The sequence below is a fragment of the Molothrus ater genome, chromosome 1 (assembly GCF_012460135.2).
Source record: "Molothrus ater isolate BHLD 08-10-18 breed brown headed cowbird chromosome 1, BPBGC_Mater_1.1, whole genome shotgun sequence".
Classification (NCBI taxonomy): Eukaryota; Metazoa; Chordata; class Aves; order Passeriformes; family Icteridae; genus Molothrus; species Molothrus ater.
Genome location: NC_050478.2, coordinates 42,420,889 through 42,565,067, shown reverse-complemented (window position 1 = coordinate 42,565,067; position 144,179 = coordinate 42,420,889). Strand labels below are relative to the sequence as shown.

At 43.1% G+C, this 144,179-nt stretch overlaps 1 protein-coding gene across 2 annotated transcripts; it reads left to right on the top strand.

Moving 5' to 3' along the window:
- Positions 1-47,274: 47,274 nt before the first annotated feature.
- Positions 47,275-109,717, top strand: LOC118684290 (uncharacterized). Of its 2 annotated transcripts, none has more exons than XM_036379092.1 (2): positions 47,275-47,328; positions 107,982-109,717. In XM_036379092.1, exons 1-2 carry the CDS (start codon positions 47,279-47,281, stop codon positions 108,553-108,555), a joined length of 624 nt encoding a protein of 207 aa, XP_036234985.1. In that variant the 5' UTR covers positions 47,275-47,278; the 3' UTR covers positions 108,556-109,717. The 2 variants fall into 2 exon arrangements, with proteins under 2 accessions (XP_036234985.1, XP_054373388.1); XM_054517413.1 differs by lacking the exon at positions 47,275-47,328 and adding an exon at positions 101,012-101,068.
- The last annotated feature ends 34,462 nt before the right edge of the window (positions 109,718-144,179 follow it).

The window sequence follows — 144,179 nt, the reverse complement described above, 5'->3', positions numbered from 1 at the left end:
TTCTCCCCTACTACATTTCATCTGAGGTATATTAAAGCATATGTGTTCACCTAATTGCTTAAACAGTGAGCAATGGGCATTAATTACTTGCAAATGGCAATAAAATTGTGCCTACTCTAAGTCAGGAGTGGATCAGAGCTAATAGCCTCACAGGAAACAGAAAGGACTGACATCTCCAATAAACAGATCCCTGACTTGTCTTCTCTTCAGCAGCCAGCAGCTGCTCATTTCTTCAGATCCCATGTCCTATCTTCTTGCTGGGAGGCAGAGCAATTGTTAAATATTCACCAATCTACATTGCAGACTGAAGCTCTCCTCAAAAAGCAGCCTCATGGCTCACTCCTGGCCACTGCTGAGTGGTCTGGCTCCTCTTGGCACTCGTGTTTCCTGTGTTCCCAGAGCAGAAGGCTCTGCCTCGGCATCATTTCCACCCGCTCGCTCCTTTCCATGCCATGCAAGTACCACGTGAGCATTCGAGGGATGGTTGCTCACTTTCCTTCCAGATCTCTTTCCATTCTATAGGGGCATTTTTTCATTGGTTCCCCTGAGTCCATATCTCCCCATGGTTGATAGCAGTGTAGATATCCCCTCGGGGTTGTCATTGTGCGGATCATCTCCTAGCTGTCTCCCATCTGCCTTCTGGGGAAGCCTTGAGTGCTGAGCTGGGTAAGGCACCATCTTTTAGCAGTATTTGGGACCAATCAGCCTCTCACTTCTTGCCTGCTGACTCCCATCTCTAGGTCAACTTCACTGAAATTTTTATTTCGAGATCAGGTACTGACTTCACAGGATATGTAAGGGCATTTAAAGATCTGCATCTCATCTGCCTTCCTTTTTTCTTATTCCTGATGTGACATTTTATGACAGCACCCAGACAGTGCTCAGAACACTGTGGTCCAAAGAGGTCCAATCCTGGGAGGGCATCACCTTCCCTGCCCCAAATCACTGATGCTGCAAACCACTGGCAAGGCAGTGTGCTGCAGTGGTACCATTCCACTGCTCAAGAGATGCCCCATGTGAGGCTGCAGGCATGCCATGGCTCTGGTACTCTTGTTCCTGTCCTGCTTTTCCATGTGGCATTTCCACCCATACATTATGTGGATGCAACCAAGCCACTATACCTTTCATTGGGGAATATTTTCTTTTTGAGTCTCCTTCCACAGGCCAGCACTCTTCCCACACATACTTCATTTCTGCTTCGCTCCTAAAGTCATTCTCCTGAATTTTAGGATCTCATGAGAGCTTATACCAACTGAGGACAGAAGGTATCTGCTCATCACCCACTGCCATGGTGGCTGGCATTCACCTACCCTTCAGCTCTTTCCCACAGTATCCTTTCAGCCCACAGAGCTTTCCAAGGGCTCCTCCCACCCTGCTGCCCTCAAAGTCCCTCCCTCCTAGCCTTGGCCCCTTCCCTGCACCTCACCACCCTTCCCACACCTCTGAGTCACACTCACTCCCACTCTAGTGCTGACCCATCCAGTATATCGAGAATTTCTCTGCAAGTCACTGAGTCACCATTTAAATCTGATATGAAATTTTCCTTTCAACCTTTAGCCAGTGCATTCCTTATTCCATAAAGCATTCAGTAGTTACTGTGCATTCAGGCATATATATATATATTTTTATATATATATACACATATATATATATATATGCATGGGAAGGAGGGGTGCAATGTTGCAATGCATAAACCATCACCTCTTGCCATGTCTCACTGCATTTTTTCCTGCTTTTTTCACCAGTGGCCTTATATAAAATGATTTGCAATCACCATGTGGGTTAAATTATAAACTTTCAAGGCAACCTTGCTGAGAAGGGTGCAGAAAGATCAAGCCCTCTGCTTGTAATGGTCCCTTTTTGAATTCCTGAAGTAATTTGTGCCTAATGCCACTATACCAAATCAAGCAGAGGACATTACTCTAGTACCTGGCTGGAGGCACATGGGGAATTAGGAAAACTTGCCTTGTCCACTGCTGGAAAAACACAGCCTGAGCACTTACCTTGCCTGGGACTTTGGGTACTTCTGGCTGGCTTAGGTTAGCCCAGTCCCTAAGCTGCAGTGTTATGAAAAAAAAAAAAGTATTGCAGGAAGGCAGGGAAATGGGGTGGAGGCAGCCAGGGGAAGGGCTGCCAGGATCTGGACCATTAAATGTGGTAGAGCAGCATCAATGGGGGCACTAGGCTTGTGCAAAGGGTAAGGCACGGGGACTTAGGGACTCCTTATGGGGTGATGCCTGCTGCTCCCCGTGACTTTATCCCATTTCCCTGCCATGAGGCATGGCAAAGCCCTAGAAAACAACTGAACAGCCCAGGACTGAGACCAGCTGTGTGGTGCAGACAGATTTTTCTGGCGTGACAATTATTTGGCCCAGTCCTTCATTAAAATATCTTAAGTAAGGCAGCGGTGAGGGTGGCCTGCTGGTAAAATCATGACCAAAGACATTGCATCAAACTCATCAGAGAGAAAGTTTCTTTTCAACTGTTTTCTACAGCTCCTCTCACACAGACACTTTACAGAAACAAATTGTTTTCCCTGCAAATGTCTACACACAGCCAGGCTGCAAGTGCAGATAGACATCTTGCAGAGAAAGGCAGGGCTCTGCTAGGTCTGACCCAGCCAGGCAGTGCCAGGAAGGTCACACCACAGCATCTTGGGTGGTTTCAGGCTTCTCGTGTTATCAAAATTTAATAGCCCAATAATCACAGGAGGCTGGCCAGACCACAGCGCTGGCAAACAGCATCAGCATTTCCCGGAGGTACAGCAGAAGATTGTCCAAGGAATTTCCCAACAGACAAGACATTTTGAGATGAATTTGGGAGGCAATGACCATGATTTCCAGACCTATTTTCTTTCAGGGTCAAGGAGGGAAACCTCCAGGTTTTCTCCCGGCTGTCCACTCCCCACTTAGCCCTCTGAAGGCTCAGGCATCTGTAGTTACTAATTTTTCCCTATGTGAGGGCACAAGGCATCCACACTTTGCCATGAAGCTACATAGTCAAAGTGTGGCTCCAGCAAGCATGAATTTTTATTTTTGGTGCTTACTCTCCCTAGGGGACCCGCAAGCCTCCCTCACTGTGGTACAGAAGGCAGTAAACAAGCAGGGAAAGCCTAGGCAAGCAGGTGTCCTTCTCTTGTCTGCTGATTTGAAATAGTATAGACAGCACTGGCATGTATCTGAAGCACAGTCATTATATTTCCATAACTTTATCTGCAGAGGACATAGGAGTTACAATGCAATCAGTGCTATACAGTTTAAAGTGTAGCTGAGATGTATTATAAAGTCAGCTGCAGCAAAGAACATATGGTACAGCTTGCCACCCCACTATAGTATTTCTTCAAAAGACATTTTTCTTACAAAAACTAAGACATTATCAGTCAAATTATAAGTAACCCATTTCCATTTATAGCACACAGTCTACCCTCTGAGTCACACACATGATCGGCAATAGCAGCTGTGAGACTTCTGAAAGTTCGGTTGGGGTTTTTTTTTCCCTTTTATTTTTATACTCTTGATTCTGAAAATGTTTCTGCTTGAGTGGTGAAGTCTTCCCTCACCTCCGTTGTGAAAGCCAAGCATTGCCACGGCTGTCCCTTGCCTTGCTCAGAGGGCACATGTGGCCCTGCTGCTCACAGTGCTTGGTGCTTTCAGCCATGGGATGTGCCTAAACTGGGGCACAGAGCAGTTACCTCGCTACCTAGTGCAACTCAGAGATCATTTCTGCTGTGGCTGGGTGGATTTAGCACAAAAATCCCATCAGAGATTTGGGGGAAATTGCCTGAAACCACATATTATTTACCACTGTGTTATGGTTGACCCCCAGCCAGCAGCTGAGCACCACACGAGCATTCACTCCCTACCAGCAGGGTTGGGCAAAGAATTGGAAAGAAAAGGAAAACCTTGTGAGCTGAGATAAAGCCAGTTTAATAGGTAAAGAAAAAGTAAAGCAAAACAAAGGATGAGTTCACTGCTTCCCGTGGGCAAGCAGGTGTTCAGCCACCTCCAGGAAAACAGGTTTCCATCACATCTGACAGGGAGCTGGGGAGACAAATGCCATCATTCCAAACATACTCCCTTTCCTTCTTCTTCCCCTCCTTTATATGCTGAGCATTACTCCATATGGTATGGAATATCCTTTTGGTCAGTATGGGTCATCTATCCCAGCTGTGCTCCCTCCCAGCTTCTTGATGCACTTCCAGCCCACTCGCTGGTGTGAGAAGCAGAAAGGCCTTGACTCTGTGCAAGCACTGCTCAGCAATAACAAAAACATCCCTGAATTACCCACTCTGTGTTCAGCACAAATCCAAAACAGAGAGCCCCATAGCACCTATTGAAGAAAATTCGCTCTATCCCAGCCAAAACCAGCACAGCCTGTTACTAAATCCTTCCTACTACTGTTTGCATCACCTGCAAGAACAAAGTCTCCCTTTTCTCTAAGGAGCAGAAGTGCTCTTTGTCATACTTAGCAAGACTTTGGCACCTCTTGATATAGAACTGCTTTCATTCATAGCATGTTTGATGTTTGCTCTTATTCCAATGAGAGCCACTCTTCCAATTTAGAGGCCACTCTTAAGGATTTCCCAGCAAAGAAAGAAGGTCAGGGTTATTTCCTTGGGGAAGGAGGGCAAGAGGAAGGTCAGAAAATTATTTAACAAAATAAATACCACACTGAATTGTCAGGAAAGTATTGAAGTGGAGCAGATGGGTTCTGTTTGCAAGCTCATTTGCATTATGAATACTTTGTCATCTCCCAGATTTTACATTAGCCTCCTCCTTAATATTTTGTTACTTTACAATCATCTGTGCGCTCCCTTACTCACAGACACACTTTTCAAAGAGACCGAATTCAGAACTAGTGAAAGATGATGCAACTACTACGGTAAAGAAAGATTATATGTTTAGGGGTCTGAAGTCAGGGTCTGTGACTGTCACATATAGCCCTAGAGCCATATCCTGCAGGGTCTATTAATGAGGGAACTTTTATACAAAACTTTCTTAAACCAGGAAAACTAGGACCTGAAACTTCAGTCCCACCTCGTTTGAAGGGGGGGGGGGGGGTGTCTCTATTGTTTCCACTAAAAAAAACCAGCAGTATTTCCTGTTTAAGATCTTGAAATTAAATTTGGCAAAAAAAAAAAAAGTGTTGTGGAGTCTATGATTGTGGAGATAAAGACCATGAAGAAGAATCTGAGAGATTTCAAGTCCACACTGCAACATTTTGCTGATTCCATCCTTCTCAGGTTGCATCAGCAGAATGAGGTTCCTGAATTATACTAGTGACCAAGGATGTGCATCCAAGACCTCCATGCTGCAAAGTTTGCCCTCATAAGTGTCATATTCTTCCATGATGGACAAGTTTCTAAGCACACAGGGCTCAAGCTGTGGGGACTGGGAGCAGGAGAGCCTTTGAGTACAGCACAGCAGCTTGAATGACAAATAACTGAGGAAAGAAGTGTGCAAGAAGGAAAGCAGGTGACCATCAAAGTGCTCGATGAGGTGAAAGGCAGATGTAAGAGTCCTTCATCACCTAATAACTCTGGGTTACTGCAGGTAGACACTGATACTTTGAACTTTAATCCTCTCCTTGTTGTTGTTTCTTAGGTCCCACCAGACATAATCAGAGGTGAGCTCTACCAAGAGAGCTGCACACATTTACCAGCTAATCCACCACCATCTTAAAAAAGCCTGCTTAAAACTAACTGGAAAGAGAAAGTATATTGAGCCACAGCCTTTCAGGCTATTTGTGATGCCTATCTGCCTCTGGATAAGGGGAGCAGAGAAAGAAAAGCCCATGACTGCACATTGCAAGCTATGCCTGTGTTCATGCTTTACACTGCTGCAAGGCACATGGGTGGGGATCTGTGCCACCTGCTCTGCTCAAGAAGAATGACTGAACACACCCTGCTGCAGCCATTCATTTGTTTTCTGGTAAGAAAGTAGTCCATGGCAAACATGTCTGATTTTCAGTACAAAAAACTTCATTGTCTGATTCACTGATTCAATAGACTTCCAAATAAAATGAGTCTTTCTGTGCTGGGGAGGGAGGTGTCTGGTCTTCATCTTGGCAAGCTTTTGACTTCTCTGCATATAACTGTGGATGAAGCTGAGGAATTATTTTTGCACTTGCTTATGAGAAGAACTGCATGGAGTTTAGGATAATCCCCTCACATGAGCTACTTTTGCCAAGAAAAAAATGATAGTGGATGCAAAGTCATGTGTCCTGGGTTTAATAACTCAAGTCTCAATGAGATCATATTGGTTTAGTACAAATGAACCGGCACCTGAATTTGACTCCAAGGGAGGAGTCAAGGTGCAGAAGGTGCCTAAGTTATGCACATGAACAGGTAAAGAAAATGGAGCTTAACCCAGAAGTTTCTTCCTTGCTCCCGCTTATGGCATCACCTAGCAGCAGACCATGGAAAGTGACCTGAGGGTGCCAAAGCAAGGATCCAGGATGGTCCTTATAGACACACCTACCCAGGACAACTTTGTACCAACCCAGTGAATAATCTCTTCCACATTCTGGAGCACTGTAACCTCCCAGAAGGGTGGAGAAATTATCTGGGATGGGTCCAGGGAGGGAAACTGGGCAGAAGCTTTTTACTCCTGGCACACTGGTTTCCCTTCCTCTGCTTTCCACCCTGACTGTTTACTTTGATAGCTCCAGCCATTGTCTCTCCTCACTGGAAGTGTAACCAGTGTATTTCTATTTGCAGACTTCTGGATGCAAGTCCTTCACATGTCTGTTCCCAATTAGTTCTTCTCTTGCAAAGGAAGGGAGACAATATAATGAATACATCTATTTTGTGGAACACAGTTTTAATTGAAATGTTTGCTGCTGTTGCCACCATTGGATTAAGAGAGCAGATCTTCGATAGTGAAGAGATTAAGTTAGTTTGTATCTGCAGAATGCAAGTGAGAGGAGTAATTGGAAATTATAAAGAGAGAAAAAAAGAGATCACAATTCCAGCATCGCAAATGGGGAGAAAGTGCTGCACTGCTATTGTCACATGCTATTGTCACGTTGAATTAGATGCATAAAATAAAAGCAGCCCTCACTGTGAATGCTCCTGTCCTGCACTAAGGCTTATATGTACACATTGTCCTCTGGTCTGGAAACAAGATCCACACTTGAAGAAAGCTCCTCTCCATATTGGAAAATTAAATTTGTGCTCAGACCTTCCAATTTTACTAACACAAAGCTAAAGTCACCTGCAAAAAACCCTGTTATGCCCTCGCCCAAAGTAAAAACTCCATCCTGGCTTCCATGGCTTGTCACCTTGTGACTAGTGTATGTTCCTTCAGCTGAATAGACTTTGGGGGATTTACACCACATGAGAACCTGATCCTGAGAGCTCGCCCTTGGTTGCCGCAATCACTGCAGGGAGGTGGGCTGGATTCCACTATGGAAAGGGTTTTGTAACTGGCTGTGATGCAATCGTGCAAAGGCTCGGCCACCACCTACAAAGCCAGGCTGTGCTGCCCTTCCTGAGCTGAAACCCAGGCTCAGAGGGGTCTGCCTTGCTCAGGCAGGACGTCTTTTCTTCTTTTTTTCTTTGGTCTTTTTTTCTTCCCTTTAGCAGACAGAAGACTTGTTCATTTCCCATTCCTGCTTACTGAATTATTCATCAAAAATGTTCCACTGGTATCTTCTTTTCTGCCAGGGAGCTCATCATCCAACAATTCCTCTTTGGTCTTGACTTGTAATCAGAGCAATTAGCAACCCATTAAAGGTCTCAGCATGCCCATGTCTGTGGGGGTACAGAGTGCAACTCAGGAGCTGGTTCACCTTGACTCCAGAATTTGTGCAGGAGACCCACAGGATACAGTCTGTTGTGCAGAACAACAAACCTACACCAAGAGGAGGGGTTGGATGCTCAGAAAAGGAGTATTCAGTACACACAGTGAGATCACAGAAGCAGCACATCCATTTGGACTGATCTCAGTGGTGAGAATACAAGGTCCCAGGCTCTGCCTGAGAGGTGGGATATACTTCTCGTGTGGACATTCAGCCTGCTCCAAACAAGGTTGTTCAGCTCCCAGGTGTATGGTATTTCCACCCCTTTTTTTGCTGAAGGAGCCAAAGGGAACATGAAGGGCTGTCATCCATTTCCTCTGATGCTCTGAAAATGAGCAAAAATGGTAACCAGATGGCAGTGGAAAGCAGGATAGTAGGGCTGGGCTGTTCATCCCTGCAGTGCGCTGAGTGAGCCTGGTTTGGCAAAGTCCACAGTACCTTTGCAGGCATCTGATTGTTACTACTGCTCAGGACCAACACACTCTGGGGCTTCAATACCACTCTTCTGCCTCTAGAAAAGCACTTTACCATGACTCAGGTTCCTCCCTGGTCACCATGAGCTCATCAGCTCACAGGGAAAGGAAGTTCTGAGCCAAGATCTCTCCCTAGCCTGCTCTGTGCACCAGTGATCAACTACCCAGCATGTAACAAGAAGTTGTGGATACCCTCAGTGTGAAAGGTCAACATAAGCACCATCCTTATAAAAGCTCCCTTTAGAAAATATGTGCAGGGATTTCCTCCTGTTCTGTCTTCCAGTCTGTGCCTGGGGCTTAATAGGTCAGGACCAGAGCAATTCATCACCTTTCCCCTCTGTCCTTTGCCTTCCTAACATATCAGAAATGCTCTTCTGCACTTCTGGGCTCTACCTCTTCTAATGTCTCTGGAAAGATAATCTGTTGAGAAAGAATGAGAGTTATTAAATCAATAAACACTGCTAACCTTTCAACTGTGCCCATCCAAGGAGATCTTCTCACCTCTGCAGCAATTGCTTGTTTTAACAGATTGAAAGCAAAGTGTTCTTAGTGCATATGTCAAATAAGACAGGAAAAAACATGCTCTTTTTCTGTCAGGAAAGTGAAAGTGTCCATAGGGGCTCCCAGCATATTTCACATAACTCTAATACTGAAAGCCCTGTATGAAATTTTCCTGTGCATGCCCAAATGTCTTTACTGGGGGAGAAGCAATCACACTTCAACACAACCAGGTCAAAATACCTGAATAATGCCTCAAATTATTTTAATGACTTTTGCCTGAGTTGTGATTCTTAAGCAGGAAACATCTGCATTTTTTTTCCGAATACTCTTCTGGAAGTCAAAGTGCAGAACTGCAGCCTGTGCTTGAGCCTAAGCCTGCCAGGAGGTGCAGTGAGCTGCTGGGGCATCTTTCAGCTGCTCAGCAGTGTGGGGATGACTAAACATTTTGCTGTTCTCAGGAAGGCCAAGGTCTCCGATAAGCACATGGCGACTCGGCTTGTTATGAATATCAGCAGAAATTGCACGTGCTTATCTCATTTTATGGTTTTAGTGAGTTTGTTTCTTTGGTCTGCACAAGAAGTATCTGTTCTCAAAGCCAAATCTGCAACGTGGCTCTGCAGTAATGACTGGAGAGAAAGATTTTGCTCATTCAGGAAATTTCTCCCTCTTCCAAATATCAACAGGATTCCTCAGCTTCCTGAAAAACACATGAATGAACTGTTAATAGGTCTTGGCTCTTGTGTTAGAAAAACATGATATAAATTGCATTTGGGGATCATCCCTGTTTATATGCCTGCAGGAACTGAAATTGCTTTCCAGAAACTATTTCCAGATAATACTAGTATACATTCTCCTGACTTAAAAATAGCCAACTCACTGCTTAAAGTACAGGGTAAAAATCTTTCTATCTGTAAAACAGATGCCAGAAACTTCTTAACTTGTCATGAGATCCTCCTAAAGCCTGTTGTATTTATGTTTATTATAGTAGAAATATGACTCTGAACCTCCTTTATCTTGCAGCAGGAATGGGCCAGGTTCCTGTGTTTTGTGTGTGTATGCTGTGTCAGTGAGCTTCCCAGAGACAGCAGGAGAGGGATTTTCAGGAACAGTATTGTCAAAGTTAATCCTTTAGGGGGAAAAGTACACTGAAATCCACTGCAGCTTTAAATGGCATAAGTTGTAACACAAGTGTTTAGGTTTGTTTTTTTTTCCTTCACACTTTCTGAGGAGAAAGCAACAAAAAACCAACCAACCAACCAAACAAACAAACAAAAAAACAACCACCAAAGAACAAAAAAAACCCTTCTGTGTGTTTTTTGGTTTTTTGGGTTTTTTTTTTTTGGTAAGAGTACCATGACAGTAACATGCACAGTGAACAACGGGGCAACACAAAAGAGCATTTCCAGGGCATGAAGTCCTTTCCCAGCTTCTGTGGCTATGAGCTGCAATGCCTTACACTGACTCATTTCCCTCAGCTTGACCTGGCTGCAGGAACACTTGTTGTGACTTTGCATCACAACTGCTCAAGGGGTCTCACTCAACACGGAAAGGATGCCCCAAGCCCTGAGTCACATCCTGCACACATCATCTGAGATCCACAGGCCAGGCCAAAGAAGAAGTGATTTGTTAAATTAATGAAATAGACAGTAAAACAGAATAGAGGTCCAGCACTACTGAAAGCAAGCCAGATATCTCTCAGACTTGATGGAGACAAGCTGTTGGAGCAAGCTGCATTGTGCCTGCACTCAGCCTTGGTGGGACTTGCCCAAGGCCAAGGACAGCTTCAACAAAGTGTCTTCCCCTTTTTCAAATGCAAGTGCATTTAACAATTGCATGATCCCACTGCCACCATGCTCTTAAGCATCTTCCAAGCAGGGAGCAATGCCCATATTCTCTCTCCTCTGTTCCTGAATCACCTGTAGGAGACACTGCCCAGAGCCAGTGCCCACCTCAGTCCCTCCTGGGGCTGGAGGCAGAAACAGTGTACCCAGAAGAGCATCCTCTGCTGCCCTCTCCTCCCTCTGCCAGGATGCTGCCAGATTGCACACCCATTTTGGGGGTGATGGACGTCAGTGTCACAGCAGTATCTGTCACAGGCACATCAGGGTGGGCTTCCCTGATGAACGAGGCACGTTTGCCACCATAAGAGTTGCCAGTCAGTTGGCCTGGCAGTGTCTCACGGGGACAAGGGGAGGTACAGGCTAGCACAGCTCATGCTGAAACCTTTCCAGACCTGCTGCCAAGCAGAAGCACCTCCAGAGACTCCCCTTCAAACAGGAGATCCACGAGAGCTACGTGCCAAGCTGCAATAAGAAACGGAGGCTGCGAGTTGTGTAATATTTACATTTAATACAATCCACTGACATCTGACATTTTTCTGGTAAATTCTATGTGGGCCATAAACACTTCTGGATCGCTGAGTAAATTTTAACTCATCTGAAGGTCTTTTGTGCTGGTGATATCTGGAATGAAATATTTTTCTGCCTTTTCCCCCCAAACTTCATCCATCCTCATCATCTCTTTGAGCACTGGGATCTGCTGTGAGACTTCCTGTGCATCCTCGGTGCACCAGTGCTCAGAAGTATCCCCCCCTTTTTGTATTTTTGGTGTGATATTCCCTGCTATTGGTTTCCCTCCATGGTGGAAACAACACGTGGCAAACCCAGCTTTCCTGCACCCCAGCCCTCAGAGCAAGCAGCATCATCCCTCAGTGGGGTTTGTACAAGCCTTCCCTTTGGTTCCACCAGTGCTACACTTTCACTTGGTGATTTGTGCACAGCAGCCCTGCAAAGTAACAGTGTCACAAAGAGACACCCTTTTAAAAGCAATAAAAAAATTCAAAAACAGGGAAAGAAAATTAATTGTTGAGCAGCCAGTCCACCTCTGGTAATGAAACAAAAAGTGGAGACACAAGGAAAACCTGAGTCAAATGCAATGGCTCCAGACTCTGTCTCCAATCCCTTCCCCTCAGACCTTGGAAGGAGGCCAGCAGAGCATCCCGGTATCTGAAACAGTATCTGACGCTGAAGTTCAGATCAATTTGCGCTCTGCAGCCTATTAACTTTTTGTTAATCCTCCCCACATTGTTTTACATCTTGCCTTGCATCAAGGGACAAGGAGGGTCCATGGCAGTGCCAGGGTGACTAATGGCGAGTGCCCCCTTGGATCCGGGGATGTTCAAGTTACAGGCAGGTGCGGGGCTTAATGGGCTCTGGCCATGCTGCCAAGATGTAATTGCTGTAAATCAGCCTGAGCCTTGTGGAGACAGTTCCCTGTGTTTTGAAGTCCATTTGCCCTTATTGCTTGTTCAGCTCCTTAATGCATTAATGATAAGACAGCATGGGGAATACGCAGTACAGCCTCCTCTCCACCCACAAAAATCCTGAAGCAATGAATCAATACTACGCCTATCTGCTCTGACCGCGGAGGAGAGGAATGTAGACAATGCTGGATGCAGAGATGCAGGGAGATCTCTTTTTCCAAAGGTTTCTTTGCAATCCCAGGGGAGGGTTAAGCATCTTTAAGGACCGCGGAGGCTGATTTGAAGAAATATCCCCCAGTTTTCCACAAGACTGCAGCACTTCTTCCCTTGCTACCTGTCTGCATGATTATATTTTTATTTGTGCCTGACAGTGCTGTTCAAATATTTTTTGATTGAAATCTGCTGCATTAACAAAAAAATAAGGAGAGTACTACATAAGGACTGGAATGTTTTTTCTTATGTCTGGAAAGCTCAGTAAATCAGGTGTTAAGTGGTACTTCGTGGCAAATAACTTGTCTCTAAATGGGCCAAACGTTTGACCTGATCCCAGACAGACAGAGGACAAATGTGGGCAGCTTAGAGAGCTGTCCTGATGCTCAGTGCCACCATCTCCTGCTGTTGGGGCACCCAGGGGTCATGGCATTGCTCATCAGCCCAGGGCAACTGTGTGGGGACCAGGGAGGCAGGGAAACTGAGCCAGCCTGGGAAGCCAGGGCAGCCAAGGCTACCTCCTCAGTCCCTGGGAAGTTACTGGGTTTGCCTGGAAATGAAAGAGTCCCAGCGCTGTGCACAAGCAGCAGCTCCCTTTGAGCTGGCTGAGTCTTGGCAGGGTTTTCTCCCCTCCACCCCCCTGATTAGTGCATTATAACTGCTTGACAAATTGCTGGTGCTCTATTGACACGTTTATACTGCTCCTTTCTTCCCAGCCAGTCAAGAGAATCCTGGCTGCTGGTAACAGGCGCTCCTGGGCATTGCAAACACTGACTGATGCAAGCACCACCCTGTAAGAATGAAAAATGTGGACATCCATGCAGAGACTATAATCTTTTTGATGCTGACATTGTTTCCATTCTGCCCCATCTCCTCTTTTTCATGTAAAAAATTTAGAAGCAGGAAAACCAGACAGAAAGGGCAAAGAGGTAAAAAATCTCTGTCTGGCTGTTCTTCATTGCCTAGCACAGATTAAGGCAATGAACAGTTTCTACCCACAGAATAGTTAGAGCAGTGAGCTGCCTCTGCCTGTCTTAGTCTGATGGCACATCTTGTCCCTATCTTTGTCACCAGCACAAAGTAGGGGCTGGCCTGACCTGTACCAGAAAGCACAGCCCCAGAGGGAGAGCTGGGATGGTTCTCAGTGTGGGCACAGTCTAACTTGTCAGAGTAACCCCTTTCCCAGCTCCTGCCCCCAGCTAGTGGAATGTGTGGTGAGCTTGGGAACTGGCTGTTCCTCAGCTATCAGCTGTGAGGATGGCTCTGCACTGTCTCAGCTTGCCTGGGAGAAGGATGACCAGTTGAGCTCTGCTTAGCTGCCATCAAAGAAGCAGATGAATAAGGGGGTAAAATCTGGGCCCCTGTATTGCATCTCTGATGCAAAAGGCAGCCTTGATATCCTTGTTCTTTTTTTACTTTGAAATATTTTTAATCCACTGCCTCTTGGAAAACTTTATGTCCTGGATCAATTTGTGTTCTGAGTATTACAATGTACCTAAAATGACTCTGCAATCTGGTGTCACAGGTAATAAAACTCATTTATTGACTATGCTATCCATTACTGAATTGCATGCATTAACTCCCCAAAACACTGTGGACCAGCTAGCTGGGTGGCTCCTTCCACAGAGGTCCATGTCTTTGGAAGTGAAGGTCAAGAGTTTTGTTCCTGCTGCTGCATATGTGTGACTGGCTGTGATCTAGGGCTGGCTCCACCAGCGTGTGCCAGCAGACCTCTACCTCTTCTGCTGCTGCTGTGCCAGCAGAGCTATGTGGAAGTCAAGAGGAGCTATACAATTAGCGAGTGACAATCCTTCTGGCAGGGTACAAAGCAGAGAAGTCTCGTCACGGCGTGGCGTCGGCTCTCCTCGAGGCATGACTCAGCTCAGAGGATCTGCTGCATCAGAACATGGGGCTCAACAGGGCTTGGGCCACCAAAGATGCTGAGTGCAGAGGAACAAAGGGTTGCAGGCAGATGCCGCAGAAGAGGGACAAATAGCCCAGCTTTGTTACAAACAAACAAACAAACAAACAAACAAAACGATACAGAGATACAGAAAAGGGTTATAACTTACCCAGTGAACCCACTGCAGATGCAGATTTGTGCCTTTTAGTACATTTTCGAGTGCTTTTCTAGCCTAGTGCTAAATAACCCAAGATTTTACTGGTCCCCTTAGGAGAGGATTTCATAGTTCATGAAATGTCTCCATAAGGAACCATTTCTCATGCCTCCACCTGAATTTTCATTTGTGCAGTTTCACCCCTTTCTCACCATTATAGAGCTCCCAGCCTTGCGTGGCCCTGGGGAATCTTCTCATTCCTAGGTGCCCAATCCTTCAAGTCCTTGGAGCCGACAATTACGTTCCCCTGAGATGTCATTTATCTGAGTGATGTGCGTTTAGTTACTTTAATCTTTGCCCATAAATCAGCTTGTTCAACTTTCTCTCTGTTTCTCATTTAAGAGTTTTTCCCTCTCTGCCATCTTTCCAGTATTACTGAGGCATCTAGAAGGGAATTTAGCATCATATTTTCAGCCTTGTGGGGGAGGACCATCATTTTCTTGAACAATCAGATGACATTTACTATAGGATAGGTATTTTCTAGGCTCTACAACTCACCACTACCATACTTTTTATATCACTTATCACAGCTGGGTTTCTCTTTGCAGTACAGATTTCCCATTAATTACGCACCACCACTGACTTCACTCCTTAAATTGGACAACAGCTTCTGGAAATGGTCCTAACTTGTTTTTGTACATTACACCAGTCTAAATATTAGAGAAATACGTGAGCAGAAGATCATTAGACATCTGGTCATCTTGATTTTCTTATGCTTTTCTTTGAGGTGACTAAAGTCAGCCTTGCCTAGTATCCCATCTCCAACAAGGCTGAACAATTTGGCAGTTCCTGTGATCTTAACTGAGATGACTCTTTTCACAGACAAATACACACTTCTATTATTTTTTTTTCTCAAGTGCAGAACTGAGACTGCAAAAAGGTCCAGAGGTCACCATTCTCCTCAGTTACAGGCAGCTGTAATAGCTTGAAATAGATGCTTAGTCTGGAAGAGTCCTGCAAGCTTCTAATATATATTTACACAGGACAAGGCTCACTCCATCACTGTTGCAAGCACAGGACTTGTAGCACAGAAGACCAAAAGCTACACAAATAGCTATATGCTTCAAGTAAAGAGCAATGAAGGACACTACCAATGTCCTAAATCCCCACACCAGTAAGAAATTTGTCAGCTGAAAATGTCCAAATGAAAGATGAATCTCCATCCTTACAGTATTTCTAACTGTTCTTCATTGTGTTTTGCCCAGATGACTTCAGTTATTTCATAAATCACTGCAGCTCCACAGAAGACAAGCAAGGCACCAAGACATGCCCTTGTTCTGAGATGAGCGATACTGAGTTGTCACTTGGCACAGAGGAAGAAGAAAAGACTTTTTTGATCCTCTGCTCAAGGTGAGAAGTCTAAAGTTATGTAGTCAAATATGTTCAAAGGCATCAGAATAAGTGGCCTATACTTACTCTGGGCATTTGCAACCCCACTTTTAGTTACCCTTATCTAGCAAAGCACATGAACACCTTATGCATGAGCAGGTTGATAAACATTGATAGCTCAGGGTCTGCTTCTCAAAATGTTGTTGTAATTTTTTTTCCTTCACTTGCTACCCTGTACTTCATGTCTATGTATGTATTTCTTCTGATCTGAAATTCCGTACAGAACATCACCATTTATGCAGCAATAAAGTCAGTTTTTAGGCCAAGTGCTTTACATTTTACACAAACCAAATAGCTGCAAACAAGTATGATGGAAAATGTAGATTATAATACAAAATTCTTGGGGCACAGACAAAAATGCAGCCCTTTCTGTGGAAACATGGAATCATGGTTTACATACTCATTGTATTCAAGAAGCCCAAAGGACATGGAATAACAACTTGTGTCCCTTCTTACAGAAACGACCGATTTCTTTCCGCAGGAACGCAATCACTAGAACAATGAAAATAATTCATCAGATTAAAGTACTAATAAATCCTGTCCTGACAATTGGATGTTATCGTGCTCAATTTCAGCTTAATTATTTTTGTATTTAATTACAAAATGGTTAATTACTTCATTTTAATTATGTATCTCTTTTAATTAGATTGAGGCTTAAAAACACGATAAGGCTGCTGCCACCCCACAGCCCTTCCATTCTTCATTTTATCTCACACTGTACCAGATTTTTCCCCTTGCTTTTGCTGTTAGTTTCCCGTGCCAGCTCTCTCCCAAATCCCATGCATTGTATTTACCTTCACTTCAGCAAAGCCCTGGCATACAAGCATTGTGGCAAGGACAGGAGCCTGCACAGCAGGACAGTGTGTCCATGCTTCCACGGAAGTGTCTGGCTTTGCTTTCCTCACACATTTTCTTCTGCTGTGTGAGAAGTTCAGGAATGCCTTTGTTTTTAGGTGTTTGTTTTGGTGGTAGGCTGAGAGAAGTGTCGTTCCCCTTTCCCCATTCCCCTATCAGATATGTCCCAGACTGCCCATCCCACAAGGCTGAAGACCCCAGAGGGAAGTACCTAACCTTCTCTTCCGACTACAACCATCTCTGTCTTCCCTGCTCCCAGCTTTTGCATTTCCCACACTACTGGGGAATTAAGTCAACAGCTCTCTTTGCATCACTAAAACAATTAATAGGCCTTTGAAATCAATGGGAATGTTTAGTACAACACAAGAACTTGACCCACCCATGCAATCCCACCTGCCATTCCTGCAGTTCTGGTGCATACTCCGCAAGCGGAGGCGATTTGATACAATGCAATTTGACGCATTGTGTTTGTCTGAGATTTTTTTTTTCTCAGCCCATCTGGGTAATTCTAATATCAGAAGAATTGCTGAAATATTTATGCTATGCTTTGAAGAAAAGCAGCTTACATTTAAGAACTGGTCTGGCTGAGGTTTTTTCTGACTATTTAATGTCCTGTCTTTTCTTTCACTTCCTGCTGTGGAAAGGATGAGTTTCAGGGAGATGGCAATCTCCATGGAAAATCTCTGATAGTGAAGTGCGTAGATGGGTTTGTGGCCATGGGAGAGCAGCAGTGGTGCACACCCTGTTCCCACCTCTTTCCTATAGCTTCTCCTGTTCTCCACTCCAAGACAAAGCTAAACAGAGGCTGGCCTGGCCTGGCATCCGTGTCCTCGAGTCTTTCAGGTTCAGCAACTAAATCACAGATGAGGCTGGAATGCTATTTAAGTAAAACTGTACTAGGCAGTTCACTTCTGCCTTGTGTTGGTACTGTCATGACAGCTGCACACAGAAGTGGTACCTAAGAAGCAGCCTGGTGGATTGGAAAGAAATATGTATATATATATATATATATATATATATATATATATATATATACACACATACGCATATATATATACACATACGCATATATATATAACCTGCGTACTGGAATCTTCTTCAAAGGGTAGTGGATGATTGTAAAAGCATTCATGCTAGAGAGAGCCCACCTTTCTCACAGGGTACTCACCCTGTCCTTTGAAGCTGATAAAATAGTTTTCAGGTTTTAAGCAGAAACCCCTGCAATGTCACCAGTTAAAGTTTTCAGGGAAGACCCTGGGCTGGGAAGGAGGAGAAGGGGAATTGTGGCACTGATGGTGGCAGCAGTAGCAGCAGCTCTGCTCCCTCTCAGCCTCTGGCAGAGCACCCCTGGGCTCCCTGCATGCACAAGTGAACAGCAGTGATCACGAAAGCCAGGCTTTAGCTAAAGTTGTTCTTTTCTCTGCCAACTCCCCATCATCTTGCCAGACTAAGCAGAGGGTCTGACTAGCCCCTGCCCATCACTGCTGGTTTGGGTCAGCCCATTCTGTAAGACAAGGAAGGAGACAAAATTCTCAACTCCTTACAGATCAGGGCATTACAATTCAAGATTCAACTGTGACTTCCCTAGTGACTTAACCATCCTGTCTTGTGATATAAACCTTATGGCAACACCCAGCACAGCACAGGGTCAAGGACTGCAAAGCTGGTTTTGGGGATCAGAGGTCAGAGTTACCCAGAGCAGCTCCTTCCTGCTCAGCCTGAAACTGCCTGTGCTTAGCTACACCATGGCTGCAGCCAGGCTGGCGTCACAAACAGCTGTAATCCAATTAATGGATGTGACTTGGGGGTGAAATGGAGAGAACAAGGGAATGTGGTGGTGTCGTGAGAGAGTTTGAGTGAAACACTTTTTAGCCACCCTTTCAAAGAGCTTCTATCAAGTGCTTTATTTTTAATGCTTCAATTTGCTTTCCTCTTCTTGATTGTAATACCCTTCTTGAACTTTGCAAATAAAATGTGCTCTCCCTTTTGATTTTTGTCATCATCTCCCTGGCAAATTATCAGACTTTTAATTCTAAGCCTCCATTTCACTCCCCCCTCCACCTTGACTCCCAGCAGTGTGAGAAGTAAATAAAGTATTTCTCCTGGATTCCCTGCTCTCCAGTGAATCAGCACTCTGCTCACAGCCCTGGGCGAGGTATATTAGATGAGTTGTTCTGCTTTTTCTCTTCAGGAGAAGAGGAATGAGATGTTAACCAAGGTCTGGAACCAGATAAGTCTATTACAACCTGAATTGTACTAACTTCTCTGTCAAAAGTCTTCTTCAGTTGAAGCAAGGTCATAACCCCATGTCTGCAATTGCAAAATGTTCCTTTTCTGCCAATATCTCAAATGACTGGAAGTAGAAGAGATGCCTCTGGAAGAAAAAAGACAGTGCTGGAAATGAATACACAGTCCTTAATGACAACCTACGAGGAAGCTGTGCCTAGATGCTATCTATATAGAAACCACAAGCTAAATCAGAGCCAGCGGTGCTACTTTCAGGTTACTACAAAGAATTGCAAAAAGAAAGATGATCCAGAATAGACTGGCCAGCAGAGAAACAGGCACACTGAGCAGCTCTTCTCCAGTTGTGGTACAGAGAGCAGAATGGCTCTTCCTCAGGTCTCAGCCACTGTGCCTGCCCTGGGCAGGCCCAGCCATCAGTGAGGATCCCTGCTCAGGATCCCTTAAAGCCATTTCTGAGATTATCACAACTACTTAACAAGAGTAAAAGAGCCACAGGGTTCTTTTACTGGCTGGTTGTTACCCACTGGCTGCTGGGAAGGCCGGGTCAGAAGCTTAATTTGCTTGGTAGTGATGAAATTCAGACATGATATTGAGGATGGTGCAGGCACCTGGGACCCACATCTTCTGGGGTCAGCAAGAAATAGGAAATAATGACTCCACCACAGAACACATCAGCCAGACAACTCCATGGGGCAGAAAATGCAGCAAAGTTGGCCACATCCCTACAGACAGGTTCTCTGGGGCCAGGGAAATTGAACTTTTTTCCTCAGGAACATGAAGACATCTGTGAGGGCAGTTAATTGAACCAGTGTCACAGAAAATGATGTGGGTAATGACAGTGTCAGCTCGTGCTGCTGTTTCAGTTACTGGGAAAAAATGAGAAGAGGGCAGAAATAGAAACAAATGGAAGAGAAATTTCTAACAAAGGTCAGGGAGAAGGTTTTATTTTTATCTCTCCACCTTTCCTCATTCAGAAAATAAGCAGCCTGTGCCACCAAAAGGACCCTGTCCAGATACACATCATTGCCTGGTTCTGTGCTGAGGTCCTAGAGGTCTTGGCATGGTGTGTTAAACACCCACCATTGCTTTCCCAGAGCCTTCCTCATCCTCTCATACCTAAATGGGGAGCAAGCAGATGCCGAGCACAGGCTGCCTTGGCAGCGCCCAGGGATCCCTCAGAGAAGCAGCACCCTTGGTATGCCTGCACAACACTCACATCTAGTGAAGAAAATGAGGTGACATTTGATCTCTGCTGCAACTATTGGCTAACTTCCCCTGATTTCTGAAGGACCAGGGTTCCACTCTGGGAAAGTTGCATTTCCTTGGCTGACACTCCTTGCATCCCTGTTCCTTTGACAGTCATCTCCATGCCTTGAGAAGGGATGCTGAAGTCCAGGTGTTATCGCACTGTACCTCTACATGAAACACTAAATAAATAGAACACTAAAATCTGATGTTGTGAAAAAATAGCACAGAAGTACAAACTACTGAGGATTCTGTCTCACTCTCACTCCCTGTCTGTGCTAGTCCTGGCAGCCAGCTCAAAGGAGGTGCAGACTGGGTAGGAGCAGGATGCTCAGGCATGTTCCTGAGCTGCCTGGGACTAGAAACAGGGAGGTGCACAGGAACAAGAGAAAAGCCACTCTGCCCTGGGGTGGCTGCGCTGTGCAGGGCAGAGGAAAAGCCAGACATCCATGGTGGATCTGGACCACAGCACAGCCTGCCCATGGGACAGTGCCCAGCAGCTACCACTGAGAGAGAGCAAGGGAGTGTGGAGAGCATCTGAGTGAAGGACCTCAGTGCTCTCAGCAGCGCTGAGGGTTAGCCTGTTTCTGGCTCATTCTGTAATAATGCAGCTTGTGTTTTGGATGCTTGCTTCCACTTAAGCCTTTTAATCACTTGTTCATTAAGAAAAGGTTTTCAGGACACCTTGCTGAGAGGCAGCATTTCACATACCTCTGAGGAGAAAAAAAAGCCCACTTAGTCAAACACTCAAACCACTCAGATCCTAATGATAGAATAGTAATGAGATTGAAGTGTATTATCAACTTAATGATAAACTAAGAGATTTGGCACACATAACATGGGTTGGCTCTTTAGGCCCCTTGGCTGGTTCCTGAAGGATATGTAAGATGCAACTGATGGGGGCTGGAATTAGGTTATTTTTCTGGTGGGAAGTAGGCCAACAAAATTGCATTTTAAAAATGGTTTCATGATACATTGGAGGAGTGGTCCAAGGTGGTGAAAAAACCCCTAGACCTTCCTTCATGTCATGAGATTCATGACATGACAGTACCAGAAATTGGATTTATGGAGGGAAAAATCCTGATGGGGTGCATATTATTTCTTATTTACCTCTGTGCACATCAATCTTGGGGTGTAAATTGAGATTCCTTAACTCGTGCTGGAAGAACTAATAGTTTTGGGTCAAAAGGGAGGTAAAGTCAATGACTAAGCCCAACTTGTCCACAGTTATCCTGGATTCCTTCTGAGGGTTTAACCCTCCCTTGAGAAGCCTCCTTTTGCCATTGCTAAAGGCTACCACTGGCAAACCTGGAGAAAGCTCTCATATAAGAGTCAGACCACCATTGTAGTTGGGATAGATACCCTTTTTTCTTTTTCTGCAAAGCCATCAGAATTTGAATGTATCAGTCTTTTCCTGTGCTGTTCTTGGATCCTCACTGCTGAGCAGCCAAGATATGAGATTGCCAGTCCTGCACTTACTGCAGACTTTTCTCTGGCTGTTGTGAAATGGCGAGAGATGCCCATGACACCACACCTACATGAATATTGCATTTGCTAGGAACTGATGCAGCTGTACATACTTATATACACAAACATATTGATTGGTCACATATAAAGCACAATCTAATGCAATGCCCACCTAAGCAATTTGCAATTGTTTTAGAGGATCCTTTTCTTACAGAGTGATTCATTTCTAATCCACACAGACACAGGCCACTTAGAGTGTTTTGCCTTTAAGAGTGCTCCTCAGCTTGGCCAAAAGGCAAACCAGCTCTGCTGGAGGCCCGGGAGCCCAGAAATAGCTAGAAGTAAACCTGGGCTTTAAAATCTCCATCTCCTAAACATAATCCTATTTTTTGAGGTGAACTCATCTCAAGTACTTGGAGGTCTGGCCCAATAATTTCTGGCCCATCCAGGTGGATAACACGCTGTGAAAGAACATGCTGGGGAAGCCACACAAGGGACAACTGAGCTGGAGGTGCCACATCAGCAGTGGCTGAGGTCTCTTGGTTTGTTCAGTGGAAATGGCATGAAGCTGAATCAGGGGAGGTTTAGATTGGATATTAGGAAAAGGAGCTTCACCCAGAGAGTGCCTGGGCCCTGGAGCAGGCTCCCCAGGGAAGTGGTCACAGCACCAAGCCCAACAGAGTTCAAGAAGGGTTTGGACGATGCTCTTGGGCACATGATGTGATTCTCAGGGTATCCTGTACAGGGCAGGAAAGTTGGAAAAGATGATCCTTGAGGGTTCCCTCCTGTTTAGGATATTCTGTGATTCTACAAAATCAAACTTGCATGAGGGCATAGTTGTCTGTTTAGGATGGAGGGTAATAGTTAGGAGGGGGTAGATTCAATTGAAATTGAAAGACTCCCAGCACGAGTCTAAAATTCTTATCACAGCTCTAAAATGCTCAGATAACTGCATTTTTTCCAGAGAGGGTGTTTCATTTTTGCTTAGACTTTGTGGTTCCAGAGTCAAAACAGACACTATGGAAATTTTCTCACTAGGGGGAAGAAAACACATTTTGATCAATCCCTACAGAAAGAGGTGCCTTTGGAGCACCTCTAATTTGATCTAATTCAAAGCTGAGGGAGCCCAGGGAGCCAGAAGCATAGCTGGCATCCTGTCCAGGAGGTGCCCTGCAGGGTACCTGTGTCACTGGGCATCACCAGTGGGAGGGGAGGGGCTCAGCAGTAGCTGTCACACCAATTCTTGTCTCCTGAGACATCTTCCCAGACATGTCACTGATGCCCCACACCACCCTGCCATCTCTCATCTGGGAGCTGCAGTTGCAAACTCCTGTCCAGTAGCAGGGGGATGATGTGTGTCCATGTGCTCTCCAGGTATAACAGGAGCCATTTCTCCAGGCAGCAGACACCTCCTTCTTGGGTGTGCTGGTGATTCCCAGCAGCTCCCAGCACTCAAATTTAGTTCCAGGCCTTCAAACAGTAATAGCACAGTTCTGAGGCACCTCACTGCTTGTTTTGAAGGCCTGGAACTAAATTTGTCAGATAAACACAACATTATTATCATTAGTAATGAATACAATAGACAATAATTTCACTCCTTGAAAATGAAAAGACATCAGCTTTTACTAAGATTATTTTTCCCCTCTCAATCTCTTACATGTCTAAATACAGTCCTCTCAAAATCAGCTCTGTTATATAAATCACTTTAATAGAAGGGTTAAAAATGCTTCACACCATCATGCTGTATGGGCTAGGGTGCATTTCTCCCACATACCATGTTCAGCTTTGCACACTCTGAGGCTCAGAGGTCAGTAGCAGACATAGGCAACATTTTTAAAGAAAAATATAGGTCAATAAGAAGGGTAAGGATTGTATCAGTTTCTGTCCTACTTGCTCTGCCGTAATTACTGTTATTAAAGACTTTTTAACTACATGTTGTAGGATTCTTCTTTCTTATCTAGTGCAGATCTGGCACCCTGAAGGAGCCTGAGCCACCATGGCTGTTCCTCCTGCAGCAGTGGGATTGTTATTCCCAGCTCTGAACCAGGTGCCTGAACTGACACCATGCTCCTGCTGGTAACCTGAGGCACACTTTCTGCTTAAAAATTTGTATTAAAACTATCAGGTGTTATTATCCAGCCCCTTTGCTGGCATCAGGGTGTGTGCATGGGGAAGAGAGGACAGGGCACACTGCAGGAGCATGGGGAGCTCCTCAGACCACCCACTAGAGCAATCTCCAGCCTCCAAGTCCCCCATTTCCAAGACCTCCTTCATAAATCACAGGACATGGAAAACCCACAGTGCACCTCCGCTTTATGGCTGATGTGTTGCTGCTCTCTTTTTCTACAAATAAATTAGTGGAGCAATAATTTATGGGAAAATAGCATGGTGAAATCAGGAGTGAAATCCCAGTTTAACTGAAGCCAGGGAGGTTTTTGCTTCCTGCATCGCAGGAGTCCACAGGTCAGAGGGAGACAAAATAGAAGATGAGGAAGCAGTTAATTATCCTCGTGTTTTCCACTGGACTCCACTCCCATCTTCCCTTTTGCAGCCACATTCCTCCTTTGCTGCTGGAGTCCTGTCACGCTTACAGACAGGCAGACAAACCCCTAAGATGGGACCCTGCTGCTGGATGCTGCAGCCCAGCAAGGAATTTGTTTGTGAAGCAGATTGCTCAAACACCAGAGGAATTTTTACCTTCAGAGGCTGCTTTTCCATTTCTGGTCATCTGACACAAGATAACAGGAGAACAAGGGAAGGAAGAGCTGCAAGGTAGACGTGCCTGGCACTAGGCACTGCTCTGTGCTCTGAGTGTTGGTGTAGCAGGAGATACCCGCAGAGAATTCGTTCCCCCATCTGTTCCTCTGTAGATCACTTTAAAAATTAACTTACTCTATTAAAAAGAAAATGTGATTGTTACCGTTAAGTGGCTGCAGTGCTAGAGATAATTTATCCTACCCCCCCTCAAATTATATCCAAAAATGCACAATTAATAACGCATTAACTTAGACATGAGTGAAAATAAGTTAAAATTTTGTTATAAATACATTATATTTTCTGTAATAAACAGATTTTTTTTCCTGGCCTATAATGTTGTAGAAGAGATAATTCCTCCCTACAGCACATTTCACACTTACCCAGTTTCAGACAGATAGCACAAATGACATTTCTTGCACAACTCATCTGATTTTAGAAAGCACTCCTCCATCAAGTTACACTACGTTCAGATAATTATTCTATAAATATATTCTTAAACTATTTGTATGAATGGAGCAAAAATACAGCACATCAGCTAGACACCCTTTCTGAGCCCAGCAGAGGATGCAGAGCGCAGGGAGCTGCCAGGGTCCTTCCAGCAGTGGAAGGAGCAGACATCTGGCAAGGTCAGTATTTGTGCACAGTTCACAAATAAGAGAACAATCATTAAAATCAAGGGAATACAAATAAAAATAGGTTTTAATGTTTCAAAAAGCTCAAAGGAGACGTATAAATCCATGAATTTTTCATTAAGACTGAATCCATTGGAGCCCAGATCATTCTTTCTAATAAATTCAGTTGTCAGACACAGAGGCCTTTACTGCAAATGCTGACAGTGCTCTATCTGTACCCAGGTTAGGGTCTGCTACAGCAGGATTCTTCCTTTGTATTTAAATTGATCATGCAATAAAACCTGCTGCTTGAGCAGTGGGTCTTGCATCAATTAAACCATTTAGTTTATCTTCTTTTTATTCCACAGCAAATAAAAATAAAATGGCTACAGGTAGCATTTTGTTGTCTTCAGAGCTAATCTGGGATCAGTTCTCTTATGAGAAAAACACTGCCTGAAATGAGATGTGAGTTCTGCCTTGTTACACTCCAGAGCACAGAGCAGCATAGTAGCACTCCAGAGAGCCATTTTCCAAAACAGTTTCCTTGCAAGTATTACACTGATATCTTGGGCAAAGCAAAATGTAGAAACATCTTTGTGCAGTTATCAGTAAATTTGACCTTGGAACACTGAGCTCTGTCTCTGTTTCACAGGATGTTTTAACCACCTTTGGATAAATCCTACATGAAGTTTGCCAGTAATTCTTGTCCTGGCTGATGTTGTGTTAAATCCTTCTCTAAAAGCTTCTTTGCAAGAATGTCACTGGAGTTCTGAGTTTCTAACTTCTTTGATAGCATTGCTGAGATCCTAGGCCTGTTGCTATCGATCCTTGCCCTTCATTAGTCTCCAACCTAACTTTCTGCAAGTTAAAAGAGGTCATAAAATCATAGAATGATTTGGGTTGGAAGCGACCTTAAAAACCATCTAGTTCCAGTTCCCTTGCCGTGGTCAGGGACATCTCCCAGTAGATCAGGTTGCTCAGAGCCCCATCCAACCTGGCCTTGAACACTTCCAGGGATGGGGCATCCACAGCTTTTATGGGCCACCTATGCCAGTGCCTCCCCAAGCTTGCAGAGAAGAATTTCTTCCTAATAATCTAACTCTACCCTCTCTGAGTTTGAAGCTATTCCCCCTTGTCCTGTTGCTACATGCTCTTGTCAAGAAATTCTTCTACAGCTCTCCTGCAGCCCCTTTAGGTGCTGGAAGATGCTCTAAGGTCTCCCTGGAGCTTTCTCTTCTCCAGGCTGAGCAACAGCAACTCTCTGTCTTTGTAGAAGAGGTGCTTCAGCTCTGATCAGCAGCCATTAGCAGCCAGAACAGCATTTCATTCTCCAGGCTGTAAACAGCCAGGAGTTTGTGACCATTCCTTTTCTGTTTCATGACTGCACCTCTGTGCCTGTGCATGGATTGCTGTCCTTCACTTGCTGGTTCACCTGGAATCCAGTTAGCTGGTGAAGAGGGTGCAGGACCTGGTGGTAGTGCCCTTTGCTTCAAGCAGTGTCTGTACTACAGAAAGGTGCAGTGGCTTCCGGGGTGGCTTCTGTGGTGAGGAACTTAACTTCAGGATCTCCTCACCACTGATTCAGCTTGGGCAGCACCTGGAAGTTCAGCCAGGGAAGATATTTGGGATCGAGTCTTCATCCCACCCCCCATTTGCAAAAGCAAAGCTCAATTAACTGCCTCAAAGGCACACTGGGGATCTGCAGTGAGACAGGCTTGGAGTCCACTTTCTTATATTTTATAATACATTTGAAGAACAAAGTACAGCTATTCTAAAAGGTATGTGAAAATTATTAGTACTCAGCTGATTCAGAAAATGTATGGAGAATAATTCTAATAAAGTCTATGACAAATAAAGATGCAAGGGATATAAAAATCCCTGTGAATTTTTAATCCAAGAAATAAAGAACGTAGTGTTAATACAGCATAATTGTTTCATTAAATATTTAAACTATACCTTCCACACTAAATTCGTATTTTAACAAATATCTATTGTGTTTATAAACTTGTAACACATTTTATGAATATTGCATACAGGCAGGAGAAACTTCCTCAATAAAAAGAACTTAATCCTTACATATTCAGCCTCTTGATCGAACATTTCCCTTTCATGTCAGGATACATTTGTATAATTCATTATAATTTATAAATTTTCTACTTAGAGATAATGCAATTACAAATGTTTCTTGCAAATCTTTCTTACTGGCCTTACATACCGTTTCATTTAAATATCATTCTGTTATTTACAATTGCTTCATTTTAATGAGAAAAGATGTTCACAACCAATTATTTAATTGCATGGTGCATCGCCACACACTATTCATCTCTTTCAAAACAATTTGCATTTTGTGTATTTGGAGCAGATATCAGAAAACATTATTGTAATTTTCTCAAATAACATTTTTGCAACGTGCCACCACTTGGGGCAAGAGCTGATACAACAATGGAAATCAGCAGTCTCAGCAGCCTTACCAAGCTTGTATCCTCCTTTACTAGATGGAATAAATATCTTACTGTAAGCAGAAGTTTATCTGGCAACAACTTTAATCCCCTAAAAACTGAGCTGAAAATGTTCATTTGGATGGGGCTTGTAAATGTGCCTTATTTTTCATGTTCCCAAAAGAATGGGCAAATCCACCAGAAACTCTTGCTGTGAAGGAAAGCTTCTCAGCCCCACCATATCTCAGCAAAGACATCCATACAGTGCCCCTTTTTGCTCTTTTTCTCTTTATTTTTTCCTTTTTTTCTTTTCATCTCTTTCATTTAATGAAAGTCCAGGTTGTTAGAGGAAAAGAAAAGGAGCTGAACAATGAAATAATCTGTAGGCAGACAGCATCTCTATAGCACAGCAACACCCTTCCACAGAGTTTTGGTGAGGGTTTTTTTTCACAGTGTGTTTTTGGGTTTTCCCCCATTTCCACATCATTAAAATTCATATGAAATAGTAGTTGCAGGAGGCCATCTAACATTGCCAGCAGAGGTGGTATTTGTGCCTTGATGCTCTTTGAAACACAAGCGTCAGTTTTTCATCTGGTATAAAAATATCAATATGGATGCAGTCATATTTTCTTAGACCAAGGGGATGTGCTCAGACCTCACTTCTGCAAATACAAATAAGCTACTGGTGAATGGTATTGCACAAGACCTCCTAAATGAATGTTTAATTTTCCATGGTTGTCTAAGCAATTGTTACCACTTCCTATGGGCACATGGGTTACAAAACATGTTTAATTACTTTACTATACGACTGAGGTTTTTTCCCACTTGACCCCTCCCTCACTAATTGCTCCTCAAAATCCTGCCTGTCCTCACCATCAGTGCACGACTGTCTTATTTATTGCACACTTTTCACACCCTGCTCTGAAAGCAGCATTTCACAAACATTGAACAGACTCTCACAACGCTTCTGGTGAGATGAATTATCAGTGGAGATGGTTATGCAGAGAGCCAAGACACACTGAGCAAACATTCCAAACTACCCACTAAGTCAGGATGGAGGGTTTGAAATGCCTAAGGCTTATCATTTCATAGTACATCATATTTTCTACAGCACTTTATAGGCTCAGAAAACAGCTTCTATTGATTTCAGATGCAACTGTGCATGCCAAGTACTCCTGCAAGACCAATCCTGAGATTTTGAGCTGGGTACCACAACATGCAAATTGCCATCTCTGAATAGCTTGGTTCATGTGCCTTTCCACCATCACAAAGGGATTCTGTGGCAGAAAACAAGGCTAGGCTGAGATTCCAGGTGAGGATTCAGCTGTGCCATAGAACAGGCCCTTGTCTGCCCACAGAACATCTCCGTGTGCAACCCATGTTCTGCTGCTCTGAGAAATGAAATGCAGAGAACCACTCAGCTGGTTTTGCAGCTCTGATCAATTCCAGAAGCAGATTCTTGGTGTAAACAGTGCTGATCTGTTGCACTCCAGTTGTCCTTTAGAGACCTCCGTTTTGCCCTTAGATACTGTAGATGTACCACAACAAAATGACAGTGGTCCAGGCTGTCTTAGCTTTGGCAGCTTTCAATGTTTGAGATATTTCCTTTATTAGATTTAACACAGTTACTTTTTCATGCAGTTTTCTGCCTCCTTTTTCTGAGAAAGATATTAAAAAATTAATCCCATGATTTAGCATCAGATAACATCCATGTGGTCAGCAGGATAAGTAGTTAATAAGCAGATGCATCCCACAATAGAGAGGGTTTTTCATATTTTTGTGCCTTAAACAAGTCTGGGATGGGGGATGGTAAAAAGCATGTCCTGACACAAGGGCTTGGCCACAAAAAAATTTGTCAGCCCTCGTTGTGAAGCTTTCAAAATTCAGCTGAGAGATGTATGTTTTTCCTCAGTTTCTTTCTGAGGAAAAAATAATGAGCAGTAAACAACCAGCACAGAAAACAATATGCAAATATGCAATAATAAAGTAATGCAAATGCTTTTCTATGTACAGAAAGAAATGTTTTATCACATAGAATACCAGCCAAAGGTAATGGACCCAATGTCTTCTGTAAGCAGAATGGCTTCTACACTCCTAAATGGTAATTTTAAATACTAATATTTTCCAAGGCTTTTTGATTGATTAAATAACAAGCAACAAGCAGGAATCTAGAAAGATCAATGAAATAGTTGTAATCTGTTTGATATGCAGTCCTGAGACTGTGGGCAGGTGAGTGTGGCCCTGTTTGGGAGGGGGAGGCCAATGCCTTCCAGGAGCATCACCTCCAAGTGACCACTGAAATTCTCTTAATCTAATATTTCATGTTACACCTTTCTTTATGCCTGTGGCTCTCTGACCAACAGCATTAGGATAGATTTCCTGTAGATGCATGGCATGGACAGATACTGGCTTCATTGACATGATCTGTCTTCCCTTCCTGGTCCCCTACTTTCATGCAGCTTTGTAGAACCCACCTGCAAAACCTCCGGCAGATTTTGCTGGGAAAGGTTCAAAAGTTAAGCAGAGAGGACAAATTGACATGATAAGGTCACAAGCATTTTTATGAAGGAGCTGGAGTTAGGAAGGTGTGTGCATACATGATCACAGAAAGGCACTGTACACAGAGCACAGCTGGAACAGCTGGAGCCACGCCAGTTGACAGGAACAGAAGATTTGGCACATAATTTGCGTGGTGTGCGAATGGTTTCCTTTTCTTAAAGCAGTGCAACACTTGAAGTAGAGTTCTAGGGCATAATTGCTGTAGCTACTGCATGTATTTATTATCTTTGCACAATAACTGACTCCAAAGCTTAATAGAATGGGGTATCATTTCTTGCACAATAGTGATGTCTTGTTAAATTATTCACATTATTTATTTGACAGATACTAATAACCGTTATTTGGTATTCAAGAGGGAGACAAAAATGGCTATTTGTTACATTCCTCCATTATCTAATATTCATAAAACCTATGTGATGCAAAATGTCTCTGATGGATGGCCGTCTAGGATGTGTTTACATGTTTTATTTTATTAACAGAAAAAACAGCTACTGAAACTTATTTACAACTGTCTCCTGGTGCTCAGGACAGAAAAATTGATTTCTGATCACCAGTCCTCCTTCTTACACATTCAAAAAATATCCTGATTTGGACCATATCCCACTCTCACAACATTCCTCAGTCCTTCCCTTTGTGGCAGCCAGCCTGATCTCACATCTGCTAAAATGTGGGCATTGGATTCGTGTTCTGACCCCTCCACACAGGGCTGAGATCCCTCAGGAGGTCTCACTTATCCCAGAGGTAAATGATGTTGACATTTGCCTTCAGAGATGAAAACCTATTATATGAACATTGGCTATGCTTTCCAGCCCAGCCAATACCCCACCAAGAAACTGTACCACTCACAGGCTCGATTCATATGACAGAATGGGCTGCAGGCAGGATTTATTTTCCCATTGTCAGCTCCTATTGAGGCAAAGGGTATTTAAGTGTTTTAATAGACATTAGTCATGTAAATCCCCAGTTCATCAATGGGAAAAAAGGACTCTGAAAATGGTTAAATCTGATTTTCCACACTTAACCTGCTGCTTCTATCACAATTCTTCTTTGTGTTGTTGTTTTTAAGAGTGTTATTTTGTTTATTCAGATATAATGACCTAAATATATTCAGTTATGCAGAACAATGAAGGGAAATCAAGTGTCCTCGATTCCCTCACATGCTCCTATGGAAATAACTGATTAAATTGTTCAAAGCAACAGATTTCCTCATCCTCCATTTTAATCATCACATTATATACCACTACTGTTCAAAGGCAAAACCAGAAATGTATTTTTAAATGCACATCCAGCAGCTCCTTTGTTTGATTTAATCTTTTAAACCCCACAAACAAGTTTATCAGCTGATTCTATAACCTCATGCAATGATCTTTCTCTCTAATTAGCAAAACAGGACCAAATAAATCCCAAAAGAGAAGAACCATTCCAGGTTTCCCTTCCAGCACACCCCAATCAGGGCACAGGAACCAGGCTGTCAGCTCCAAAATGGGAAATTCTCAGATTTCTTTGAATAGCTTAGATATTTGTTTTACTGGCAGATAAGATCAAACTAAATATGTTTACGAGCAGGCTGCAGGTTGAGATTAGCATTCAAAACCAACTTGGAAAACCTGGGATCTTTTCTCCAGCAGCAGACACAACCCAATAAATACAAGAACAAGATAGGAATAATGCACTGTACAAGCAAAAGGGTGGTCAGGCAGCAGTGCTGCAGGGCAGGCTGTGGGCTTGAAAGGGTTTTTTGACCCAAACATTAGCCCTGGTGGTGTGCTCTGGAACAGCTGAGACATGAAACCATCCCTCACAGAAGAATCAAATCCAGTCTTGGATACTGTATGTATTGTAGCTACAATATTTATGGGCAAGAACTCATTTTTTTCATTATTATTGACTCTGTATATCACATACACTATGGGGTTTGTGTTAAGCTAAGGCACTCTGTCAGTGATGAAGAAGAAGAAGAAGATGATGATGATGATGATGATGATGATGATGATATTTACTGACTCCACATCCCCAGTAGGAGCTCCAAGACATAGTGAGGTTTGTCCAAGTGGGGCATGAGCCACAGGGCGGGTGACTCTCCTCTTCCTCAGGCCCTGCAGAGCTCAGTCCAGGTCACACACAAGGATGAGAGCAAAACTCAGTGCATATCATCAACACCACCACTACAGAGACACATCTGTGTGCTTTCCTAAAAGATGAGCAGACACCTGGGTGACAGACCTGCCATCACCTTTTGGGGAAGCCAAATAAACTGTGACCAGGGAGTCATCCTCACCCACAGACCTACCAGTTCTCCTGAAGGGCTGTAACATATCTTTGGTATCAATTCAACCTGTCTGTCTGGTCTTTTTTTCATCACACTGCCTGACAATTTGCTTGGAAGGGAAGGCAGACAGACAAGACTGTGGTTTCCCAAAGCTCCTTTTTTTTTTTTTTTAAAGAGAGTATCCTATTCACCAACTCCATTTCCTGGCACATGACTGATGGAAGGCAGGGGTTACACATTGTACTCAGTAGTTTGGCAGCCTTATAATTGAGTCTCCTTGGGAGCCCAGGCTGAACCCCAGCTGGACCCGGTGATCTGTTGCTACTCATTTCATCAACTTGTTCTAAAACCTCCTCTTCTGACAGTTCAATCTGAGGCTGTTTCTTGCTCATCTCCAGCTGGAAAAAGCTGTGGCATGGGAGGTCTCCCGAGGCTCCTCTCCAGCAAACACCAGCACAGAGACCTTGTCTGCCTTTGTTCTTATGGTCCTGCCATCTTTAAGTGCTCCCATTACCCCACAGTCCTCTCTAGACCTTCTGTGTTGGCTGGCAAGTAGCCTCTGCCTGATGTATCTGAAAATGGTTTCATTGTTGGGTTTATGCCCAACAATGAAATTATTCCACAAAAATCCATTTTGGCTGCTTTTACAATGGGTTTCCACCTGTTTGCTCTTCTGCTTTCCCTGGTGTGGACACAACCTATGCTTCTTAAGGACATCTTTGACAGTCTATCCAGCTGCTTGTCTTCTGCCTGCTTTAATTTCCTTTTAAAACATTTTCTGATAACTGGAAATATCTTTACTGTAACCAGGTAGTAAGGTGCCTTTTGAGAGAACCTGCAAGCATTTTACCCTCCTGGCTCTTGCTTCTAGCTCCCTTACAACAAGCTGCACATCACCAGCTCCTTTTAAGCACCCAGCTGCTCTACAGGCGGCATTGCTGCTGCCCCTGGTGGACACCTCGAGCAGACATGGAAACCCATCTATCTGCTAAACAGTCTGAGGATGGGCACCCCCGCTTCCCACTGGCCTTCCTCCTTTGCTCTGCTGTGCCTGTAGTCCTTGGCAGGGGGCTGGGGAAGAAGGGAGAAGACTCTGTTTCTTGTTTACCTGCCCTACTCTAATCCATCTGGTATGAACCTGGGGAGTGAAGGACTCCTTTTTTTGGAGGGAGGGATGAAGACTCCTCTTGGCCTCTTTTCCATCACCTTATCTCACTCAGACAAAGCAAGTGAAGTGGCCAAGGCTGCCCTGCAGTGCTGTCCTGCTCCTCCACAGCTCCACAGCACCATGGCCCAACAATGAATGAGACAACAAACTGCACTGCATGTGGAAACCAGCTCCACTGTGAAGTCTGTGGTCACAGCGGGCAATTACCTCTTCACAGCCTCTAATTCTGACTCCTATAAAGTCTTCTTTTATGATGCCTGCTCACTAAATATTAATCTTCAAATTACAATGGCTCATCTCTTAATATGCATGTGACTGGACTCATGCCTGTGTGCTTCCTGTGCATTTCACAATGCAATAAAAAACCTGCTCCCTGCTCTTAATGACTTTGTGATTTATTGACTTGCCCATCTTTCCTCACTTCAGCTCGCCAAGCTTTATTTATTCCTTTTGTACATCAGTGGAGGGAAATAAACAGCACACACCCCACCTTTGCTAGCAAACAAATGCCTGATGGTGATACAACAAAATCATCATTAAGAAAAGTCCTTCCTTGGAGGTATTCACATTCACTGCTTTTTTGGCTGTTTGCATAACCAGGCCTACTAAACACTGAGTAATTATCCCTGCTTGGGATTTCTCCCTAATGCCATTATCGCTAACAATATTGGCAAAGATTTTGCTTCATGTACAGCCTTCACTGATTATGGAATCACAAATATATTCACACAAATTGTCTCCTGCATGTTGGAAGAAATGTCTTGATGCAAATTGCTGAAATTCAAAAAACTTTCAGCACAAAATTTCTCACAACTTGTTCTCATTATCTCTTGTGGTTATCCACAAAGCAAACTATTCCTATTTTCTTCAAAAGAGCTGTGCTTCCCATCTCTGATCCCAAACCACACTCCCATTTTTTCCCCCAGAGACCCAAAGACCTAAACTGTCTCTGACTTCACAAGTCCTGCAAAGTCCCTCTAGATTTCTGGGAAACCTTGTTTGTTCAAAGAGATCCTTCCCTCATGTTGCAATGCTCTCTGTGCTCAATTTCTCTTTGGCTATTCCTGCACTTCATGTCTGCTGGTTAGTCTTGTGTGCATGAGAAAGAGAATCAATAAAAGCTGTTAATCTATGCCCCTAGCATCCCTTTGCTCTCACAATGTAACAGACACTAAAAAATAAAGGGCCAAGATTAAGCAAGTGCCAGGACAACTGACTGAATGGGACTCTCAGCAAAGAACAGGTGAACCAGCTCCAAAACAGGAGGAGGAGGGATCTGTATCCTGAAAAATAAGCAGTGGCTGTGGGGACAAGCAGTGCAAGGTGAGGCGCAAATGCTCAATGCTTCTAGAAAAAAATGTCTGCAGCCTGGGATGGGTCCTTCAGAGAAATCCAGGGACCCCAAAGCCAAGGATGAAACAGCTATCTATTTAAAAAGAAAAAAAATCACATCTGTATGCAGCACTGATGAAACTAAACTGGGAATATTGAATGTATTTCTGACATCCATGTTACCAGAAGCCTTTGGAAAAAGTCAGCAAAGATGTAAAGAAGTGAGCTCCAAACCAACTGGACAACCAGGGAATGATTCTCTGGAGGAAGTCTGGGAGTTCAATCTGTCTAGCTCATCAGAAAGATGACTGAGGAATGACTTGAGAGGCAGCAGCTTTTTCCACTATAAGGGAGGAAAAGTATTGGGAATATAGGAACTCTTAACCTCATGGAGGAAAAGGACAGCAAATATCAAAGACTGGATGGTGAGATCAGACCTGTTTAATCGGAAATATGGCACACATTTTTAGCACTAGGGTTGATGGGCAGTGGGAGCAAACTGCCACAGAAAGTTATGGATTTCCTCGCCCTTAATTATTTCAATGAATTATTAAAGTCCCTCTGAAATATGTGCTTCAGGCAAATATGAACATCCTGTGCTTCATACAGAGATTAAATGTGTTACACTGAGGGGCAGAGGAAGCAAGAAGAAATGAGAGTAGCCTTCTGGCCTTGGACACAATCACCATGACCAACCTCCTTCATGCTCTTAGGGGCCCTGATGTCCCTTCAGAGGACAAAGACAGATTTTTCGGGGTGGCAGTGGTCAGATCTGGGGGCCCATTTATTTCTTATACAGGGGGGCTCTGATGACTCTGCTCCTGGACTTCTCTGCCTGACGACCTTTGGCAGCACTGCACAAGGCAGGAGAATATTGGTTTTGTTTGCATCTTGGTATTTGCAGAAATGTCTCATCAATTAGCCTTCCCTTCTGACATATGTCCAGTCAGCTGTCACTGATTTAATTATTGCCTTCTGGATTTTATTTCCTTTTTTTTTTCCTACTAACTAATCCATCTTGCATATCTGGTTCTGTAAAACTAGCATTGTTTCATAGGATTTTGCTGGCATTTTCCTGGTTTCTCTTGAAAACTCTCCTAACCACCAATATGTGTCAAAACTGGTGTCCACAGGCTGCTGGCTGCTGTTGGATACACTCAACCAACACTAGCTGGCAGAACCACATTTCCAGCATGCATTGGCATATTAGCCTATAGAGTTATTCATACCAAAGTGTATTTCTGCTGCTTAGTTGAAATCCTATCATCTTTACCCTTGCAGGGATTTTCTTGGCTGAAGATGCCGTTATTTTTGTCGTTTCCTTGCCAGGCACAACACAAAGGCCTTATTGACTATTCTTGCTGGAGCCAAGGGAAGATACCAAGCAGAGTTTTGCTTACCTGATAGTCTTCAGCTCATAAAAGACTTAGGCTGATACCATTTTCAGCACAGTGGGAGCCAGGACTGCTGAGAGCCTGGGTTAGTCATACCAGTTTTTAATTTTTTATTATTGCACCTACTACAATTCATCCATTGATAAAAATAGTTCTTTGTACACACACTTTCTATCCTTTTTCCACATTTGAGCAGTTAGTGTCCACAACCCTGTGAACTGGGAATCATCTCTGGGAACACAGTTTTCTTCTTTTGAAAGGCTGAGAAAGCTGAAGCTGTTCCTCATCATGCAGAGAAGGAGCCTGGCAAAAGGTGTGCCAGAGTGGGGGCCCCAAGGCAGCAGACAGTCCATGGATGCTTTCTGGGATAAAACCCCTGAAAAGGCATCTCTCTTGCACAGGAGGAGATGCTTTGCTCATCCTGCAAGCTCACTTGGGGGTCCTTGCACTGCCTGGGCAGCTGACATGTGCTGGGGATGACCTCAGCTGCAGAGCTCTGCTCTTTCTCAGGTGCTGTCCTGTACAACCTCCTGATCTACAGACAATGCCCTGGCTGAAGCTGGGTGGCGTTTCTGAGCCAGGCAAACTGCTCCAGCCAGGGCATCCACTTCCAGCTGAGCTGGTGAGGATGCAGGTCATAAGCATTTGCATTGTGCTGGTCCCTCAACACCTGCACAAGGATGGGTACAAGTCCTCTCCCAGTGAAGGCAGGAGGGAAGAGGGAAGCTTAATGTAGGGCACTTGGGGCAATATATGCCATGTCCTTTGCTTTCTGGGATGTAGAAAAATGAAAATACTGTAACTTGGAGCTGGGAATTGTTGGTGTTGGCTCTGAACACAAGGACAGACACAACAGGTCAGAGGAAGGTGCCCATGGTTAATGGCAGAAGAGCAATGTAGGGAAGTGCCTCTCCTTTAGACACTCAGCCGCCAGACACCAACAGCTCAGAGGGCATCTGAGGCTCAGTTGCTGCCTTCATATTTAACAGCCTTTGTGGGGACCTCTTCCCATCAATCTACTTTGCAATCCATGTCATTTTGGAGGCACCATTAAAAATTTCTGCTGCTGCAAAAGCTACCACAGACATAACTCTTGCTTTGGAGGCAAACCATTCCACCAAGACTTTAAGCCGTGGTATAAATTACAGCAACCTTTGGTCCTTCCAACGCAGCAGGTGGCAGAGGAAGAGGAAATTGAGACTCGTCTCTGACAACCACCTTCATTCCCTTTGCTGAGCCGCCTCCAGCTTTGGCTGACAGTCAAGCTCTGCAGCACAAAAATTCTGAGACCTTGTTCGTGTAGCTCACGTGAGCAGCTCTTCCTCCAGAAAAAAGTCCCTTGTAAGTCAGGGAGCTGGCCCACAAACAGGTTTTCTTTTCATCAGAAAAGGTTGCAGGTTCAGGCTCTAATTTGTTTGATAATTTTTTTATTGTGCTGGCCAACATGCTAAAAAGAGATTTATTCATAAAAAGGACAATGTCAGCATCTATTCCCTGTGCAAACAGATGAGAAAAAAAAATCTGTAAACAGCAAAAGTAAGACAGAAAGCACAAAGAGCAGCATACTAAATTACCCCTGCCATGTGGGTCACTTTGGAGCATGTTTTTATTTTATTAAACAGCTCCTGCACAAAGTGTGTTTTTGCTCAACTAAGGCATAGTACATTGAATATTAAAATGATGCTGAGGCTCTTAAGTGCTGGGTGCAGGGGGAGAGTGGATACGCCCCTTTTATTCCTGGAGTTATTGTTTCACAAACATAAGGTGCTGATGACACTGTGTGCACAACACAGATAGGGCATAAAAAAATCATTGCAGTGGCTTGATAGGGATGATCTGTAGCTGAAAACCCAGTAATGCAGAGAGGAGGTGAGGCAAATGTGCTGAAATGTCAGGATGTGGAATGCCAGGAGAACAACCCTTAAAATAGTTGCACCAAAAATAGCCTCTGTGGACAATAGGAGGGGGGTTTGCCTTCATTTATTTCTATTACCAGCTTCTTGACATGCTGTCCCTTGAGCAGTTCTGGTCCCAGACAGTGCAGGAGGCACCCCTTTGTCCCACACATGTGCCACTACTGCAGTTCCTGCGGGCATGAGAGCACCCACCAAAAAGCAAAGCGTGCTGGGGCTACCACTGCCAGGGGAGGAGCCAGTCGGCTCCTGTGGCTGGCAAACACACCCGCTGAAACTACACCTCCCCAGAAGCTTCAGAGCAGCTCTCTGCAAACAGCAGCAAATCCTCTGACAGGGCCCAGAGGAAATAAACTGAATGGTGCCTTGTGAGCTGGCAGGGTCTGCACAAGAGCAGGGGACAAGCAGTGATGGTGCAGCTCTGGCGGATTAGCAGACTCCTACCCCCCATCATGCTATCCAGTAACCTGAAAAAATCACCTCTTCCCAATATATCTTCCCTGCAAAGCTGGGCCAGCCATCAGGAACTGCAGGCAGTGCCCACACAGTCATCATTTCTCTGGGCAAGAACTTAGATGGTCCTGGAGGAAAAGCTAAATCGGCACACAACTTCAGGGTGACTCCAGAGATGCTGAACAGTACCAGTGTGACCTTAGCAAAGCTTAAAGGGAAGGACCTTTGTTTTCTTCAGGTAAAAAAGTTGAAAAACCAGGTGTGTAGCCAAGGACCAAGTCACCACGTGTCTGAGCAGAGTGGTCTGAGGACTAGTTATGCCAGACTTAGCACTCAGAAAGAAGCAGGACCCCAGGCAGGGAGGGGAAACCTCCAAGGAAAACAGAAACATAGGAGATACTCACATTTTGGCATGCAGTGAAGTGCAGCTATGTCAGCAAAACTTGTTTTCCAATACATGCAATGAACATAGGTGGGAATTCAGTGCTGGATTTGCAGCCAGCAGCTTACAATTCAGTGTGATGACTAAGGACTTTCAGTTGCTCTGCAAGCAAAGGCTGCTTGAACTTACTCAGACAGAATTTCCATTTTCCATGACAAGAGGCCATGTCTCACTCTCCTAGCTCTTTTCTGATAAAGCTGATATTGCTAACTCACAGCATTTCAGAGATTTTGCATGCAGTCATCATAGCCCTGAAGTGTTATAACCATTGTTTGTTGGCTTTATAGTCACCGTTTCTGTTCTTAAAAGTGATGTTGTCACACTTTTTCTGAAACCTATTATCTGATGCTGTGTCTGCCAGGTCTCTCTGGGATCAGAGGGTGAAACAGTCATTCATTTTGTCATTCCTCTCCCTCGGGATAAATTGTTAGAGGCGACTCCTACTCCTGATTTTGGTTTTGTAACAGGGTCGTGGTGTATTTCTATGTTCTCCCTGTGCAGCATCACCCTGTGCAAGTCTAAAGGGTCCAACTTTTCCTTGAAGCAGAGGGCTCCCAACACCTCCAGTGCTTTCCCTGCCTCCAGGTGACAGCAAAGATGGAAGTGAGATTTATTCCTAGGTCAGGGGTAATTACGTAACACGGGGTTTGAAATAAATGAAGCATAAACAATTCAGGTGTTGGTAAGTATGACATGGAAGTAAATCTGAGTGAAGCTTTGACTCTTTCTAGAGTTGAGTGAACACAGACATTGAACTGCTTGGGAAGGTACAGGAAGGAGGCAGATTGTAGCCTTTGGAAGCATAAATCATAGACTGTATCTATTTTCTCCAGTCATTAGGAAAAAAGAATGAATGACAGAAAAAGAGAAAGGAGAGTAGGTCAACAGAGAAGGGTTAAAGGTTAATTTCCTGATTGCTGGAATATGAAAGGTAATGGCCCCAGATGCCTGTGAATTTCCTATTTCCTTTCAAAAGAGGCATCATCATTTAATGCACTCTTTTATTGCCCCTTTCACATCAGTTTCCTCGTATTCCAAAGCAGTCTTCTTCTGCTATTAAGCATTACATTTCACATACTGTGGACCTTGAGGGTTTTGACATGCTAGGTAAGGGCAGTAAATCTCCTAGAAACATAACCTGCTCCTGCTGAAGGTAAGGGGAGCTCTGCCACTGGTGGCTGTGGCAATGCGGAAGGTCCACTTCTGATGACTAATGGCATTAGTCACATTTTTACTGGAACCCCTTGTTTATGAACAATTCCAAAGCAGTTGTTCAGAGAGTTCAATTTAAATGCAAACATTGCAGCTTGTGTTCCATTTTATGACATCATGAGCTCCTGAACTCCGGTTTATGTCACCTGTAGTCTGCAGGCTGCCCACTGCTCTCATCTTAAGTGGGGGATTTGCATTTTGGAGGGCAGGTGGCATACAAAGGACTTTCTTACAAACACTGTATAGGAAAGCACGAGAAGCAATCTATCTGTTAAACCAAAGTTTTACAAGATTGAAAGGTTACAAGGTGATGGTAGCAATTGTGCTCCCCCCTGGTTATTTTCTACTGTTATATGAATTGGCAGGCCCATTGCAAATGATGAGCATTGACCCCCCAGATTCAGTCAATTCAACTCAGACATCCTTCAGTAATAAATTAATTTTTTTATGCCTCCTGCTATGGCCCAGCTCCATCATTCCCTGATAGAGGACTAAGGACATGACAAGGGATGTCCCCTGGGCCACTCTGCAGCTTTGTAGCCATGTGTGGAAATCTCCCCCAGGGTTCCCTAGGTCCTGTCCCATAGAGGGTTTCCAGACCCACATGTGCTGCAGAAGGGTCCAAAAAAAGTCCTTTCTGGAGTAGAGGGAAGGAAGCAGAGGAGGAAGCTGTCTCTTCCCCAATCCCCATGGGAAACTGGCAAACCTCTGAAGGTCTGAGCTGCAGTCTGCTGCTTTTAGCACTTCTATTACTGCAAGTGTGGCCCCATGTGGGCACTAGATGGGCAAATCATTTTTGCTGGGCCTTGATCTCTCAGCTGAGTTCAGAGCCCCATTTTGTGTATGATTATTTTGTGGTCACTAGTGTCTAGGTCCTAAACATGGCAGAGCAAGGCAATATTATCTCTCTATTGCAGGGAAAAGGGCTGGCAGCTGACAGGAAAGCAAGGCAATGGTACCCACAGCTCAGGGCAAGAATAAAACCAGATCTACAAAGTATGCCCCCAACACAACCACAAGCTCACCCTTTGTCTTTTCAAGGCTTTTCAAGTAAAGCTCTGCTGCTCAGAGAGAAGAGCCCACAGGACTGTAATGGGTAAATGGGGTTTGCCAGCTCCTAACAGGGGTAATACAGCACCTACCCTGTTCTGATGTTCTGCAAATAAATCAGGGTTCACCTGCTGCTTTTTGGAGAGGAGCTTGAAGTGTCTGGGTAATCAGAAGGCAGCTCTGAACATGTCGTGAGGGTTGCCTGATGGCTGAACTACCACATCTGCCCCTAAAAGGATGCTAAATGATGACATACAGATCCAGAGCATGCAACTTACTTTTGTATCCTCCAACTATGCCAAAACAGCATTTTCACTCCAGCAGAGAGCTGGGATCTACGTAAACAGGCCACTAAATGGAGTTATGTGGTATTGGCATTTCCCAGAGCATCAGACACGGATATTGCCATTTTTTGAGACGTGGGATGTAAGATGAATAGATTTCATACCATGACTTCCAAGCCTCCATACTAGCACTTCTGATCAACTGCCCTATTCACTGTAGTTATGGAAGTTATTTATGTTAAATAGATTAAAGGCTGAGCAACTTAGATTTTCTCTGAGTGATTTGTTGTTTCAGCTTCTTTTATGTTAACATCTGTTTGCATTAGTGCGGAAATACCATTCTTGCCTTCCCTTGAGAAAAAAATTTGCTAGTGGACTCAAGTTTATCTACTTCTTGTTAGAGTAGCAATGTCTACTGGGGTGGGGCCAAACAGGCTGGTTCCTGGTGGCCATTACTCAACAAAGCCCTTAATTCTTTACACACCTGGTGAGGAAAAGTCTATGGCAGAAGCAATGGGAGAGGCTCCATCTTCTCCCACAGAAATCATTTTAACAGGTTTTTAGCCCACCTCTTTTCCCACTTAAGTCACCAGCCTAATTCCTAGAAATGTACCTTAAAAGCAATTTTATGCATTGTAAGTTGCAAGACTCAAATGTAATCAACTCCTTCTGCTATTTGCAGCTTTGCTATTCATTGGCATTAGAGGCATACTCTTTGGAAACACTTCATAGCACTGTTTAAAGACTTTCAATTTTCTGTTTTGTGTAATGTAACCTAATGTATTCAAAAGTGACTCTGAAAGTATTCTTCTACCGTAAGTATAATGGGATGATTACATTACTACGGAAATTTGGGAAGTTTATACAAATATGATGACAAATCCTCTGTTTGACTCAGGCTGCTTGTGCATGTTTTCCCCCTCTCTCTCTGCCTGCCCCGCCTGTAGATCTGTGCTAGGGATGGATTCGTAGATTGGTTCTTATTTTGGAACAATTACCAAAACTTCTGTAGTGCCTCTTGTAAGAGTCTCTTAGGCAAGGAGGGAGAAGCTACAGGTGTCTCATACTCAAGCAGGGACAGAGCCCTTGCTCTTCAGTGCCTTTGCTGAGCTCTGAAGCCCCGTCTCCCCACCATGGGCAAATGTTTAATTCCACTGGCTGTGCAGCCTGGCTGGGAACATCTGAGCCTGGGATGAGGCAAAGATGTGGGAAAGGGGTGTTTCAGGTGAAGGTAAGCTGAGGCTTAACCTGAGTACTGCTAGGAGCAGAAAAAAGCGGAGTTTTATTCTATACTTCTTTTGTAACCTGCTCCTCCTGAGCTTTGCTGCTTCTTAGTAGTGCTAAGGGTTTAGAGCATCTGTGCACCAGAAAGCTTTCCTAAATCAATAGTCTCCTGCAGCTACATAAATAGCTAACTGGAGCAAAGATGTTTATTTTTGAAGTGGGAGATGTTGCTCCTGCGACAATGTTTTATTATAATGATTTTGATCCTCAACCTGCAATCTTTACACCAAGACAAGGCTCCCCTTGATTTCAGTGCAAGCTTTGTCTGACTAAGGATTTCAGAATTAGCTCTTTGCTTTTATTTTTACTGAAAAACAAGCCTGCACTTGACAAGGAAAAAACAGTAAGTGGATCATGTCAGAGAGACAAGTTCCTATGAGAAATTTCTAGCAGGAAAAACACAGCTTTTTGATTACATGGCAGGAAGCTGCAAGGTTAAAGCTTCAAGAGTTTTCTGGGAGAAAAAGATGCTAATGCACTAATGTGAAGGGTACCTATTCCATCAGGGAAAAAAGGTGCAACCCAGCATACACCTCTGCTTCCTCTCTGTCAGAGACTGCACAAATGAGTAAAGGTTGCAGCAATGAAATTAATAAAATATAAACATTGGAAAAATATTTCCACAAAAATTTAAAACATCCATGGAAATAGACACGTTTTGATCTAAGGATTTGATCTGAAGAATACACATCAGTCTAGACATATTTCATGGCACCAAAAGGGCCCCAATCCCAAGGAGGATATAATCCTACACAGGAGTGGCAGCTCTGCACCAGTGCACTTCCCTCCAGGAGAACCACCTAAAAACGTGCCATTTGCAGGGAGGAGCCACATGACAATCAAACCCTGCAAAGACGGGGAGCACATAAAGCTCTACAGCTAACAGTGATTGCAGAGACATGGAAATTGCAGCAGAGGGGCTGGGGTGTGCCTGCCCAGGGCGGGGGGCTGCCCACCAGCCCTGCTGCGTCGTGCAGACATGCAAGAGGAACCAGGGAAGTGGGGTGGGTACAGCTCTGCAACACTGGGAATGGAACAGGTAAATGCACAGCTGGGGCTTCACTCGGGACTCGTCCCCTGCCCCTCACATCAGTGGACCCCCAAAAAAAGCCTAGGACAAGATGTCAGCAGGGCAGAGGCATCTACTGCCTGGTCTGGCAAACAGGAGCAAACAGAGGGTTTGGATGGTTTGGTGATTGGGGTTTTTTTGGAGAGGGGAGTGCAGCTTGGGAGTCATGGGGTTTTTTCCTGCTTTACACACAAAATTTCCCCTGGAAGCAGAGGGCTATGAACGTGTCTCTCAGCCCACAGCTGCTTGCTGAGCCCTGCTATGCGCTTCAGTGCCTGCTGATGCAGGTGAGTGCTCCCGAAGTTCGTCCCAGCTCTCGTTTGTCCGAAAGTCTCGTTTGACACAAAATCGGGACGCAGGCACAGCCACAGCAAGGTGAAATGTGTGGGTGTATTCTCCAGAGGGGTGGGGGTGGTGAGATGCCACACTGAAGAGCAGCAGCCCCGTTGCCCAGAAGAAGGGTCAGGAGCCTGAATTAAGTAACTCGGTGTTCCCAGGCACCAGATTTCAGAGGTGGGGAGCAGTGCCAGCCAAGCCGGCTGCTTCTCCAGCTCTCGGCGTGGGCAGCAGGCAGGAGACAAGGACCCTGGCAGGGCGGGTGTTCCCCCGCAGAAGGCTGCACCAAACACTCATCTTCAGAAGCGCAGGTTCACCAGCATCGCGCTGTAAAAGCGAGCTGTCAGCTCACCCTTACCGCAAGCTGACAGCCCCTTTCAATGAGAACGTGCAGCCTTCTCGATCCTGCTTTTTCAACAGAAAACCCCGGGGTCAATGTGTTTGATGAAACTCATCCCACCATAGGCGTGGAGCGCAGGCACTGTCCCCAGGCCAGCAGAGCGCGCGGTGCGGGGACACAGGCGGCTCCTCCCGCCGTGCCCCCCCGCACAACCCTCTGCCCACTTCGGAGCGGCCTGGCCACGCTGGCTCCCGCTCCCCACGCTCTCCCGAGCCGCGGCTACCTTCGCCACCGGGGAGCTCACTGCGGCGGCGGCACCCAGCGGTCGGTACCGACCCCCGGGGGAGGCAGGGCAGGGCAGGGCCCCCGCGGGAGCGGCACCTCCGACGGTGCGGCCGGCCGATGCCGCGCACGGGGTTCCCGGCCGGCCGGGATGGGCGGGCGTGGGGAAGGGGTGCCGGGGACCCGGCGCTCCAGAACGGAGCCGCTCCCGATCCGCTGCCGCTCCCTTCCCGCGGCATTCCGGAGCCCTCGCACGTCCCGCCCGTGGCACGGCGCGGCGTGGCGCGGTGCTCCCGCCGCCGCCCCCCCGGCCGCCGCCCGGCGGGTCCCGCCCGGCTCCGCAGTGTCGGGGGCTGCCCCGTCACCTGATCGTCGCCGTCGCCGCGCGCGCGCGCTCACCGCACCGCCCCCCCGCACCGACCGTCCCCCCCTCCCCGCGAACGGGGGCGGGGGTGCCTGGTATATACGGCCCCGCCGCCCCCGCCCCTGCCTGCCTCCTGCAGTACGGGAGGCTGCGAGCCGCCGCCGCCGCCGCCGCCGCCGCCGCCGTGCCGCGCCGGGCCGGGCCCCGGCAGGTGGGCGAGCCGTGCCGAGCCGGGGCCTGCTGCGGGGTGAGTGCGCGGGCGGCGGGCGCGGGGCTCCGGCCCCCCCCATCCCATCCCATCCCATCCCATCCCATCCCCTCCCCTCCCCGTGGGGGGCGGGGGAGCGGCTCTGCTGCCGCCGCCGCCACCGTGGGAAGGTGCCGGGGGCGGCGGCCGCGGGGGCTCGCCCGGGGCGTACCTGTTGCGGGGCTCGGGGGGCCGGGGGCGTGGGCGGCGGCGGGGGTGCGGACTTCGTGGGGGGCGGCGGTGCGGCCCCGCGGACCCCCGGCGGTCCGGCCGGCCGGGATGCGGAGCGGAGCGCTCGTCCCGCCCGCCCCGGGGTCGCGGTGCCGGCGCGGGCGGATGCTCGGCCGGGGCCGGGCACCTGCACTACGGCAGCCCGGGGGCGCAGTCCTGGCTCGCCCCGGGCGCTTCCCGGAAAGTTTCTAGAACTCCTTAAGATGGGAAGTGGCATTAACAAAACCCCGATCCCGGGGCCGGGCTGCTGCCGCCCGGTGAGGATGCTCGCCTTGGCGAGCTGCCCTTCCCGCACCGCCTCGGCCAGCTGCGGTGCGGGGCGGTGCGGGGCGATGCGGAGCCTGCTGCGGGCGCGGCGCAGTCGGGGCTGTACGACTAGGGGTTGCAGGACACGCGTCCCCTGAGAGCAGCTGCGGGGAAAAGGACACTGCTGTAGCTCGGTTGTCGGGGTGTGTGTTTCTGGTGTCAGTTGGGTTTTGGGTTTTGTCGGGTTTTTTTTTAGTTAAAATTTCTCCAAACTTAGGGGGCATCACATTCTAGCCACTATGTACCCCATAAGGAGCAAGCAAAAGCACAATTAATTACTTTAAGGTTTCGTTGGGAAATACAGTATATGAAAAAGCCCTCTTCTGATTGCTGGTGTGTCGGGAAGACCAGCCGCTTTCCAGGGGCGCGCTTTTGCCAGGCAGATTTTAGGATGCAGGCACTGGGCTGGCATGCGCAGGAAGGTTCCAGAATAGCGGTGCCGCCTGTTCCCCGGGCAAGGGAACACCCCAGAGCACCCACCTCTCCCTAGGGACTGCGCGAGGGGAATGAGCAATCAGGCTTCCGCACCGACACAGCACATCTCGCTGTCACCCGGGAGGGGGGATGCCAAGGTACAGCCTGAGCGCTGCGAGTTTGGGATGAGGAGAGCTCGGCTGCCCTCGTGCAGTCGTGGTTTGGTGGCCAGACTGGAGCTCGGTGCAGTCATTAGCGGGGAGCCACCGGGAAATGCCTTTGCTGTGCTGCTTCTCCTGGCGTGGTTTTGAGAAATCCAGGTTGCCACAACCTGGAAGAAGTCTAAAATAGTCATAGTGGGTGATGCTCCCTTTTAGCAATAATGGCTTTTAGCAAGCCCTCTCCCTCTGCAGTAGGGCACTAGCTCTCCTGGTAGCATATGCTGCAGGATGGGTTCTTTTTGCTTTTTAGCAAACTAGACCAATTACACAAAATCAGCTGAGAGGAGTGACCTACTTGGAGGGAGAAGAGGGAAAGAAGTGTTTAAGAAGGAGACCTTGATTTTAAATGTCACCTTGTGTGTCCTACCGCTTGTCCTAACCAAGCAGGGTCGTTACCTCTGAAGGTGTGAACTGCATGGCTCAAGGGCTTGCTGCCCCCCTATCCCACCCCACCCAACCCCCCCGGCCTCCTTTCTGCTTCAGCAGGAAAAAAATAGTTACTCATGAAGAGACATTTCAGGTATTTCTTAAACATTCTTGCATTACAGCTGTAGCATCAAGAGGTTAAAATACCTAGAACGTTTCTCCTTACCCTCTCACACACCACGTTTAAAATTAGAACATCATTAGTAAAATCGTAGGTGGCTCTGGGGAAGAAGGGGATGTTTTACGGCTGAAAGTCACAAAGCCATCAAATGACATCTTCACAAATACCTGGGTCTTGCAGGTCTTCAACATGGCTGCCGCTGACACAGCTACCTTCCTGCAGGCGGCTCCGTGCAATGTGTAAGTACAAGAGATCTTTCCATGAATTTTGTGTGTGTGTGTGTGTGTGTGTATTTTAGTAGATTAATGGTCTCTTCCCCCGCTTTAAATAGGTGGGTTGATTGCGACAAACGGGGAACGTAGCATATTGCAGATGTTTTTGGTTCTGGGGCATCATGGGTAATATCTGAAAGCCTCTGCTTTTCATAATTAAAAAAAAAAAAAAGTAACTAGAAAAGAATTTACCTGTGTTTCCAGTGCTTGCATTATCAGCACCTATCCCCTGTTAAAGAATGAGATGAATTTCAAATAATTTGTGACAATGTTATGGCCTTGCTTGAACCATTAAAATGTTGGAAGGTAGGTACCCCAAGGATTCCATTAATACCACTCAACAGTCAAGGAACAGATGAAAACTGAAAAGCAAAAGTAAGGTATTGTAACGAATCCAACTTATTTAATGTGGAAATAGTCTTTTTAATATAAAAAGAATGAAAACTGTCTTACCAGCATGAAACATCGACATATTAAATGTGCCTTCAGAAGGGAAGAGTTGCCTGCATTTCACCACAGGTTAAGTAATTGTGGGTTCATAGGACTCTGTCAAATACATCCTGAGGAATATTAGCTCAAGAAGTAAGGTTTCTTCACAATATGCCTGCATTTTACCTTGAAAAGAAGTCCACAATTCTGAAAACTCTTGCTGCTGCATATAGGCATGATGGCTGCCTGGCTATGTGAGAGCGGTTTTTAAAAGATGCTATAGAGAGGAAAAATAATGGGTGCTCATAAGATCAGTTTTAAAAATAGAAGGAAGGGAAGAATTGGGCCTTCTTGTGAAAACTGTGTCCTACCTTACTATTTCCCCTTTAATCCATCAAGCTAAGAGGTGCTCCATTTTGACTTATATTAGCATAATATTGTCGTTGGCCACTGTTAGAGAGGCTTGTGTTTTAAAAGATAGATGAGGGGTTTAGTTAAATCAAGAGTACATAAACCTGGGAAAATGTTCTATTACTTTAAATTGTTTTGAAAACAGAAATTGTTTTCTGTACTCTAGCGGTGTCTTCAATATTCTCTCACAGTGTGTTCTTGGTATTTCATGATAAGGTATGGCTGCCTCAAATCACATAAATAGGGGTTAAGTAAATGTAACATTCTTTCATGATAAACTTGTCATTTACTGTTCTTATGAATGGTTAAATTAATGTGTTTATTGAAAATCTCATAATTTCACAAGCATAAAGGTTTTAACATTCTTTTCACATACTGTGCGTTTGCGTAGTGTCAATATATATGCATGGTGCAAGGAGAGAAAAGAGTATTATTTATTTCATCTTATTGCACCCATTGCATTTGATATGTCATATGCAGATAGAGTGAGGTTGATGCAGGATGTGTGCGTGGAAAAATCCTCGTTCTTGAAATATATTTAGAATAAGAAATTGACCAATATAGGCTTGCCTGGTTTTGGGGAGGAGTGGATGCTTTGAAGAAGGGTTGGGTTTTTTTCCTTCCGGTAATTAATTTTTAAAGAAGTGGTTTCCTAGTTTAAGAAACCAGCAAGGGAGGGAGAGATGCAAGACGTTATTACAAGAAAAGGTCAGTACTATCCTGTTCCTTCATTGTTTCATTCATGGGTTTGGTTTTCTGTTTTTTTTTTTTTTTTTCTCCTCGTGTCTGACCTGCCAAAAGATTATTTAGGAGGGGAGGGAAAGAACAGAGTGTGTTTATAAGGTAGACACATGTATCAGAGTGAATGCTTAATTAGGAAATTGTGATACAGCCCTACAGCCTAATGGAGAAGATGACAATTCTCAGCCAGCTGGGTGGGGCACAATGCAGTGCTAACTGTAAGCCTTTTGTCTAATAAAAATGCCTGAAACAAAGTGGTTGACTGGCAGTCAGCATCCCACTTGACCTTTTTAAAACCAGGAAAACAAAGTTAATGAATGTATCTTTCAGTCGCCACCCTGTATATCGGGATTTTTGTGCATTACTGGAGAGCCACGACTCTGGCAGCTTTGGTTCTTATCGCAGCATGGCTATTCAGAGTTTGAAAGATGATTTGTGAAATTGTGCCTGTTGAAATTACTAAAGCCTCGAGCGAAAGAAAGCCCTGTATACAGCTGCTAAACTACTTTGCCTGACTGGTTTTGAGGTTTCTTTTCTTGTCAGTGCAATGAACTAACTTCACCAGAGTTTCACAGGACTGCTGGAAAATACAAATCTTCCTGTTCCTAAGCTGTGCTTTAAGTCTCCTGTATTACTGAATAGTTGGAATTACTACATAATTACAGCAAACCCAGTGCATTATGTAAGTTAAATGTAGACATTGTTTAAAACTTTATTTTAATGAGGTAAGGCATTCCTAAATGCTCTTGCTGGAAAAATGATCTTGAGCTTTTTTTTTTTAATGCTGAAAATGCTGCATGACTATTAAAGAATTTGTAGCATTTCTTAAGCAGAATACTGACAAGACGCTGTTGTTTTTTAATGCTGTAGAATGTAAAATCAAGTCTAATAGTCCCAGATATGTGTAAGCAGCTATTTATGTGTTGCTAAATTTGAAACAGTATAAATTGTATAGCTTGTGCAAAACTCTGGTAAGCCTGCATCTATTGAAAATGGTGTAGAAGAGTCTGTTCTGATGCAGATCATCAGCGTGAGGGGAATTTTATATGGTTGTGAGATACCTTGGAAACAGAACTAATATTTGTCCTGGTTTGTTAGTACATTAAATGCTTAATTACTTCCTTTGAACACGATTGAGGAGGTTGATTTACAAATTAATACTTGTTTTTAATGCTAGGTGACAGTATCGCCACTGAAAAGCAGAATTCTCCGTGGTTTACACTTTCTGTAGAGACAAACAATTTAATTTGCATGTATCAAAAAGAAAATGGTGGCTTCTTCATCTCTCGGTGAAGACTGAATAGAAAACTGATGTGGTGATGTCTTAACACCGGGGCACTGTTTTGCAGAGAATAATGTATGCGCTGAACTGTCATCATAAAATTAGACAAACTTTTTAATGAGCAGTGAACGTTTTAAGATGCAGTTCCTTTCTGCTGCACTTCATGTCTGAATGTTATAACGGGTGTCTGCGTTAATAGAACACACTCAGGCTCATGTATTGTGTTATAGATAAAACAGGGAATAGGCTGGAGAGGGGAAATGTAAGTGCTATCCAGGAACTGATTTTTCTTAGGCTTGCTGTAGAATATTCAATAAGATGAAAAAGTATAAATGGTAAATGGTACATATTTATCATCTGAGCATTATTGATCTAGATGAAAAGAAAACAAGTAAAAATCAGCATTTTAAACAGAACTTAAAAATGAATCTCTAAGACTTTGAAACCTGTAATCAATGTAAATTGGAGGGGAGGAGAAGGAAGGGATTGGGGGAACAGTTGCAGGCATTGAGCACATGTTCTACTTCTTCAGCTTTGTCAAGGAAATAGGTGTCGTGATGAAGAAGATAAAGCAACCACCTAAATTTACTGGATTTCAAATCAACTAGTAGCACTTGTGAATTTTGCGGGGTATTGCTGCAAATCAGCGTGTTGTGTCTGTGCTTTGTTGGAGCAGCAGACCTATTTGCAAAGCTGTTTGTCACACTGTCGTTTTTATTATAATAAGGCTTATATGGAAATACTCCTGCAATGCATCTAAAGAAAAGACGAATGGCAGCATTTATGGGAGGTGGCAGATTATACCACGGTGCCTGCGTGGGGAGGAGGGCGTTGGTGGCATTTGTCCCAGCCCCCTTACTAAAGAGGGATTGACATCACTTTGTTTAATTATGAGGCACGTTGCGCTGGACTAATGTAAAGATTAACACAATGGGGCCCTTAACCTGGTTAAGGAGTCGGGGTCCTGCCCCAAGGTAAATAATGAATACGGGTTTGTTTGCCCAGTGGGTCTTACTGGGTGCAAAAATGACTGGGAGTCTGCTCCTTTTTCTTTTTAACTGTTTATCTAGCATATAAATCAATTAAAATTAGGAGTGTTTTGGAAGAAGGTTGGCCTTTCTAAGCAAACCAAGAGACTTGGATTTTGTTGTTTTATTTCCACTGAAGGGTCTGATCCCATTTTAATACTTTTGAACTTTAAAAGCAAACCCATCAATTTCAAGATAAAGAAAAATAAATGGTGACCGCTTTAGCTGATATAAAGCCACAGCTGCCCTTGTGGACTCGTGCTGTTCATCCTCTGTACTGATTGTGGTCTTCTGTAATGCAGCAATATGATGTTAATTCTTGCAAATTTGGAATTTAATTTTTCTTGACGCATCAAAGAGACAAATCTGAGCAGGGAGGTAGAGATGAGGAAAAAATGTGGTTTTTCTCTTTGTGAAAGGCTGCTTTCCCTGCTGAACAGATTTAATTTCTCTGTCTTACTTATGTGAAGGATGTAAGTCCTGAAGGAACATGCAGGCTTTATGTGCAGGAAGTTGCAAAGCTGGACTCAAGTTCCTTGGCATTCTGATGGGTCACACTTCCCCCTGTGGACCTCACCTGGGATGGATAGCTTTGGCTGAGTTTTTGGCTGTTCTTGGTTCTGCTGAAAACCTATGTTTGTCTTGGAGGCTGACAGATAAGAAATCATTAATTTTAAGGATTTACTAAAGTGTGAGCCTAAATTAGGATGCTTCTGAAAACAGATCTAGTCTAGATTTAGACTACAACTGGGGGGAAAAAAAGATTGCAAATTATTATTTTGGTTAACTATCAAGGCAACGATGCTGCAGACAATTTTGGAGCACACTGCAGGAAAATGGCTGCCTTCGTTTTTCTTGGCTGGGCTCACAGCAGTGAGCTCTGCCCCAAGTCATCGCTGCTGGCTCGTGGTCCCTCTAGCTCAGCTGAGGTGCACCTTGCACTCCTGGCATCCTCTGTTAGCCCACGCTCCGTGCTCTCACTCACATTGCCGGCAGGCTGTGGACTTTCATCCTTGACTCATCAAGACCTCTTAAAGCAAATATTAGCAAGGCAGGGGCCAAAAGCACTGCTGGGGGAATGGTGCTATTTACTGCAGTTGCGCCGAGTTGTGCCCTGCTGGTGGCCGCATCTTGACTCTGCATCCCCTTCCCCTGGCACAGCGTCCTCCCAGAGAGGAGGGTCTGCAAAAGGCACCAGGAAAGAGTCTCTTACCACCTGCTTTCCAACTCAGAGTTAGCCAGCTTACCAGAGCAGGGTAGTCTAGCCTAATGAAAGAAAAATCTAGCCCTCAGTGACTGATGCCACATGTGTCACTGGTGATCATCAGCCTCACTGTGCCAGAGCAGGTACCAGTCTTTGGCACTAGCTCTGCTTGCAAGACACCATTAAGGGCTTACAGGTCCATTGGAAGGCAATGGAAATGCTTTTGGCATGCTGTGGTACATATGGTATTGGTAAAGATGCTGGTGGCTGTCCCTTTACATCTCTGCTCTTGGCTGATGTCCGGGTCCAAGGGAGCCAAGGAAAGACCAGACAGAAGATTGGACAAAACCCCACACTCCTAGTGTGGGTTGTGCCCTGCTTTCCTCAAATCCCAGTCTGGTATGTTACCGGTTCTGGGAGCTATTAAGGATGGGCACAGCCTGAGGAGCTTGGAGCTGGTTACTGGCAGGGAAAAGCTTGCTCCCAAAAGGGAGGATAGTGTTGCAGCTGATTTCAGAAGTATAACCTCTTCAGGTCTTCCAGTGGGTTTCCAGCTAGGCTGTAAAAGTTTTTTCTTTTCCTTCAGTGCTTCTTCCTTAAAAGTCAAAGGCACTGCCTGGTGTCTAATTCTAGGATTGAAGGCTGAATGTGCAGGGACTTAAGGTGGCTCAATCTGTCACAGATGCCAAGCCTGACCATGGACACACAGATAAGCTTCCCTCTAGCATTGCTTTTACAGCAAAGACTTGGGTGAGGTGGCAGAAATGATGTTTATCGACATCTTCCAAGCATGCTGTGAGGTCTAATATTTGTAAAGATGTTTGTGGTTCTTTGGGAAGAAGGGCAGTCTGCTTCTGGCTGGCGCTCCTGCTTCCTAACCCACTTTGGTTAGGAGTGAGGTGGGAAGCATGGTTTGAATCTCCACTCCTCCTACTCACCAGGGGCTCCTTTAGCAAACAGGGACAGATTTCCTGGATAAAGGGTTTGATCCCCAGAGTGCTTGAATGCATTATCCAGCTGGCTGTCAATATCAGAGCTGCTGCAGTGGGGAGTGTACAGGGTTGCGTGCAGTCTTCTTTTGGATAACAGAAGATGCTTTTTTCCTTGTTTTGTGTTTTAAGTGAAAACAAAGTCTGCTGGCAGAAGAAGACTCAGAAGCACAGCGTGCTCTGTAGCCTGCAAAGGGGGCTTTGACACTGCTTGGAGCTGAGCAGCCAGAGCGAGGATGGGATTTACTGCTGTGAGTGATGTGCTCTCTTCCCTCTGTGGTGTTCTCAGTGGGAAGGCTCCATATCTGCCTGTGACTTTTGCCCCTGGACAGCAGCACTTGGTGGATTATGGAGGCTGTCATTTATCATCACCGTCTCTGACTGTAAAAGACAGTCCAGCGCTCCTGACAAAGTGATGGGAGGATTGGGTATGGTCGAGAAACAGCTTGCAGGGTTTTTAAATAAAAGGGATTTCAGAGGAGGTGAAGGAGGTTGGGAGAGAGGTAAAGTCTCCCAAAGACCTACAGCAACAACTTTTCAACCTTGCACAGAGGGTTGAAATCTGCGTGAAGAATGGAAAGTGGAAAAAATAAGCGTGCCTAGTCACAACTGGAGATAGGGATTATTTAAGAAAATAAAGACCAGAAGAACTTGTATTCAGAAAGGTCAGAAGGATTAGGATTCCTTCAAGGGAAAGCCAGTGGGAGGTGAGTTCTCTGGGAGGGAAGATGCAGCATGAGAAAAGGGAACTGGTGTATCACCCAGATACTGCAGGGGACTCATCAGGGGTTGTGGGTGCACCAGGTACAGGGAACCTGGGAGCATCTTCTTGCTGTCCATGTGCCAGGAGGCTGGTGTCCAGCTGGGCAACAAATAACCTGTTTGAGGGGTGCAGAGGTTGAATGGTTATGGGATTATCAGCACACTTGTAATCCAAAAACTAACAAGTCCTGGTACTTGTTAGTAAAATTAAAATCTGGTGCTGTTTTTCCTTTGGTCTCAGCAGGTACAACTACTATGCCAAAAAGTGGATAAACTGCCCAAGTTCAACATGAGCATCTCTAAGAAAGGTGCTGAGTATTCACATACCTGTTTATATTGAGAGCTGTGGTGCTCTGTAGTGCTTTTTTTATTTTAGGGCTTGTTATCTATTAATGCAGGGTCAGTACTCTGGAGATCTCCTGGTTTTCCTTCAGACATGTTTTCAGTGACATAACAGTGACTGTGTAAAACCCATTTGCCTAAGTCCCAAACAGGGATGATCAGTTTAAAAGATAATCCAACAGTGTTAGGAAAACAAGTTGAAGGTTCCACAAAAATTCAGCAGACACTTCCATCTGACTGCAAATGGGCACCTAGCAGGGTGCAGTGTGCTGTGCAGATGACTGCACCAGGAAAGTTCTGCTGCTGTCTGGTGGCTGTACTGCCCCAGAGATACAGGCAGGACCTCTGGTCACTGCTACCAGGTGGGGGGAGAGAAGCTGCTGATTTTGTGCCATTTGTGTCCACTGCGTGTCAAATCCTGGTGAGGCTCGAGGGAACAGTGTAGCAACTCACAGTGGAGCAAGCCTTGTGGAATTAGGGTGAGTCCCTCCTCCCATACTCCCACACTGTGATGCCTTCATCAGCAAGGTGCCTTAAAAGCCACTAATCTGCTCTCTTGTGGAAAGTGGGGTTTTTCATGGCGACTGACAGATCCTGCCCAGTCCTATCAGTGTCACAGACTCTGCTGCCTGCCTATATCTGTGGCCATCCCAGTCTTGGTGACCTCCCTGCATGGCTCATCCTGTTCCTCCCTGGCTGCCGCTGTGCCTGCAGCAGGTCTGGGTGCTGTCACAGGCTGGCATCCCCATGCAGCGGTGATGCAAATAACAGATGGTGCAAGAAGCTCCCGTCTTCAGTGCGTCCCAGCAGAGGCACAGATGCAAGTTCAGGCTTCTCCTTAGGAGCAGGGATTTCTGGAAACACCTACCCCATTAGCAGCAATGGTGGAAGTAGCAGTAGAAAGCTTTAGTAGGTACCTCCACCCACACCCTATTTCAAAATAGTAACGAGAACATTCAGCAGTTGGCAGTCTAATATGTCCAGGGATATACAGATTGTGGTTTTTTGGTTTTTTTTTAAAGCTGTCTTTGCTGGTTATTCAACAGTCATGTGATCAAAAGTTAAAAGGGTTTTATTTTTCTGCATCTCGAAGGTTCAAGTGGCAACAGTTTCTTCGATTCTGCGTCAAAGGGTTTTCTGTTTGACGCAGAATTCAGCCACAGCCCAGGAGCACCGCGGCTTCCCTTCAGTGGTGCGTGGCTGGTGGGTGATAACATATCAAATACCAAGGAACAGCTGAACAAAAGTTCTTTTTTAAACAAACAAAAAAAGCCCTGCACCAAACCTCACAGAGGTCATAGCATTGCTCGTTAAGCTGTTTTGGACAACTGGGCTAGGATTGGGAAGCACACTGGATGCATGTGCTGTGTCAGGGAAACAGAAAAAAGTAAGCAATCCCTCTCTACTCCTGCTTGCAAAGTTAATCCAGGCTGAATCATATCATTCCTTAACTCCACCTGCCCTGAAACTTGGTGAAAGCCACCATTCCTGCTGCTTTTATTAGGTCAGAAGGTGTTACTTTGATGCCTCAGGAGATGCAGAGGGACAGGGCTGCATTGTTGACTCTAAAGATGCTTAGGACCTACCCGCTCACATGGAGCCACCAAAACCACAGCCAAGTTGTTGCTGCACCTCATGGTTGGTGGGGACAATGTTAGAAGCTATGGTGTTTGATTGCCTCCAGACTTTTTGGAAGAGATAATTGAGGTGATGCAGGAGATTTTTTCAGACAGGCAGGAAAAGTCTTTGAGGGTACCAGTTTTTGCATTGTCTGCATCTCGCTTTATATTGCTTGGTCATTTTGTAAATAGATCCAGTCAGGAATATGCCTGTTTATACAAATCTGCAAAAACATGATAGGTTTTTGTGTGTTGTGTAGCCAGCCTACAAGGGATTTTGTTCTTGCATCTGATTCTGGAGACACCAGTGTGTGTGATTTGCAGTGCTAATGGGGATGTAGGCAAAAAATGAAAGGCAGAAGGGTCTTTGTGCAGAGCAGCAGACCAACCAGACCAGGAGGAGCTCAACCTTGCAAACTGCCAGCTCTTAGAGGATTTGAAGAGGTGTGATAGGGAGCACATGATTTGGCAAGAAAGCTATTAGGGGTTAATGCCACCCAGAGCATTTCAACCTCACAGGCAGGTTCCTGGGGCTGGTGGGTAGGGGGGCCAGGCAAGAGGTTTCAAGGGGTTTCCCTCTTGTTGTACTGTTAGGTTTTTGGGTTTTTTGGTTGGTTGGTTGGTTGGTTGGTTGGTTGGTTGGTTGTGGGTTTTTTAAATTTTTCTGCCTTCAAATGCTCTGGAGGCTATGCCCTATCTCTCCTATGACTGGGTAAGCAGGGTGAGGCCCCTCATCTGCCAGCAGCATCCCAAGCAGGGCAAGGGGAGCCAGGTTGTGGGATGCTGAGGCATCCCAGCTCAGGACTCCCCACACTGTGGGGAATGCAGCAGCACCCGCAATCCTCCTTGGTCCCTTAAAAGTAAACCCACAGGGGATTCAAAAAATGGTGAAACCCAGGGTAGTAATTCTAGAGAACGGCTATTATTTTATTATTGGGAAGAAATCGTCTCTATGTGTGGGAAGGAAAAAGGAAAATGTGAGAAAGAGTGTATTCTGTAAGGACGCAGGGTGTGGCTCAAGCATCAGTAACAAATGCTGGAAGAAAAAATGCTCTTTGTTCTGCAGTCAGGTGGGTTGACAACTATTCTCACCCATCCCTGGCATGCATAACACCCAATGCAATTAAAAGATCGAGGAAGGCTTGACGTGCTGAAACTGCTGCAAGTGCAGCAAGCAGAGAGATTCAGCCTGGAATCTGCTTCTTTTTTTGCTTTCTGAACAGTTAAGTTCCGAAGGTTGTCGCTATCAAAATCAGTGTGTTTGTTTCATACTGCTGCATTGTTTCAATGCCCACATTTTGTGTGTTTAATGCTTCAAATGGTAAGTTAAAGCTCTCTAGCACTAAAATTTGTACTGGCCTACATGTGACTAGAATTGGACCAAAGTGTGCATGACAGTGTATTAAAAACGTGTACATCCATATACGTGTGCGGTACAGCAAATTGACTTGTAATGACAGTCTTGCTAATTGGAAAATAATTTCAAAGCTATTCCTTTTAAATTACCCTTGTTTGTCTCGAAGGTTTAACACTTTTTATTTTCCATTTATTTAACTAAAAAGAAAAATTACATTCACAGTTGCTTTTAGATTGCTACAGGCTAAAACAGTACCTTGAGCTTAAAAAAAACCCTACTATTCGGGTTTTTTATGCTTTGTTCATTCTACTGTGGGTTGGTTTGATTCAGTAACTAAAATGCTGCTGTCTTTTCTCCCCCTAAGCATCAGAACTAAAACTTGGTCTCATTGCAGTTGCTGGCAAGAAGTGAAAATCTTGTGCAAGTGAAATACTGTATGAACTTGTTCATACACAGGCAAGTGGGACTAACTGTGTAAAGCAATGAAAAGAAGATGTGACGAATATACATCTTCTCTCTTTCAATTTTAAATAAATTCTTCTAAGTTTGGGGTCAGGAATTTGGGCGGTTACTTATTTTCTGTGTCTTTATAAATATATATATATATTTATATATTTATATATTCTAAAAATGTCTTATTTCTTTTTCTGGGAGGATGAGAAATCTACTTGCAGATTTACATCTTGTGACATTTCCTTACAACTGCACGCTGGCATATGTACTGCTAGAGGCCAGCCCATCATTTCTTGGTAAAAAGAACCTTTCAGCTCGGTTACCTCCTGTAGAGAGCTAATTTTCCAGCAGTCAGGCTTGATCTGGATAAATAATTAGAGAGCGCGAGAGAGAGATGAAGATGATCACATCAGCGCTGTCTGTAATTCAGTTAATACAGGCAGACCCTGTGATTTTGCGTCTGCAGCGTACTTGCGTGGTCTCAAAAGCCACAGAGGCGAGCAGGCAACAAAGCCAATCGGTTACATTTGTCTTGGAAGAATTAGCGGCACTTTTCATTCATTTGTGGGAAGCCAGCAAACAGCTGCAGCATGCATCTGCAGCACAAGAAGGTGATGCTTGACACGTTCGCTCTCCCCAGCCTGCCCCCGCATACGCGAAAAATTTCGTCGTGCAATTAATGCTTGGGGTATTTCCATCCTTAAGGATGGCTTTTGCCTTTCCTCTGCAGTTTGAGACGTTGAGGTGGGTTTTTTTATTTGAGTTAAAATAGGTATCTTGTGTAGCGGAGTAAAAGCCGTCTTGGGGAAGCCTACTGTTTTGGCATTTCTGGCTTTTTAGTTTTTTGGTTTTCCTTTTTTTTTTTTTTAAGCTCAAAATTATCTGACAGCAATGCTAAAGTGCAGAGATGTGTGCCCGGCTCTCTGAGAAGCAGTAGCATTTCACATGACTCTTAACACCAGTGGAAGAGATCCAGTTAAAGCAAACTGCATTCTCGTGCAGTCTTTGAGGGTATGTTTGTTATTGATGTGCATTTGTTCCTCCCGCGTGCAGTGCTATAAAAGGGTTAAAAATACATCTTTGGTTCACTTTATTCCCAGTGGTAGCTCCATTGCATTTATACATGAATCAGATTAAAATAGGTCAATATCTTTTGTGGAAGGTCTTTTGACACTTTGGTGCATGACTGCAGTACACCTACCTTGAGGATGAATGGACCCGGAGGAAATCCAGGCATTAACAAAACACAGCCTAGGGATACTTTAGGATCACATTCCTTTATTCATCAACTAAATCAAAGGCTTGACAGAAGATACTTTATTGTCGAGTCAGTCTAAATAATACTTTCTGAGGTGACAGATAACTTCTGCTGAAGAAATAAACTAGGTGTTTTGGTAAGAAAAATCTGGATGGTGTGGGATTATGCTTTTCTTTATACTGCATCATTTGCATGGAGATAAATGTATGTGCTCTAGCAGGAAAAATTTCAGAACCTTATTAAAAAGAAAATTGTGCATTCAGGAGTTGCCTTATGGCAGGAAGTCTTTGTCTGCCTGTTTGCTTTATTGCAGTTGTTTGCTGCTTTGAATCGATTTTGTCTACCAAATCAGTATATTGAGGATGACTGGGGAAGGCAGGGTGAAGGGAGAGGGTGCAGCTCTGCAGTTTGCAGGACCAAGAAGCTCTTTGCTGCCTCATGGTGTGTAGGGGTTTTTGCTTCTTTCTTCTTTTTTTTTAATTAAAAAAACACAAACAAACCTAAGTTGGAATTTAGGAATTTTCATAATATAAAGAGGAAGAGGCTTCTTTTCGATATAATGGCACCATTAACATCTATTAATAATGCAGACAGGGTAAGTAGCTGGAGTTGGAGCTCCCTGGGGGCCTCGTAAAACAGATGTGCACTATATCTTCCCGGATTTGATAGCGGCTGGGGTCGAGGGGGTCGCTGTGGTTCCCGTTTATTTCCTCTGGCAGCGGTTTTCTAATTTAAGCACCTCTGTCTCCTGGCTACAGTTGCCTGCTGTGCCGGGGAGGGGGTGTTCGCGCATTGTCATGCCTGCTGCCGGGAAAGGGGGCACGGCCACAGCGCCCCTGCCTCGCTCGCTGCTGCCGCTGCTGCTGCCTCACGCTCCTCTCGCTCTCGCCAGCGTCTTCTCAGGTCCCTTTGCTGTTCAAGGTGCTGGAGCCGGGCTCTTCTGTTGATATTTTTTAAATTATTATTATTTTTCTCCAAAATGAAATTAAGGTAAGTGTTTCCTCCTCTGCGGATTATTTTTTTGTCACGGGAAGGAAGAAATCTTCCACCTTGCAAGAGCATGTAGTGTATCACTTGAGGTGAGGTCTGGCTCCTGGTGGGAAATGCAGTTGCCGTATCCCCCTTTTCAAGATGATGCTTCGCAGTTTTAATTGAATGCATTCACGGTGCTGCCTCTGAATAGATAGCTCTGCGTGTTCTTTCTCTAGCTGTCAGCATTTAACTCTAGGGGTGGGTTATACCAGAAGGACTCAAAAATGTTTCATTCTTTATGCTATCTCTTTAATTGCAGATTACTCTGCAAAAGTAGCGATAAAATATTAGTGGTCACAGTGTATGGCAAAAAGTCTTTACAATTGGTTCTGTATCAGACGTATTCCTATCATAAAGGTTCAGGTTTGCCTCCAGTCCAGTCTGAGATGTGAACATCTGTCCTTGTGTGCACTTCCTTTGCAACGCAGTCTTCCTATTTGTATTTAAATGTAGAGGTATGCACTTTTGCTAGCTTGTCACAGACGTGTGGGGAGGAAAAATCCTGGTATTGGATCCAGATAATTTTCAGCTGCTTCTACCCTCTTCATTATTCCAGCTGAAAGTTTAGAAATGTGCAGAAAGGTAGTGTAACTCCTTGGAAAGAAAGAGACAGAGCAGTTACTTCCCTGCCTTTTTTATTCTTCCATTACTATATATGCAAATGACCAACAGCATCTGACTGTGAGGAACACCATATTATATAGGAAAGCATGATGTCTGCTGTATACACTACAGCAAGCCCCTCAGCTGAGAATCAGGTTGCATCTGTTTTTTCAGCAAGCCAAGGGTACATCAGGTAGAAGGAAACAGCAGAGGTGTGTGCAGGATGTTTTTGGAAGTGCTGCGTAAGCCAGCTCATGGCATTTGAGCAGGCAGCCTTCTGAGTAGGATGGATGGACCTTACTCTTCCCCCACATTCATTGAAACCTTAAAATACAGTTTTCCTCTGATTTTTCCATGCTTAAAACCCCCTGTATTGCTTTCTTCTCTCCTCCATACCGAGGCAGTGTCCTTGGCAATGTGCACTGACAGACCAGTGCCTCACTTGAAGTGGCACCGCATGGTTTCGACCAGACCCGTGTCAAACTGGGGTGTGAATGGACATGCTAATAACTTCACTACCTGGCATCATTTAAAAGTATAACATTTATTCCTCAAATGTTTTCTTTCTCTAATAGTGTCCAAAGCTAAGAGGTAGAAATTAAATTATTTTTAAATGTATGTGAGACTGGAAGTAAATTTACCAGCAAAACTGCACTTTATATAAAAGTTTAGGTTTTTTCCCTTTTATTAGTCCAGGCTGTATTTGCAGATAGTTGTCTTTTTTTTAATATATTGATTGTTCTTATTTTTCTGATAGAATTGCAGTGTAATGCTAATATCATTTAGACTTCAAATGTAAATGCGCAGATTTTACTAGTTTAATGGGTTTTATTTTTAAATATGAGCACATTTGCAAATAACTTTTAAAAACAGAGGCATTTTTCTTGGGGAAATTTGCTGTCTATTACTTCTGGTAATTTTGTTTGCTGAATAACACAGAACATTTGCCCCCTCATTACAGAAAAGGTCAATAAGGCTCATAACTGACAGATTCAAAAGAACAATAAAATGCGCTGTGTTTTTAATCAGATACTTGAGTCAATGGTTTTTATTGATATTTTGCTAACTTATAGTCTGTTCAGTAAATTCTGTTATGAATGTATACAATATTTGTATCGTTGAGACCTTTCTTTGTGAAATTGGTGTGTGAAGCTATGATTGCTGTTAGTGCTCAGTGAATCCTTTTCTCCTGACTCTGTGAAACAATCCCTTCAGAATTAATTGAAGACCTAAACATTAACCAGCATAAGGAGAGATGGTAGGACCAAGCTTTGTGTTTTATAATTTATACACAAAACCAACAAACATAAACCCTTTTTTTTTTTTTTGTTTGTGGCATGCGTGGTTTATTTGGGCCCCTTTTGGATTAGCAGTGACAAATTTAACATCGGAAATGCTGTTCAGATGCATATTTGGTGGCTTAATATTTACTGACTGATTATGATTGAGTTTATATATAATTCTCCTTTGCCCTGGTAAGACTTTCTCCATGAAATGAAGTCAGACTATATGGATTTTGAGCCGTTGCTGTACATTTTCCTCTTATTTTTCTACAAGGGGAAAATACACACACAGATACAATCAGTAATAGGAAATAAAAAATTTAATTACTTTTATAGTACAATTGCTGTCTGGATAATCAAAGCTTTTTTTTTTTTTTAAGGTAGAATAATAAACAAAGCTAGAAGCAAAATTGTCCGCTCAGGGAACTTCGCTGAATATAAAAATACATTGCCAGAATTCAGGCTTCTGCATTCTTTGGGAAACAAAGGAAAGATCCTCTTTCCTTTGTTAATGGTATTTATCATCTTTAACTCATTAGTTGCTGAAGGCAGAGATGAAATGTTGGAGGGACTGGAAATGATCCATTGATAAAATTCACACAAGTTCTTTGAGGAATGCCTGTGTGCTGGTATTTTGCAGTTAAAATACACGCAAAAGTGCATAAGCTGCTGGCATTGGTCCTCTTTAGTGCTCCTTAAAGAAGATAGAAATTCTATCTTGTGTTGATGCATGTTTCATGCCTTCTAAATAAAGAAGAACAATTGCAGGATTCCTCTTTATCTGAACTTTGGGTGCGCCCTTGTGTAAAATGGAAGTGCTTTGTGAGGCATCCACGAGAAGGGAACAAAGTAGAAGGTAATATGGGGCTGCTTTACATCACAAGCTGTGATTTGGCCTCTGCTGAAAAAATATCATTTCATTTTTGTCTGAACCCTCTTAATTTCTTGAGAAGTTAACCTTCTGTAAGTGACTGTTTACAAAGCAAGGTCAATCATGGGTTGATATAGAGGAGTATATACAAATATATATAAGTATATAGATCTCTTTCTTTTAAAATTATCTTGGTTTTCCTTTTTAATTGACATGTTAAGAGAAATTATATATCCGAAATGCGAGGGATATTTTTTCCTTTACGTGAGTGTAGCACTTCCACATAACACATATTCTTTGCTTTTTCCAAGTCCATTGAGTTCTCCTCTAAATTAATTGTAAAGAATGGTGTTTCAGTGGATGCTTCACTACATTGTCTTGCTTACATAAAGCTTATAAAACCACAAAGAATTTGCACCTTTTTTTTGTTTATTTATTCCCAGTAAATCATATGTACATTTTCCTTAAACTTTCTGTTACTGGGAAAAATAATTCCTCCATCTAGCAACCCTTACATTTTTGTGTGAGATTTTGCAAATCTCTAACCAGGATCTGTACTGTAGCTGCTTATGATAACTGCCAGCATATTGATGTGAGGGGAGGAGCAGAAATCTTAACAGCTCACACTCCAGACACCCACACTGATTGCAATAGAGGAAACTCTGCAGCAGCAAAACAGAATAGTAAATACAGAGTAAGAAATCGTGAAAATGTGGCAAGTTATAATTACAAAGAGGGCACTTACATCACGCTGAATACTTTTTTTTTTCTGTGTATGATACAAGTGAGATTTTTTGCATGGGGAAAATCCCCAGATTTGTCTGTTGTATTTTTTGTAATTGCATGATTTGTGTCTCCTGACTTCTAATTGAGTGACCTCAGAAGGAGAGCTGCTTGTTCTCTGGATTGTGACTTGTTTCCTACTCCTGGGACTCGGGACCAGGTACAAAAAGAGGCAGCATTGGTGGTGAGAGTTGAAGAGCAGCAGTGATTCCCTGAGGACACAATTTTCCCCTTCTTTTGCTTTTGCTCTAGTCAGATATACACAGTGTTACATATAAATTTCTGTATGTATACATGGCAGAGTGGCAGTGGATGCACCTTGGAGTCTGCAGGAATTCAATGTCCAGGTACCAAGGATGCACAAGGACAGCGCTTCCAATGTCCCTTTTGGGTTTCCACACATGGCTATTTGAATTTTTTCACCCAGGTTGTTCCACAGGGATAAGGTTATTTGGATTGCAGAAGGAGATAAATCAGTTATCGAATGTGCCTGGGAAGATGGGAGGCTGCATTGTGTACAGAATAGGAGACAAGTACTGATTAATTATGCTGTAAAGCACACATAGCTTATAAATGTGCGCATGATAAATGTCTGTATCATACACCCTTGTCCACTTTATCCATGGACAACCCATTTGTCTCCCTGAGGACTGCTGCAAATATTCAAAACAGCCACCCCTTTTAAAATAAAACCGACCAACGTAGTGAGTTTTTTGTTCCTCCTCATTGAAATAGTGAATTCACCCCTGTTTGTTGCTCATAAAAAGTTTGGAAATGAATGGCGTGTTGTAAGCAGCCTGACCTGAGGGAGTGGGAGCAGGGACCTCCAGGCTGGCAGTGGGGCACAGCCTTTGCCTCTGCAGGAGAAATGAGCGCTGGGCTCTGTGTGAGAAAGGGTTGGAGACAGTGCTTTGGGTAGAGCCTCTGGTGTCCATTCCTTCCATGACCTCTGCTCTTGATGCTGTAACAGGAAAGCAGAGTGCCTTGGGGTTGAAGGAATTAAGGAAATGTGACTTTGCACCAATTTGCCTTTCATGTCTGCCTTTACAAAATTGCATTTTACTAAAAGGCAAAGCCACTTTCCTGATGCTAGCTGGTTTTGCTCTGACCTTCCCCCAAGGGCACCTGTTATCACAAAGGTATGGCTTACTTCCTTGGGGAAATAGCATCGCTGTCCCTCCCTCCTGCCTGTTTTATGCCCCAACAATTAATTTTTGTGAGAATCAATGTATCTTCTTTGTGTGTTTAGACCATGAACACTGCGTAGGGAGATTAAACTGCTGTGCATGACAATTAGGTGTACATGAAACTCTTCATTAGCCTCCGTACTAAAGAAAGGAGAAAATAGATGTCACAGAAAAATTTCTGCCCAGTTCTGCTTCCTCAGCAGATGAGTGGGAGTGTTGAAGTACCTCTTCTGACTCTGGAGCGGCAGTGTGCAGGTTTCCAGGCAAACCTCATCCCCAGGGATAGATGAACTGCAGTGTGGGAATGTAGACAGGGACTGCAGCGTGCTACCAGGTGGTCCTGGTCATGTGGCTGAACAAGCAGCTGGGGCACCTATTGAGTGAGGGAGGTGCCTCTGTCTCTGGGCATTTCCATCCATCCGCATCACTTTGTCCGTGAGCCTTTGCCACCTCTGAAATGAAGCAGCAGAAGCCAATCCTTCATGAGACCGTGGCCCCCAGCAGAGGGGCTGGAAGGGCTCAGAGTGTGGTGAGAGAGCTGTTCATGTTGAGTCACTGCTGAAAGTCCACTGTGGCTGGTAAAGTGACGCATCATTTTCTGCTTGAACAGTGGAGAGGTTTTTCTCAACACCTTGCGCGCTCCTCGCTCTGTTGGAGTTGAGCTTCGAACTGGTTTAAATTCATAAAACATCAAGGAATATTCAGATTTTTGTATCAAAAGTCAGATCCAAGAGGCTATTAAATACTATAAGTACTCTATAATTGGCTCGATTAGTCTAATATTAACTCTAAGTGACACTTAAGTGACATCAACTGTGACAACAGAAGTGACATTTTTGAATTGCCTTATTTTTAGGGAGAATGTTGATCATGGCTTTTTCAATTGTCACTGTAGCATAATGCTCATAGACCAACATATTTCTGGCAAGCGTGACATGTCCCTTTTCTCTGGTGTCAGGGGTGTGGACAGTGAGCCTTGCTGCTGCTCAGTAGGGTTCCTGCACTGACAATATGCATTTGTGTCAAGAGGAAACCATGGATATGGTTTTCTAACCATATTCTGAATGAAAAGATTTCTTGAGAAATATTTTTTGATTCGCTAACAGTAATCTTTACTGAGGCAAGGAGGAAGAAAAAGATCACCTTTGTTAATGGCAAAGCCTAGGAGGCAATGGCTTCAGCAATCTGAGTGCGTGATAAAAGAGCATCTAGACTGCAGCATCCTTTCTTTTTCCTCCTGGTCAGTACACTCCATGTTGTTGATTCTGTTGTAGCTTTCTGAGAGTAACAGTTCCAAGTACTAGGCATCTAGAGAGGGGCAGTTTTCACCACTGTCTATATCCTTGGTTCTGGTGCTCTGGTTCCCAGCCTGATACCAGATATAGAGAGTGACCTTCTCTGCCTTTGCTAAGCCCTGCTTTAGATCTTGAAGCTTGTGTCAGCCTCAATCATATGGGCCAGTACTATTCTTTGAGCTTACGTCCTGGCAGGCTTAAATCCCAACAGTCTAAGAAAGCAACCTCTAAAAGTGTTTGTCCCTAATCAAGACCCAGTGACTGTAGGCAATGTCTTTATTGAGGGTAAAAAACAATAGTTCCAGTGAAATTTTACTTTTTCGTAATGATTGTTTCACCTACATTTATAATCATGTGGAAGATAGATGCAGAATAATTCTAATAATGAAAAAGGTAGTTTAGCTAACTTCCAGTCTTGGTGGATTTCTGTGATTTTGGTGACTGTTTCCCAAAAGATTCAATGCAGTCTCTGGTTGGTTTGTCCTGTAGGAAGTGCAACATGGATTGTAGATAAGCAGATTGAGGACTGTCATTGTCTCTTCTGATTGACTAGAAATAGCCACATCCACTGTTTTATTACTCTGTTCTTTTCACCTAATAACTCTTTACTTAAAAGGCCTTTGAGATAGAGGCTTGCACTTTTTCAGTCTGTTTCCCGGACAATGGAGCCTTGGTCAGTTTGGCCAATAAATTCTGCTGTAATATATGTCATAAGCCTGGGTAGGAACCTAATTAAATCTGCCTGTGCTTCCCTTTTGCTTCTTCCCTTCTTACAGTCATTGATTGGACTTCTATCCAATATCTCCCATACAGCTTGAAGGAGTGCAGCTGTCTGTGCAGAACCTGTGCTGCACTACAGCACAGATCCAACTTTTCTTAGTGTTCCCAGCCATGCATGCAATAACTTTGCTTCATATCCAGATTTTAAATACACTTTCTTGTTTGATACATTTTACACGAAGAACATTTACAAACTAATAATTTTTTTCTATATGTTCCTGTTGTATTTATTTTCCAGTGGGCTCCTTGAAATTAAGCCGGTCATTTCAAAAAATTGGAAATTCTTGTCTGTTGTTCTTATGATTACATGAGATAAAATCTATTAAAGATATATTTACTACATATTTGGTTTAATCTAAGTAGTTGGTTTATAAAAATTAGGCTTTTTAAAATTTCTTGGGATTTGTGGTCTTAAATTCTGACATAAAACATTGCCTCCTTCACTGCCATTGCTGATGGCAAAGTGTTTTATTCATAATTTAATATTTTCCATATAAGCATTCCAAAGGCCTTATCCTCAGTGCTTTGGATATGACAGGGTGGAATCTCATGTGATTAACAAGGGCAGTATGTGTTGTTGTATGCCTCTCCACTGACATTCTCTTCATTCATCTCACGTGTTACAGCTCAAAGGCTGATTATCCAAGAGTCACAGTCACGGTCAGTCTGCTTGAGTGTGATGTGAAGTCTGTCCATTCCTGCTGCATAATATTCCAGAAGACAACTTACTGCGATAACTTTGTAATTTCAAAATTGTTCCATGGCTGCATACAGGTGAAACACAGCTGTGCTGTGTCTTGCTTTATTTGAAATGTTTTTCTTGCCTAATCAGTGACTTTATTCCATATGCTAATGTAAGACTCTTCTCTCCAGTTTCCACCACAGAATTGTGAAGCTTGGAACATCATTACAACTGGAAGGATTGTTTTTATTTGCTAATTCCTGGAAATCTGTCTGTTATCCTCAAGTCAAGGGATGCAGTTCATGAAGGAAGAGCCAAGGTCAAGAAGGTTTTCATGGGTTTAACACCACAGTGGATCATGAGTGTTTAGTTTAGTTGAGTGTTGTTAGGTAGACATGGTATGTTCGTCATTTGAGATCTTAAAGGACTCTGCATATGGCTCTGTTTGTGTTCCCAGCAAATATCATTAGGTAATAGCAAAGTTCATGTGTTGGATTGTCAGAGCACCTAGAGGTGACTACCAAGCCAGAAGAAGACTCTTGTGAATTCTGAATAAGATTTGAGTTCCTATTTTCAGGACTGATCTGTGTTAGGATAATGAAAGGCTGTTGCTGGCTGAGTGACCGACGGGCATAAGCTCTGTACTGTGTGTCCCTTTTACCTAATTTTAAAATCTCTTTTAAGCACTACCACCAAAGATCCTGCTTAATTGTTTCTTTGGGGTTTTTTGGCTATATATAAAAAGAAGAAAGATAGGTCTGTTTCTCTTTGAAATGACACAAAGAAAGAGAGAGAGAAGCATATGGATTAATGGATACCTGGACTGGAACATCTGCTAGGTGTTCAAATGAAGTCCTTGTCTAGTTATTTCTATTGATCAGGCCTCACAAAAGGTTTTCTGTCCCAGAAGTAGGTCTGTAAGACCTCTTACCATGCATATGATCTTCTTAATGTATCTCATCAGTTGTCCTGGTTTTGCTTATATCTGAGAAAAGCCTGCAGGAAACAGTGGTAGAGATGGGCTGCACGGTCACACCCTAATACCTCACTTGCCGAACAAAGCAAACCCTTAATTACAAACTCAACCACATTTAAAAAATTGTTGGGGGCTGACATTTCTGCATGAATTAAATGTGTGATGCGTTTGTTGTGGAGGCATGAGGTTGTAATTAGGGTTTTATAGGATATTGTAAAAGGAGATTAATGTATAGTATGTTTCCTTATCAGCAGGAAGCAGGAACCAGTTCCCTGTGACAGCACGGAGACAGTCCCTGTCCCCAGACATGTGCCATGCAGGCACAGGCTGTAGGAGCCTGTCTAAAGGGTTCCCATTAAACAGAGTCTAAAAACACTGGGGAGGCAGAGGTTGGTAAGATGGGAGTTGAGAGTGCTTTTTGAGGTTAGTTCTACAATTTCCTAATTAGCTAGAGCAGCAAAATGCCGCCTGTCTGACCATCATATGGTACCTGGCAGTGGCAAGGAGGTCTAGCTGGCTCTTGGGCCAGGTGGCAGCTCCATGAGGAAGCTGCACAGGGACACAACTGGGCAATTTCTAGAGAAGTCCACCTGTCTTTTTTTTGGCTGTGGTTCCCAGATTTTGCTCCACTGCAGAGTTTATTACAGAAATTCCAGTTTCAGCCCTAACCCATCACCAGCTGATTTTTCAAAGCAATTTGCTTGTACAGCCATCTACTCCTTCCCACACCTACATGAAAGTTTTAAAAAATGTTTCCTTCTTGCTGCCTTCTCCCAGCTTCTCCCTGTACGAACTGAGGCACACAGCAAAGGTGATTATGAAATCCTTTGCATATGGGCAGGATTGATGTTTTTGACATCTGTCCTCCACTGAGTTAAAATTATGTTTTTAACTTCATCTACGAGTCTTACTTTTTATGTCCAGCACAATGGGTAGGACAGGCCCAGCCCTCTGCATGCACTCTCTCCTGTTCTTTCTCTCCTTCCACGGGAAGCCCCCTGTTTCCCCTTCGTGGTGACATAATTTCAGGACTCTTTAAAGCCACCCACGTGCGTACGTAAGCGGTGTGCTGAGCCCTGCATAATGTGGTCACTTGAATGCTTCTGGAATGCCTAGGTATCATGTGAAGATAATGATCCATATAAATGCATTTCATAGCAAGACACTCATCTGTGGATGGTGTGCGTGTAGGTTGCCTTAAGCATTGGAGCTGCTTTTGCGTTTTGTTCCTCTCTCCGCTCACTCAGCCTTAGATCCCTTTTTTCAGCTTTGTATCTTTAAAAAGCTTTGCTTTTGTTAGCTGCACTAGTGATATTAATTGTGCTCACAGAAAGCCACAGTTAGGTGCATATATATCAAAAGCCACTGTGCTCTTCATCTGGAGGAAAATTGCAGATTGTTTTTTTTAGTGATTTGAGTGGTTGGTAGCTGCTCAGTGGGAGAAGAAAGTGGGACTGGTTTTCATACAATTTCTACATTCTTTCCTTTTTGTGTGTTTGAGGAAAATGTCAGGTTTTCCACACATGGTTCATCCTGGGTCTGCAGCCTTCCAGAAAAGTTCTGTTCCTAAGGATTGAAGAAACAAAAAAAAAAAGTAGATTTGCAAAACTATTATTAAAATCAGCTCCAAAATTCATTTTGCTCTTTCTTTTTCAGTGAGACAGCTAAGACACTTGACAGTTTTAGGTGTTGGCTGGTGAGGGGTGGAACTTCCTGTTCCTGTCTGTATGTATAAAAACACAGCTTGTCTTTGATGTGCCAAAGCCTCGTGGTCAAGTCATCCCCACGGCCCTCAGTCTTCTCACTCACTTTTGCATCATCTTTCCTCCTGCTGCCAGGAGGAGCACGACAGCCCCGTCATTTCCTGCTGACACTGTGAATCATGCCCTTCAAATGCCTGAAGCTGGAGAGCAAATTTCTGCAATTAGTGAGCACAGAAAGTAATCCTGCCCTTGCTGTGGCCTTATGAAGACTGCAGTCTGATGTCATGAGCCAGTTCTCTGGTTAACAGGGACTGTGGATACTACCAGTGTGGTCTTGTTAGGGCTTCTTTGATGCTTAATGTGAGATAGACCCATCTCAAACACATTTTCGGTGTTTTCTTATTTTAGTCTCCATATTGAACTCCTGTGAAGCCTGTCTTGACTTGTGCCTGTAACCCTGTTTGCTCATGAAGGCTGAGAGTTGCTATCTTCAAATGCCACATCGCTGGCATTGCGTGAGAACATGTTGGCTACCAGGCATGCTGATGGGTCATGAGGTGTCATTAGTCTGGAAGTGCTTAATTTGAAGCATATAGCAAAAAAAGAACTCCAAAACTGGACTACCTCTTGGTTGGGAAATTGTCACTGTCATATTTTCTGAAAAATCTCTTTGCCCAGGATTCTTCTCCTGGGAAGATGAGAAGCCTCAGAGAAAAATGAAAGCAATAATTATCTGATTAGCTTCTCCTGTGTTTTGCTGCTTTGGAATGTGTTTGGACATTGTTTACCAACAGGTAGTTGTTTAATTGGTTTCATGTGAATTGTTTTCACTCATTGGCCAATCAGTGCCAAGCTGTGTCGAGGAAAGAGTCATGAGTCTTCTTTATTATCCTCTAGCTTTCTGTAAGTATCCTTTTAGTATTCTTTAGTATAGTCTAGTATAGCATTCTTTTATATAATATAGCATCATGAAATAATAAAGTAGCCTTCTAAGAATATGGATTCAGATTCATCATTCCTCCCTTTGTCTGGGAACCCTGCAAATGCAATAGAAATCCATGTATCCTCTGACCTCATGTCAACAGGAGAGTTCAGTGGCTTCTTACTTGTGTGTTCTAAGAAAAACTTCACTACAGAACATGTGAACTGGAGAATAAGATAAGATTTAAAATATTCTCTAAAAGATATTTTCTCAGTTAAAGAGGAAATTAAGTGATTTTTGACTCCGATAATCTTGCCTTCATTTTGAAAAAACACAGCCTATGAAAGTAAACCTGCTAGTGACAAAATAATGCTTTCATAAAAGTTTAAATTAAAAAGAACAAGAACCCCACTATTAGCATAAATATGATCAGAAATGTGAACAATAACTCAATTTAGAACACCATGTTAACATTATTAATCAAAATACTGAAGACAGACTGCTGACAACACTGATCTGTGTGCAGCGTATTAGGGAAACAAGGAATAAGGCTTGTATTCTGAGATCATCTATATACTGCAAAGCCAGGATGTATCCATCATGTCACTAAATGTCATTTATTATCCATTGTAGAATAAACTCCTGAGTTAACACTTCTGCACTGCAGGCTGCCAGGAAAAGCAAGAAAGCTTCTTAATGCTGTTCAGATTTGAAAGCATTCATAATTTGGGATGAAGTTAAAAGTACTGATAGAGCATCCCTATCAGAGTCTGTGAATGAAGAGGATGCATCCCAAGAGAGTCCCTGCTACACAGCAGATTGTTGGTTTTCAGGAGAGTAAATGGATAAGCTTTTCTCATAGCCAAATAACTACCAAGGCATTCCTCCTGGGCCTGAAGTGGCAGTGGCACGAAATCAGTTTGTAAATCACATTGTGTATCACAATGCTACCTCTAATGATTATATGTATTCTAACTTTCAAATAATTTCTTCTCCAGAGTCTTCAAATATTGCCTTACCTAGTCAAGCAAAACCTTTATTAATGATGCACTCAGTGAAAGGAAAGCTGTGACAGGGTTCTGTAGCTCCTGAGCCAGTGGTTTTCCTTCTACCAGCTGACCCAGGAACATCAAGCTGCTGAAACACCCAACTTTTCCTGCCTGGCAAACCCTGACTAGAACAAACTGTTTGTTCCAGTGCTGCAACATCAAATTTATAGCTTCTCCTTGGAAATAAATGCAGCACTGGAAAAAGGTGCCTGCCAGAGAGCAGTAGCAGTATTTTGGTATCTTCCCTACTGAGGAGACAGGGAAGCCATGCCAGCTTCTGCTAGCTTGTCATGCTCTAAAGAGACTGAAAGAGCAAGGATTCAAACAAGCAGGTTTTGGCTTCCCCGCCAAGGTTGCCACTGGTTTTAGGAGCAGGGCACCTAACACCTGCAAGTGCAGTAATCATCCTGCTGCATATAGTGAACCACCAAAGAGCTGCTGTGTACTAGTGACTTCTGGGTTCTTATCTGTGCAAGAATTGTGCCTTGCTAGGTAAAAGATGCTAAGTTGTCATCACAGTTTTTTTCTTTTATCAGTTCTGTATGACTCTTTTTAACATAATCTGTGTGAAAGCTAATAGCTTTTGTCCTTCTTCTGTCTTAGGCAAGTATATTTATTATATCATTATTTATGTCATCAAACATGATCCTCATTTTCATTTTGGTCTGTGGATTCAGAACAGATTTCTGTGGTTTTTTGGATTTGCTGCTAATTCCTTTAATGTACAAGTAAGACCACAAAATTCCCAATAGATGTTGTTATCTATGAACACTTGAAGGAAAACTTAAAATACTTCCTTTCAGAGCACCTTCGGAATCCCTGTAAAAGACATAGTATTTTGTACAGATATACAGATGTTATTCAAATTGCTGATAAAGTACATTAGTGAAGAATTCCTACCTGGTTCATCACATCCCCTGCAGTTTCCAGATGTGTTTGCATATTCTGTCACGACTGTAGATGCTGGCACTCCATACCTTTGTTTGACTGTCTGGTTTAGCACTTGCCGTGGCAGGGACTTCCACAAACCAGAGGTGGGAAACAAATGGCACAAGAAGCCCTGTGCACCAGTCAGTGTTTGATTGCAGCCAGAATATCTTTATAAGTTCAATATTTTATACACTTAATTAAGCAAACGGATCTTTCCCATTAAGCAGATTCTGAGTCTGTATCCACTGCTGTTGAAGTGGGTTGGCCTTGGGGGCTGTGTCAGAAGAGATGAATGTGATGCAAAAGAGAGTGCCTGGGTTTACAGGGGAAAAACCTTGACATTAGCATTATCCCTAGAGTTAAACCATGAGCAGTAATTTCTGTCCATTATTGTCACTGCTGAAGAAATCCCCAATGATGCAGTGGTTACCCAAAAGTATGATACCTGGCTTCTTTGTAGTACGTGTTGCGGTCCTAAATTCTTTAGATGGCTTTAAATTTGGGTTGAAATACTACTTTGCAGTAGGACAAATATTTTAAATCTTGTTTTCACTTTAGTTACATGTTGCTGAGCTAGGATTCAATGTCCCTTTTTACAGCCAGCCTCATCAATGTCACTTAGGTCAGAACCCAGACATATGGCCCCAATATTACCTAGGTGTGACATAATTTTCAGTTGCTAAAGAAATGCAGACTCTGAAATGGAGGAGAAGATGGGAGGCAGTTATAGACTACTGCAGGCTGTAGTCTATAATTGGGAATCTTTACTTTTATTAAAAAATGTCTTAGCAGAAGCTTTGTTGTTCATCTTTCCATGTAAGTGGATATATTCTCATTGTCTCCTGTTAAGAGGAGTATTTTTAACAGCTATTGAAAGGTCCTTGGGGTACATGTGTGTAATAATAATTTTTTACTTTTAAAGGAAATCATCTGTAAATCCCATTAGTTATCATTTTTCAATTTTCATCTTTCTAAGTGTGATTTAACTTCAAGTGTTGCAGTTCTTAAATCTAATTAAAGAATCGCCTTTAGTTCCCATCAGAAAGTCGACCTACTGATTGAACGTTGGAGATGAGCAAATTAAAGACTGTACTCATTCTGGTATGAAAGAACTGTGGGGACATTCCTGGGATGTGGGACAGGGCTGAATGTGGCTGCTCTCCCACGGGAAGTGTAGATCTGATCTCACACCAGTGGGGCTGCAGAAGGACCCAGTGGGGCTGCAGTGGGTGGGTGGAAGAGGCACCATTCTCCTGATGCCTTCCTGGGAGGAGAGCCCTGCCGAGGGGAGAGGGCCACAGAGCCAGTCCCTGCCCCTTCAGCCAGGGTCCTGGTGGGCAGCAGTGATCCCTTTCCCCATCAGCACAGTGTGTGGCCTCCCCCTGCTGCTGCAGCCCCACTTTGTGCTCTGCAATATCCGATAGCAGCAACCATGGAAACCGCTGCTGACGGTGGCTTACAAAAGAATTTGTTAATTAAAACATGTTTAAAATTATAATAAACTCACTATCTTAAATCCACCGGGGATATTGCAAACGGTATCCCACTCTGCCATCACTCTCCAACGCTGAAATGCAGCTGGGGATGAAATGCCCCTTTGCATCCAGTTCTCATCTCCTGTTATCTTAGCACACAGTCAGAAGGCATATATTAGTATTAAATTTTTTAGAGTTGCAACAATGAGGGCTTGACCCAGCCCTGTGGCTGCCCATAAACTCTGTTACCTGTCCCCCAGTTTAGCAGTGCAGGTTTGTCCCAGCCCTTGCTGGAGGAGGTTCTGCAGTGGAGACTTTCTCAAGAGAACAGGGAAGATAAGAGAGCAAGCAAGCAGACAATGAGCTGAATAGGCTGGAAAACAGGGCAGAACCACTGCAAATAGAATATGAGACTAAAGATCAGACTTCACACTGAAGGGAAGTAAGAAGCTAAAACCTCATTGAAACTTGTGGGTGATTGAGCCGAGGAAATGCTGCATGTTCTGAGTCCAGTGGGGTCGCACAGGAAATAACCAAGCTGTCTTTGTGGGCTGGATCCGTGCTACGTGTGAATCCAACCATGGTTTGCTGCCTTGGCATGCAGGAATCACACGGTGCAGGAGGGCTGTCAACCTGAGAACCCAGCAGTCTTTGCTAAAAAAAAGCTCTGAGCATTTCTGAATGAGCACCTAGATGTTGTTCTTTAAAAGATGATGTTTTTTGCCACGTGGGACAAAAGCAGGGAAGAGTAGAAGCCAGTAAGGAATACTCTTTGAGGCAGAAGGGTTAATGGAGTTTGAGTGTGAGTCTCTCGACTGATCTCTTTCCTAGGGCAGTTAAAGGTGAGCCTGTGAGTTGATGGGCAGAAGCACCAGCACTTCTGCAGGAGCTCTCTTCCAGCAGGGTTTGTGGCATGCAAGACTCTGTAAACTGAGGAAAGTGTATTTGGCAGTCTTATGTACACATGGGCAGATGAGTTCAAACCCTGCTCTATTTTAAGGCATCCAGAATAGAGACTATTAATTTATTAGTGTTTTCTGTTCATCAAGACAATGAAAATTGCCTTTTAAAAAATTATTATTAGTTTCCTTTATAAAAGACTATAAAATAAAGGCTGTATTTAAATCTTTCCAAGGAAATACTAACTTACACTAAGGTCAAAATTTCTCCAAGTCTTATCCCTGTCATTTCTTTATAATTCTTATCACAAATTGATCTTTTCTCCCAGTAGAAATAATTGGTTCTGGTCAATAACGAACCCTCATCTCAATTTCATTGGCTTGTATCTCAGGCAACACAAGAGACATTCTCTAATGCCTCAAAATACCCCTACTGGATAATGTAGACCACCAAATTAGTTCTATTAAACTTTTTAGCCTTTAAATTTTAAAACCCAGGAATTTGAACACTGCCCACAACAAAACTAAACACGCTGAAATCTTTTTGCTTTATGTAATTTTTCCATGTTATCATTCACTTAAACAAAAATGCAGTGATCTCTATGGGTTGTTTCTGTTTACTACTATCACCAATAATTAATTTTGTGGATAAAATAAATGTATTAAAATAGAGAACTGCATTCCAGCAACATACCACAGTTAAACAGTGTTACACCTCTGTGTGTTGATGATTCAAACCAGTCAATTTGTAATTTGCTTCCTAACCTCCAGGAGGAACAAAAATGAACTGTGCATAGAAAGAAAAAGGACAGAAATTGTATTGGCCTGTCTTGCTGAGTAAAGTAATGGATAAAAAGTAATTCTGTGAACATCATAACTTGTTTTATTGTGGAATGAAACAACATGCTTAGAAAATGGTTGCTTCCCTCTCTGACATGGTTGTTCCACATCTGACACCAGTAGTGCCCCTCACAAAAGTGCTAAAGGCAGCTAAAAGTTGCATTAAGGAAAGCATTTCAAGCTGACTCATTTCAATAGGTGAACAAAATCTCAGGATCATCTGACAATGGCATGTAAAAACTACATGTTTGTGTTTTTCCTTTGCTAACAACGGTGAAGTAGAGGTACCTCAGGTTTTTTTCAAACCTTTTCCGTCCTCTTTTATTTAATGGGGTTGGTGAGTGATGGAAAAGAGCAGGGAGCTCCATAGCAAGGCCCCTGTCATTCAGACTGCAAGAAGACAAGAGGCTGCAGTCTGCCTCTTGTCTTTTTCTCTGTAGAAATGAGACTCTCCATCACTGATACAATAATCTCCAAAAGTGTGAAAACTGTAAAATGCCTGTTTATATGAGGTACAGATGTATGTTGCTTTGACTTGATTTCATGAAACTTAACGGAGTTTTTGATTACTTTTTCTAGTATGTCATGTTACTCAAGTGCTGTTCAGATAGGAGGTGCAGCAGAGAGCTGTCTGTGTTGCCACAGGCTCCAGCCAGAGGAGATTCCCTCAGCACTGTGGCCTGGAGAAGAGTTTGCATTTCAAATTCACTGTAAAAATCTAATGCAAGTCAGAAGTGGGGAGGGAAGGAAAAACCCACAACCCAGAAAAAAGAAAAATCCTTTTAGCCAGCCATCAAGATGGTGTTTTGGGAAGAGCCACCCCTAAGCCCTCCACAGAGCTTCTTCCTCAAGCAGAGACCAAATTGCAGAGGTCTCATTTTCAGGTTCCTGGAGAGATGCTGAGCTGTTTGATGGGAAGCAGACACTGTTGGGGACATTTGCTGGGTTGTTTCATATCAGTGGTTGGGGTCAGGTGTTGTGGTTTGCCTTCCAGCTGTGCTTGCAGATGGGCACCAAGGATGGTGTGAGAGGCTGATGGTGAAAGGTGGAGCTCAGCCCTAATTCAGAGCAGTCCCTGTGGGGGAGGTGGCTGTACCAGGCTTTCTGTGGTCCTCTGGCAGACCATGCTCTTGTGGAGGGTAAAATTCCATGAGGCAGAGGGCAGTATTCAGGCTGTCCAATTCACTGTCCAAGCAGGGGATGACTCCTGAGGGATGTCTTTCTGTAGTCTGAAAACTAGGTGGTAGTTGACAGTGACATACTTCAGCAAGATGACAGCTTGCTGGACATGAACAGTGTTGCATGTACAGTACATGGATTCATCTTCTAAGGTAGCTCATCCTGAGAAGGACTCAGCTGGGGCATTTGTGTTCTGATTTGGGGCACAACCCTTCAAGGAAAATACAGGGAAGGGCAAAGGTTAAACAAGAACGACAACATATTTAGGAAATAGGATGTGGGACAGCAAGTTGAAATAATGGAAGCTGTCATCGGGTCTCTTGGCTGGGCTGTGTGACCCTGGAAGGTGTAAATGACTGCTGGAGAGAAGGAATGGCCTGTGATCTGTCTGCTGTGAGTTGGAGAAAGAGCAGTAAGTTGCAGCAAGAAAAATGTAGGTCAGATTTACTAAAAACTTTGCAGCAGAGAAGGGAGAGCAGCACCAGAGAGCCTGCTTGCAGCATTCCTGCACCGGGGGAGTTTGAGAGAGCTGGATAAATGCTGGTCAGGAAGGGTTTAGTTCACTGGTACTGCTGACAGGAGATGGGAGGAGGTTTCTTTGAGCCATGTGTTTCCCTCATTCTCATTTTATGATAGTTAGCACTGGAAAATTACCACTGCAACCATGAAAAGTGGGAACCTGCCTTATGTCTGGCAGCTGATGGGCACTATGTGCACACATGAGGATGGAGGTGAGCCATGTGGGAAGGCAGCTCTCCCAACCTGCTCATCCCATCACAGCCATTGCAGATTGCTGCATTAGTGGGTAGCTCTGCTCCTCTCAGAGATATCCCCTTCTTTGCATATAAATAATTTCTTAAACCTTTCCAACCCTTTTGGTTCTGGGATTTTTACTGGTGGCTAAGTAGTGGGTTTGTATCTGATGTCTGCTGAATAGAAATAATATCAGTGCATCTTCCAGCCTGGATTCTGCATTGCCTCGTTGGGGCTTTTTGTCATGTGTCAGGTCACTAACATCACTTCAGTAGGGTTTTCTAATTGCATTTAATATGTCACTTACTATGCACGCCTCATCTGATTTCTATGGCACTAATGAGATAATTTATCTTTGCTGGGTAGCAGTCAGTTGTGTGTTGATAAGGCATTTAATTTTACCAAGTTATAAAATCTTGGCTGATTTTAGAGAAGGGTCAAAGCCAAGATAATTTCGTATTTTAAAATACTTATCAACTTCAAGTCCTTCATGTTAGCTTTCTTTTTGTCTATTCAGCTAGGGAAGCTCCAGCCTGAATTTTATTCAGAGAATTCATCAAACTTCTTTTGTCATTTAAGTGATAAAGGAAACCATGAGAAATTCTGTGCTAATATTTATTAGCTGTTTAGGGCTCATTTGGGGAGAGGGAAGATGGCAGGGAGATAGAGCCAGTTTTCCAACTACCAGAGCAATAAGACTTCTTACTGTGCAGCAGTGAAAGCCCAGCAAGCAAATTAGTGTGTGGGAGGAATATCTTCCACTAGTTAAATTTTTTTATTTTGTTTTAATTTTCAGGAGTATCTGAAGCTGTGTTCTGTCATTTTAGCCTGATTAAGGGATATCATTTGTAGGAAGAGTTTTTGATTTTAGCCACTTTTTCAAGTACTGTATTTCACTCCTGCAAAACAGTTTTCTTGCAAAGTTAATTGCTCTTTTATTTTACAGCAATGCTGACTGTGTTTCATATCTGAAGAAAAACGACATTTGGGTTTTCTAATTTAGAAGCACAAAAGGGGTTGATAGAGGCGGTGTCAGTACCTGATTCACATGCCAGGAAAAGGTGCTTGTGTTAAATTACAGCCTGCTGAAGCTGGGGCCAAAGATAACCTTATTAGACTTTTGGAATAAATGCCATTAATGGGACCATGGGGCTATCATATGGGTCACCTCTTATGTAGATACCAGATTAATTTTCATGAGTAGAATTTCATCATTTAAATCAGGTATATGCATGCGTGTATTTTTTTTAAGCTTTCTTGGTTTTCCCACATTTGGAGATTTTAAGTGTCTAAAAATGTTCATGTTTTCTTAAGTCCACTCTGGCAGAATTTTGGAAAAGGAGACATCTCTGCTTGTGCATTGTCTCTTCCTCTAGGTAAGATCTGTGAGATTCAGAATACAAGTTACATTTTGTAATGGAAAAAAACCCTCTCCTGAGATATGAAAAGAGTAGTCAATTAGAGAATGCTACCATGTTTTTTAAGGCTATGAAAAGGTAGGATAAAATGAGCACTCTGGCTCGTGCTGAGCTCCTTGGGAACAGCTGCTGTGCAGGATTCCTCCTGAAAACCTTGTCCAAACAAATCATCTTTTAAATACAGAGTTGTCACTTTACCAAAGCCTCACTCTTGCAAGATCTTTCACGTCTGTGTTTGAGATGGATGTATTGTAGTAGGGGAGCCTCAATGCTTATTTCTGTAGTCTCTTTAGCTCTGTTTGGTACGAGGTGAATCAAAGCATAGGGCAGCACTCAGCTCCTGATCACTCCTGTTTCCCAGTGGCTCAGGGTTTGTCAAACCTGTGCAGAAATCTGGGATACAGCAATGATGCTTCTTCTCCTTGCACTGCCTCTCCAAGAATGGATACAGATTGTATAATTGCCCCACTATTTTTAAGACTGGGATAAAGGAAAAAATATCCTATCACAAAACCTAGAGGGTTTTTTTAACCTTTTAAATGCACAGACATAGTAGATACTGGGTGGACTGTGGTATCAGTGTGATGGATTGGCACAGTTCCCATGTCTCCCATGGGGCCAGCAGAAGCATGTATTATTCTGACATGCTATTTTGAGAGGGAAAAAAAATCATTCAGATCCTTAAATCATCTTTTGTGAGCAAAGATCAGAAAAAAATTACTCCAGTGGCAGACACAGATGTATCAGGTTTTTGAGCCCCTCAAAACATTGCAGTGTGCTTTGTTCCCCACTTCATTGCCTCGACTTTAGTCTGCAGGACAGGGTGCTGTGGATTCCTTGAGTGTGTCTGATTTTGCACCAGCCCCCATCACATTTGTGTTTTGAAAATCAGTGTGTCTGTCATGTCTCCCCTGGGAAACAGCTGATTTCTTTGTTTTGGCAAACCAAAATAAAAGCTGAGAACAGTATAAGCCCTTTCTTCAAACAGTGGTAGGACCTGATATGCTGAGAGCTTTTGTTTATTCTGATGTCTCTGACCGAGATGTTAATCGCCATCTCAGAAGTGTAAATCAGTTAAAATGGCAAAAAAGAGATTTGGCCTATCTGAAGGATGAAATACTGATTTTTTTAAAATTTTTTTTAGGGTCTGGAAAACCCCTAACTGTTAGCAAGATAATATAATTTGAAAAGCTTCCTAATATTTAACAAATGACCAAAAGCATTTAGGGTACTTTTTCACTTTTTTTAGGGGAAAAAATGCCTTTTAAGCCTATGGACTTGAAATATTTTCTGCTTGTAACTACCTGCAGGTGGTAATTGTGTGTGGCTGAGTTCTAGCAATAGTTTGAGATGAAGGGAGGTGGACATCCGTCCTGCTTGGAGTTCCTCTCCAGATTGCTATCACCGATGAGTTTGTGAGTTGGGGTTTCACAGGGAACAGGGACAAAGGGTTCTTGGGTAATGTGCAAAGTGTTCTTTGCATTTGCAAACCTCATTGGGGATTTTACCAAAATTGCTTTATTCTGGTATTGAGATTGCTGCCCAGTGCCATTTCACCCACCAGTCAGCAGAGCTGTGTTTTTTCACCAGACAGTTTTTGCTGAGGTAGTGCATCAATTCTAAACCCCTAAATGTTGGTCCCTTTCTCAGCCCCTCTTGTGCAGAGAATAAAATAGGAAGTGCAGTTCCCCAATGCAACATCTTATCTCCATCATCTAAGGATGGATGAAGTGTGTTTGAAGGCATTGGCTCCCTTCTATTACCTCTGTTTGAAGTTGGTTTCCCTGCTGCAAAGCTGGCTGCCTTCCCCTTGGCTAAAATACAGTGCCTATTCAGGAACTGAGTTTGTAAAACCAGTTTTAATCTCTGCATGGGGTGTGAAACTGCTCTTAACCTCAGGAAGGGTCTGTCCCAAGAAGCACAGCAGATTGTAGTCCATTCTCTAGCACGTGCTGTCTTCTAGACTCTCGCTTTTTAAGGCAACAAAGCTGAACTTAAACACGAAGCAGGAACAGCTTGGCTTTTTGATCCCTATGCTGAAAGACATCCTCATTTCAGGATCAAGGCAGCTCTGGAAATTCCTACATCTTGAGCAGTTAAATGATGTCAAAAACTCCAAAATGAATATACATGTGTGCAAAAGAATTACTGAAGTGCTGAAAGCAGCATAACTATGTCAGTCAATGCCAGAGCCCAAGTGAATAAGCCCAGGCCCTGGATTCTTCCTGGTGGATCTGAACTGGCTGATGAGCGGGTCTTGCTGTGGCCATGCCACTCACCCTCACGGGTCTGGCAGAGCTGGGGCCTGGTAGTCTGCACTACAGGCCTTGCTCAGCCAAGAGAGATGTGGGCTCTGATTTACATCTGATATTTGAAGGCACTGTCTGAGGGGAAGCCCTTCAGAGAAACACCAGGGCTGGTCACATCTATTTCTACTCTCTGCTCTGCAGCGTAAAGTGGCTCTCCACTGATGGATGTGATGCTTAATGGCAGTGGTGAATGCATACATATTTCCCAGGTTCTCACTAGAGGGGGGAAAAAATCTAAAATGTAGTACTGTATCTTCAAAAGAATGTGGCCTCTGTGCTTTTTACTGACACAAATGTGGGCTTAGAAGGGAAACCTGCCGGGTATTTCTCATCCCAGATACTAAGGTAGTCCTGTACCAGTAACAGAAAAAGGCTCAGATAACTCTTCACAGAGTCTCTCTGTATTTGGTATTAGACCCTGTTCTTCCTTTCTTTTTTTTTTTTAAAGCAAGTGAATATTTTTATTAAACATCTTGATATTTTCTTATATTAGCTGAGTGAGTAGGTATTTGCATCTGGCTGGTCTGTGACCGGTTTAAGAAGTGTCATCACATAAAGAATTTATCTGGGAACCACATTTAGCTCTTGAGTTGATAAATATAGAAGAATGTATGAATTTCCTGAAAACTGGTGCATGAAGAAATTAAGAGAACAGGATGAAGTTCAGTTTTAATTTCTGGCAGGTCAGGGCACAGAATTACTTTCTTGTATGTGTCTTGTTTTGCAGCATCAAAGACACACAAATATTTTTCCTTATCTAGTATTCCGGTTGAATTATCGGCTTGGGAATGAGATGTGCATTGAATTTTGACACCAGGGAGAGTCCAAGGAAAGGACTGGTATCATTTTGGTACCAGGTGACATGGCTGTACCATAGCTTAGCAGCTGGCTTAGTGATCTCCAGGGTACAGATTTCTTCCACTTCATTGCCAGCATCCTCTTCCGAGGAAAGCAGCGCGGGCTCTTGCAAATAGCTTTGTCCTCTCTCCGACTGACTGTGCTCTTAATAATCAAAACGAGTTGCAGGCATTCCATTAATTGTCCAGATAATTAGCTTTAGGCAATCTGGCATTTCATCTTTGTCTCTGACTTAATCTCAGCTAGTTTTTGTTCAATCGCTGGCATGTGTAATTCCTCATCTATTTTGACATTTCTCTGTCACATTACCATTTGTCAAATTTCAATTCCTCCGGACTCAAGCAAGCTTTGATCAGTCGTGCTGGTCTGCAGCTTCCTTATGCTACATAAAACTCAGATAGTTGTAACTTTTTGTGCCCGCTGATTTGATAAATGTGCATTTGCTGCTCCTGACACATGCTTGCAGCCTTAGCTGGCTTGCCTTGTCCGTCCCGTGGCGCCTCCACGCAGGTTGTTAAACCTTCTGTAAGAGTTCTCATTCCCTGGGTGCGTATGTGGTGTTTTAAACCTAATTTTATTTTTCTTTTATTAATCCCTAGAAGGATGCCAGATGGAGAAAGGCGAGGATACGTGCTAGGGCTGCGTGTGCACACACACACACGTTTTATTTCTCCGTGTGTGAACACACAGGGTGATTCAGTGTGATGGAAGGTTTTATTAGATAATAAAGCCTGCTTTTTTAAGTTATTCAGGTCACTTAACGTGAGGGCTAAAAAAACTCAATTTATTTGGCTTTATGCAGCGTATGACTTTATAGAAAAGCTGTTTAAAAATGTCCGCTACTGCTGTTTGGGAGCACTTACATTACTGTTCCCCAGAAGTTGGATGCCTTCTGCTGCTGGGTCCAGATGAGAAAGGAAAAGCTGTTATTCTGTGTTCATTTGGAAAACTGTGAACCTCCCAGTTAGTCACATTGGTCCCAAAGTGCTAGTCTGAAATGCTGCATGGGCATCAGGGGCTAGCTCTTAAATCTGTCACTGGTTCCCTGGGCATTGCACACTTTACATCTGGAGCCAGTAACGAGGTGGAAAGATTTAGCAGTAAAAAAAAGAGGAAAATATCTTTCTGCTAAGTAGATTTTTTTTTAATTAGGTTTGAAACTGCTGAGAAATTCAAAATATTAGATCAATGTCAGGTGGAGAGGTGTTGCATGTGCAGAAGAAAACCAGAAGTGTGTTTGCTGTTTGAAAACTGAGGAAGACATTTGTTCTATGCTTTACTGAATTTCCTATCCTTTAAAGGGAATACACTGGGCTTCTTCCCCTGAGGACAGAAAACATTTCCACTGGTCTTTGTTTTGTTGGGCTTTTTTTTCCTTTATAAGAGCAGCAGCTATCAGGCAGAGAAAACTTTTCCAAGATACAAGAGCTTTGAAGATCTGTATATGCTGAAAGTGCTGTGCTTGGACCAAGCACTGCACATCCCAATATTGCACAGCTCCTCAGAGATCAGAAGGCATTTTTCTCAATGATATCTCCAAGTCTTGTGTCCATTTCTGTGTGGGAAAAATGCCTAGGGCTGCTTGTCTTTGAGAGAAAAGTCCAGGAGACTTCAGAGCTGTTTTTTGGCTGTGAAATGCAGGGCTGTGGCTCAGCACTTCCCCTTCAGAGACACGGGCTTCTCAGGAGAGGTGTCATGTGCAAACACCAGTTTGGGGGAGAATAACGTATGGGGCACTTATTCTAAATGTAAAGGACAGACAGCTAAATTTCTGTCTTTGTGCACACAAGTCATCCTGCTTAAATACATTGTCAAGTGGAAATGATGAATCCATTATTTCATTTATAACTAGCTGCTGTGTAAGTCCTCTAACTGGACTTTAAGTGCAGTTAGGCTTTTTTAAATGTTCTAGTTCCCTTTGGACTGAGTTGAACAGCATGCAGCATCTTCTTTCTTTGGTTTTTTCAGGCTGAACCTGATATGGTCTCTGCAGGGCAGGATGCTGTGTAATGGCTGGATTTTTCATGTTTAGGGCTCAGTTTCTGAAACACTGTGCTAAATTAGGTATTTTTAGCTTATAGTAGAGTTAATTGAGTTCATACTCTGTTTCTTATTATATACAATTTCCTCTTCAAATATAATAGTGTTTTATGGCAAGAAGCATTATTTTTTCACAGTCCTTTAGAGCTTAGTACAAACTCATCAAAAGTTGCAGGTTCTGAGATTTTACCAAAATTCATCTTTTTCACAATGACAAATTTCTCACATGCTGGCTTACGTGGGGCTGTGGTTGACTGGTTTTAAAAAGCCCTGTTTATCGAGGCCAAGCTTACCCTTCTCTTGGTAAAAAGATTTACCACCTGTGATGCAATAGGTAGGTAGAGTTTAAAGCCAGAAAAGGCAGTTAAATTATTTTGTTGATGTGACACAAGCTATAAAATGTGATTTAAACTGCGCAGTTTCTGCAGTGAATCCCCCAAGTTGAAGGGGAAGCTGTTTCAACCCCCTTGGCTTGGAAGGGGTATGGAAAAGCATGATCTTCTTGGTCTGCTCTGGAGGAGCTGGAGCTCTCCCTGCGATGACTGAAGGAAGGGAGACAGCTGAGTTTGCTTGTGCACTGTTTTGGTAAATACAGTTTGTTTTTAATAAGGACAGCTTTAAGAGGTGTGAATCCTTGTAGTTATGGGTGACTCTTTCTCAGCCTCTTCACACATTTTGCAGCCGTGGGAGGAAGTATTTGAACACAAACATGATTTGGGATTTATGGAGACTGCTTGTGTGAGTAGAGTTATTCATTTGCAATGCTATTTGCCTGACTAAGCTCGTGCATTACACTTTGCCTTTTATTTTCCCTCCATGGACCCACTACCACCCTTCACTGATGAGCTTGCAGGGAAGAGCACACAGTGGGATTTGGGTTCAAGCTCCAGCTTCAGCCAGGCTGCTATGCTCTTCCCTTTCAACCCCTGGGCTAAGAGCTTTTCTCTGATTTACTGCAGGTGTTTCTGAAGTAAGAGGTGAGCCACTGCATCCCTGCCACATGTGCTGGCTGGAGATAGGCGCTTGTGCGAGATTTCCTGGGAAATGGGTTAGGGAAACTTTAAAGCCGACAGCGCTAATCAGCATCCTGCATGCCCGCTTTATCAGCACATCAGATCCAAGGGAAGGACAGAAAACCGTGCAGGAAATGAGGGTCAGGAGTGACAGGTGGGGAGGAGGGAGAGAGACGGTTACCAACCAGCCAGCAAGAAAATGGAAAGAGTCAGTAATGCATTTGCTGTGGCTGCCAAAAATCAGAAGCTGATGCATGCTTATAAAAGAAACCATTTTTTGCTTTAAGATTTCAAATTCTAGATTGCTGCTCTTCATTCTGCAGTGGTTGGGCAGAATGTAGCACACTGAGGTCCCAGGCTGTGGTTCTTTGGTTGTCAGCTTTGGGGTACTCTCCTAAATTAAAGTAGCAAATGTAATAGATTAGAGTAATAAGATACAATGCTGCGGTTTTTTCTGGGTGTGACAACAACAATTTACCATTAATCAAGAAGTTATGTCCTCCTGGAATTTAATTTATAGGCTGTTTCCTAAAATTAGGAGCTTAGAATATTTCCTCTCAGTCTTATTCTGCACGATTTCTCCTAAATTATTTAAAGGTATTAAAAATGCATAGCACATATACTGTACCAAGTCTAATGAAAGAAAGGATTGATCCTGACTTTACATTGAATTACACATTAGCTGTTATTTATTGTTGCACTTTATTTCATTTTGGAAACAGAATTAACTCAGATGAATACTTTCTGATGGACACTACTCAGTAATCCCCCCATGTTATTTAATGGATTTTGTAGATCTACACATAAATGTATGCAAAGAAAGCTCATTTTCCATTTAAATTGAAATGGGCAAAGTCACCCCTTTACTTTACAAGAATTCACCATGTTAAAATCTTGTGTCTGTTCCAGTCTCCAGTAAGGGAAGAAGGAGTCAAATAAAAATTTAAGACAAGTCCCTTCTTTCTTGCCTCTCTCTGCCATTCTCCTCTGCAATATATTTACCTTTTAAGGGTGTGGTGGTTTGCCTTGAAATAGTAGAAGAATGTCATGAGGAACCTGCAACCTTGTTAAAATACTATGAAATTAAATGCGCCTCATATAAATTGTTAGCTATTGCATGAGATTTGTCTGACAGTTGGAACCCTCCTTTGACTGGAGAGTCTAACAGGTTGAAGCAATTCCACTGCTAATTGCACATGTATTAGCCTGTCTTGATACTGAAATACATTCTTGGAAAAGCATATATATCAGTTACAGAGAGACATAATATTTCTCTCCTGATGTCATCCATGCAGATTGAGGCAGAAGCTGGCAACGCTGGGGACTGTGGCTGAAGGCCTCTGAGTCATGGCTGAGCTCAGGGTTGTGCATCACAGTGGTGTGAAAAGTATTTCCTGGCTGTGTCCTTCTACATCCAGTGCTTGTTCAACAGAAAAATAAATAATTTAAACAACAAGTTCACAACAAGGGAGTAGCTTTGTTCCTTAGGAGAAGGATCTGTCTACAGTTGCCCAGATCTCTTTTTCAGGCTTGTGAGATGCCCATTTGTCAAGGGGCATCTTATGTCAAGCTTTTTTTCAACCTGCGACCAGGAGTGGGATGGTCCCTCTCCCAGCCTGCAGACCATCCAAAGCCCAGTCAGTTCCCACATATCTCACTCAGCATCTTCTGATGGTTGCTTGATTTGAGGGCTCATATCCCCATTTGCCGTGGGATTCACCTCCTGCCTGCCTGACATCCTATTGTGTTCTCAGGCAGCTGAAGAAATGGTCTGTCTTGTGGCAAGGCATCCCCAGCCAACACTGATGGTCTCCACCAAGAAAATCTCGGCCAAAGCAAGGAGTGACCTTGTCAATCAGGCCGGGTGCGGTAATTATGCTCATTTGCATAAATGCCGCTAACATGTGCCATTGCTTCTAGATAAGCGGGTCCTCACTTAACAGTAGCACAGCCCTAAGCCATTAATTACAGGAGTCAGAGGAGAGGTACAGCTGCAGATCTGCCCCATCAGGATTTATCAGGCTCCATTTTATAATCAATGCTTTATTTATTAAACCATCACAAACGGTGCATACACTCTAGCCACGGCCGGCTGCGGCTCGGCGTGGATATTTCGTCTGAATCAATGGAAGCAATCACCTGCTTTACATCAGGTATTGAACCTGTGCGGGTCCTTGAGTGACAAATGACTTTATTGTCTGGGTGGAATTGACTGGAGCTCATGCTTAAAGCTGGGGATGGGGGAGAGGTGATGAAAACACTGAATTCCTCCATAACTGGTGCTTTTGTCCTTTTTCTTTTTTTCCTTTTTGCTTTTTTTTTTTCCCCTCTCTCTCCTAGCTCCTGAAAAACAATTCAGAGTCTTTATCTCCGTGTGGCTGAGATTGGTGCAATGAGGGAAGAGGCTAGTGATCTTGGGGTGAGAGGGAAGCTACTGGAAAGCAAAAGGGAGGGGGTTTTGTCCTGCTTTGGATGTGTTAAAATTCAAGAGAACAACCAGAAGCAGTGGCCACTGCACTGGTCTTGGCTCTGACCCCTTTGGAGCACACATCGCACACAAATGGTCCCAATGTGCTTTGGGGATGCTGTGGGGCCCTTTGGCTTTTAAGGGCTGCTGCCAAAAAAAGGCAAATCAAGCAAAATTGCATTTGAAGCAAAGCAGTGTCCAAACCCCTGAAAATCCTGCCTCAGCCCTTCTCATTAACATTGACCAGGCAGGGAGTTGACACTAAAGCTGTATGATTTGCATGTTGCATGGGGTCTGTTATTGACATAATGAGGTTTTATTGGATTAAAGGCCTTGCTGCCAAAACTAATTGTTTAACAGAATATACAGGTTTTTATAAACCTCCAAAACTAGCCTTTGTAAGATCTGCATTAATATATTTCACACCCATGCTAGCAGTAATTCAGACATACTGTTCCTATGTACAGCAAGGTAGAGGATTGACAGGGAGACTTGTCTCCATGTAAGATGGTGGCATCCCACAATGTTATACAAAGAAAGGCTTGTTCCAGTGTGCTATAAAAATTCTGTATTAAATAAGTAAGTACAACCTGGATTTGCTAAATTATATCCATGACACTTTGTACACAGTCAGTTTGCCTGAATGTAGAAAGGGATGGGGGAGTAATTTTGGTTTCACCTGGGAATAATGTGATCTTTTGCCTTTTCAAAACAGTAAAGACTGAGTAGACTTCTGTATGGCCTAGTGGTGGTGTTTAGAAGAAAACACAAGGCATTGAATACTCCAGTGTATTCCTCACCGTGCACTCATTTTCAGAAGTGTATGCCAAAATTTAAACTAGCAAACGTAGCTACAGTCTACCGTGTGGAACCCAGGCTTATATTTCCAGTTCTGCTGCTGGCTGCCATTTGACATTGAGCAAGAGATTTAACACCAGTCTGGATGTCTTCCCTTTTTTGGGGCTTGTTTGGTGACGTATCTAAGCTCTAAACTTAAAATGGCGAGTGGCAACTTCCCTGAGTGGGAAGAAGCAGGGAAGAGAATTAATTTCCCACTGGAGCTCTCAGTTGATGCTGCATGATGGGGTGACCAGGGACTGGGAGATAGATAGATAGATAGATAGATAGATAGATAGATAGATAGATAGATAGATAGATAGATAGATAGATAGATAGATAGATGTGGCCATCTGGCAGCCCCAGCCCACTCCCTACATTTCTCTACAGCTTTCTCAGAAGTGCTGCCTGGACCATATGAACTTGACTTACAGAGTGGGAGACAAGGGTAGTTACATACTAAACCACACAGAGAGATAAATATTCACCTGTCATCTTGGGCAGCTGTTCCAAAAACCTGCTCCCAAAGGGCAGTGTTTTCAAGGATTTGTACAGACAAAGGAAAAAATAAACAAACAAACACCCAAATGTTTATCCAAGCAGCAAGTGTCAGCATAGGAACAGAAAAGCACAAATTTTCCTTTTCCTAAAGACTTGCTTCTGCCCATCAGTGAGAGGTCTGTTCTGGGGGAACACCAGTGTAGTTTGTGCATGAACAGGTCTGTTCCTGCTGGCACAAGGCTTTTGGGGTGTGTCCTGAGAGCTGCAGCCTGAACACGCATTTGCTCCTGACTGAACAGTCCCCTGGGAGCAGCTGAGGACCACATCACCATCAATTAATGCCAGTGCCACCCCAGCAGGTGACATCCAACCAAGGAAGCTTTCCCACAGCAGCCTCAGTCATCACGATGCTTTCTGCTCTTACACTCTCCAAAATGTTCACAGCTGAAATTCAGCTCAAAGTCACGCTATCTGATTTATAAAAGGCAGAGCTGCTATTTTTCACTGGAAATGTACATCCCAGTCATTTCTGGTGGTGTGTTACAGTGAGAAGTTGTGTACACAATGGAGTTCCCAACTCATGACTAACACAGTGAGACCTTTCGCGTGTATGTTTACTCTTGATGTTTTCCCCTCCAGTACTACTAGCAATAAAAACTTGGTGAATATAGGAAATGTGTAGAGCTGCAGATGTTATATCTTCTTTTCATTGACCTATTTTCTGTATAAAAGAGGTCAAATCACATTAGGTTTTCACTGTTGAGATCCCAGGGCTTCAAACATGAAAATTAAACTAATGTATGTTTATTTAACTGCACTAAAACCTGCACTGATACATTTTCTTTTTTCTTTTTTTTTTTCATTAGAGAAGTTAATTATCTCAGCATAAAAGTGCTTGGTGAAAGATCATAAATAGAAAATTAATCCTCTTTTAAGCATTTTATTTGACAGTAAGGTAGGCAAAAAGGATGGATTGTTGCTTCAGAGTTACTGTCTTGCTCCTCACTTTTGGTATTAAATACATTCAAATTTATCCTAGCCAGTTCTTTGCTTTGCAATTTGTGTGCATGTTGATAGGGTTTCAAAAAGTGGTGGATTGTTGTTTTTTTAACCCTCCGGGGACTTTTTATGTGCAAGCCAAGTGTTTCTGCACGCATGATAGAGCAATTTCTTCGCTCTGGAAAGTGCTACTAGATAGAAATACGATAGCAGAGCAAACATCGACTTCCTCAGAATTGTTACTTGTTCAAATAGGAATACCATAGCAGAATCTTACATGGGGTCAAAAGTGCTCGTCCCTGTACTGATGAAATCTCTCCCAACAATTTTTGGTAGGTTTCCAAACAGAGAGCATAGTTTATTGCAAGTTGACACACAGTGTAAGTTATATTCCACATCAGAAGGATGTGGAGTATAACTTAATTTAAACTTCGATTAAATTACTAAGTACTTTTATAATTATTTAGGGTTTGTTCCCTAGCTAGAATAGATTGGTAGGGTTTGATTTTGGTCAGACGACTCGTACTGATTAACCCACTTGAGAAATCTGAATCTTGATGGAGATGTTTTGGCAGATTTTTTTTTTTTTTTTTTTTTGAAACAACTTCATCTTACTGGAATTGTTTAATGCAATGCCAGCAGAGCCTGGAGAGTAAAGGTGCACATGTACAGATATATGCAAACACACCAGGCATCCTTATAAGAAGAGTGGATTAATACAGGCTACTGTTGTACAGAAGTCTATCATGAAAACCTGAACCCAAGCTAAGCCTATGTGCATATATGTAAAGCTCATTTCAAGAGCATATACACAGCACAGACCTATTTTAAGGGGATTAATAATCTATGAATAATACATATCCAAGATGAACAGCAGCAATGTGGGTTTGGAAATGGAAAAAACTTCTGTGAGTTTTGGTGAGGCTGTGTCCACACTGAAAATGGACTTATTGGGGCACATCTTCTAACAGTAAAAACCAGCTCCAGGTCTGCTGGCTTTGGAAAAGGAATACTGATATAAAACAATGGAGCACCTAGTTCAATCTGTCTAGCCTACAGATCTATTACCATTGCATATAAGTAACAATTTCATACTAGCATTTTAAATTACTACTCCCTTCTTAAACCGTATGCTAATTTTCTTAAAGAGAAGTCTAATTGCTCTCTTTATATGCAACTCCAAGTCAAAAGCTTAATTTATCCCTCCAGTTGGATAATTAAATCATACAATGTTCATCTCTTGTGACTCTTCCTGTCCCAGAAATCTTAAATTCTTCTTCTCTAGCTGTCTTCCACAGAGCACAGCTCCTGACAAAGCTTTCACCTTCAATTTACTTGTGCCAGGAAGACAGCCGTTTGTCCCGATTCAGAAGCGAGGCTTCATTTTCCTTTACTTGAGTTTCCCTGTGTATTTCTTTTCCTAGAAAAGAAACCCCATCTCTCCCACATGTACCTTCTCCAGGCATTGCAAAACAGGATTTTTTTTTTCCCCTCCCTGTGACCTGGTTTTGCAAACCTGCAAGTATTCCCATTTAATCAGCAGCCTGACTTATATGGTTGTGGTTTGGGAAGTGGAAAGAGTGCAGTTTGAGTTCCTGTGTAGTGTAGTTTGAGTATTACTGCTGGTGGGCAGTCAGAGCTCAAGCTGCAAGGGTGAAGCAGATGATGACAATTCCCTGCTGTGGGGAAGTCCTAGAAGTCACTGGTGCATTGCACCCCACAGGAGAAGCTGCAGGAGTATAGGCTTGTATTGGAAAATAAATTGAAGGTATAAAAGTTCATGCTTGGTGAGGAATTTCTATTAGAATTCCTTCCTTTGTAAGGTTCAACCTCCTTGCTTCATTTCTTTTCTCCAAAATTAAGGAGTGTTTTGAAAGCTCAGCTGTAGATTAGGTAGACCTGGAAGTGAGCAGCCCTGCTGAAGTCAGGAGGACCATGCACATGTCAAAAATGAAGACCTCCTAGCAGCTTTGCTCCAAGATTTTGCAGGATTGCATCTGATAAAAGGGTTCTCAGAAGAGTTTTCTATTGTGCACTTGTGGCATTATAAGAAATGGTATGACATGTTGTTTGCAGAATGGCAATTCTGGTGTTGAATTGCCAATGTTGAAACATTGGTTCTGATAGTATTTCTGCCTATACCTGAAATCGTGTTAGCTTTTCTCAGCCATTGTGCTCTGGGTGGAACTGCTGTGTCACTGCACGTTAAGGCAAAGGGTTGGTGAAGCATGAGAAGCTGACCCTAAAAAAGCTAACTAAAGGACTGCCTTTGTGCTTTGCTTTGTGTTAGGGTCCTGGTGTGCTTCCACAGCGTAGCGTGCGTAGCAGCACTGCTGACTGTCCTTTACTGGAACTGCAGATCAGCATCTCATCCCTCCCCACTGATTTTTAAATGTTTCGTGTTTTCCAGTACATTTCGTTCATGTCACTACTCAACACTGGTCTTTAAACATCATTTAAAACGACACCACTGATTTGGTAGGGGCTGAGACACTGTTCACCCTCCTCCATCTCCCCCAGCATCAACCCCATAGGATCCTCTGCATCTGCTGTCCTCCTCACGGCTGACTCAGGATGATACCCCAGGAATTCCTGATGGAAAAGCTGAGACATTCCTAGAATTTAAATTAAATGTGCTTTGCACCCAAATGTACGCAAAGTACATTTATTTTGAGTCATGCAGCAGCCTGTCTTGTGGTGCAGTATCTGGTTGAAAAAAAGCATCACTGCTCCTGATGGCATTTGTACTGTTGGCTCTCACTGGTAAAGCTCTGCCTGCTTTGGGCTTAAATAGGAGCACAGAAGTGATCGAAATTCCACTCTCCCTGCAGCTGGCCAGAGAACAGAGGTGGGAGTTGTCACAGCTATGGATTTTTCTTCCCTTCCCTTTGATTCTGAAATAACTCATTTGTCAGATTTCAGGCTTGTGCAAAGGCTGTGGGTCCTTAAGCAAGCAGGTTTGAGTGCAGATGTGCTGCAGAAGGTGGGTTCATTTCTTGTCTTGCAGTCCAGTTGGACCTACACAGGCATCACTAATGGTTCTTTTTAAGTGTTGTTTTAAAACTTATAGAAGAGTGATGCTTAAAGAATAGCCTGCAGCTGAAAGAAGGCACTGAATTGCCTGAACTACTTTCCAGAATAGTGCAGTACATGCTGTGGGTCAGCCTTAGTACCCACAAGCAGATTTTTGTGTGCGTGTGCATATTAACCTTGAGACAGCAAGGAGCCACGCAGGGGACAGCACTGTGATATGAGGGCAGTGATTTTGTCAGAGGTCTTGTGTGCATCTTGAAGGGTCTGGTCCTGAGATTATCCAGATTGCTGAAGTTGCACAGAGATGTGGACAAGGAATCCCTTTGAACACTGACCTTTTGCTTTTCCCTTTTTAGTGATAAAATATTCATGGGAACAGAAAGTGACCCATTTTGTGCTCTGCCTGTCAAGCCAAGCAGAGGAAGGAGAGTACAGTGAGGGCCCAGGTGGAACCCAGTGAATGCAAATGATTTATGGAGTAGCTGCTTTAAGCATTTCAAATTACTTCTAGCATCATCCAGTAGAGTCTATTCATGTGTATGAGCTTAAACATATTGCCCAGAACAAACTGATGGCATAGGCAGCTGTGAGACTGATACACACTCCAGCACCTCTCTTTGTCCCTCTGCTCACCAGGTATTCCCTAGGGCTTTGCAGAGGGAAGAGATGCTCTGCTTGGCAACCCCTTCACATGAGCTTGGCTTTTCCTCACTGCACCTCAACTAAGCAAGCCAAGTTAGGTACTTGGTGCACTCTGAGCTCAGAAATGTTTTGCCAGGTTTCTTTCTTGGATGCTGCAATGAAAGGCAGCTCACCTGACCAAGCTGCAGAAGAGCAGGGATGATCTTTGCTGTGGCAGCTGGGCACACAAGTGTGTGTTCTCCATGTCTGACCCAGAAGCATCTGTGGGGTCTGCACCTTTGGGATCCACAGCCACACCACGCCCTCAGTGTAGAAACATGGCAATCAGCTGGCTCAGAAAGAGAGGAGGCTGAGGTGTCTAGCACGGTCTTTAATTTCAGAAAGGGTTCCAGGGTGTGTCTGGTGGTACACATTTTGCCAAGGACAGTTTTAGAGTAACTTTATGTAAAAGCTAGCATATCACTCCTAGCTGACAGAGGTTTCATCTGCGGTTAAGCAAACAAGCAAGAACACGGGGATCAACCATCAAACCACCACCAGCTCCACATTTTGCACTGTTTAAGTTTGTGAAGTTGAACAGCTTGGTCCACCATGGAGCTTTTATAGGGCTTCAGCATCAGTAAGCAGCACACTTCATAGTCCTGGGAGGCCTGAAGTACTTTTTCCACCCTAGTATGACTGTGTGAAGAACATATGAACTTACAACTAATGCCAACAAATCAGCTAAAGGTAGAACTTTTGGGTGTGCTTTAAAGGATGTTGCCAGTATTCCGCCTCTGTGACAGAATTCTTGTCCATTCTCACTCCAAAAGAGAGCTATTTCAGGGCATCTTCCTTATATTCCCTGCCGGTTTTTACCTTTTTTTTTTTTTTTTTCCTTTTTATTAAGCTGTGTCCTACTTCTGTTTAATGCACCAAAGAGCATTACACTGATGATATACCTCCAATTCCTTAGCGGCGTCTCTAGGAAATGAAAAGTGATCAAATTCCCTTGTCAAGTAGGACACTGACTTGGAGATTCTTCTTTTCTTAAAAATCTCACCTAGACATAAAACTTCTAAAAAACTTTAGAAGTTAGATAGTAATTACATACATTTGAAAGGTAAGCTGGGACAGTCCATCACACAAAACCATTCAAATAGTCCCCCAAAAACACGATTCTATCTTTTCTTCACCAGCATTTAGGTCCTATACAGTAACCAATTTTATGAAATACAGTATGTCTGTTAACCAAGAGAACTGAACACTTCAGTTGCTTAGTAACTAATCCAATCCAAGGAGGAAATAAAAATAGCATACATAATTTTAGAACCTTTAGGATCTTTGCCAAGCAAAATATTCTCACCAGCAGCAGCCAGGTTTGTGATTTGAATGGGTTATCTTAATAGGGTAGATTCTATTTGTTTTATGTAGATAGATGGTCCTTGCTTTTCAAATCTGATTAATTACATATCCGGGCCATTAGGTTTTGTAGCTTCTGTACTCTTCCACAACTTTATTTAACTAAAAATACAACATAACTAAATATAATACAAATAAAAAAGGAAAAATGTTTTAGTTGCTGGCTTCTTTTTCAGCCTTAATCTGGTTAAAAAGCCAAAGACTGCAGTATAACTAAATAAATCACATTATATGGCCAGGAGGAATGTCATAAGCATCTGCTTAATTCAACTGTGTTTTTTTTTCCTATACTCATCTGTAAAGCTTGTTGAGGGGAAAAAGGATATTATTTTTATAAAAAGATATTATTACCACCATTGGTGGAAATTGCCATATGGTACTATAGCGTATTCAAGCAAGGTAGGAACAGTTTCTCTAAAATTATGTTTTAGCTGACAAAATATGATTCCTGTTTTAAAATACGTCTTCAAAAATTCAGCATTTGCCTACATTTTTAGAGGCTTGCTCTGTTCATGCACATTGCCCGTGCATTTGACAAGTTTCCTACACCAGCCTTTTGCAAATTATGGCGAGGATCTGCATTTTTTTTCCCCACATTTTTATCAGCCTCGCCACTGGATGAAGGATCTGCAGGACTAAATTATAATGTGTGTGAATAGCATTGCTGAGGTTGGGTCTCTTGCCCTTATTCCTGAAGGAGGTCGGCAGTTTGGGATCTGATGTTCGTGTAATGCCTGTGTCCTGCAGCGGTCATGGAGCTTTGGGTTATCAAAACAGATTGAGTGCTCCTTTCACAGAACAATTTGCATACCAACTTCCGACTACATGAATTCTGATTTAATTCCGTGCTCCTCTGAAACATGCATTTGGGAAGGTCTCAGGTTTTCCTTAATCTCCCTCAGTTCAGTAAGTATTTTAATCTAGGGTGAAAAGCACTCAGATTCAGTGTTACATGGCTGGTATATTTTGCTGGAAGAAGAATACCTTTTTTTAGATGCAGTGATTCAGCACATTTTTCCTTCCACTTTAGGATTATCATCCTGTAGGGTAAAAAAGCTAAATATAGCAAATATGTGCCTTGCATGGTAGTTTTAATACTTTTTTCTTTTTTTTTTTTTTTTTTGCCAGTGGAGTTTCAGACACTGCTATTTTATTTTTGGTGTTTTAATTTATTAATACGGCTGATGGGATTGTCTGAAGGAAATTAAGACTGTTCATCATTGTGTGCTGAAAGAATTGTGTGCCAAATCCAAGAGGAAGTTTCCTCTGGAACATCATTCTAATTAGTTTACAAGGAGAGATGCAAGAGGTACATCTGTGACAGAAGCAGAGCCACAGGAGTTATCCTGCAAGCCCATTGCTTGGCCCATGGAGCTGCCCAGAGGGAAATTTCTGAGCACGGCAGCGGGAGACATGGTGTGCTCCTCTGTTGGAATTTGGGGTGAAATCCACAGGAAGGGAGTTCTTGCATGGAGCCAGTGTCCATTTTCTGCTGAGAGCTCCTGCTCATTGCTGCCCTGGCTGCTTGTATGACCTTAGAGATCTGCTTTAATGTTTGCATTTCATTGACGATAAAAAAAAAATACGAGAGCTGTGGTGAAATGCAACTTGATACATGACTGATGTTTTTCCCTAAAGAAGTTCAGAAAACATTGCCTTAATACCAGGATTTCTGGCCAAAATATATTATGGAGTTAATTCAAGTAAATTGCAGTTACTCTGTAGCAAATAATTACCACCTGTTTCACATCTGTCTGAAATCCGCTCAAAATACAGCAATCTAGTCATCATTCTTGTATTATTTATGTCATTTTATTATTTGCTGTTAGACTTCTATTTACTTACCCGATTCACAACAATTTTTTTCATGCCTTCTGCACACAGAATGATGAATTTAATAACCTCCTTTGGATTTGTTTATAAAACCTTTCAAAATATGTTTGCAATGCATGACAGGGCTCCTGAAAAGCCGCAGGCACCCGGTGGCCGGTTTCATCATGAGCTGCGGCTGGGAGCGTGCCACTTGCTGCCCTTGGACCTCAGCACCTCCGTTTCACCTTCAAAAAAAGTCCACATTAACCTGTCACACATGTGATCTCACGAGCATTTCAGTCACATTTTGCTCTGTTAATCTGGGAGCTTCTGGAGTGCTTGCTTAAAGCATTGGTGTGCTTTGATGTTGGATGGACAGTGAGGCAAATGAGGGGATTTTAGCAAGAATGATCACCTCCTGCCAGGATGCCCAGGTACAAAAGAAATCCAAAGGAAGGATGGGGACAAAAGCCAAATGTAGGCTGCTTTAAAGTACTCAAAACAGTCTGCAAGTAGGGCTTGGGCTTTTTGTGCTTTGCGCTGATCATTCTCACGCACAGCGAGACACGTTGTCGTAGTGGTTTCTATCGATATTACACTTCACAAGAAAATGGCATGTGCAGGAAGGAGGGCGAGGGGTTAATTCCTTGCAGCACATCTAGGCCATCCCCTGAAATCACAGGAGCAAAACCAGCTGAGCAGTGAATCAGGCCACCCTGCCTCTCCAGGACAGGAATAGCAAGAATCAGAAATCTTGCCCTCAGCTGTGCTGGCTTGCAGGGATGCAGAGGGAAGGCATGGGGAAATACAGCCAGTCACTTGCCTCTGAGTTTCATGGTCTTTTCCATATACACCCAACTGCTATACATGGTTTTGCAGCTCCTAGTAGTGAGAGCAAAACATGGTCCCCCATATACTTTCAGCCTGAGTTAGGGTGATTGGCCTCCCAAGATGTGTTGCTGTGTTAACACCCCATCTCACCCTGGATTTTTCACCTTAACTCCTTTTCATTTCTGTAGTAGTTTCTTCACATTAACCTCTCTCATGACAGGAGCAGTGCTCTCCTCCACTAGAACAAATCCTGCTCAGTTGTGATGCAGTGCCTGTGCCCAGCATGTGCAGATGAGGGAAATCTGGGTGCATGTTCTAACACACTTCCTTGGGAGGGAAGGGCAGCAATGGGCTGGGTTCTCCAAATAATCATTGGAGGTGGGGAAAAAAAAAAAATTACAGCTAAAATAAAAGTTAAGCTTGGAAGATTCCAAGGGAATGAGTTACAAACTCAGCAGCACTATTGCATGTCTTTATGATACCTCTCAAAACTGCCTGTCAAAATCTCCCATTAAGGAGCATCACAGATTAGTAATTATGCGCATCTATTAACTAAGCATCCATTCTTTCTCTCAAATGCTTTGTAGCAATATCTCTCCAAAGAAGCACATATCTCATCTAGGTGTCTGCTAGATGGCCATAACCCCTCCCCAAGGGAGATGCCTCTGATAACACTATATTAAAGACAGGGCTTGGTTTTGTCTCTTAAACCGCTATCACACAAGCCAGTGCACAAGGAAAGACACCTATTATGATTTTATAGACAAATGCTAACAAAAGCTGCCTGCACACATGCACACACAGAAAAATTTCATGTTAGCATTGCAGGAGGCTGTGGTGATGACAGGAGTACTTTTATTGTCAGCTCTGCTGGGGAAGAAAAAAAATCCCTCTTATTTGTGCAAATAACTCCAGCTTAGCTTTATTCCCAAGCATCCTATTTGCACATATGAGTATGTTTTGTCAGCCATGTCTTTAGGTACAGGTTTTCATCTTCAGCTGCTTATGCTTGTTTGTGTTAAACAAATTAGTGCCATAATAACACCCACCCCCATAGAGACGTGAATATTATAGAGTAAGAATCCGAAATACACAGTGGTACTGCTTTTTTTTGTTGTGGGTTTGTCGTTCTGGTCTGTTTAGGCTTCTAACCCCTCCTCCCAGAAAAAAAAGAAAAAAAAAAAGCTTAATTAAACTCTTTTATGCTTCATTTTCCTGATTATATTTTGTTCATTAATAGAGAGCAAATATGAAAAGAACTAAAAGCAAAACTGGAGGCAGAGGATAATAAAATCTATTGCTATTAATTAAACGGAAATCCTCAAACATGCCTCCTTCCAGCTTGCTCTCTTCCAGATCTTCGATTGCTTCACTCTTTCAGTGAATACTGCTAGACAGACACATCCTGTTCTGATGAAGGAGACCAGCTGGATTTAGGACTGTGACTTTGTGTGTGTGGTACAACTGACCATATGTGATTCTCTGTCAAGTTTGCAGCTTTAATGGGAAATCTCTGAAGTATTTCCACTTTGATTCATATTTTCTCACTGGTTCAATAACAAAAGAGGGGTTGGCTTTGTGCAGCTGGCTTGCACTAACATAGGTTGTATTGTGACTCTGCTAAGGAAAGGGAAGCTTTTGCATACTTATCCTTAGGAGTTGCTTTGAGCTGTTCCATTTGTTTGTTTGTTTGTTTTGGGGGATTTTTTTAGGATTTTGGGGGGGTTGGGGTTTGGTTAGCTGGTTTTGTTTGGTTGTTTGTTTGGGGGTTTTATTTAGGAAAAAATATCTGGGATCAGAAACTAAATTTCATTAGGGATATAATTTTGAATTCTTATGCAGATCGTGGTTTTTATCTGCCTTCAACAGAACTGAATAATTCTGTTAATTGTTATTGTCTTCCTGCTGGCTTTGAGAAATGTGTGTCTCCAGCCTCTCTAGGTCTGGCAGCAGAAGGGTAGCTAGTTGTGAAAAAAAGAGAAACAAACAGCAGATAGAATTTAAAGGAGTTTGGGATGTTCTTTTCCTGAAGAATGATTTGCATTTACTGGTCTTCCAGACCTGAGAGCAGTATATGTAAGGGCAAAGGACCATGATGGTCATATGGATATGGAGGAAATGGGAATAGGAAAATTCCCTTCCTTTTGCAGTCTATGAAAGTTTTACTTAGAAGATGCAGTGAATTATCATTATCATTTGTAGTGGGTTACTTTCACCTGCATTCTGTCTGCTCCTCAGCTCTCTGGGCTTCAGGCAGAAAAGTCAAACGCCACAGGAAAATCTCATCTTCTAAGATCTGCAGCCTCAAGGCAACTGGCGAGGCATCAAAACTTCCAAGTCAGCCAAGTGTCTGAAGTCTCCTGTTAAAGAGAAGGCAGAGGTTAACACTCAGTACCCAGCCCTGGGCTCACCATGTGTCCTTTAGTCGAGTATGTACCACTTTTGTATTTCACACTGCCAGTGGGCTGTGACCAGACTGTATCTTCTTTGCACCTTATCAAACACTGCAGGTTTGAACAGTGCCTTAATTATAGTGATCAGTGTTTGCAAACAGCATCCTCACACTTTTCATCCAGATTTTTTTGGTAAAGGAGGGGCAGAGAGGAGACATCCAAAGAGTCACTCACATGTCTGAGCCTCTGCTCACCTCACAGCTGTGGAAATCTCCTTGCTGGTGGTGAGGGAAGATGCCCTTTGCTGCGGCTGGGAGGGAGGCAGAGTCAAGGTGCTGGCCACTCAAACGCTCTTCCTGAAGTGTCCATCATTTCAGGTTAGATGCCAGCACCCCTGGTCCAAGGGCTGTCCCTTTGTCGTGCAGGGAACAGATAAATAGAGGTAGGAGGATTCAGAGCAATGATTTGTAACTTGGTTTTGCTGGCTGTTACTAAAAACAGTGAATGGGCAAGCTGGCAATGGGCTATAGATTTCCCAGATGAAAGCCTGCTTGTTACCACATAGATGTATTTTCCAAAAAAGAAATTCTAAAATGGATGTGTTGGCATCCAATTCTTTATTAAAATCATATATATATATCCAAGTGAAGTGCATAATTTGAGCCCACTGAAAGAAAATGGTACACTTTTGTGGATGTTTGAGGTATCTTTTCCTTTGAGGCAAAACTTCCATTTTTGTGGATATAAAGGATGTTTAAATTAGAAAGCAGCAGTACAAAATAAAAATGATCAGTCCTGAAAGAGGCTGTACTACAGCAGAGCATTTATCAAGGACTGCATTGTTACCTGATGCAACAGTGGGATGCTGATGGGAAGAAGGATGCTTCCAGATCTTCACAGGCCTTGCAGATGAGGCTGCAGTGTTGAAAGTCAAGGAGATAATACCACACCTGCATTTTATTTTAAAGTGTGATTATACAGATGCTGTTCTCCATTGCTGTAAATCAGTTTCCTAAAATATATGGATGTTTTTCTCTCAGACATGTACAATGCAATATTTCTAAATATTTGATCATGTAAGCATTAGACCCTGTGAAGCAGCTTGTGTGTAGCACAAGGGGTGAGTTCTGTCATGAATGGCAGCAGTTCTGTCCTGCTGCTGTTTGTCTAATGGGGAAGAGGGTGCTGACTTGTCTCAATATTGCACTCAGCAAGAAAATCTTCATATTATTCCTTTAAATCAAAATGAGCAGCAGCACCCTAGACTAGTATGGTGCCTATCAGAAGTGTACATTTCATCTGAACATGTCTTAGGGAGTATTTATTTTCTCATTATAAAGAATATTCTGGCCCAGTGTAAATGTCAGTGAGCTCAGAGCACTTTGTGCAATGAAACAGACAGATCTAAAACAGTAGAAAGAGGCAGGCCTGGTCCTTGGAACTGCTGGAAAGCACTTACTTACCCTTTTTTGTTTTTTAAACATTGTGCATTTGATTCCCTCTGCCCACTAATTTGAGTCTTGGTCGGCCTCAGAAGGGCAGTAACTTTGCACATACTCTTTCTCTGAGAGGGCAGGAAATTATTCTTCATTAAGAGGATGATCTAGCAGGTTGTGATGTGGGGGTGTTTGTTGGTTTCTTCATAAATATTTCCTTAGTTTGGATTTTAAACATCCCCATACACAGTAAGGAAAATGTGAACGAGACGTTGTTTGTGACCAGATGTGTTGGTGGGAAGGAGTCTCCAATAAGCAAACCAGGCAGTGAACACAGTGACTGTGTGGTGTTCAGTTTGGTTATCTGCAATCAATAACACTTAGCAAGAGACAATAAAGCGTCTGGAAGATTATTTTGAAGTACAGATGTATTGTTTCAGTGAAAACATCAGAAAAAAGCCAGAAAATCCTTTTGAATTTTGTTGTGATCAAACCGAGTCCCACCATCAGGACATCCAAAGGCAATCCTGCAGTCCTCAATGTTAATGATCAACATTGATTACAAGGTGATTTTTCCAACAGAGAATCAGCTCACCTAAAAAAGCATCTTGCTGTGCATATATAGCATGTACCAGCCTTTATTAGAAATAAGCTGATTATTATTCTGCTACTGGCTTTTATTTTCTTCTACTCCCTCCCTTGCAGGAAGGCTGCATACAAATATAACAATCGATTGAGAGGAGATGTTCTTCCTTCACGAGATTAATTACAAACACAGGGATGCTGTGTCTGGCCCGTGTGTGTATGATTGATCTTGTAGGAGGAAATGCAATAGGAAACTAATGCTTCCTTTTTATCCAGTAAGCAAAGTTCAGAGATGTTTGCATTCTGCTAGGTAAGCACAGCTGTCCAAAGATGTGAAGACGGATGGACTGTCCTGTCAGCACAAATTCATGCCGAGGTAACAGGCCATGCTGTCTCTGCGGACCTCTCTCTCTGGCCAGCGGGCTGTAGGGCCAGAATCGTTCATTTAGCAAACAGCTTAATTGTTTCACATTTTAATTAGTGGGGAGATCCAGACACTGTCAGTGTACTGCGAGGGGCAGCAAGGGGAAGGTGTTGGTGAACCTTGCTGCCGGGGCCGGGGGTGAGGAGGAAGGCTCCCAGTGACACCGAGCATGGGGCAGCAGTCACAGGGCAGCCGCTCAGAAATTGCAAGGGACTGTTCTCTAAAACCTGGCTGGTGTAAGGAGAGATCTGCGTATCCACTCACTGCGTGTAGCTGTGGAAGCATCTGCAGAAAGTGGAGCACTTTGCTGCCCTTGTTTCTATTTGTATATAAATATAATCTTAAACCTCTGCATTTGGCTCAGGGTACTTCTGCAAAGGTTCCTTCTGTTCTTGGGCACAGGCTAGCACTTGTATTTAGGCTGAGAAGCAGTGTCAGAGGTGACAGATCCAGCTTAGTGTGACTCAGCTTTCTTCCTCAGAGTATTTTAAATAATGGATGTGCTACTGCTGGCATTTAACTCCTGCCAGAGCTGCTGAAATATATGGTGTCTTTAAAATACTGCTACAACATCGAATCTCTGCACAGGCAGGGGAGGAGATCTCCACCTGGGATTGGTTTTCTCAAAAGGAAAAAGAAATTTGAGGAAGAGGGGAAGGGAGGAGGAAAAAGCCTGAGCCATAATATCTTGTAACTGTGAGAATGCCCTTCACCTGAGGCAGTGAAGCAGTCAGCTCTAGCAGCGTGCTGATGGAGAATCCTGAAATCGATGCTGCAGTCTGCGTTATATTTATACAAGCATATGCACTGCGCTGATGACGAGGGAGAGAAAGGGCTGTTCCCTGCGTTAAAATAATTAGTGTAATAAATACAGCCTGGCAAGCGCCAGAGGAAGTAGGCATCCCTTTGTTCACATCTCGCCACTTAGAGCTGGGTAAGCAAGTCTTGTGGAGTTAACCTCAGAATTTACTCACGCTTTTATTCTCTGTCTAGAGGTCTCGAGCAGGACGTGCTGCTGATGCCAGACTTAACAAGCGACACTGGATCTCTCCTGCTTTACAGTGATGTTGAGGATTTTATGGGGTTCTTTTCTTTTTCTTCTTTCTGTCCATGCAAATCCTGACTGGTAAACGAGGATCTGTTTGCTGTTTAGCAGTCAGTTTTGCTTGGCTTGACAAAGGTTATTGCAATAATTGATGTTCCTCTTCTAATAATTAATGTTAATGAGTCCACTAAACAGTAAACAAGACAACAAAGAACTGTTAATGAGACAGTCTTTACTCATTTGTTTAATCTTTTACTAAGATAATGGGCGATAAATATGTCGCTATTCAGCCATCTTCAAGTCCTTAATGCATGGGGAGTGTTTTAAAAGGAGATTTGAGCTGATTTTTTACACTTGCATTTAGTAAATTCAGCTGACTGGGTAGGTGGGGCGCCTGAAAGAATTGGGAGACCTATATAATTAAGTGCCTTGACATTCTGCTTCTGAAGGACATTGGCAGATATCCAAATGCTATGTTCTGCTCTCAAACTATTTAATTGAAACCATACAAAAGGGAGGGGAGTGGAGGGGCAAAAGAGAGGGAGATCTTGGCAAAAACCTTATGTGCGGTTTTTCGCTATTGGATTGACCAGACAAGGCAACAAAGCTGATAAAACAGGATTAGCAAAATTGCATTGTTGGATATTATATGCTGTGTGACATGTACTACAGCAAGGGAATTTGGCAGGATTAACCTGCAGAGGATAAAGATGTACCAGACAAGAGGGCTGAATTAATAGACTGCTGTGACCAAAGCAAGAAAATCTATTTGCATGGGATATTAGGGCCGGTAATAACCTTTCAGGGTGGGGTTGCAGTTAATGCCCCAAGTCTAGTGCTGACCCCATGCCCAAGTCCTGCTCACCGCCTGCAACTCAGTGTACAAAAACCAGCTCATTGGCACAGCTTCTTATTACTCTTTCCTGTTTCTAAATATATATATATATATAAATGTATACACACACACACAAAAATGCTAATTCCTAAGCAGGATTGTCTGTGTTACCGGGTGGGTTTGTGTTGGTGGATTTTTTCCTCCCCCCAAACTGAGAAGTTATTTTTTCTATTTATAGGAGATGACTTTCTTCTCCGAATGCACTAGTGTTATCCTAAAATAAATATTTGAGTTTGGTGGTTTTCCTCAGGGCTTCTGGACCCAGCTGGCCATGGGGGAATGCGGTTCCCTCACTGTGTATTACTCAGCTGTTCAGGAGATTCTACACTTCCCTGCGTGCAATCGAGCTGAAATCGTAAAAAAAGCTTTCAGACCATGTAGTGCCAAAGAACCTGAATGCTATTGCCAGTAGATGACTAATAAAATCATATAAAGTAAAAATGGGAGAATATTAAAATTTAAAAATTTTAGATGTCCACAAAGACTACATTGGACTATTTAACCATGGGGATAAAGAAGCAGAAAACCAACCTCCGTCTCTGGTGTGTTAAGGGGAGAGAAAGTAGATTAAGCAATAAGCATTTCTTATTTGTACAACATATAATTCTGGTTTTTCACTTGAAAAGTCCTTTAAATTTGTTTCTTCTAGACTACAAGCAATACATATATGGTAGTGTGCTTTTTTAAAGTAATCTGATATGCTTCAGCAAAGATTGTATTCAAGGATTCAGAAGGATTTCAGCAACCTTGAAAAATGCTCATATAATTTGCTTTCCCTTTTCCCACCCACAGTACTAGTGGCAGACTTTAGTGTTCCCAGGGAACAGAGAATGTACTAAAAGTATTTGGCATTGCTCTGTGTGTGACACAGTGTGGTTCACTGAGTGTGCTCAGTGCCACCACAGACAGTGAAAGATCTGCCCTGGTGAGATGATTCCCCTTCATCCAGCATTAGCATGTCACCATTGATCAGCACCAGCCACAACACAAGTTCAGTTTCCTTTCAGAGTTGAAGGCTGGTGGGAATATTAGATACACATAAAATGTAAATACTCCTTTTTTTCTTTTGTTTCAACACGTTAAAATTTTGAAAACTGCTCTTTAAATAAAAGCTCTGCTAATACAACATTACTGGGACTTTACAAGTAGGCACACATGCACAAGTGTCAAGAAATTTATTTCCATTTCCTACAGCAACTAGATTGCATAACCTGTCTCTCTGGAATATTTTTTGCTACTGCATCTGTTACTCACTTCTCTGCCCAGGGACTATACACATCTCCCTTTTTTGCAGGGGCATGAAGTTTCCCTTGGATTAAATTGGGCAGTGGGCATAGAGGAAGGGATGCTTCCTATGCCTCCAAATCCAACCCATTTCAGGAGAACTATTAAAAAACAGCACTTCTTGGAGATGTGCTAGGCTGTATATCACTTTCTTTCTATCCAATGTGCTTAAGGACTGAGTCATCATCCCAGGGATAGTCCTGAACTAACTCACAGAAAACTTTGCCTTTTTCTGGAGGTTGGTTGCTGAGGAAGGTCTCCAATACACAAGATCAAGTTTATTATTTGCTTATTTTTCACAAAAGCCTAGATTAATTAACCCAATAAGGAGTTGTTGGTAACCCCTTAAGAATGACCCAGCTCTGACAAGTGAGTTATTGTACCACCAGTGCAGCATTTTGAAGGGAATCAGGAAGAACCACATGTCTGTTTCCACCCCTTTTTGTCTGCTTGAAAAGCTGCAGGACCACCTGGAGCTGTGCTCTCCCCAGTTCTGTAGTGGTGCAGCACTGCAGCCCTGAGCCCTTGTGCTGCTCGAGAGACGCTGTGTGCATGCTGTGATGGCTGCCATGCTCACCAGTGTCAGTCCTGCACAGGGAGGGAGATTTCCTTTTCCCTTGAGTCCCAGAATCCATAATTCCCCTGTGATTTTACAAGAAGCTCATTTTTCCTCGTCAGCAGTGGGTTGTGTCCCTCAGCTTCTGAGAGCTCCTGAGGGATGGGTGCCTTGGAGGGGAATGAAGGGCAGGCTGGGACATTTGTGGGGTGGGGAGTACATTCCTGCATGCCAGTGTGTTGGGAAGCTTCTGGGAATGGACCACACATGTGCTGGTGTCTCTCCCACCTCAGAGGAGCAGACAGGGTGCAGGCATGAAGGTTCATGGCCATGGTGCACTCGGGAAGTGAAGCGGTCCCTCGGGCCCTGCTCTCCTTTCAGCAACATCCTGGGATCTGTGAAAAAGCAGCCTGCTTCTCCCATGTCTCTGAGGGCTTGGCTGAGTTTCTAGGTTGCTTCCTCTGCCTTCCAGCCTCCGGCTCTCATGAGACGAGTGCAGGGAATGAGTTGCAGGAGTGCACTACTGTACACGTTTGCAGTACTGTGCTGCAATGGCCACCTCTGCAAAGCCTTAGATCTTGAGTGCCAAGCCAGTTTGCCACTTCTATTTCTTCTTCTTTTTTTTTTCTTGGAGGCATTCACCCTTGACACGTTTGTATTTCAAACAGACAGGGGTATATAACTGCTGGGGTCGATGGATCTAACCCTGTCATTTGCTTTCCAGCTCTCGTCGGCGTAGAAGATGGACTGCAGAGGAGAAGGACAGAGCACAGAGGAGCCCAGGAGCAGGGAGCCTGGCCAGGGGCCCCCTCAGGTGCTGTGCAGCAGCTGGTGTTGTGAATCAGGCCGTCACCAGTCGGAGAACGGCTACTTCACAACACCAGGGTCGCACCGCACCACGCTTCCACCGCCGGCTGGAGAAGAGCAGCGTATCCTGTGGGAGGGCAAGGGACGTGGAGCACCTCCTGGCTGCTTCCACACAAGCCCAGACCTGCAAAGGTAATCAGGTGCTCAACTCCTATTTAGGCACCAGCCTCCCACTGAAGTCTGAAATAGAAGTTAGGCCCCTAAATATCTCTGTGGGTCTGGCCCCGAAACCCTGCATCGCTGTGCAGTGCAGAGCTTCAGCGGGCACAGGGCAGCACTGTCAGCAGCACGGTCACTGCCTGTTCACATGCCACATGAATGTTAAGGAACAGGAAGCTTTTATTAAGCTGTGGAAAACAGTAAAAAAAAACCCTCTGCATGCTCCATGTGTGGTTCTCCCTGACAGTCACATCTGTGGTCCTTGCCTGTGATTTGTTCTGATCCCTTCCCTACCTCGACACCCAAGCACGTAGTCTCTGTAAAAGGTCATTTACATACCAGAAAAAGTTGGGCTCCTTGCTATTGATACTAAACCTGGTCGGCCTCTGCCAATGTGCCTCTATCTAAACCAGCCCTAGGTGTGTTGTGATGAATGAAAAAATAAATGGTGGCATCATCCAGAAGTGGTAACAACAACTGCAGTCCTTAAATTAGAGAAACGTTGCTAAAGCAGTGCCTCATAAATTCCTAGGTGTAGAGGAACAGTGAGGCACACTCAAACCAAGTGACCCTGTAACATGTGCTGTGCACTTCAGATTTTAAAAACAGGCTCTTCTCTCCCTCCTCCTTTGTACCACACTACCAGTGTGATATTAGTTTGAGAGGAGTGGGTTACAGAAGAGTGCTTTCCATCCAAATCTGGGTTATGTACAGGGAGGTTGGCACACACCTGATGGCCAGGGTATACAATCCCTTAAACTGAACTGCTGTTCAGTTTTGATCTCAGAAAGCAGGTATGTGGTCTTGGTCTCAGGATGGGGTTTTCTTTGTGGGTTTTCCCTTCCTCCCACCCCTCAGGATGGCTCTATGCTCTCTGGTGTGTCTGGCTGTTCCCTTGTATGATATAAACCACTAGATATGTCTAAAGCAAAGAGTGGAGAAGTGCAGAGAGAAATTACTCAGGTAACATAGAACCAATGATGGTTTTTGTGAAAGTTTTCTTCATTTTCCTAACTCATCTGACTGAAGATGGCAGTAAAAATTATTTTACATTCCATTCTGGATGTATTATTGCTGGCAGGGAGATAGATGTAGGGGAGAGTCAGGATATGCACAATATCTGAAATAGTATGGGACAGCCTGGAAATGCAAATAAAAGGTGACAATGGTGTTTTCATTGGACTCATCTAATCCTTCTGTTCAGGTGGACTCTCTGCACAAGTAGCCCTGAATTCCTTTTATTGCAAAAAGTCAAATACCTTGAACAATGTAAGAGGTGTATGGGAGGCTCATTCATACATTAGAAGGGCAACCTGTGGGTTTTGTCAATAATGAGAGGAAAAACTAGATCGTGTTTCTTGTTCATGCACTATGAATTTGTGAATCCAACATGCAAGAACACTGTTTAATAAACTTGTTCTCTGCTAACACAAACTGTTTGCTCTGTGTGGTAAACTCATTGTTTGTTATAACCTTGTCATAAAGCTTGAAACTTTTCTCTGCAGAGTTTGCTTCTTGAGACAATGCACAAAATTCTTTAGAAACAGGAGGCATCAAGGAAATAGTCCCAACAACCCTTGCATGCACACACACTGATTTATGTGAGCAGCTACTCATACAAGGAACTAAACACCATTTCATCTTTTATTGTGAGCCAGAAACATGTTTGACATATTCAGTTTCTGTCAGTAAATACACATAACATTTGAAATACATTAATGCTTAATATCTGCTGTCAGGTGACCTGATAGACTATCTCCATACTTCTACAACTATCATATGTAGAGACAGGTTATTTTCAGCTCCTTTTGTTAAAGAATTTCATGGGAAGAGCCCACTTCAGAGGTACCTTTGAGGCATTTATTGTACTACAACTCTAACTCGAATGCATCACCCTTTATGCTCTTCTAAAGTGATTTCCTAGCAAATTAATGCAGGCCATAATGCAGCTCTGCTACTGCTGAAAATCAAGCACTCCTGCTTGTCATCAAGCAGCCTAATCATGTCATCTCATGAGGAGGATTGCTGGTTGAAAACCTGACTGTCAGCTTCAGGTGATGGAACCAATTTCTGCTTGTTCCCTTCAGCAGCTGGCATGTGCTGCAGTGAAAGGTGAATGCACAAAATAAATAGTTCAGTATGGGTTTTTAGTTTGTGGAGTGTTATTCTTAACTAGCACCTACAGTTCATCTTCATGGCAATCCCAGTCCTGGATGCTGAGGTGGAAAAATAGGTGCTCACCAGGTTTCTGGACAGCTCCCCAAAAGAGAGGCAGGCCCCTGCTGCGTGGGTACACTCGGAGAGTTTTCTGGTGCTTTACAGATCCTTTCTCCTACTTGTGTATTATCATAAAAAAAAAAAAAAAAAAAAAGTGGAAGTTTACCCTGCAAAAATACCCCATTAGAATTGTTGAAAGGCTTGATTTTACAACCTTAATAAAACACCGTGCTCAGCAATGAGGGGTAGAGAAAAGAGCAAAGTCTATCAAACCTGAAATGCTGGGCTGTAGTCTCTTGTGAGATATTTTTATGGGGTTGTTATTCAAAAGTGGTTCTTATATCTAAGCAAATAGTATTTAATTTCACCCTTGAACCCTTTGAAATTTGAATGTGATGGATTTTTTTCCCAGAACATCCACGCTGTTCTTCAGTTGTTTTGAATTGGTTTTTTGTTTCCTCCCCGAGCTCACCAGCAGCTCATATACCACTTCAGAGAGCAGCAGCCTTGTAAATTTTGTTCTCTTTTTCCCTGCACACAACAGCCAAGCTGACAGGCACAGTAGGGCTCACCATCTCTCACTTTCTGTGTTTGCATGCACGCTGCTTTGTTACTGTGGTGTTCCTCATGAAAAGTGCCATTAACAGATTTCTTCGTCTCTTTAATTGGGCTTCCTCTTTGGCAAGCAACTAATGTGAAATTAAAATGATATTTCAGGCAGCATTGCAAAGCAAACAGTAGGTGGGGCTGAATTTTGGTACCCACAAACCTGAGTCAGGTTTTATTTCAGTTTCAGCTATAAAAGCTTCACAGGGGAAAAATACAGGAACAGTCTTCAGGCATCTTAACATGGTGAACAAGAGGTGACATTAAGGAGGAGGAAGAGAGGCTTGTTCACAGCTACGGTTTTAAACACAGCATATTAGGTATATTAGATAGGTATTTTTAGAAAAATCAAGAGTCCTCACAGTATATAGTCAGGCCTCAAATGTGCACATAAAAGGGTCAGGAACATCCCCATTGTGCAGTGAAGTGGCACCACAAAGAGCATAAAAATCACCAGGCTAAATAATCAAGGCTAAATAACTTTCACTCGAAGGTTGATGTAAACAACAGAAGGGAGCAAGCAGTCTCTGAAGATCACATAAACTACTTGGAGAAGTTTTATAACCTATCCCCTAAGGAGATTCTCTCTACTTAAAAGCCAAAGCAGCAGAGACTTTGCTGTGTCATACTCTTTGTCTTTATGTATATGGGAAATTCCAAAAGTTATGATGCTTCTTTGACAAACAGTTGCCTCCTTCCTTAACAAGACTAACTACCTGTGCCTCAATAAATGAGTTTTTAACATTGCATTTGATTAGACCTAGTTCTCCAACCATGCATTAGCAGGAAAGCGCTGCCCACGCATGCAAGCTTAATGCACGCAGCTCTTGCTGTCAAAGACCATTTTGGAAAAGATGATGTGCAAAGCAGTCCAGCCAGCTGCACTCTGATACCCACTTCATGCCAGGAAAACTCCTCTTCTCGCAGGGATGTGGTCTTGGTGTCAGGAGGGAAGCTGGCACCAGGTGGCCCCCTTTGTACCACTGCAGCTTTGTCCCTGCTGCTGCCCTGTCTGCAAAGTCTGAGGCAAGGGCTTGGGATGGTCTGGTTCATTCCAGGTCTGGAATAGCACAAAAAAAGCAGGGCTGGGAAGATGTATGAAGTCTATATTAGTACTTTGAGTGTATGGCATCTCCGTGATTCAGCTAAAAATTTTGGCAGTTTGGGAAGAAAAGATCAATTTTAGAGAATTCTGGCATATGTCAAAAACTCAACTCAATCCCAATACGTTGCCTGCCATGTGCCTTTAGTGAAGTGGTTATTAAGATAACGAAGCCTTAATTCCTTCCCTTGCACAGGGGTGTCATGCCCTGAACTCTTTCTACCCAGTCTGTCTGCCACTGGGGATGTGTAGCTGTGGCAGCATGTGTCCCTGGGCTCTTCAGGAAAGCCAGCAGCCCCTCTGTGTGAATAGCAGCCGTGGACTGAAACAGCTGCAAACTCTGCAAATGGTGTTTCATTTCTAAATCTCCAGTGGAATCTCACCACTGCAGATGCAAGATCTGGTGGAGCTCTGAGGAGGCAGAGCTCTGTGCTGGGTTTTTTAGGTGCCCACCACCCTCAGCTGATACCAAGCAGGACAGTCTTCTGGAAAAGGTGCTGCTATCCCCATACACCTGGCAGTCCTATTCCTTGGTAAATGGCAAAAGGCTTAAGCCTTTTTTAGGGGGTTTACATGACTATTTTTTACTGTGTTAGAATAATGGTTTCCATAGTAACAGCCATGTGGGTCAGCACATACCCCAGCTCTGAAGATATCTTGTGGAAGAGCCTTGGAGATTAAAAATCCCCAAATGCCTGGGGAACCACTGCACACGCACAGGGTGTCACCAGGGAAAGTACTCCTGCATTCCATAACCTCTCCCTATGCTGGATTTCAACACATCTGGTTTACTGTTTTATTGTTCCAAATAAACTTCTTGTTCCACTGTGGGGACCTCCAGAGAGACCTGTCACACAATGACAGCATCTCCCATGTCAGCTGCAGTGTGTGATAAGTCTCTGGTGAGAAGCAGCAGCTCTTTTCCTCCAGGAATGGGTTTTGATCTCTTCCCACTTTCTGCTAGTCTAAACCCAAAAGTATTGAATCGCATTCTGGAAGCTGTGTTGCTGTAAGAGCCCTTCTAGTTTTATCACTCGAATTAAAATCATACTGGCTTCGAGCCTTGAATTCAAAATGGCAATGTCTCTGCTGTTTAATGACAAGGTAAGGGAAGCAGAGCTGGGGACTGCTCCCAACAGCACATGCAGAGGGAACAGCATCACTCATCCTGTCATGGGGGAGATGTGTCTGCTGTCAGGAAAAAGAAATGTAGAAATCCTCTGTGCCCACAGCAATGCAGCAGCGAGCATGCAGGCAGCTGCCTGCGTGGGAGGTGGTGCATACCCCAGGGCCAGGGCAGCCACAGCAGCTCAGTCCTGGGCAGCTTTGGGTGGAGTTGGCTTGTTTTAACCTGTGTGAAAGACAACCCACATGGTTGGGGTTGGTTTTTTCTTTAGGAGTTAAATTTGTGCTGGGGAAAAGGAAGACATTCACCAAAAAGCCCCCCTGTCCCTGGCAGGATGAGTAAGCAGATTCCCAATGGCTAAATACCATTAATACTGATGCCTCCATAATGATGAAGCTGAGCTTCCCCCAAAATCCCTGCCCTGGCCTGCCTGTGTGCCCGCCACATCACAAATTCAGGCACCTTCAGCAGGGCTGCAGCTTCATTCACAAGAAGCTGAAGATTTATTCTTTCCAAGACAAGACCCCCAAAAAATACCAGATTGCAAAACACAGATGTTTATAGTGACTGAAATACTCAGTGACCAAGAAAACCCTTACAGGAGCTTTCTTTTTTAATAAAGCAAACTGCTCTGCCTTGTCATGTGAATTAATATCCCCGCAGCATGGCTTTGTCTATTTATTCCTTGCTGATGTTTTTTTTGATCACTACTAGATGAAAATGAAATCTTGGATGCTTTGGGGCTGCTCTTAGGACAGATTCAATGAGATGAAAACGCATTTCAGGAAATATCACTGAAGCCAGTTTTTGTTTTAATTTCCAGGGACACACAGGGCTCCAATTCCCTGGAGCCAGGAGGAATTGCAATTGAAGAAAGGCACACTGAAAACACTCTGGAAGTGTGTCCTTCCAATCCTCCACGGCAAATGTCACCTAGAGGCATTGCTGTTACGCCTCTCAATCACAAACTCTTCTTTTGAAGGCAATGCTTTGGCAGTCCAAGTCCCTCTCTTCACAGGCTTTTTGAATATTAAATGCTCCCTGGGCACAGACAGGGGCCAGGGCTGTAGCACCCTGCCACACTTTCTACTCACTGGACCCACAGCTTCTGTCCTTCTGTCTGTCCATCAATTCTGTCATCAGGTTACTCAAAGCCCCATTTCAGCTGCTGTTTCTCTGGCTTGCTCGTGGCCTCGCAGGCAGTCCCGAGCTGAAGGGGAGCATGGGGACTTTACCCTGCACTTCACCCAGTGCTCTTCTGGCTCTGTTATGGGGTAGCTTCTTTTCTCTTCTTGAATTGGTGTCCCCACATCTCCAGCTGGGAGGTGTAGCTGGGGAGGGGTATGAACATCAGGTAACTTTCTGTAACTCAACACTTGTCATTGCACAACCAGCCTAAGGCAAATAGTGCCAGACCAGATGATTTGCACTGCGTAAATCACTGTATTTCACAATCTGTTTGGTTCAAACCCAAGACAAATCTGACTCTGCATCTGAAGTCTCTGAATTTAAGCACATGACTGGTGTCCACCAAGTCTCATAGCTACATTTGATCAAGGAAAAAAAAAAGTACTTTTCCCCATATGTTTATAGAAGGAAAAATCCATATTTGGAAACAGTTTGATAGAAAAAGTCAGACACTCTGTTATTGAATATAACCCAGATCAACAGTGACAGACTCTGGGATTTTCTTAGAGGAAAATAAAAATCAAAACCATTTTTAAATTACACTTTTCTGACAAAAATAAACATTAAGGCAGAGAGCAAAACTTTTGCCCACACTGACCTTGCTCTGCAGTGCAGTGGCAAGGGTCTGGGTGCCCCGAGTCACCTCCATGAGGGGGCAGAGCGGACAAGCATGGATCTCCCCTTCTGCCACTCCTGCTGCCAAGGGAGCTTAAAAGGCCAAGAAATTTGTCCCCTTTCAGATTTCCTTTCAGCATTTCCACAGCTCTCACTGTATACAAGTAGCACACAACACAGCAGGGTTATGACCCACAGCAGGGTTTTTTTAAACACTCACACAAGTGATAATAAAAAGCCCAGGCCATCCCCATCTGGGTGTCTCACAGAAATGGATTTAAAGACCTGTGGTCTTTCAATAGTGTGTGCTACAGACAGGACAGAGCCTACAGAGAGGCTGACCAAGTCCCATCACTGCAAGCTGGGGAGGAGACCTATGATGCTCTACAGCCCAAAACTGCCCCTCAGCCACCTGCTTCAGCGTTTTGGCCCAGTTTAACTCTTGATGCCTACACCTCTCCAAAGACTTCCAGATTAGAGAAACAAATTAAGTTTGCTGCCACATCACCCCAAAAAACTCACAGCAAGGAAATGTGCTTGGCCCTGACATTCTTAGCAAGACCCAGCGAAGCTGCCCACCATGTGTGAGGCTTGTTGGGTTGTCTTTTTGTGTGCAGGTCAGCATCAATTATCTGCAGTGTAAATACAGTGATGTAAACATATCAGTGAAGTGATTCAGTACCTATGGAATGAGGAAACTTACACCTCCCTCCCATCCAAAACTGTAGGTTGGGAGTGGAGGAGATAGCTGAGTACCTTTGGGAAGCAAAAATATTTGTATGGTGTTCATTTCAATTACCCTGTGAGGGAGCACAGCAGCCTGGGTGAGTCTCCTGCTATCCCACAGCACAGAGTTGTTTCAGCATAGTAAAATACAGCAGAACAAATACCAGCCCCCACATGGGAGTTTCTGAAACTCTCCATCAAGACTTTCCTCTTTCCCCAGATAACCCAAGCTCTCCTACATGGCCACAGCAATTTCACCTTCATTTAGAACAGAAGATACTGAAATGGAAACTTGGGCGGGGGGGAGAAAACCCTTCCAGACTCAAATCAAAACAAATCACTTTTTTGCATATTAATAAGTCTCCTGATTGAAAGTGTTCTGGCTGTTCAAGGAGGAATATCAACAGTAGATGCTGCTAATTTAAGCCTGGCTAATTAAAAGCAAAACGAAAAAAAATTACTCCCGTAGAAACAGCCACATGCAAAACGAACTCACCCAGCACATTTCATCAAGCTCTGCTCATTATATCTGGATTTAGGGAAACAATCCCATTACTTTTTTACTCTCTTTCTGGGTTGGGTTTTCCCACTGCAGATTGTCTCCAGCACCATGCTCCTCTGCAGAGTCAGCAGCAGCAACCAGCAGGACTTGCAGGACATCCACAGCTGTGACCTGTGTGGGGCTTTGACCAGGCTGTCACCAGTGGCGTGGGGCATTGAGTCAGGAACATCCCTGCCTGTAAGAACTGACACCTGCCAGACTGCCATCAGGAACTTGCCATGGGTGTGCTCTGCCCCCTTATCCAGCTCACCAGTAGGGACATTAAACTGTAGAAATGATCCCCTAACCACAGAAATGATCCCCTAACCACATCTCACCAGTGTGGCTACAAGGGTAGTGTGGGCTATTGTGGCAAATGCTACAGCAGGGACAATGGCATTCACCACCATTCCCCACTGCCTAGAGACCGAGGTGCAAGGGATCTGGTCAGGCACAATCCTGTTTCCCCCCAAAACTGAATACAAACCACTAATAGAATCATAGAGGCACTAAGGTTGGGAAAGAACTCCAAGACTGAGTCCAGCCTTTGGTGGAACACCACCATGTCCACTAAACCATAGCACTAAGCGCCACCCCCAGCTGTTTCTTGAACACTTCCAGGGATGGTGACTCCTCCACCACTTCCCTGGGCAGCCCATTCCAATGTTTAATCACTTTTTCTGTGAAGAATTTTTTTCTGATGTCCAACCTAAACCTCCCCTGGCACAGCTTGAGGATATTTTACCTTGTCCTGGTTCTTGTTACCTGAGAGTAAGAGGCCAAGCTCCACCTTGCTGCAACTCCTTTCAGGTAGTTCTAGGGAACAATAAGGTCTCACCAGACCCTTCTCTTGTCCAGGCTAAACAATCCCAGCTCCCTCAGCTGCTCCTCACAGGACTCATGTCCCAGGCCCTTCTCCAGTTCCATTGCCCTTCTCTGGACTCACTCCAGCTCCTCAATGTCTTTCTTGTCGTGAGTGGCTCAGAACTGGACACAGGACCTGAGGTGTGGCCTCACCAGTGCCAAGTACAGAAGGACAATCACTACCCTGGTCCTGCTGGCCACACTATTTTTAATGGAAGCCAGGATGCCATTGGCCTTCTTGGCCACCTGGGCACACTCTGGCTCATGCTCAGCTAGCTGTCAACCAGCACACCCAGGTACTTTTCCACTGGGCTACTTTCCAGCCACTCTTCTCCCAGCCAGTAGCAATTTCATTTGACAACAGCACATACAAATTATGTAAAAACTCTGCAAAAAAAAAAAAAAAAGAATGCAGACACAGTGTAGGAGGAAGGAAGGCGGTATCCCTCCCTCCAGAGCACTGGCAGTGTCCAGCAGGAGTCAGGAGAGTGGGTGGTAGCGAGATGCTGCTTTACACAAGCAGCAGTTTTCAAACAGAGCTATTGCAGGAAAAACTGCTGCTGGGCTCTCAAAAACCCACCAAGAGCTTTACTTTAACAGCCTGGGAGTGTAAAGCTTGGGCAGCATTGCCAGTTATGTTCACTGGTTTGAAATAGATGAGGGGAAGAGACTGGTCCAGAACCATGGGCTCTACATTCACAGGGGGTTCCTGCAGTCAGGCAGTGCCCATCCACAGCTGCTCTTCTCCCTGAACAGGGTGTGTCCTCTGCAGTCCAAGCAGGGAGGAGAAATGTCTCCATGAGTCTGGTGTCAATCAGCACATTCCCACTGAAATGAGAAATGGGGTTCGTTCTCCTTCTTTCCCTTTTTCTTTGTCAGTTATTTATTGTGTCTCTCTGAATTTGCATCCCAAGGGCTCTTGTAGGACAGAATGTAATAGTATTAGTCACCGTTACACACATTAGAGAACATAATATTTAGCGTTCATAACAATTTCTAGCTTAAAAGTGCCACACAAACATTAAATATACTGTATTTTTCTCTGTGTTTTTAAGGGATAGCTTGTTCTTGCCTGAAGCTATACAACTTCCCTTTTTATCATCCCTCAGGAGAAGTGGGGTGTTTCTGTCACCACCTCTGTCACATAAGAGAATGCCAGTTTCATGGCCCCCTCCCTCACAGCAGCCCTGAACAAAAGGAACTTCCCTGGCTCCTTCTCCTCACCCATTCACAGTTCCCACACACCTGCCATATTCCCAGCTCCTGAAATCCAAGTCCAGCATTAGACAGCAACAGCAGCAGTCAGTCGTTCTTTTCTTTGGCAGCTTGTCCTGCTGCCTGTATGATAGAAACTACAAGGTATTAGATTTCTTTTTCCTTTTCTGCTGATGCTTTCCTCATGCTGCCAATAAGCTCATTCTCTGTCGGGCACTAGAGATGTGCAACCCACCTTACAGCCCTGTGGTTTGAGGCATGACAGGGACCAGGAGCTTGCAGCTGGTACAGTGGAGGTCTGCAGAGCTCCTTGAGGTAATGGTGAGGCTGCCCTGCATCATTCTGGGGATGAAAAAGACCTTATCCAATAAATCTGTTCTCTGAGAGGAATGCTGAATGCATCTAATGAAAAAGCAGTATCTATCATGTTTATGTGGCAATATCCAACTTGTGATACAGTCTCATAAATTTTACTTGTGTATTTTGGAGACCAGAAGAAATAAAATTTATATAATTAGTGACATAATGTTTTACATGCTTTGGTATTATATGACTCCTTAGTCCCATAGAGCAGCATATGAAAAGTGGTTAAGAATTTAAAATCTGTCCTCTCTGCATCAGTAATTTTTCTACCTGCAAGAATCTGAAGTTTTTCAGGATCTATAAAGCTCCTCCAAGTGTTCTGCAAAAGAGGACTAAGATAAATGAGCTTGTCATTTGTCAGTACATGTCTGCATATATTACCTTTCCAAAGCACCTCTGCTTTTGGGAACCCCAAATCAAAAAACACCTCTTAATGTTATGCCTCAAAAAACATTTTTTGATCCTGTACTTAGAAGGACTTAATCTTGCCTTCAATTTCGCTGCCTTTAGACAACCGAGAAAGGAAGATTAAAAATACTGTCTCAGTTGGAGACATCACACAGGATTTGTATTCATTCCCCAACTGTGATTTGTAGTATGATGAATTCTCAAGAAATATCATAGCTTGGCAACTGTATTCCTGAAAAAGAATGATTTAAGCTGGATAGAATCTCTCCTGGGTCATCTAGCCTGCTGCCCAGTAGTGATGGCCATGTTATGGCCTTCGCTGTGCTGGAAGGTCCTCCATGAAAGAAAAAACAGCAAAAAGTCTCTCATGGTATGTATGTCACACACACACACTAGATTTGACAAACCAAAAATCCCAAATCTAAGAACAATGAAGCATATAAATATGCCAATTCAGGAGTCATAACAATCCACAGTTTCCACAAATTGCACACATTTTTCTTCTACCAGCCCCAGCCTTACACGCCTCATGCATTTTAATGCACACTTGCAATGCAAATGAGTTTCCAATAATTCCTGTTTGTCAGCTGAACAAAAACCAAAAGTCTCAACCAGAAAAAGTTTCTTCAGCCTCAACAGATGATCAGCTGTGCCTTCAGCCTCAGCCTCTGCAGGTGAGTCAGTGACTGACTGGGACACTGGTCCTCAGGCATGCTGCTTCAGGAAGGGTGGGAAACTTGAAACCGAAGACTTTTAATCTCAAATTAAATTTCTTATCAATGTGCAACTGCCAGGTAAAATGAGTTCTGTTGGCCACTTTGAAGTGGAATAAAAAAACCATGCTGCCTTTTGAACCACCAGTGAAGCACCCGTAGTTTCTACAGTGTTCAGTGAGCTTGTAGACATCTCAGCTGAATAGGAACCAGGGACCAGGGCTCATACAAGCCCACGGGACCCTGGGCCCTCAGCTCCTTCCTTCGTTCAGGCAGCCAGTGGACAGGTCCTTCCCTGATGGGGAATCCCTGATGGAATCCCTTCCCTATTTCATCTGATGTCTTCTGCTACTCCCTTAATGTAGAATTTGCAGGCAACCCCAACAAGGGAAGAAATGAGAACCTTGACTTCATGTTTCAGAAGGCTGATTTATTATTTTATTATATATATTATATTAAAAGAAAATTATATACTAAAACTACACTAAAGAATAGAAGAAAATTATTTCATCAGAAGGTTAGCAAAGGAATAGAAAAGAATAGAATGGAATGATAATAAAATCTTGTGACTGACCAGAGAGTCTGAGACAGTTGGACTGTGATTGGCCATTAATTAAAAACAACCACATGAGACCAATCAAAGATGCACCTGTTGCATTCCACAGCAGCAGATAATTATTGTTTACATTTAGTTTCTGAGGCCTCTCAGCTTCTCAGGAGAAAAATCCTAGCAAAAGTATTTTTCATAAAATATGTCCGTGACACCTTAATCTTATTTCATGATGAGTGGGGGAAAAAAACCATCATGGCTTATATTTCACCAAGGGCTTCATAAAATCACTCATTTGCAACAGAGGATGGATGGATCCAGCACAGCTTCTCAGCCATACATGAAAATCTCCCCAGTCTGATTGTGGAGGCACCAAGTCTCATACATACATGTGCACATCTCTCTTCTTTTCCTGGTTGTCTGCAGGGACAGAGCCCTGTAACACGTTGCCACTACCCTCCTGCATCTCCAAAGCTCAGCCACAGGCCAGAAGGTGCCTGCAATTTAGCCCTTGTAAGGCTGGTACCCTCTCTCAAACTCTCTGCTCTCCTGTCAGATTTAAGTGTCTTGTAAAATTAATATTTGTGTATTTGATCACCTCAAGGGGAAAATATGGGGATAGGAAGGAAAAGACACCTCTAAGTTAGTTTTGATTGACTATCATGAAGAGATGTCAGTGTGCACTGGTGTAAGAAACAGGAGCACCAGTCCAGGGTGCAAACCAGCTGTGTTCAGGGTCTTCATGGGGCTCTGCCTCTAAACCTGCACAGTTTGAAGCTCTGTTTTGCAAGATAATTGAGCCTAGACCATAGGACAAGTTGAGCTCGATGAGCCTGACATGCTTGAGGAGGGAAACCGGACTTGGTGACCTACAGTGGTTCCTTCAAACCTTACCCATTCTGTGACATTGTGATATAAAAATGGTTTGGTGTCAATGATGCACTGTAGTCTCCCTGTTTAAACTGGATTTTATCACAACCCCTACTACATAGCTGTCTCCAGCCTAACCAGTGGTCTTTGCTCCCAGGCTGGAGGAGATGTGGTGAAGCAAACTCTCTCTGCAAGCATAATTTCTAAACTCTTCCTAAGCCTTTATCTTTGCTCCAGTCACCCAGGAAGCTCCCAGGAGGCAATGTTCACTTCTTCAGCAAATAAAAAAGAGTACAGCCACATCCCATTGCTGTGAGAGTATAGATCACCTCTGTGGAGAGGACCTCTGGAGCTTGGATATACGGGATCAGGTCCCCCCATATGTGTGCCATGAAAGGATCAGCTGCATGAACCATTCTCATCTTTGGTTACATCTACCAAGTCTGTGGAGTATGGACTTCACCCAGGGAACCAAAGGCCTGTCACAAGGTCACAGTTTTGAACACTCTTACCAGCTGTGCTTGCAAAGTCCTCTCCCAAAGCAGTCATGGTGTCCCTAAGATTTTGCAGGGATAGACAGAACTTGCTGATACTTAGTTGTGTCATAGTTTAACCCCAGATGGCAACCAAGCACCACTCAGCCCTTCACTCATGTCCTCAGTCCCAGTGGGATAGGGAGGAGAATTGGAGAAAAGTAAAAACTCATGGGTTGACATAGTAATAATTTAAATTAATAAGAATTGAAACAAAGTAAAATATAACAATAACAATAATAATAATGGCAGTGGTGATGTTGTTGTTTGTTATTATTACTGCTACTATTTAATGAAAGCAGAAAAACAACCCCAAGAAAAATAAATCCCAAGTAAAACAAGTGATATTTGATACACTACAGTTGTTCACCACCCACTGACTGATGTCCAGCCCTTCACTAAGCAGAAATTGGTACCTCTTGGCCATTTTCCCCCAGTTTATATACCGGGCATGATGTTTTGAGGTATGGAACATCCCTCTGTCCACTTCTGAGCAACAGTCCAGGCAGGCTATGCTCCTTCCCAGCTTCTTGTGCACCTCCTCACCAGCAGAGAATGGAAAACTGAAAAGTCCTTGACTTACTGTAAGCACTGCTCAGCACCAACCCAAACATCAACGTGTTATCAACTTTATTCTCATACTGAGTTCAAAACACAGCAATGTACCAGCTATGAAGAAGAAAATGAACTCTGCTGAAACCAGGACAAGCTGGAGATGTTTAATGTATTTATTTCTTTGCAAAAGGTCGTAATTTCAATAGGGAACAAAATGTAAGACTTCTCCAGCTTTGGGACAGACATTTTCTAAAGGCTTACCTGGATGCCTGTACCCCCTGGGGACCCACCACTCTCCATATTAACATTTGTAAATGATGCTTTGAGGTATTTCAGGTATTTTCAGGTAGAGAGGTTTCTCTGAAAGGCAAACCAAGTAGGCTGTGATACCCTGCTCTGTCTCCTCCCTCAGCAGCTCTGCAGAACCTGGATATTGCACTGACAGGCAGCTGTCTGAACTGCAGGCAGTAAGAACAGCCAGTTTTGAAGTTGCTGATTCTTGTATGCAAAAAATGGGTACATGGAGGCAGCTAAGATCTAATAAGAGGTTAAAACCAGGTCCTGACCTTGTGCTGGCACACAGCAGAAGCAGGTAATTCATGGGTTATTGTCAGGAGGCTTTGCTCCAGTGACACACTTAGAAAGCAGCTGTGAGCAGCTCTCCAGTGCAACACAGCATCAGGGCTGTTCAGGTTTACACTGTACCTCATAAAGAGATGGTAGAAACTGCTCAATTTCTGTTACTCTGCCCAACCCACAAACCTAAAATAGACTCTACAAAAAGCCACAGCCTTGTGACCCCCCCTTGTGCAGACTGAATTAAAGATATAATTGAAGGTGCCCTATTGGCAAAGCTCAATGTCTATACATACTGTGTTTGGACAATGCAAAGAACTCATAAAAGGCACTGAATGGCTTTAAAATTATAGATACCTCCCACCTAAAGAAGGAGGCATTCAACCAGAGCCTGTTCATTCCCTGTGACCCAAAAACCAGATGCAGGCTACTAACTGAGCAAACCAAACAGGAGAAGTAGGCAACAAAGAGAATTTGGAGTGACTGAAGATCAGAATGGGTAGAGAGGTCATAAAATAAATAAGGAGATAAGGACCAGACATGAAGCAGAGACATCATGCAGAGCATCAAAATGAGCAATTGCCAGTGGGCAGCGCATCCATCACAAAGACATAGCATGCCACAGGGATCTCACAGGTGACATGGGGAAGCAGAAGAAAGCCCTGCACTGTTACAGGACTTGCTCCAGGCAAGGGGTTGTCACTCCTCCAGCAGAAAATAGGACTATAGGCGAGGAAAACAGGGCCATAGGTGAGTATGGGCGGTCTCAGGCTGTTTCTGGGAGACAGTTCATTTAATGCTGCTCACAGCATTACTGCAGCAAGAATGCAGAATTTCAAGTGTCAAGTAAGTAAATTTGTATTAAAGTAACTGCAATTATACACAGCCTGCAGTCACTCCCACGGGAGGCTGTGGCAGGTTTGTGATGGACTTCACTGAGAGCAGAATTAGGATGATAATCAATACAAGCACAGCCATCATTTTGCATTTTCTTGTAGCTGCCAAAGCCTACCATAGTAAAAGCAAAGGGCTTTTTAGATTACAGAGCAAAGGCCTGCAGAGATTTCAGCTAGTCTCTGAATAATGGCATGTGATCAAGTCCTTTTGTGAACAAAAAAAAAGAGAATTTCCCAATACGTGAATGCAATTCCAATGCTGTGATATGTTATTTGTTTCACCGCTGGTTAGATCACTGCACAGCGTTCAGTGGCACAGAAGGTTTTGGTCAATCTATGCATTTTTCATTTCTCACCTCTCATCTAAATACTGATTTGTTCCTTAACTGTGTTAGTGGCACATGTATCTCTGGTCTAACAAAAGAAAAACTAATTTTAGTCCTGTGAATAACCCACCGTGCTCAAAAATTAACCACTTCCTTCAATTACACAAGCAACCAGGTAACTGAAAAAGTAATTCAATTTATTACTAATCTGATTGCTTTTTGAGATTTAAAAATAAAAAGGTAATAACAGAAAGAACTCATCCAAACAGCAGGAGGCCAAAGGGAATTAATGGGAGGCAACCAGGGTTGCAGGTGGATACCAAGCTGGCTCAGAAGAGAAAGGTTTGCTGAGCACCACTACCACCAAAAAGCTGAGGCTGTGAGACTGAAGGCATGATTACACCTGTGAGTGGCCAAAATATAACCATACCTTCCCAGATAACTGCAGTGTATCCCATACTTCTGACCTGAAGACTATGCAGAAAATCCCCATTTGACTGCTGTGCCTGACTAACCTGAAGAAATAACAAGTTCTCTAAACAGGATTTATTTTCCAAGCAACTACCTTGACCTGCTGCAGGATGAGCCCGTGTTTGCCAGGGGGAGCAATACACAGGACATGCTTGCTCCAGGAGGAGCGGAAAGACCTGAAGGAGCTTGAAATGGAGAAGAGGCTCTATCCAGCATCAGGGCATGCAGAGACCTGGCCCCAGGCAAGGCTGAACTCCCTTTTGCACCGTGCTGAAATTATAAAAATATTCACACACAAGAAGTGTCTCTTGTAGTGCCTAATGTAGAGATTGGCCAGGAGCACGGGAAGACAGGGAGAGGACAGTGACAAAGAAAATCTTTACCTTAAACTGCTATTTGCAAACTGTTCAAAAAGAAGAGAAGGAAGATAATGATGATGACATGAGACTTTAGGCTGGGGAGTTAGCAGATTTTTTACCTCTGCTGTATGTTGAAGCTCAAGGGAGCAGCCAACCCACTGAGTGAACACTGGTGAGAAATCAGGGCGTGGACCTTCATGGTGGCTGTTCATGACCACAGGGAGAGGAAGACAGAAAAGGGCATCCAGCTCCCTAGTTTCTTACTGGTCCCAAGGGCAAGCACCCTGCTCTGTAGCAAGCAAAATCCTTTCAACAAGAGCTCTCAGGATTTCTGCAGTTTTCACAATCTTTGGGTTCCCTCTATAGTCTTGGGGAGATACTGTCTCCTTTTTCCTAAGCTAACGTCTTCACTGCAAAGTCTCCTTCTCCATCGACTCTAGAGCAAACTGTTCCTCTTTCCCCTGCATCCCTAGTTAGAGGGGCTCCTTGGTTCCAGGGGGCAGAACAGGATATGCCCTCCCTTGCTTCTTCACCTTCTAGAATTTCTCCCAGGAAGACAGAGATGAGCAGAAAGAGCTGTTCAGGCTCACTTATTCTCTGACCCTGTGAGGATGTGACACTGAGATGAAGGGCTGAGACACTTCCAAATTGTCCTGGACTTTGCTCCTCTACCAAAAAAATGCCAGTGCCTGGAAAGGTGCAGTTTTCTCCCCTTCCCACCTGCAAGCAGTCAGGAGGAAGGATATGGCTGAAAAATGGTTGCACAGTTCTCTTGGTAGGAAGCCCTGCTAATATGCAAATTGATCATTTGGATTAAAAGTGTTTCAATTCCCAGCACTTTCCTCTGTATACACTCTCTTTTGACAACATGATGTCCTATTGAAGCTATTCTGCAAATCTTTTTGCTCTTCACGTGGGAGGTGGGATGGGCAGATTTGGCTCTTGCCTTATGCCCTCAGATAGGGCACAGGGATAAGGGGGGGTCATTGGCTGATCTCTGCCTCCCACTGGTTGCCCTAGGGTCAGCCAGATTAATGTTTGCATTTTGTTTGATTCATTCACCATGCTATCAGGGTAACCCAAGACAACACGGGTGACATTTATTGTGAGCTGGCCCCTTATTTCATTAAGACTTGGCCTAAATCCACACACATTTAATGGTAATTGCTAGGCAGGCAGCACAGAGCAAATACCTTTTATTTCAAATCCAAGACAAGTCAGTGCTGGCTGATAGTTTGTTGGCACTTTCCTACATTAATTAAGTACCTCTCATCTAATATTACATGCGGTCTTTCTGAAAACCTCTAGTGAAAAGTCTATTTGTTAAAAGTGCCAGTTGAAGTCAAAACAACATCCAATATTGCAAATTAGGATTCCAGATTCCAGGAAGAGATCTATTAGTCTTTCCCTGCTTAACTAATTAAAAACATGGAGGGACAAAATTTGTTTTGTCATTCTTCCGTCCGTAGGAGTCCTTACAGTAACTAAGAAAAGAAAACAAAATTCCCCTTCATTTATCTTAAGATATCGGCTGGCTTACCCATCTGTGAGCAAAGAATGTTTTTGCTTAGCTTGCTTAGCTAAATGAATCTTGGTTCACTTGCTTGCAGCTGAAGACAAATTAGGCTGATTATCCACGAAAGGGCATACAGTACATCTAGGAATTAAACTGCGACTGGGTATTTAGGATGAATGAAATGAATAGGCTGCAACAGCTTTGCGTGGCTCTGAACAATCAGCAGTCCCCTTCTCTTGCAATCTTTTTAAAGCACTTTCAAAATAATCCTCGGTGTTATTCTTGTGTGTAAGTCGCTGCTTTGCAAGTATGGATTTTTAAAGAAACAAACAAAAAAAAAATCCCCATGCAAACTTTTCCCCCTTTGGAACGGGAAGCATTGCCGAGCTCAGCATCTTGCTGCGATGCTGCCTTTCCCACTCAGCGGAGGAATTCCTGACATGCCACGCTGCCAGGCTGCTCCGTGCACAGATCGTAGAAGCAAGCAACAGCATCGCCCCCTCCAGCAGTTTTATTTCCCACATCTCTTAGCCCGTAGGACACTGCAGGATGTGTGCTGTATCTGCTGCAAGTGCTTGACAGGTGGTATTTCACATTCACTGCTCTCGCTGCTATCGGGAGCAGGCTGAAATACTGAGTTCTTCACGTGTCGGTGGTTTTCAGTAATTAGCATATTTCAGCCCAAATCACAAACATCCTCCCTTGAAAAGAATGATAATTGGTGACAAAATCCATGGCATGCAGTTACATCAAATGCAAATTTGAGCTAGTAAGATAGATGCTGGACTGCACTAGGAGAATTAAAAGCATCACTGTTAGCAAAAATAATTTTTGCTAACGTTTTGGGCACGATGATTTTTGAGAAGACATTTCTAATTTTAGTGTTTATGTGATAAAAGTGGGGATTTGAAATACACAGATAAAAAAAGTCTTATTGGCCTGTTCTTGTGGCATACCACTGATCATTCCCTGTATGACTGCTTCTCAGTATGACCACAAAAGATCAATAAATCTTAAACAAAATGGAGATCTAGATGTTCAGCTCCTCTTTGAAACACACATCCTCATTTGTTCTATTCCAGATACTTGCTGACATGCAGTAATTCCAGTTTTGTGCTCTCTTCCCTCACTGTGCATGTAAAAGGGAGGTTGGAGTGCGTCTTTGGTTTGGTTTTTTTTTTGAGCCAGCACGGGCTTAGGTTCATGCTAGCTCCTTTGCAGTGCTGGTTTTCCAGCTCTGTGACCCGAGTGAGGGTTCATGAACATATTTGATACTGTGATTGGTGTCAACAGGGGAAAGAAAAGCAATCCCTCTAGCAAGAGAAAACATACATTTCTTGAATAGTGGGTGTTGCCCATCTACCGAAATCAGATGAAAACTGAAAGGCAAATATTTGTACCCAGATAGGACAAATCTGTCTTTTGACAGCAACAGACAGCTCCTGGGAAAAGTGGTAGAGGCCTGAACTCTACAGAACCCCAGCAAGGAAATTCCTTCAAACAAAGAACACTACTAAGCTGTTTGGAGCTTGCTGACCAGAAGGTTTTCTACATTATGATCATCTTAAGCCTTGAGAAACTCCTTGGATGCACATGGGTGACTGAAAGACAGAAATACTGCACTGGTTTTACCCACTATGACACAGGGAGCCCTGGCCAAAGTAAAGAGTGAACCCAGGTCCTGGGGGTCTCACTCACAGTTACAGCCAAAGCCAGCTTTTCTTACCATCTCTTGTTTCCAGAGTGTGACTGTTCTTTCATCCATATTTGCTTTCCTGCAGCTTGGCCATCCTCTCTCCCCAGCCATCCCTCCTGTACTGCCACGGCCATCTTCCCTCCCCAGCATGCCAGGACTCAGTGCAATGGGTGTGATACCTAAAGCCTCCAACACCTGCTATGTTTCCTACACTCCCCTTCAGCAGCATGGACAGTCATGGTAGGCTGACTCTCTGTCTTCTCATCTCAGCTTCCCTAACACATATCAAGGCTCTGGAGATGCAAGAGAGCACTTTCCAGACCACAGGCACAAAATAGTACCCAAAATTACAGCAGCACCTGCAGACCCAACCACTCCCTGATGACAGAAATGTGATTCCCATCTCAGTATGAAAACAGAACAAAAGTTTTCTTTCAAAGACTTTCTGACTACAAAATCATGGGAGGCAAATATAACAAGTCAAATCCCCAGGCTGAGATAGCATTGTCAACACAAGGCAGGATATGGCATTTGGTGTGAACTCGATGCTATTTTATTAAAAGCTGATAGGTGCTCATGAATATAAGTTAGCAGTTTACTTTTATCTAAAAGGGGTTTTTTTTTCTCTGAAATGACAGGTTCCTATTTTAGTATATAAACTTGCTTTTGATGTATTGATGTAACCTAGAACTTATCAATTGTGGAGAAAACAAGACAAACCATTGCAATATTGGGGGGTTGTAACACAATTATTGAGCTTTCATGAGATACGCATCATAGCGAAATGATTAACTACATTCAGGAGTGCATATCCAGCTTGCTTTTGAAAAATCACGTTTCAAACACACACACACACACACACACACACACACACACACACATATTTCTATAACAGCCATATAAATAGACATTCAGTCATATCCTAACTTACAAAACATACACTACTGACAATAGGTGTGATAAACCCTTGTCTAACACTGAACAGCTTTGTCTCTTCTCTCTCTACAATTCTCTACCATGCTGAAAACAATTCTGCATGTGCTGCTGAATCCAGGCTCTGAAATTTGAAGACTGTTAGACCACCATGCTGTACAATCACTGAATGCAAGATTAAAGTGTACAGAGGCACCATATTACTCCATTATCAGCAAAGCACAAAAACATCTTCTTTCAGTTATTATTTATACAGTTTTAAGAAGCTGAATTTCTTTCCAGAAAAGAATGTTTGAGAATTTCCATCCTTATAACATAGTAATGTTATGGATATCTAAAGGAAAAAAAAATGTAAATGCAGCAATTCGTTTTATGCATATTTTGTATATAATTCTTAGCTTTTTAAATTTCAGTTACACCCATCAGATATGTGAACAATTTGTAAAACAACAGTGCTTTTTTGGTGTCATGAAACACTTTGAAATTTAATTTAAATCTTACATTACTGCTGAAGTACATTTAATGTAACAACAAAAAGAAAAATAGCAATGTTAATAGCTGGCTTGCTTTAAAAGCCATCAGTAAGTGATCCTCACAATGACTTCATGTGGCACTGAAAGCTGCAGTATCCCCAGAAGTCTACATGCAGGGAAATCTTAAAAAGCAGTCACACAGAGAGAGAGAAACTAGGATCAGAACAGAAGTAATCGCAGAAGCTCCATTTCTTTTCCAGCCCTAGAGACATGCCAGTCCTCTCATCTTCAGCATCAATGCCATGTCAGTGAGAGCCTGGCAGCCCGGGGAGCCAATGCTCCTGGGGCTCGGCGTGTGTTAGGAAATTCCTCCTCTTTTCTGCTGGCAGGGCTGCAGCAGCTGCACTGGCAGTAGGAGCAGCTCAGGGAAGGGAGGAGGGCGATGTGCTGCAGGGACCTGGGGAGGTGGGAAGCAGCTGGGAATAACCCAAGCCACACTGGCCTTCTGCCTCAGATGTTTGTGGGAGTTTCTGTGGGGAAATCCAATATACAGACAAAACAGGGAGTGGCTGTTTTCTACGACATGTAAAACCAGGCTGCATGGCATACATGTGAAATGAAACCAGCCTACTCATGATGGAACTGCAGTCTCAGTTCAGCTGCGTCATTTTCCATTGCTGTTGTATAAAGAATAGCATTTAAAACCTGACATCAGCCCTTTCAGTCACACAGGGCTTCCCCAGACAGATGACTAAATAATCACCCAGGTAAGAGGTTTAATGAACACTCTAAAGGCTATCATCATCTAGAAAAGACCCCTATGCATAGATATAAGCTCTGGCCAGAATTTTAAGTGATTCTTAAAAGGCTGGTTGTTAATAATCTAAGATCTCTTATACAGGGTCTTCTCCTCCCCTGGAAAACACAAAGGCATTTATAAATTAATTTTTTTTTTAAAGGTTGAAAATTGTGGAGTTGGCATCACTGAGATGTGCCAATGATCAGTAGGGCAGGTCATTGTTATTAGCCAGAAGCACTGGCTGCACCTACTGCTTTCACCATCCTGACCAGTGGGTAACTGGAAAGCTTCCCTGGGAAACCAGCTCACGGAGACACCAGCAGGTTCCTCGTGCAATGAACAGAAGAAGAACAAAGACAGAATATGGGCTTATTTTGACTAACATTTACCTGCATGTCCTACATTCAGACATGAAGGGACACCAAACCCCTCCTGAGCCCAGCATTTGTGTGTCCCTAACACTGAGCAGACACAACCTTGCTGACGTGTGAGCCACAACTGACAGCTTGTAAAGCCCACTGCAAGGAATAGCAAGCTCTTCTGAAAACTTTTCCCACGATAAAACCGAGTTTCCTACTTTTCTGTAGTGATTTTTGGGTTTGTGCATGCTGGTTGGTATTTCCCTGCACATAAATCCTGGGTCTCTTCTGCAGAAGCAGGAAAGCACAGACTGCTCACAACACTCATGACTAAATTTGCAGACTCATTCTTTCCCCAAACCATTAAAAATACTGGGTTACTAATTCAAATCTAACCACCAAATCCTTCATCCAGGATTTCCTGGGAATGGCCAAGTGGTTTAGGATGCCCAGCAATCCTCTTTTCTAGGAGTTTCAAAAACCAGGAAAAAGAAATATATCAAACAAGGATTTTAAAGGAATAACTAAGGTGGTAGAAAACATGAGCCCAAAATGTTGGCTGTACCCACTATCCTCTAATATTTTCCCTTTCATATTATCAAAAGATCAAGTTCTTAAGCCTGCTGAACTCGGATGGCTAGGAAACCTGAGCTCAAACAGAAGCTGCTAATGAGAGGCATTTCCTAAAGCTGCTTTAGCAGGTGCTTCCTGCTGGAATGGGGAGGGTCACGAATGGAAATCTCATTTGGAAAGTTTCTAACCCCGAGGATAATATTCAGTGGCGCTGCCACTCTCACTGCCATCTGCATTAGAAAGTGGTTCAGACTGAACTAGATAGCACTTGATCCCACTGAGTGAGCCCAATTGTTTGCATTCTTGCACAAATGTGTGAATGGCAGCCTTCCGGCGAAGCAAATGCTGGGTCTGCTCCCTTCAAAGGCTTTGCCAGTGATCCTTGCCCTGCTGGCTTCATACTTAATTGGCCTACACGGTAGGGAGCAATTAAAAATAAATGGTAGCTTGCTGTGCTGCTATAAGGGGAAGTTTTGCGGCTCCAGGCATGAGTGCAGCTACCTTAGTACATGGCCGTACGCCATTCACAGGGAATGGCACAAGGGAAAGGGGAGAGACCTGGCTATTCTGAGTAAGTGCCAAAGGAAAAAAAACATCACACTGTAGTCTGCAATAAATCAGCATTAGTTTTAAAATTAAAGGTTTGATTGTCTGGGGCCAAAGCATGCTTTCCCTTGTGTGTCTGTGGAATGTGGGAATAGCATTTCCTATTATGCCTATCATCCAGAAATGGGATTTTTCATACCATCTTCACAAGCCCTCCTTCAGTCTCACCACAGAGAGAAGAATGGCTCTTATCTGCTTGGGAAAAAATGAGGTTTCTTCAAATGAAATACCCGATACCAGAAGCTGTAGAACTAGTCTTTAATGAAAGACAACTAATCTCAAAGAAAAGCAGTGTCCCATAACTGTGTCATGAGGCTCTCTGAAACTTTAATCATAACGGGGGAATTTTGAACCACCAATTAACTTGCCACAGTCATCTGTATTAAGCAATGAAGATTCTTAGATAATTTCCTACTACTTATTAATGAAAGTCTGGTATAAGGATGAACTGAAGAACATGATCATTTATGGAATTAAAACTTGAATTATAAATACAGATTTTTGCAACCCATATTTCCATGACATTTAGAAGTGGATTAAAGCACACAAAAAAAAAGGAGGAGCTGAGAGTCACTTGATTTTCCTTTACTCCCTGAAGATACTTGACACTGAAGGTGGTCAGCTTCACCCAGGTACTAACCACATAACTCATGTCAGCAACAGCCACTTTACAAACATGACATGTATGCCATTTCTTAAAGATGGGGTTGCACATCATTTTCTGCATCTTGCTGCTTTACTACAAAGCATCTCTGTGCTTCCTGTTTCATAAATGTGTGGTACCTTCAGGGATGCCTCTTCATTTTGTGGTGGAATAAAAAGGGATGAAGTCTGCCATAGGAAAATCTCCAGGATATCCTTTTCTTTTATCCCTCTTTGTTGATACTAAATAGAGGCTAACAAAAGGCTTTACTCAGCTGATACCCTGAAAAATTTGTGATGCAGTATATAAGAGCTTAGCATCTCTGGAAAAAGCTACCACTCTTTTTAAGCAGATTCAGTAAGCATGAAATAGAGCTCGTGTAGGACACACACTTCTTGTTGCACTCATTTTTATGCCCAGTGTTTAGAAAGAAAATCTAGACATACATCTAAAAATTATTTCTCCCATAGCTAACGTGTGATGGTTGGAGTGGGACAGAAAGGTTTATTGGCTATGGCAGGGGCACTGGGATTAGATGGCCTTTAAGGTCCATTCCAAGCCCTTAACATTTTAAGATTCTGTGATTCTATGCACCAGTGCAGTTCAAACTCTGTGATTATATAGATCTCACTCCTCCCAGGAAATGACCTAAAAGAAGCAATACAGAAGGATTTTTTTGTTGTTGTTGTTTCAGTAGATTTCATCCTCAGGGGGAAACAGGTTATATAAATTGGATTTCTGCACAGAAGTCTCTTGTTTCTTGTGCTGCAGTGTAGCAAACTACCTGAACTGCACTGACAGCATATGATTTACTCAGTTGCTGAACTAGGACATTTATGTGCAAGCACATACATTTGCTATATTGTTTGTAGGCACCTCCAAAACTCACCTTCTCCAAACCTGCAAAATTTCAACAGCAGTAAGATGCTGTGGGGGTGGCAGAGACACTTTTCATGTTCTCTCCATAGACGGCTGGAGAAGATAATGTAATTTCTAATTCTTCAACAAAGAAATGTCACTCATCCCAGGCACTTTCCTTTTAGTCCATTAATTCCTGATGCAGTTTCCAAAAGAGAAAAAGTTCAAAATTAGGCAAATCTCTCAAAACCAGATCTGAGCACAAGAACAGCAAGGGGCCAGTTGCTTAGTGATAATCACAAAGGCAAAGAAGAAAATACTGCAAGCCCTGCTATAGCCACATGATCAATGTGAGGAAAAGGACATGGCCTTGCAAGGGAAAAAACATTGAGCTGGTTTGTTGCTTGTAAAGATTTCTTATATGCTCATTCTATCTGATTACATTCAACACTGACAATCAGTTTTTTTGACTCCAGGATTGATAAAAAATTACTACTAAATAGCACTAGGGGTTCTAATATATTGTTACTATGACCTTTGTAGTAAGGTCTTTAAAAATCAAGTTGCATTCCAAAGCATGGAGTAATTCACAGCTTTTTTGCACATGCTTTTTCTTCCTCCCACATACTTCAAACACAGCATTTGAGCACTATGAAGCATATTTAGATGAGGCACAAAAGATGCCAATCACATGAAGGCCATCCTAAAAAGTTTGTCTGTTCACACTATTAGACAAAATCTGTAAGAAAACTTGAATATTAAAAAGCTACTTCTGCTAGGGCTGGTGTTATCAACCATGAGATCACTTATGAGGTCCCTTCCCCACTGCTCAGGACCTTTGACTCCCTATTAGTCACTACATGGGTCACAGGCAAATGGTCCTCCACATGGCAGGAAGATAGCTCCAAAATAATTTCTGACTGTTGCCAGTCTCTTCCTGTTCAGGAAGCATTAGCCAGTGCTAATTTCACTAGCCAGTGAAAACTCACCTTTTTTAGTGTTAATTCCTGATTACAGTACTTGTGGTTACAGTGGCAAAAACGTCATTTTTATAATGCAAACTATAAAAACTGCAGTTTTACTTACCTACCTGCTAAGCGCTTTTCACATTTACAAATCACTCCAAAATAGAGAGAAGGAAGTGAGAGAATGATTTTTTTTGTCTTTCTTTACCAAAAGGTTCTATAATCCTTGATTCAAGAATGAAAGAGGAGCACTGCCCTGACCCATCTAAGAGGACTGACAAAATGAAGGTGCATATAATTTCTAGCCTCAGAAGTAAGTTGTGAATTTATATAAATTATGCAAACCTTAAGGGAATACAATACAAAGCCAAAACTGCAAATGAGCTAAAGAGTAAGAAAAACATAAGAAAACACCAGAAGGGGAAATTCAGATTGCACAGCACCTATGGGTTCACAGGCCACTTCCACACTGCACAGTGGTGACTTCCAGCATCCTCTGGATCCCTTTCCCTCAATAAACTTTGCATCTCGAGTTGCATCTCACAAAGGGCTGGAGGAGGGATGGTACTGGAACAAGCAGCTGTCAGTCCTGGACAAATCCCTCACTCGTGGCCACCAGTGCAGCACCATCTGCTGGGAACACAGACACTTTGGATCCTTCCAGCACCAGTGTTTGTCCCCACCTGTCCTAAACATGACACACAGAGAAAATGTCCTCCTCCCTGCTTTTCTGCCCTTCTTTTCAGCAAATATGAAGTGATAAACCACCACAGGCTAATCAGACTTGAGCTCTTGGCAGCTCAGAGAACTTTGCAGAAAGCAATAGGATACACAGAAAGCTGGCATTTTAAGGTCCTGTTCAAGAAGTCATTTCAATACAGTTACAGGTTAGTGATGCCAAAATGAAGCCAGGAACAAGAGGCGGGGCCCCGTGGGCTGAGCAATGTTTTTCAGTGTCCAACCCTTGCAAGGAGACTGGCTTCAGACATTCAAAAGTGAGACAGAAAGGATAAGGGTTAATTCAGCTAAAGGAGCTACTAGGTGAGAGATGTAAGCTAGTGAGCATAGCACTTGCTGAGTTATTATGTCAGTGTTAAATCTGTAGGAAAATCAGTCACATTTCCACAGTCAAAGCTAAGCTTCATTATAAAGTAGGGCATCAACATCTTTATTAGCTATGAAAAACACCATGCGTCCTCCCTACATTACCAACAAGAGCCAGCTGGAAAATTCTGGCAGGCTTTTATTTTTTCTCTCAGAAAAGCATTCATTGGAGGAGTCTGAACCTTTGATAGAAATTAGAAAACTTTTACCCTGAAAGGATACTGCAGGACAGAATTTCTGCAACCTCAGAAGGGCTGGTTAAGAGTATAGGCAACACACTGAGACAACCATACTGCTGCTGTTGTGGGGAATATCTCAATTTGTCTTTCCTCAGGAATCTCCTCATCCCATCTTTTGAGTGGCACAGGCATGGCCAGAAGGACATTAATGAAATATGTCCAAACTTTTTTGCTTACAGAAGGAAATACAGAGTGATACTCCTGGAGGTTCTACAGTTTTGGGGTGGGACATTTTTGGCAAAACCTTAATTCTTGGATCTCCTTCAAAAGCAACCCAAAACCTCCAAAAGCCAAGGATCCCTTAGTACAATGTAGCTTAAAGTGAGTTGAACTAAATGGTATCATCTTAAGGTATAAACTTTTATAGGCATTATTCAGTATCAGCTAAGCAGTTATGCATGCTGTAAAGTGGCAAAATATATCAGTTTTAAAGACCAGAGGCACTTGGAGAGCCAATTCATCTGGTTTGTTTAAAAAACTCTTCCACTTCTTTTGGTAACCCATGGGCTGAGTTAGCACAGACAAGTCTGCTTGTGTGTTCAGACCTTTAGTGAGAATTAACTTTTTATTCACTGAGAATGTCATCATGGATTAACAATCAAGAAAGGGTCATCCATCATGTTTTTCAAAAAAATGCTCCCTGTTTATCAATTAATCCAAATATTACTAGGTTTTCATCACTACCTGGCCTCAGATTTGCAAAGTCACTACACCACTGTGTCATTTGCTCCACAACTGAATTTGCAAGCAGGGTAGCCATTCATTCCTGAAAAGTCCAATCAACTAGCCATAGCTTATATTTCTCCTAAAACATTTTATAAATCTGGAAAACAATTTCTATCATGAGGATTTCATAAAATAGCAGGGAAAATTGAGTGTAGAAATCTATATAAATACCTAACTAGTAACAACCTCTGGCATTTTAATTCAACATAGTTTAGTTTTCTTCTTATAAAAATGGTTTCATTTCACAAAAGGTACATTTTAATATAGGAATTAACAGAGTTTAGATTATTAAATTATCCAAATGAATAATTTGGATTATCCAAATTCGCAGTCCTGGCAGTCCTGATTAATTTCTTTTTTCAACTATATTTAGTAACAAAAAATGAACAGGAAGGAAGGTCACTGTGACCAGCAGTGTTCTCTGAATCCAGCTGGAGACTGCTCACAGCAGCTATGTACAGTTTCAGTAGACAAATCCACAAGCCTCAAAAATTTCTCAAATGCTAAATCAATTAGTCAGTATTTAAAGGCATATACAACAAAATTCTTTGTTCAGTTGCCCCTGTGAATGTTACCACTGTTATCTCACATGCACAGGGCACAGCAGCAACTTGCACTCTCCATCAGCAGATGCCTCACTCCGAGACTCAACAACACTCAAAATAATTGTCCCTTACCCAAAAGCCTTCAGTTTAAATGGCAAGCCTTCCCAAAAGGATGACATGAAGGGTTATCAGGAAGAGGATAATAAAATTAATAGGTTGTGTGTCCTAGTGAATACTATTGCAGTGTGTAAAATTCCTTTTCAGAACAGGACCTCTGCATCTCCATTTGACTAATGAGGCGTGCGGGTTTAGTTTGGTTTTTATAGCAAAATCAGGCTATATACTATAGCCTTTTTATAGGTTATGTACTAATTCATATTATATGGCTTGAGGCCTTCATGCATGGTGGAGCAGCAAGTAGACAAGGAAAAAGAAATGGTAGTGTCCTCACAGAGCATGCCAGGATTTCCCTATCTGTAGTCTCCTGCTTCTGCTGTTTCTTTTTCTTCTCCCAAAATTCAGAGGTCTGTACATGTGTGAAGCCTGGCTGTGGGGACAGAGCACACACTCCAGCTCATGGGGCCAGCACATGCTGGTCAAGCAGGTTTACCTGTCACCCTGAAAGTGAAAAACAGACACAAAACCCAAGATGAGAGTTCAAACATGGAAAATGTGAGGTTATAACATGAAGAGATTTCTTGTTTGAATTCCAGTTCTCATTCACATTGGGGTGTGTCCTTAGCATCTACTCACACATTAAAGGGCAAGACCAAGAAAACCCATCACAGAGCTCTACACAGCCCCATGTGCAGCCTCCTGGCAGTGCAGTAGGTTCAGGGGCACCAACAAATTCCAAAGTGAATGTAAGGACTCGGTGCAGCCCCTGAACTGTTTACAGTAACTTTCCCATCCCACTCCACAGAAAACATTTATTTAGAGAAAGAGGAGGATGAGGGTATCAGAAAACAGGTCTCTGAAAAAGCAAATGTTGTATATAGTGCCTCACTTTTTTAATGAGGCAGCAATTTGTTAATTCACCTTCCTGTTTTAATAAATACAGTCTGTAAAGTAAGGAAACATATTGTATTCATGGAAGCCTGTAACTACTCCAAAGAGAAAATGTTAGTTAAAAACATCCAAACAGATTCCTGATTGGAAATAACTCTTTGTCTTTGGCTATACATACTAATTTCCTCAGCAGACAGGAAAAACAAGCTAACAGCCCCAGAAAGACCACAATGCAGATTTATGTGACAAACCACCACTACCTGAAGATGAAGTGTAAATGTTATGGGTGAGTGGGGAAAAGACAAGGTACTGAGTGTATCCTGCAGCACAGGCAGAGGTTTCAGTTCAGCATTCACCCAGCCCTGATCACCTGAATCTCTGCCAGCATCATTCTTAGCCCACATAAGGCAACTGACTGATTTCAGTTGTCTCTTTTCAGACTGCTGAGCATGTGAAATGAATACAAATACCTGGCTTCTTTCTCGGTTCAAAACAGAGTAGGAAACTCAAACATAAGCTGCAAAGATAAATACCTATTTGCATGTCTACAAAAGCAACTTATATTAGTCTAATGTAAATAAATATATTGTTTACATTTATTTGAAATTTCACTACACAACATAAACTACATATATAAATTATTTTCCTTTAAATTCCTAAGGACCAAGGAACAGCCCTGAAAAACATTCAGATATGCCATATAAGGAAACATATTATTCCACAGAGGGATTAATACTGATTTACAGCTTGTGTGCCCCAACTTTAGGAAGTTGTTCCCTCAGGGGCAACATTTAGGGCCTTCTGGTCATAAAGCTCTGCCAACAATTTTAACTCCCGTGGAAGCTCTCTCCCCTCACAAGCAAGATGCCCCCTGCCACCCAGTCTTGCCTGAAACCCTGTTCAAGATCTTATAATCTGTAGCTTTGTAAGCAGTGGGACAAGACCTGACGTCTGACATCTCTCTTTTCTGTGGATTCATTCATATTTAAAAAAGGGTGAGCCTTTTTTTCCATGGATGATTTCTCCTCTACACGTATGTACGTCTTCCTGAAATATGCAGGAACTTAACAACCCTGGTCTCTATCCCATGACAGTCAAATTTAGACAAAATTCCCCAATACTTACTCAGAGACCAGGAAGGAATGACTGACATAAGCAGGCACACAAATAGTGAACGTAACTGCTGCAGCCAAAAAAAGGAAATTGACTGCCTTGCAGTTCTGAATTCTGTTGGACTGTGACAACAACATTGCTATTCATTGAGAATTATCACTTATTGCCAGCCTTCTTACAGGTGAAAGAAATTACAGCATTTGAAAGAAAGGTTCCTGAGGTGCAAGGAAGGTACTTCTGCATAGATACTGTAACATCAGAGAAGACCTACTCTTCTTCATTTCTGTACCCTGTGCTGTGTGAATATGTAACCTCATTTCCTCATGATTAATGCAAAACACCCCAGTTTTCATCTCGAGCAACATGCCAAATGTTGTGAATGTGAAACTACAGTTTTAATTACCATCATGAATTAAAGTCTTTAAACCACCCGTGTACAGTCTCTGCTCAGAAAGTCTTCATATCTTCATGAAACTAGCACTGGAGATGGCTCATTCAGTTGTGCTCAGCTGACTGACTTGGGGACCAGGAATATAACTACTCACTTAAGAATTCTACCAACATAATAGTAATAGTAACAGGAATATTATGCAGAAAACCTACAGTGGAGTCGCGACTCATAATGGGATTTCAGAGCTGTTGTGTTATATTATTAAAGAATGTTTTCTCTATGTTGTGTTAAAGAAATTGCTCTAGAAAGTGACAAGACTGAAAGGCAGTCCAGCAAATAATTCCTCCTATCACAGTGAAGCATCTCATTTCTTCAGTAATTACATATTTGTCTACACCAGCAAGCACGGTGACATTCTGATCAGCTCTCCACAGTAACAGAGCAGTTGCTTGCAGTGCAATGACTCCAGAAATCATACTTTCCACAACTACTGATGTGCTCAGTCTGACCCACCGAATGACAGCCAAGCCAAAGAGTGGACACTCTTGCAGTTAGCACAGCATGAAACTTGGGTCATCACAAACACGTCAACAACCCTCATGCTGATAAGAAAAATATTTATCTATGTGAAGAGGTGAAAAAGAACTTGTCTGTTCCCAAATGCTGTAGGACACACAGAAAAGGAGTATTTAGATTTTAAATGAAACTGTCTTCTCACACACAGAATGCAAATAGCTGAGATACCACTCAGAGGTTATGACCCAGCCACTCAGCCCACCAAAGTATGAAGATATGCAAGTGATGTCAATATTAAGCAAATAATCTATGCTGGATGTAACTCCATGTTGAATGGAGTTTGCCTTGGTTTGCTAATATCATCAACGAATTTTACCTCCAACCCTCACTACAGCACCTAGTATGTGCCTGCTTTATCTGAAGATCATTTTCTGTTGTTTTCAAAAGGCATAATTAATAACATGTGAAGAAGTAAGCAGATGAATGCAAATGTAGTTAAATCTCTGATCTACTCTGCTCTTTCCTACAGAGCAAGCTGTTGCACTCCTGTATATGTGAACCAACAATGTCAGCTTTCATGCATCTCCTCCCATAGATTACACTGGATATGTCAGTGGGAAAATGTGCAGTGGTAAAGTCAGTATACATTCCAAAATGGTTGCATGCTGCTTTGGTTAGGGAAGGTATATAATTAGTGCACTGCACAACAGTCAGCATGGTTTCATCAACTGCAGAAGGTACTTCCATTGCTACAAAGCAATACTGCCTCAAAAAATTATAAATATATAAATAGCAGACATTTCCTAGATCTGCAGCTCTAAAAACACAGAGTAACTGCAAATATGCTCCTCAGTTTCAAAACTATGTATACAAACTATGGAACATACTGGGGGATGTGGAGCAACCTGATGCTTATGGATGGATCACCCAAGGATGGAAAGACACAGCAGGTTGTTCTGAGGCTTCACACTCAGTACATCAGCCACCTTGACACTGCTAAGCAAAGATGTAAGCTCATCCTTAATGGATGACCATGGCACCAGAAATTGAATGTAGGAGCCAGTCACTTTCAATGCCTAACAGCAAGATGAATTAGGTCTCAGATTAGGGTCCAAGTCTGCGATTGATCACTGTCACTTCTCAAAGTTCAGGCTCTCTTTACTTTTCTTAGGAGCACTGCTAAGAACAGTCCCCCACTGTTTCTTCAGTCAGTCTAAACCACAGGAAAGTTTTCTATTACTGTGTTTAGTCTTCATCACTCCCTTCTGCTTTTAAAGAGTGATTTTCTGAAGCCATTTGGGGTTTTTTTTTGTCTGTGTTCTGTCTAGCACTGTCTTCCCTGATTATTTACTGGTTTACTGCATTCTATCTATACCTTACTGCACCACTACCATTTCTAATCCTATATTCACTCAACTTTAATTTCCTCTTTTCCTTTCTTTTTTAACTTTTTCATCTAGAAATCACATTTTATAATCTTTTTTTGGCATCAAGATGGAGGTGTCACGTACTTGCTGGTGTGCAGATGCTTTCCTCCAAACTCCATCTTTTTCACCCAGCCACTAGAAGGTGTTGATTCTAAAGGCAGACTTAGTGGTAGGTACATGGTATGTATTATCTACGTGAAAGCAAAGATATGTTTTATTTAGAGAATTTAAAAAATAAATTGAGACTGAATGTGTAGTCCTCTACTTGACTAGTTAATCCTCTATTGCTTATGTATTTTTTTAATTTCTAATTCCAGAAAGCTAGCTAGTTTATTCTTAAACTTCTAAAGATACATGAAGGAAAGGGAGTAAAACAGAATACAAATTTTACATGGGAGTTCCCTTGAGGAACCTTAAAACCGATTATTGCACCTTCTGTAAGGTTCAGATCAGATGTGATCACCTGGAAAGTCAGTCTTCCAGAATAAATGTAAAGCAGCATAATTACAAAAAAAAAAGGCAACTTATACAGATGACTTTCAAGGCTTGCAAAACCCTGTGTGAGAGGTCCTTTTCCCTCCTATGACTATCCTTTGACAGAAACAGAATTGCCAGAGGGAAATACTGATTCCGTACAATCAATAATTTTGATTTTCATGCTGTCACAATTCAGTAGCAAATTAGGAATCAGAGGATCTACCAAGAAATGCCAGATGGTTCATTACAAAATATAGCAGCTGTCCTTTTTCCTCCAATGACTCATTTTAAGCTGGTGGAAAATGAAGTTACTTTAATCTGTCCTGTACAGCTCTATAATAAAAACAGACATGAAAATAAAGGATGTGGTATCCAGCTACTCAGTGGATTCACCTACTCTGCCATGAAGTGTAATCATTCAGCAATTTCACAAAACAGATCACATATTTCCACCAAGGTATCTCTACTCTCACCACCCTACTGGCCCTTGTCCAATGGAGTTCACAGTGTCAGGGCACGTAAGGAAACAGCTGTCAGTATGAGCTGGGTCAACACCTACACAGGGGAGATACCAATGACATGAGCTGGCCATGAACATTGTACCTCAAATCCAGTACATGGGCAGTTAGCAGCATTCTCATTAGATGCCATGTCAAAGGTGGCTCCTGACTCAAGAGCCTGGAAGTGAAAAGCAAAAGCAATTTTAGAGGGATATACGTGAATGGCTTGAAAGAAAAAGCAACTTCTTACTTCAACAGATTAGCAATACACCTATTTCCAAGACACCCATGTATTTGAACAGAAAACAAGGGATAAAGAAGTTACTTAAAAATCATATCAATATTTACTACCTTTGGGTTCTCACTTGGCAAAACCAATAGCTCAGAACTGTTAATAAATCCTTGGGGTTATAAAAGGACAGTTTCTTTGACATACTAGACTGAAACTCTTTTTTTTTTTCTTTTTAGTTGTATCACTTAATGGCTTAATTTGGCGTGTTTTAAGAATGCAACAGACTAGACATACTCTTCAGAGCTCAGTCTCAGTTATTACAGCACAGCCAAACTCTTTTCACCATGGTTTGCTAGAGATAACAACTCTATCCCTCAGCCAAGCATAAAGATGCAAGCAGTGTAAAAAGAAGTGGTCCAAGGGGACATTTTTCACATTGCTTCACTAAAAAAAGGTTCATTTTCAAGTTAATTCTTTCCAGTTCCCTAGCTAAAAAAAAAGACAGCTTAATTCCTGTTGCTAGGTGAGTATATTCACAAAGTCTAAAATACAGCCCAATAAAAAATTTATATGATCATCTCACCTATGTAGCTGGATTATGTGTTTATAAATTTCAATCTTTCAAAAACTTTTGGAAGATTGCTCAAATGTATCATTGTTAGATCTGCAGCCACAATTTCTCCACAGCAGCAATGTAAATTACATCAGCTGGAGAGATAAGTGCACACACTCCTCTGAGGAAGAAAAAAAAAAAAAATTATGAGTTTTACATAAATGTAGTCACACAAGCTCCCTTTTCCCACTTGAAAATTGCCATGCATCTCTAAGTATACTAGTAATTCTGGGGGAAAAAATATTTTGGGCACCACAATTGCCTTTTTACTTTCAGACACCTGGTACCTCATCTTTCTATTACTGTCTTGAAGTGTCTAGAATGAACAAGAAATCAGTGAAACAAAGCAACAGATCAGCAAAAGTTGAATTAGTTCTAAAATTTAGATATGGCATTGAGATAGATAACTATAAAACTCAAGAAGAACAAGCATTTATCTTTATTTCTAAATAAGATGTAATTTTAAAATAAAGTTTAAACATTTCCTTGCAATATTAGTAATTCAAATGTTGTTGGAATGTGAAAATAGCTAATTTTTCATCCTTAAGCTGTTTATATGATTTTTCAAAGTTTTTTCCACTTTAATAACCTACAGTTTTAATGAACACTTGACACAGGATTTCTTTAAATATGCCTATATATTAAAATTCTCTTATCTTTCAAGTATTTTAAAAAGATGGTTAAATTGATCCACTTTGCAAGACAATGTTTATACTACCTCTTTTTAGCAGTATTGTAAACTGAATGCAAGCTGTTTTTTAACA

Coding starts and splice junctions, on each gene's coding strand:
- LOC118684290 (XM_036379092.1), top strand. CDS start 47,279: ATGGCTGCCGCTGACACAGCTACCTTCCTGCAGGCGGCTCCGTGCAAT. Junction 47,329..107,981: donor CAGGCGGCTCCGTGCAATGT/GTAAGTACAAGA, acceptor TTTGCTTTCCAG/CTCTCGTCGGCGTAGAAGAT.